General features: G+C 35.4%; 6 protein-coding genes across 7 annotated transcripts in view; 3 read left to right on the top strand and 3 right to left on the bottom strand.

The window, feature by feature from the left end:
* Positions 1–972: 972 nt before the first annotated feature.
* Positions 973–21285, bottom strand: LOC127877975 (60S ribosomal protein L21-like). The gene is made up of 5 exons (XM_052424307.1): positions 21219–21285; positions 15623–15761; positions 4568–4680; positions 2303–2453; positions 973–1099 (listed from the first exon to the last, which is right to left on the bottom strand). Exons 2-5 carry the CDS (start codon positions 15749–15751, stop codon positions 1010–1012), a joined length of 483 nt encoding a protein of 160 aa, XP_052280267.1. The 5' UTR covers positions 15752–15761; positions 21219–21285; the 3' UTR covers positions 973–1009.
* A 2299-nt stretch (positions 21286–23584) lies between these two features.
* LOC127878203 (ubiquitin carboxyl-terminal hydrolase 46-like) lies at positions 23585–41958 on the top strand. Its single transcript, XM_052424691.1, has 9 exons — positions 23585–23668; positions 26622–26702; positions 27939–28158; positions 28977–29057; positions 33000–33127; positions 34901–35061; positions 36339–36471; positions 37827–37970; positions 38514–41958. Exons 1-9 carry the CDS (start codon positions 23648–23650, stop codon positions 38613–38615), a joined length of 1071 nt encoding a protein of 356 aa, XP_052280651.1. The 5' UTR covers positions 23585–23647; the 3' UTR covers positions 38616–41958.
* Positions 41959–43863: 1905 nt separating this feature from the next.
* Positions 43864–50422, bottom strand: LOC127878391 (uncharacterized). The gene is made up of 2 exons (XM_052424916.1): positions 50217–50422; positions 43864–48660 (listed from the first exon to the last, which is right to left on the bottom strand). Exons 1-2 carry the CDS (start codon positions 50220–50222, stop codon positions 43864–43866), a joined length of 4803 nt encoding a protein of 1600 aa, XP_052280876.1. The 5' UTR covers positions 50223–50422.
* Positions 50423–55273: 4851 nt separating this feature from the next.
* LOC127877927 (GTP-binding protein 8-like) lies at positions 55274–68948 on the top strand. Its single transcript, XM_052424251.1, has 8 exons — positions 55274–55291; positions 56593–56802; positions 57155–57312; positions 61249–61347; positions 62200–62330; positions 64455–64554; positions 66818–66933; positions 67836–68948. Exons 2-8 carry the CDS (start codon positions 56598–56600, stop codon positions 67930–67932), a joined length of 906 nt encoding a protein of 301 aa, XP_052280211.1. The 5' UTR covers positions 55274–55291; positions 56593–56597; the 3' UTR covers positions 67933–68948.
* Positions 68817–118340, bottom strand: LOC127877925 (dachshund homolog dac-1-like). The gene is made up of 9 exons (XM_052424250.1): positions 117254–118340; positions 84681–84802; positions 79914–80103; positions 79444–79532; positions 76479–76625; positions 72789–72983; positions 72102–72185; positions 71088–71246; positions 68817–69988 (listed from the first exon to the last, which is right to left on the bottom strand). The coding sequence occupies exons 1-9, from the start codon at positions 117946–117948 to the stop codon at positions 69900–69902; spliced, it is 1770 nt and encodes a 589-aa protein (XP_052280210.1). The 5' UTR covers positions 117949–118340; the 3' UTR covers positions 68817–69899.
* Positions 118341–138359: 20019 nt separating this feature from the next.
* LOC127876435 (protein KIBRA-like) overlaps positions 138360–144179 on the top strand; it is a 44948-nt gene continuing 39128 nt past the window's right edge. For both annotated transcript variants that reach the window (XM_052421715.1, XM_052421716.1), the window contains exons 1-6: positions 138360–138554; positions 139901–140010; positions 140419–140513; positions 141126–141234; positions 142736–142895; positions 143696–143825. In XM_052421715.1, the coding sequence (XP_052277675.1) occupies positions 138427–138554; positions 139901–140010; positions 140419–140513; positions 141126–141234; positions 142736–142895; positions 143696–143825 (732 nt within the window). In that variant the 5' untranslated portion in view covers positions 138360–138426. The remainder of the gene's footprint in view (positions 138555–139900; positions 140011–140418; positions 140514–141125; positions 141235–142735; positions 142896–143695; positions 143826–144179) is intronic.

Genomic DNA, 144179 nt, shown 5'->3' on the forward strand with positions numbered 1-144179 from the left:
TAAGGAAAAATGCCCCGCCCCTGGTGGCCATGTTTTTAAAGCAACCAAAACCATTTTCAACCTCATCAAAGATATCATTGGGATAAACCTTCTGACCAAGTTTCATCATGATTGGAAAATAAATGTGGCCTCTAGAGTGTTAACAAAGTTTTACTTTAGCCATATAAGGAAAAATGCCCCGACCCCTGGCGGCCATGTTTTTCAACCAACCGGCATCATTTTCGAGCTCGTCCAAGATATTATTGGGATGAATCTTCTGACCAAGTTTCATGAAGATCAGACAACAAATGTGGCCTCTAGAGTGTTAACAAGATTTTACTAAAGCCATATAAGGAAAAATGCCCCACCCCTTGGCAGCCATGTTTTTCAAGCAAACGTAACCATTTTCGAACCCGTCCAAGATATCATTGAGACCAATCTTCTGACCAAATTTCATGAAGATTGGACAATAAATGTGGCCTCTAGAGAGTTAACAAGGCAAATGTTGACGGCGATAGAACAAGCGCACCACATAATGGGTGCCACGCAGGCTGCGGGTGCAGTTTTGAATACATAAAAGCTTATCAGATTTTTTTAAAGAGGTCACAGTGACCTTGACCTTTGACCAAAAAATGGGTGTGGCGTGTAGAACTCACCAAGGTGCATCTACATATGACGTTTCAAAGTTGTAGGTGGAAGCACTTTGATTTTAGAGCAAAATGTAAAGGTTTTAGCACACTGAACGATGAGCTGGCTATGACAATACTGCGGCTTTTCTCTGAAAACAGCCGAGCTAAAAATCATTCACTACAACGAAATGGCTGTATATTGCAGCTTTAATTCAAAATAGGTCTCAACTTTGGTGAGTGTAGCAAGTTAATTATGTAGGAGTGCTGGGTCACACTCCGGTCTCACACATAATTCAATGGCTTGAATTTGGACAACATTATAATGAGTCTATTAGAGTGTAAAATGTGAAATAAAACAAGGAAATATTTGTTTTCTTTTATTTCCTGTATGTACACATAACTTAGGCAATGAACTCGTACGGAATGGGCCGCAGTATCTGTGGTGGATTGCTCTTTGCCTTCACAATGTGGGCAGGGCGACGGCCTTCAGGCTGCAAACACAACATCCAAATGTGAACACAAAATGCAGAGGGATTAATACTTTAAGCAATGTTTAAAATTAGGCAAAATTAAAATAGGTCATAGTATTTGTTATCCTATCGGAAAAGTACAATAAATTATAGATGGCTTGATTTTCTTGTTGTTAAGTGTTATTTCCATTCATTTATAACTTGACAAATTCAATCTTTAACAGAAGCAAGCGAAGTGAAAATTTCAACAATGATAATCCATGTACAACAACGAAATAAAACTAACATCAACATCCGTGCAATTTCAACAAGGATTATCCATGTACAATAACGAAATAAAACTAACATCAACATCCATGCAATTTCAACAAGGAATATCCATTTACAATAATGAAATAAAACTAACATCAACATTTGTGCATCATTGGACTTTGAATGATATTTGTTAATGACAGTAAGCTATGACAGCATAGCTTTACTCCTTTACCTGAAATGTCATTTTAATGAATTAATAATACAATTTTGTTTTCATCATTTTCCTTTGAGAGCAGGACCATGTTTGATTTTTGCCATTCCCAAACCAGCAAGTATATAATGTTACTATTACCCCAAGTTCTTCACCAAATCCTATACTAAATTCTGAGACTAAATAAACAAAATATTGTTATTTCCTTAAATTAAATATAACGACCGCCTAGTGCGGATAGATCATATATGCTTTCCATTGAAGAGTCTATAGGGCTAGCCAGAGACACAAGCAATATGGTCCCCTACCGGTGAAACTCCACAATTGTGAGTAAAAAAATAATAATTTATAAATATATTTGTTGCCATAGCAACCAGAATTTTTTATGTAGGCACAAAATGAAATGACGTGCATAATCTCCATATTGCCATCTATCCATGTTTCAAGTTTCATGAAAAAATATTAAGAACTTTTTAAGTTATCGCAGGATCCAAAAAAGTGTGACGGACTGACTGACAGACAGACGGAGTGCAAACCATAAGTCCCCTCCGGTTTAGGGGACAATAATAATTTGAAAGGGTGAAAATATGTGTATATTTAGTACACCATCATCTAATTGATAAATATTCACCATTTTGTCTCACATCACATTGCCCAAATATTCAGCCAGAGTCTTTGATGAAAATAAATCCTTTTATCAAATTGATAACATTTAACCTAAACATTTGAGCTAATAGGTTATGATGTTGAAGGTCTACCTGTCTCTTTGTGTTGATGAACTTGCCGGTCTCCTTAGCGAGCTTCCTGTTGGCTGCGTTCTGCTTGACTCTCTTGAGGAAGTCAAGTCGGCAGTTGGAGTGCTTTACGTGCTCAATACGTACGTTAATCCTCTTGGGGATGATCCGGTTACTGAATACATTAACAAAGCATGTACACTTTTTGTGAAGATAAACACTTGTTTTAGTTAGGACAAGAACTCCAAAATTAAATACGGTTTACCCTTTGCATGCTGGGAAATTTGTCGTCTGCTAAAATGTTGTGTGCTGAATTTCTAAAATTAGCATTTTCTTTGATTTTTTCAAAAAATACTATCAGAATAGCAAACAGTTTGGATCCTGATGAGACTCTGTGGCATCTCATCTGGATCCAAACTGTTTGCAAAGGCTTTCAAAATTCGGTTCCAGCACTGAAAGAGTTTAAGAAAGTCACAATCAACAGGCCAGATTGTCATACGAAGAGGAAACATTTACCGACCATTTGAAAATTGTTATGGGTCCCAATTTATTTATATGCATTTATGCAATTCGATGGTTAAATATACAAAGAGATAGAGGAACTAGCTAAATGGTTGAATGGTTAAGTTAAATTGCGAAATGGCTCTACCAATAAACCCATTTTTAAGTAAATGAATGTTGCCAACAATGATTGGATTATGTCTGGAAATAACAGTAACCAATAACTGTGAAATAATTTTGCTTGGCAAATAAGAAGAGGATGTAATACTCGGAACAATAATAACAGGACAGCAAGTCCTTATAGGTGATCTTGCATTTCATAGCAGGCTTCTAATTCAGAGTTTGCCAAAACCATCGGTCCGCAAATTTTACTCAGGACTGACAAGTGATTCAAGAAAATCGGCCTTACTGACCAACAAAAATATATTATTACAATATTTTTATTCGTAGAAAAAGCCTTCGGAAGTGACGTACAGTTAAAAGATTTCAGCTTATTTCCATTACGGTCAAATTACCATACCGGTTTTTGAAGCATAAATAATACTGCATTCAAATAAGATATCAATTTGGAACACATTAAAATACAATAAATCATGTCCAAAGTTGAATTAATACAATTATATTTTTAATTATAATAAACCACAATTAATCCAAGCTCAGCTGAACAAGAGGTTTTTCAGATTTTCTTTGAATGATTAGTATACCGATATGGAATGGACCGTTTTAGTTTGGGACGTGGTACCTGCATTCAAATTTAATTCATCTTTAACCAATGGTATAATAGGATTTTCCCAAAAAGTTTTTTTGCGAGATGCCTCAACTTCGAAGACAATACTGTGACTGAATTCTGGTGATACCAGTTGCTTTCGTTTTTGAGTTTGTATTGTTAAATATTGTTTATACATGTATCTCTAATGTTCATTGTTGAAAATGTGGAATGGTTTGCCGTTAAAATATTATGAAGGTGCCAAGCCTGGCAATAAACAAAAATAACCTCCAATGCTACTTGAAAGAGTCTAACTAACATTTGTGAAATGTCATGAAATGAAGTAAAAACAAAAGTTGTCAGGGAACGATCTAGAGCGAAATAGAAGGAAGCTGCACCCTGCTCCTTTTGGGTTCCCCCATCTGTCAAAAACAAAAATTAATTTCCAGTCATATTTTATAACAATTGAAACTCCTGTGTAAAAACCCTTAATTGCATGCATTTGACTCATGGATACCCTGGTTTGGATAAGGCAAATTATGAAAAATATATAATTGTCTTGTCTGAATTTTAAGGCTGCTCCTAGCTTAACCCTGTACTTTTTGGGATCCTAGATCTTTCCCTTAGTCGTTGAATGTGTATGTAATGAAGTCATAATTCTTAAATGCAATGATGATTTTAGTGTCATAATAAGAAGGCAACATATATATTTACACTTAACAATAAATTAATTTAAAGCATTTAAAAGGTACCCTCTTTTGTTTTGTTTTTCTGTTATTGTTTAGTCAGACCGACAGAAACTGATTTGGACTGACAAATATTTCAAGTTAGTCAGTTTGAATAATTGACAGATTTTAAAAGATTTCTCAAACACTGCTTTTGAAATTTCCTTTGGTAATATCCAATGTGCCAACAATTTTTCACCATGTTTGTAATTCTGTCACTCTTTTCTTCATTTCTAAGCAATAGTGTTACTTATTTTTACACATAATTTTGGTACATAAACTTGTCCTTAGAAAAAACATTCAAAAACCCTTTTCTTCAAATATTTTAATCTGGTAACAAGCATTTGGAATGCTTACCCAACTCTCTTGTTAACAATAACTCCCAGAGCATGCTGTGTCACGTTGAACACCTTGCCAGTCTTTCCATGGTAGTCTTTGAATGGCATACCCTTCTGGATTGCACCATTTCCCTTTAACACACAAGTACTTATATTAACAAGAGATGTGTTTGTCAGAAACACAATGCCCCCTATTGCGCCGCTTTGAAGCCATAAATTTGACCTTTGACCTTGACCTTTCACCACTCAAAATGTGCAGCTCCATGAGATACACATGCATGCCAAATATCAAGTTGCTATCTTTAATATTGCAAAAGTTATTGCAAAACTTTAACCAGGGTTAAAGTTTTGGGACACACACATACAATGACTGACACAATGACAGACAGACAGGCCAAAAACAATATACCCCCGATCTTTCAATCCGGGGGCATAAAAATATTAGTTTTAAAATAGAACAACATTAATGATTATTAAACTAGAAATGGCGCGGCAGAGGCCGACGCGTATCCCCACGCCGCATGTTTGACCCAAGGGCGCCCCAGGGTTGATCATGGGGCCATGCATAGTTGAGATTGACTGTATTGTCATAAGAGAAGTTCAGTATCAATTAGAAGTGAATGGGTGTAAAAATAAAGAAGTTATAGTAAAAGGCAATTTTGGGAGGGTGTGGCCTATGTGGGCGGGGTGCCCCAGGGTTGGTAATGGGGCCATGCATAGTTGAGATTGACCGTATTGTCATAAGAGAGGTTCAGTATCAATTTGAAGTGAATCAGTGTATTAATGAAGAAATTATAGTAAAAGGCAATTTTGGGCGGGTGTGGTCTATGTGGGCGTGGCGCCCCAGGGTTGGCAACGGGGCCATGCATAGTTGAGTTTGACCGTTTTGTCATAAGAGAGGTTCAGTATCAATTTGAAGTGAATCAGTGTAGAAATGAAGAAGTTAATGTAAAATAACCTAAATTTTTTTTATAGTAAATGGATTTTTTTGGTGGGTGTGGCCTATGTGGGCGGGCGCCCCAGGGTTGGGATTGGGGCCATGCATAGTTGAGATTGACCCTAATGTCATAACAAAAGTTCAGTATCAATTTGAAGTGAATCCGTGTAGAAATGAAAAAATTATAGTAAATGGAAATTTTTGGTGGGTGTGGCCTATGTGGGCGGGGCGCCCCAGGGTTGGGAATGGGGCCATGCATGGTTGAGATTGACCGTATTGTCATAGGTGAGGACCAGTATCAATTTGAAGTGAATCGGTGTAGAAATAAAGAAGTAAATGTAAAATAACCTAAAAAAATGAGTGATAATTTCTGACGCGGCCCCACCCCAACCCCTATAACTTTTGACCCAGGGGTCAGATCAAAATTCCAAATAGTGCACCGTCGCACATATGCTCATAGCTACCATGTGTGTAAATTTCAAGGTTCTAGTGCTTTTAGTGTAGGAGGAGATAGTGGCCAGGACGGACGGACAGACGGACAGACGGACGGACGGACGGACGGCGGAGATCACCACAATATCCCCACCTTTTTTTCAAAAAGCGTGGGGATAACAAATAGAAATTGCCTTTTGAGAAATGAGCAAAACATTTTTTAAATCTAATAGGTCTGGACAGTGCAATCTAACTGACCAGACAGCATTACAGACATTCCAAATAAATGATATCATTGAACTGTCTCCTTACAGGAATTTTGAATTCTAATCCAGTTTTTTTAATGTTCAACAATTGACAGCAGATAGTTAAGTTTTACAGGTACCATTTAGGTTTGTCTAATAAGGCTTGGCGAAAGGGGTTCAAGTCTTGAAATGAGGGAAAACAACGTGTTAAAAGTTTTAAATGGTGTCGAATTTCATGAAAATTAAAATGTTACTGATGGGGACATTACATTTTACAACGGTGTGATTGAGGTGAAGTCCAAGGCGTGAAAAAATATGTCGACTTATTTTGTCGATGCGAATCGCGTGCAAAATGCAATTATAAACCTTAAAACAGACATTTGAATAAGCACTTTTTTAAACTTCATTACATGATTTATTTATGGAATTTCTTTGAACTTCACATTTAACATATTAGATAAGCGTAGGGACCATTATTTTGATTAAGAACAAAATGTGCTCCGATCCCTGTCAACAATGACAGCAAGCTTTCAGTTAAGCTCAATGTTTTACCTTGGAAATATGGTCAACACTGTTACAGTTTTTAACTAACTACACTGTACCACGGGCTGCGTAGTTCAAGATTATTTTTACATTGAATACACTGCCTTACCAGAACAGTCGATCTACCGTACCAATTTGGAAATTGGTATAGCTTTCTGCTTTACATCTACGGTTGTTTCTATTCCCATTGAAAAAAGTTTTTCAATAATTTGTAAATCTACAAAATTTTGTAAGATTCTTTTGTTCAATAACCTTCATTTTTGCTTCACAATGTAGCCATTTGCACGCGACAGTTGCCAACACTCGGCTGCGGGTGCAGTTTTGAAACAAGAGCACCACCACCTTGCGGGTGCAGACCGCTCATCTATTTTTCTTTTTTAAGGTGTAGGCCTGTAGGGACCTATCTCAATTTCAATCACAAAGGAGGGAGGGGTGGAGTGGAGAGGGGTGTATAGTGTGGGGGTGTGGTCATTTATTACATTATCTTCCACAAATGCAAAAAAGGGAAAAAAAATTAAAAAAAATTGGGGGGGGGGGGGGGGATTCTTGGGTGGGATGGTTGGACAATATTTCAAAAATAAAATAATAAAAATAAATATTTGTGTTTTTTTCACTGTTTGAAAAAAACAAGAGATGTGTTTCAGAAACACAATGCGACCTATTGCGCCGCTTTGAAAAAAAAAAAAAGTTTTTTTTTTACCTTTGACCTTGAAGGATGACCTTGACCTTGAACTTCCACCACTCAAAATGTGCAGCTTTATGAGAATGCCACTTCGAAATAATTTTTTTGACCTTTAACCTTGAAGGATGACCTTGACCTTGAAGGATGACCTTGACCTTGAACTTCCACCACTCAAAATGTGCAGCTTCATGATAACGCCGCTTTGAAAATTTTATTTTTTGACCTTTGACCTTGAAGGATGACCTTGACCTTGAAGAATGACCTTGACCTTCCACCACTCAAAATGTGCAGCTTCATAAAAACGCCGCTTTGAATTTATTTTATTTTTTACCTTGAAGGATGACCTTGACCTATGAATTTCCACCACTCAAAATGTGCAGCTTCATGAGATACACATGCATGCCAAATATCAAGTTGCTATCTTCAATATTAAAAAAGTTATGCCAATGTTAAAGTTTTTCTGATGGACAGACGCCATATATTTGATATTTGACCTTGAAGGATGACCTTGACCTTCACCTTTCACCACTCAAAATGTTCAGCTCCATTTGAGATACACATGCATGCCAAATATCAAGTTGCTATCTTCAATATTGAAAAAGTTATGGCCGATGTTAAAGTTTTCGGACGGACAGACACCATAAATTTGACATTTGACCTTGAAGGATGACCTTGACCTTTCACCACTCAAAATGTGCAGCACCATGATATACACATGCATGCCAAATATCAAGTTGCTATCTTCAAAAGTGAAAAAGTTATGGCCAATGTTAAAGTTTTTTTCGGACGGACAGACAGACTGACCGACATACTGACGGACAGTTCAACTGCTATATGCCACCCTACCAATGACATAAACATTATTTTTTTGGGGTTGGGGGTGGGGGGCCCTGGGGGGGGGTATAGTGTGAGGGTGTGGTGGTCTGACATTTATTAGATGATCTTTAATTTAAACAAGAGATGTGTTTGTCAGAAACACAATGCCCCCTACTGCGCCGCATTGAAATTAAATTTCTATTTATCACCAGAGTTGATCATGTATCTATGGACATAAGTCCACAGGTATGTAATGAACATCAAAGAAATTATAATTACCGTATTTTACCATGTATAACGCGCTACCATGTATAACGCGCATGCGATTTTTTAAAGCCAAAATGGAGGAAAAAAAGAATTCAAGACCAAAAACCCGAAAATTTGGCCGAAAATGGCCGCCATTTTTATATTGCGCAATCATTTAATCTGAGTTTTTCGGGCGCTTAATTTTTTGTTTTAAAGTAGGGAGCGTTTTTACGATCAGGAGCATGGGTTGCATAGCACTATATTTTTTGATAATTTTTAAGATTATTCTCTCGTGAACACCGATATGTCCTTATTGCTGCGCACTGCGCGTGTTTTTTCAAGACCCCTGCGCGTTAAATTCGAACCACCATTACCTATTACTCACATTTGAACAGTGTAACATTTTCATTACCTGCCGCTCACAACATCGTATGACATCTTCTTCTGCAGACCCGCAACATCGCAATGTCCAATTTTACGCAAATCGTCCGTGGATCCCATTTTATTTTTCATCGACTTAAATATTTCCCCATTAAGAGATGCTCCCCATTAAATCCAGTTTGACCCGGTATTTCGCGCCTTCACTGCGTCTAGTTGATATTATAGTGAGACAAACAATACACCCGAACGCTCAATTCCATACAGTTGGCGTTATTGGCGTAAAGCCATTTGACAAATATAATTTGTTTGTCTCTATTGAAAGAAAATAAAACGAGTCTATATCTCTATTGTTGGTTTGTAACCTACGTAGTATACTCGCACAGTAGCATATTTATGCAGAGATCGGAAAATGATTGATAAACGTATTCGTCGTTTCAATGCTTAGGGCTGAGTAATTTCGGCAAATCGGAACTCAACCTACGTAATACACTTGCTCAATTAACCGTTGAACTCCACCTCCGTTCTCTTCAAAAGGTTCGAAGGCGGAGCTTTGCACGTGCTATTATTTAATTGGACGATTGCCATTGAGGAACAAACACACAATTGGTTCGGCATGTTGATTGCTAGACAAAGGAAGCCAATTTTGTCGGCGAGAAACTTGTCGCTTTATTGCTTCAGACAGGAAGCGGCTTTCCTTTGATGACGTCAAACTGTCAATTCACATAGAGTGCAAATTTTCGGAATTGCTAACATTAAACTTTGGATTAAATTATCAAAATAAAGCAAAAGCGAAGTTGAAAAATATGATTGAAATAATTAGCCTCAGTTCAAATAAGACGTTTTGCGTTGTAAATCAACGAGTTTTCATGACAACAAAAGCTTTAACAAACAATACCGCGACGCACGGGGATCGATATAGCTCGATTTTTTTAATGAACAATCAATGAAGAAGTGTGAAAACACCAACAAAGACATTTTTTTCATCTTTTAATTTTTGTCAAAACTGTTACTACCCCGTTCATTCCTAACCTTTCCCGCTATATGTTGTTTCGACAACGGCCCCTTCAGTCTATAACATTATAGGGTGTAGTTTTCTGCAATAACAAAAATGGCGGCAATTGTGAAGATTTACGATTACGAAATGGATTTTTTGCAATTTAGCAACCAGGAAAGCGTTGTGTCAATGTATTACGCGCACTGAATTTTTATTTTGAAATTTGAAGGTAAAAAACCGCGCGCTATGCATGGTAAAATACGGTATATCATTAAAAAAAAACCTTTGAAAAATCAATCAATTGGGTTATAAATAATCAAAATAATAAATCTGTACAGTAACTGTGATTAGAACTTTAATTCTTGGTAAGGAAATATATAATATGAGATTTATAATTATATAAATTACTTCCCTTGAAAATAATTGTCTGTAACAAATCTCTATTTTTAGTAGCAAATAATTAAAAGCCACTACCGTGACTGTAGATTCACCACTCAAAATGTGCAGCTCCATGAGAAACACATGCATGCCAAATATATAAAGAGGCTATGTTCAATATTGAATAATTTTCTACCTTTTTAAAGCTTATTACTTCCCTTAAATCTGTATTTTTTACCGTAGACCTTAAAGGATGACCTTGACCTTTTACCACAATGTGTTTGTCAGAAACACAATGCCGCCTACTGCGCCGCTTTGATTTATTTAACAACAAGAGGTGTTTGTGAAACACAATGTCCCCCTATATGATGTTTGACCTTGAAGGATGACCTTGACCTTGTGAAGGATGACCTTGACCTTCACCTTTCACCACTCAAAATGTGCAGCTCCATGAGATACACATGCATGCCAAATATCAAGTTGCTATCTTCAATATTGCAAAAGTATTCATAAAATAAGCGATTTGGGCCACATATATTTGACCTCTGACCTTGAAGGATGACCTTGACCTTTCACCACTTAAAATGTGCAGCTCCATGAGATGCACATGCATGCCAAATATCAAGTTGCTATCTTCAATATTGCAAAAGTATTTATAAAATAAGCGATTTGGGCCACATATATTTGACCTCTGACCTTGAAGGATGACCTTGACCTTGACCTTTCACCACTCAAAATGTGCAGCTCCATGAGATACACATGCATGCCAAATATCAAGTTGCTATCTTCAATATTGCAAAAGTATTCATAAAATGAGCGATTTTGACCATATATATTTGACCTTTGACCTTGAAGGATGACCTTGACCTTGACATTTCACCACTCAAAATGTGCAGCTTCATGAGATACACATGCATGCCAAATATGAAGTTGCTATCTTCAATATAGCAAAAGTTATTGCAAAATGTTAAAGTTGGCGCAAACAGACCAACGTACAGACCAACAGACAGGGCAAAAACAATATGTCCCCCACTACTATAGTGGGGGACATAAAAATATATACGTGGGCAGGTCAGATATCTATGTCCATTTAAAGCTTATTACTTCCCTTGTCTTTGTTTTTTCGACCCTAGACCTTGAAGGATGATGTTCACCTTGAACTTTCACCACTCAAAATGTGCAGCTCCATGAGATGCATATGCATGCCAAATATCAAGTTGCCATCTTGAATAATGCAAAAGTTATGGCCAACGTTAAAGTTTTTTTTCGGACAGACGGGTGGAGTCTATTGTGGTATGTCAGGTAAAAGTTGTTGTGTCAAAGCATCAATCGAATCTAATTATAAATAAAGAAGTTATGGCAATTTTAGCAAAATTTAATAATTTGACCTTGAGAGTCAGCGATTTTCCTTGTCAAATTGGGAAAAGTACCCGTACCGGTCCAATAGGGAAAAATTGAGTCGTGAAAACCTCAAAATTGGGAAAAATAGAGTCGTGAAATCCTTAAATTGGGAAAATCGCGTCGTGAAGTTTGAGTCCTATTATATATTATAAATAACAAAATATTATAAAGAACTAACAAAATCAATTACTAGTTGTTTTAATCTCTTATAAAGCAATGTCTCTCTGTTTCATTTTTTTGAAAATTTTAACAATCTTTGATGTTTGATCATCACTCAGTTGCTGGCATCCCTCTCTGCACAGCATCATTAGTGCTGTCAATGTGTCCTGTGATAGACGGTTCCGATTGGTCGTGCAAAGATCGTTTGAAATCTTGAAACCAAACTGCGTCAGTAAACGGGATCCACTTGCCTGATGACTCTTTTTTAGGTTTTTTTGCATAATATTTGCTATTATGACTCATTTCAAACTACGATAAGGTTACAAACCGACGTAAAACAGTACGCTGGCTGCCTGACAAAAGAACCGGAAACAGTAACAACTCTATTGATTGAACGCGCTGAATAATAAAACCCGAAATTAATAGAGTGCGTGGTTACACACAACTATACGATTTTCTTTGTTCGCTCGCCGAAAGTTGGGTTTTGTTACGAAACTTTCGATCGTTTTGAGAAAAAATTCGGACGCCGATTGGGATTTTTTCAGATGCCGATTGGGAATTTGAGTATTTTCGCTCGATTGGGAAAGTACCGTTTACCGGTACTTTATAAAGAAGGAGAAAAATCGCTGAGAGTCAAGGTCATTCAAAGGTCAAGGTAAAATTCAACTTGCCAGGTACAGTACCCTCATGATAGCATGAAAGTATTTGAAGTTTAAAAGCAATATCCTTGATACTTTAGAAGTAAAGTGGATCTAAACACAAAATGAAACCATATATTAAAAGTTACCAAGTCAAAAAAGGGCCATAATTCCGTAAAAATGACAACCAGAGTTATGCAACTTGTCCTTTACTGTCCCCTTATGATAGTTTGCGGGTGCCAAGTATGAAAGCAATATCTATGATACTTTAGGGGTAAAGTGGACCAAAACACAAAACTTAACCAAATTTTCAAGTATAAAGGGCCCATAATTCCGTCAAAATGCCAGTAAGAGTTACATAACTTTGCCTGCACAGTCCCATTACGATAGTTAGTAAGTGTTGCAAGTATGAAAGTAATAGCTTTGATACTTTAGGAGAAAAGTGGACCTAAACACAAAACTTATCCAAATTTTCAATTTTCCAAGTATAAAAAGGGCACATAATTCTGTAAAAATGCCAGTCAGAGTTACATAACTTTGCCTGCACAGTCCCCTTATGATAGTTAGTAAGTGTTGCAAGTATGAAAGCAATAGCTTTGAAACTTAAGGAATAAAATGGACAAAAACACAAAACTTAACCAAAATTGTCAATTTTCTAAGTATAAAAAGGGCACATTATTTTGTCAAAATGCAAGCCAGAGTTATCTAACTTTGCCTTCCCAGTCCCCTCATGATAGTTAGTAAGTGTACCAAGTTTGAATGCAATAGCATTGATACTTTATGAGAAAAATGGACCTAAACGCAAAACTTAACCGGACGCCGGCGCCAAGATGATGACAATAGCTCTTTTTTTTACAAAAAATAGATGAGCTAAAAATGAAAGCTTGTCGGATAAAAAAAATTAAGAGGTCACAGTGACCTTGACCTTTGACCTAGTGACCCAAAAATGGGTGTGGCATGTAGAAGCTGAACTCATCAAAGTGCAGTGTTTTTTTTGGATGAAATATTCGGAGTTATTCGGTCCCATTCCCCCATCTCTAGAGTATATATTTTTCCCCCAATTATTTGAAAAATTCCCCTTTCGGAAGTGTTATTCAATTTTAATCAATACCTCATTTAAATACGTCTTTTGTTAGGAATATATTTACTATAATTTTCCTGAACTGCGGCATCCGCTTGTTTTCTTTCTTTTAGCATTTACTCTTTTACCGCAAACCATACTTAGTTCACTATCACAACTTTCGCTTTACGAAATCTACCTCAAACCGTACGCATTCCACCATGTCGCACAACAGCAAAAGCTATCGGAAAAAAATTGACAAAAAATCTGTTTAAACTTAAAAAAAATTGATATTCTGTTTCAACAAGCACAACTTAGTCAGTCTTTTTTAAATGCAGGCAGTATTGAAAGACTGTTTAGTTTGCTCAACCTGCTTTGCACACCACACAGAAACAGGTTTGGGGAAGCTACACTTGAGTCCCTGGTAAGACTATGTCTGCACACGGGGAGACTTGGTGAAGAGGAGGTCACCAGAATAATTGACAAATTTGCAGAAAAGGCAAGAAATGTTGAACTTTGAACATGAACATAATATGTTGATGAAAAAAAGAGTTGGAATAATGTTTCTCTATCTATATATATGTTGAATTATAGTGTAAAAACTTGATTTTGTACCGTTACTTGCTAAGCATTGAAAGATCCCCCTTTTCCCCTTTTAGTGCTGCAACAATAACCAAAAACCGTATTGCAATATATTGTCAGTTCAAAAACCCGTATTGCAATATATCGCAATATATTGCTAACTTGTACCAAAATTATAACTTGCCAATTACCTGATTATCCCGTATATTCCAGTTTTAAAGCAAATTCTGGTATATATTTACTATAAATGTGCTCAAGAATAACAAGAAACACAAACATTTGCAACTTTTCTTAAGTATCAAATACATTTTGGCATTCGTTACTATTTAAAGATGTGATGAAATAACGTCCAACCGGGGCGTTTTTCCACTGCACACGCGTAATTCACCTGACGTGATGTTCCCGTTTTTATACAACACAAAATACACCCATACTTTCCATGCCACGTTCTACATGTCTGTATAATTTTCGCGCGCTTTTTATTGAGACAAAGGATAAAGCACTTTTTATTTGACGCTAGAATTTTTTATTGTCGCATTAGCATTAAAATTTGGAAGCGTAATTCCGAAGTTCGGAATACAAATTTAATAATGCTCAATTCAGAATCGAACAAAACATTTACAGCTGTGCGCAATTAATTCAACGATAATCTGTTCAAAAGCATTGAACAAATGCTCCGATGTAACAACGCTACTCCGTATAATACACTTTCAGAATGCTATTTTTACGGAATTTTTTTTACACTGCTTTGTTTTGTTTACCTTGTTATCATTATTTCGAATGGCTTTTCTGGACAAATGTGAATGAATTTTTGTAAAATGTTCGTACCGGTATGATGAAAATCGTATCGCAATACAATATGCAAATTGCGTATTGCGATATATACCGATAAACCGGTATATTGTTGCAGCACTATCCCCTTTTAAGCGTGAATTTTACCCCCCTCAGTGGACCGGACCCCTTTCCCCCAAAACTGAAAAAAAACACTTTAGTGCATCTACATATGAAGTTTCAAAGTTGTAGGTGGAAGCAATTTGATTTTAGAGCAAAATGTAAAGGATTTAGCATGGCAGACGCCAAAGGTGGACAGCAGACGAGGAACTTGCTATGGCAATGCCTAGGGTTTTCTCCGAAAACAGCTGAGCTAAAAAATTACCAAATTTTAAAAGACGACTTTTATTGGGGATTGGGAAACGACATCCAATGATATCATTTGTTCAAAACAATGCTAAGCTAGACTCTACTAGTGTTATATATGGAGAGGATTCACCAGCAGCGGATATTTCAGGCCATTTATGTAATACGCTCGCGGAATTGGTCTTACCCCCTCCCCCCATTTTTTTGTACGAATTTCTACGAATCTCAGAAACGACTCTGGACAACGCGATATACACGGAAAATTCACACCCCTGATTTTAAGGGGTAATGTTATATAGTATTGAGGGAAACCTTAATAAGTCTCAAAAATAAGCAAGAATGTAGCATATATTGGGGTACAGCTATAGCAAAAAACATAAAATCTGCCATTCTGGTTAAAGAGAACCAAATTCCTTCACATAAATCACAAATGTGACACCTACTTTGACATCCACAATATCTCCACGTTTGTACACTTTCATGTAGGTAGAGAGAGGAATGACACCATGTTTCCTGAAGGCCCTCGCAAACATGTACCGTGTACCACGTCGGTAACCCTTGGTGTTTGTCATCTTGCCTTATCTGCAAACAACATTCTGGATGATCATTAATCTAATAAATAATAGACTGCTTATAAATAAGAGACTGCTATCATGTTGTCGTAGGATAATAATGAACGCGAGCTATTCAGCTAGCCAAGGGATACTCCTATAAATATGAGGTCGATTTACATCGACCTCATATCGTTTAACGTTATTTTGCAATAGCATCGTTCCGACATGAATTCATGTCGGAAGCTTTAACGGCATCAAATTCATATAACAGCACAGAATAATCATGCAATAAATTATTAAACATAAAATATAAACATTATTTTACTAATTGCATTAGAAAAATGTTTATACAAACTTACAAGTAATGATAGTCCAGACCTTAAAACACTACCACTATTCAAATTCCATATTGTTGCCATATAGCACTGTGTAAATTGAAAGTTGCATATTGTTACCTCATTGGTCGGTTATAAATACATTGTTTCTCTATATATAGTATTCGATTTAGACGAAAATAATAATTTACGTGGAATGTCATATTAGTTTTCCATTAAAACTTTGATCTTGCTGTGTGTGTTTATGGACGTTATTAATTATGTTATACTTATTTTTGTATTTCATTAAGAATTAGAACGTGTAGCCCTTTTTGTTAACTGTTTTTAGCAAACGATTCGCGGCTTAATAAGACACGGAAAATAGTTAAAGCGACACTTTTATTTAAAGGTTTAATGTGAACAATATTAAATGAAACCTTTTTGGTATTAATATATTTTATTGACATGTTAAATTCGATACTTGAAAAGGTGTTTAGTCTTTAAAAAGATGTCGCTGATATTGTTAATTTAAATAACTGTTAATATGCTTAATGTTGTGTAAGAAATTGAATAGTTTCACTGAGTTTTATTCCCGCCTAAAATCCGATATCGTAAAACGCGCAACGGTTAAGAATAAGGTCTAAATAAGTTTAAGTATTCAGATCTGAATATCAGCAGCTGTGCCAGCTGGGAGCCCCGTTTTGGCTTTAACAACCGCAAGCGAAACAACATACTTTTTTAAGTCTTGCACTTAGACTCCATGATCACAAGTATAGGTCCCTGCTGTGGCATATGGCACCATAGTGTTATTTAGTATTGGTCGGCACAGTATCTGATCATAACGAGACAATTGGTTTGTGCTGAACACAGGGGCAATAAAACCACAGATCTATCAATAAACAAGATTATTGAGATATCTTTTATTGAACACCGCGATAAAAATGCTCAAACCACGGACTCTAGATTACACGGATAAGAAACATGGCAACATTCTCAGAATCATCACTGCTATATGTGTAATCACCTAACAATTCGTCTAAAAATAATTTATATATTTGAGTTAAAGACGATGCACTGTTGTATAAGTCTGAATAAACTATCTGTCTGCCTGTCTAAATCTAAGCCGTCATCGTCCCAGTGAAAAAAAAATCTGATTTTGATTAGTTGAACATGATGCCCTAATGTCAAAATACGAAATGACCCGCGTTACACCGACCGTGATTTTCAAGAATCTTTAATAAATTGATAATTTAAGGTAAATAACATTTCATATAATTATACATAATTCCCTCGTTGATAATTAACAGCAAACGATGAATGTTTTTAACACCCATTTTATTTCAAGTATGCATGCAAAGCCGAATAAAATCGAGAGGGTCCGCTATATACGCTGTTTCATCATAAATTTAACACCCTTTCTGTGTTATAAACAAGAGCTGAAATAGTTAATTTATTAAGATTTATTTATAATAAGCTTTATTGATATGTTTCGTGAACAAAATACTACAATATATCATAAAAAATATAATAATCATGGCAAAGGAAATTCAATGGCCGGTTTCTAAACAAAAGCATAATCGCCAAGACCGTAGCATCAGTTCAGTGCGTTAGGAACGCGCGCTACTTTCTTCCGCCTTCATTCCTAAATAACTTTCGTTTTTAAACAATTTTTTTTCTATCGTATACAGAATTCTATTCTCCTAAGAAAGATGTATTTTTTCGGCGTAAGCTGTATTAAGCCAGCTTTTCACCCTGACTTGACCTTTGTAAGTGTCCAATAATATTCAAATAAAATTTTCCGCGGCTAGGTACGAATGAATACACTTCATTTATTCCATTGGCTGATTTGAGTATAACACCAGAACATTGGAAACATATCCGCGTCTTTGTAACACTGTTTTACTGCATGAAACAATTTTATCTCCAATGAAAAGGCTCAATAGATAGAACAGTTTTACAATCAATTTTCGACATAAATACAGTTTGTGCGTTCACCTTTTATTTTCAGAGAATTACCAGCGCAAAAGCGTTTATACTAAAGGCTGTATTTTCATATTTAGTACTTACTTGCATTGCATTTCAACCCGCGAGTTTTAGGGTCAATTCGCGGCCAGTGTGTGAAAGTCAGAGTGTATATACAGTTCATCACCGGAGTTCGCAGAAGGGGTTGCGATCTTTTCATTGAAGGAAAAAATTGGAATCTATGCTATTTTTGTCTGATGGAGTAAATAGTTCGTTTAGTCGCTTTGTCGATATATAAATATTTTAGGCACAGCTGTTGCCTTGGTCGTGTACAGTTGGCGTAAACAAGCCGTCGTTTCAGCAGCAGAATTGTTACCTAACTTTAATGCATTGCATTCCAATCCGCAAGGTATCAAGGTCAGTTTGCGGTCAGTTGCAGAAATCTTTATATAAACGCCGTCTCGTAAACTTTGTGCACTTGAAGTCTGTTTTGATCAGAAAGATACTAAATAAAGATATTCGGCGATATTATTGTGGTATGTCAATCATCGATTTTTAATATGTTTTCAACATTTGCATGATAAGGACCAATTTTGATAAAATTAATTAGAAATATTTATCCATTAAGACCAGTTTATTAAGCATGAGCACAATAATTCACTTTACTATAATTATGCAATTAAATCAGATTTGAGTATTGCCGGCTGACCTATATGCACTCGTTTATTTTCATGTTTCTTGTGTTTTTCTATTCTGTAAATATAGATATCAGAGTAATAATATCACATAAAGCAAAATAAGCCACAAAATCTGGCGCAACACCCCGTAATTGATTTGCTTGTGATGTAGCTAAGAACTGCGCAGAAAAAAGGCATCCGCTACTTTTTATCTCATTGCGATAACTTTTGATCGTTCATAAACATCGACCAAAATCAACGCCGTATATATTTTTTAAAGATATTTCTTGTTAAAACTGAACTCCAAATATAAACGCTACAAATTGGTATTAAGTACGAACATGTCAACCGTAAATCTAGATTCTAAAACTCCAAAACGGTATGATATTTGAAAAAGTTAAAGTTATAACTCGCCGGGCTGTCGAAATCAGAAGAAAAACTTAATATATATTTATATATCTGTTTACTACGTAACGTAAGCTTTCTAATGATATATAATTTGTCAAAATCTGCCGAGAAATGAAACAATAATTCAACAAAAGACGTGAGTGGGTACATCAAAATGTATAACCTCGGCGCTTCGCTGTACGCGAATTGTACAAAATCGATAGCCACAATATGGTAAAACGCGCGGTGGTAAAACATAAAATGTGTATTTCTTGTGTTTATCTCGCTATAAATCCATTAATAACTAGAAATGGCGCGGCAGAGGCCGACGCGTATCCCCACGCCGCATGTTTGACCCAAGGGCGCCCCAGGGTTGATCATGGGGCCATGCATAGTTGAGATTGACTGTATTGTCATAAGAGAAGTTCAGTATCAATTAGAAGTGAATGGGTGTAAAAATAAAGAAGTTATAGTAAAAGGCAATTTTGGGAGGGTGTGGCCTATGTGGGCGGGGTGCCCCAGGGTTGGTAATGGGGCCATGCATAGTTGAGATTGACCGTATTGTCATAAGAGAGGTTCAGTATCAATTTGAAGTGAATCAGTGTATTAATGAAGAAATTATAGTAAAAGGCAATTTTGGGCGGGTGTGGTCTATGTGGGCGTGGCGCCCCAGGGTTGGCAACGGGGCCATGCATAGTTGAGTTTGACCGTTTTGTCATAAGAGAGGTTCAGTATCAATTTGAAGTGAATCAGTGTAGAAATGAAGAAGTTAATGTAAAATAACCTAAATTTTTTTTATAGTAAATGGATTTTTTTGGTGGGTGTGGCCTATGTGGACGGGCGCCCCAGGGTTGGGATTGGGGCCATGCATAGTTGAGATTGACCCTAATGTCATAACAAAAGTTCAGTATCAATTTGAAGTGAATCCGTGTAGAAATGAAAAAATTATAGTAAATGGAAATTTTTGGTGGGTGTGGCCTATGTGGGCGGGGCGCCCCAGGGTTGGGAATGGGGCCATGCATGGTTGAGATTGACCGTATTGTCATAGGTGAGGTCCAGTATCAATTTGAAGTGAATCGGTGTAGAAATAAAGAAGTAAATGTAAAATAACCTAAAAAAATGAGTGATAATTTCTGACGCGGCCCCACCCCAACCCCTATAACTTTTGACCCAGGGGTCAGATCAAAATTCCAAATAGTGCACCGTCGCACATATGCTCATAGCTACCATGTGTGTAAATTTCAAGGTTCTAGTGCTTTTAGTGTAGGAGGAGATAGTGGCCAGGACGGACGGACAGACGGACAGACGGACGGACGGACGGACGGCGGAGATCACCACAATATCCCCACCTTTTTTTCAAAAAGCGTGGGGATAACAACGGGAATATACTAAAACGTATATTTTTGAAAGAGGAATTAATAAGCAACAAGATAACGTATAAACCAATAAAATCGGATGAATAGTTTTTGCATAAGATTGAGTTTACTACAGTAAGGGTCAAATACTCGATTCATCTCCTAACAATATACACTCCGTGATACAACTGGTAGTTTTTACACACACATATTGGTTCCATTTAATTAAAGAGTACAGAAAGTTAAAAAGTGATGTGGTTTGTTGTACAACAACAATTGGTTATGTGTAACCTATTCAAAAAATAATTTCGTTCAAGATAATTCAATGTAATTCTATAAACGACAAACACACGAAGACACACGAAGTGTGTTGTGTATGTTTATTTAAAAAAATGTACATAAGTGGTTTAAAAGCACAATTTTTACACATTTAAGAGGTAATCGCTCACATATATGTCTAATTAATGATAATTTTATGCATTAGCAAAGATTTAACGAGAAAAACTGAAGTTTTAGCTGAACTCAATTTGCTATAGGAAAACGACGGTAGCCGTTTAGACGTAAGCGGGGTAGCTTACGTCTAATTATTTGGACTAGCCAAGGGAGACAAGTAAACTCACATGGGGATAATGATTTATGAATTGGAGCTATTTACAAACATTAAAGAGATAAAATCAAATTTAAATTTGATAACATATTGGTAATTACAAAATTATGCATTGGCAAAATAGTTATGGCTCATTGGGAGTGACATTATAGTAGTTAACTGTTCTGATTTTGTACAACACACCGTGCTACTACCAACCGGAAATGGAAAAGAAAGTCTGCGCGTGCGCGTTTGTCATCATTAGACTGGTACTTTGGTTAACAACAAGTAAGCTATATTTAAGTCTTGAATGCAGTAGGGGGTTCGGTCATTAATCACACAGAAAAAAACATGTGAATACTTATATTTCACCTGACAATTCTTACGTATATTGAAAAATTATTTTATACAAATTTTAAGGAAAAGCAATTACTCATTTGTATACCGTTCTTTTATGAGAGTGCTTTTCACCTTGAGAAAGTGTTTTTATTTCCATAATTTAAGTAAAAAACAATCATGAATAGGTAGGATGATATAAATAACCACTATTTAACGAAATAACCAGCAATGAAATCCAATACCAACACCAACATACTCTAAATAAAGAGCACGAGCATACCGGATAAAGGTTAACTCGGAACAGCTCTACAACAACAGTGCTTACATGTGCATCACCGTGAATGGTAAGAAGCTGGAAAAAAAGACCACCTTCAAGTTATTGGGAGCAACCCTGTCCAATTCTGGTATCAGTACCGGAAAGGTTCAAACAAGAAATACTATGTCGACCGCAGCAATGGCCAGAGTAAGCAGGTAATGGACAAGCAGCTCTATGAGCTTTCGAACCAAGCACAGACTACCGGTATACAAGTTCCTCGTAGTCTATATTCTTGAGTACGGCTGCGAGATCTGGACACTTCAAGCGGACACAAGACGATGGATAAAAACCTTTTAATAAAAGTGTGTAAGAAGACTGCTCCGCATCTCCTACATAAAGCACATGGCCAACGAGTATGCCCGAAACATGAAGCAGGACTTGTTTGCTTACAAAACCCATCCTTAAAACGTCGAAAGCTGGATTGGTTTGGACGCGACAACTGGCACGACTCTCTGTGCAAGACTGTGCTCGAGGGCAAGCTAGATGGTGGGCGCAGTCGGAAGAAAAGCTGGATAGACAATGTGAAAGAGTGTACTTCCCTCCTCATGGGTGAGCTACTTCCAGCAGCACACAACAGACATGACTTGCAGATGGTCTCTGTGTCGTTGTCCCTAATTTCGGTCCGACCGGTCAAGGGAATGATGATAAAGATAATGATGAAGACACAGTATTTTGAATGCGTCATGAAAGTCGATGTAGAAAACATTTTTTAAACTTTCTCGTGAAAATCTTTTAAATTGTACATATTATAATAGTAAATTGACTACTTAAATGCTTCTTAATGAAGAGTACTTTTGTGACCTTTTCGTTGTACTGACCAACCGAAGGTATTACGTGAACTTAAGTTAACCATACTTATTGTTAATTGCTTACTGGTGGGATTGAATGATTTGCAATGTATATGTGAAGCTGTTTAATTTTCTCGTTCTGCGTATACTGAAGTTTTTTTATTTTGCAAGGTTAAACATTTGAAAAGTAGATGGTCTTGAAAGCTTTGTGCTGATGTCTGAGAATTAATTGTGATGAAAACTATAGAATCATCAGCAAACAGACTGTTGATGGGCGACCAGAAGTACAAGGGGTCTCGTTGACACACAAGCAACTTGTTGTGAGATTAAGTTTCTGTGCAAGTTTATATTATGATCGACATTATAAAACGCCTAGATGTTTATCGTTCTAGTATTTGTGAGTTTAATGGGACTGGTATTTTTGTGTGAAACTTATAAGTTGTTAAATTTACAAGTACCCAATACACAGAAAATTATACTACACATGTAAACGCCTTTCTTTTTTGTTTCGTAAAACTGTCAACAGTCAATCGAGTGGATTATATATGCACCGATATATTAATTGTTAACCACTACAACTATAAACAGGATTCACTTATCCAAAATTATCCACTGGTTTAATGCTTGTATTTGAGTTTGAATATTTCTTGAATATGCGGGTGTGACTGTGTTCGCGGTGGCGTAGTCGATATGGAGTCCGTATAGCGATCAGGAGGACGATCCCCACTGTGGGAGTGTTCTTCAGATCGCCATCAAAGACAAAAAGTATTGAAATCGTTAAGGATCCGTTATTCCTTGAAGAGTCAAGGTGCGTCGATGCTCCAGAAGAGCCATGCTCTTAATGGGAAGAAGATTAGGTTATCAACTCGTGCAGCAAATATTAATTGATTAAGGGGACTCATCAGTCGGTGATTAATAGAGCTGCCATTCCATTCCGATGTTTTTGGGACACCTCATCCAGAAATGTATGTAAACAACTATTTCATTGTAATTTTTCGTTTAAAACGATGCGTTTGATTATATTGCCAGAGACTACGTCTCTGATATTGCCAAAGCCTAATCAACGCCCGTGTGTTAGATGTTTAGAGCGTTATCTTAGTAAGTAGTGATTTGTAGCCTGGCTTGTTGACATTTTTAACTTTCCAACCAGTCCAACATGGCTGAAAAGATGAATATTTTGTCAACATAATATGATTTCTTGCTTCAAAATGGTAAATTACACGTCTTTGACATGATCTTGGTTCGAAGTCTTACTCTTATTCGTATAATCTATAGTGTTTATTATTGCATGACATATGCTTTTGAGACCCCTAAATTGTGTTTAAGATAAATCACTATCATTGACAATTTTCAACTTTAGTCTTTATCAAAATACATTTCGCCTTCTTTTTTCTTATCATCATTTATTACCGGTATTTATATCAATATTCAATGTGATTGCGGTTTTAACTGCAAGTTTTTATCCAACACAAAAATATTTATAAGGATTGTTTTATTTTTTTACAATTTTTTTTTTACATAAAACTATTGTGAAAATACGGAGCTCAAGCATGTATTGAACCCACAACCTCCAGAGTGGTAGTCAGACATTCTAACTGGATTTCTTAAAAGCTAGCATAACAGCAAAGCTGTTGGAAGTGACCATAAATCACTACACACCCCCCTCTCTTAATGTTTCAATGCATCTGACACTTGGCTACAAGCGTCAACAGCTACACAAGCGGCTCCCTGAAACCAATTCACAAAGCTCAGACCCTTATTCACAGTTCATGTTTGCCTTGTCACCATTATTATGGAAATACAGAGCTCAAGTTGGGCATTGAACCCATGACCTCAAGAGTGGTAGTCAGACATTCTAACCGCATCGCTAAATAGCTAGCTTTAAAAACAGAAGTGACCATAAATCACTACAAAATTGATTGAAATAAAAATAAAAAGTACATAAAACCATAATAAGTAGGAAAATCAAATGCAATCAATCCTTAGACTTTTAAATTGTACCATTTTGCTCCGTATCACATTTAAATTAATATATACAGGGCTTTCCACAGGTCATTTAACGGTACTTCGCCGGAGCGCTTGAATTTCGAAATCAGAGTCCCCGGGGCGCTTGAAATTTTCCAATCAGTGTGTATTTTCATTAACTGCAACTGCATTCTTAAGATGAAAGCGATATCGACTTATCCGAAATTTGAGAGCCGATTTATGATCCTCTGTCAATTACGTCATGTATCTCTTTACCCACCTAAAGCCCGCCTTAAAGGCGGATCGTCGTAATGGAAAATCGATATTGGCCAATGAGAGCGCACGCTTTGAATGAGCGAACAACGCTCGTAGGAAGTCATACCTGCAGTAAGATTATGCAGAGAACGAGTGGCGTAATTTTCATAAGTGTGTGATTTTATGGCAGTTTGTTGGCTTTGTTTTCTAACACACTCATCAGTCCCTAGTGACCCTACGGTGTTTAACAAATTATCGTTTAATTAATAACGCACAACTGTAAATGTTTGGTCCGATTCACAAATGAGCATTATTAAATTTGTAATCCGAAACACGCTTTCAAATTTTAATGCTTACGCGACATGAACAGATTCTAGCGTCAAATAAACAGTGCTTTATCCATTGTCTCAATAAAAAGCTTGCGAAAATTATGCAGACATGTATGGGGAAAGGAATAATAATAAGAAGAAATTGATCGAGACGGGATTATGCGAGCTATGCGGGAAAGGGTTAAAACAATTTTGTGAATGTCGTTAGCAATGACTTTTTTGCTGTTTTTTCTTGAAGAGTCATAACGAACCGTCATAACGTCATTTCACTATACAAATAAAAAAAATACATATTGAGGGTGTAGCCCATCCATACCCCCCCTCAATGGCCCCGGGGCGTCTGAAAAAAAATCCTGTGGAAGGCACTGATATATTAAATTACCTTTATTGCAGCCATAGTATTTGTAGTTAATTTATAATGACACAGTTTCAGTTCTGTCTCTATTTAAAAATTTGCTTCCGTCGCAAAAATGCTGGAAAATGTCTGCTGCTAAACGCAGACAGGCTAGGACTTCCATTATCTGCATGCACGCCTAATATTTTACAATTGGTTGCACAACCTGTATCATCCGGAATTGACCGGAAAAGACGTTGTGAAGAGTTAACTCGCAGTTTTAATTGTGCAGGTGGTGATAGATTCTTAAAAGCCCATTAACACTCAAAATCAACAAATATTTTGTACAATATTTCGAAACATAAAGTTACACATATAAAATCAATGTTCCTTATAGCAAAAGTCAAAATTTCAACGCTAGATGTGGTCTGGTAACAGATTTCATGAATACAAAATGCTCATTATAATTGTTTTGTCACAATAAAATGTTGTTGAAAGAAAACAGCTCAAACAAATAAAATATTATTTTCATGCATTATTTAATAAAATTTTAATATGATGTAAGTGTTTAACATGCTTTTACAATTAATAACAAAATAAATTACACAATTTTTACTAGATTGCAATTCATTATTTCACAGTTTGTGACATATTGCCTTGCTAAGTAAGGGGCCTAAGGCTGCTTCCCAAAGCAGGAAAGAAATACAGCCTTTACTCATTTTTGTTTACATGATTGTGTAATTTTTCTTTCTTTGCATACTGCCAACCGCTCTTTCGAGCATTATAGGCAGAGGGACATTATCGAGTCCGTTTCCTGGGAAGAACCAGTACTAGGTGTCTATGGAGGAGTTAATGAGAACGCACCCCGAGTGGGGTTCGAACCCACGAACTCCCGATCGCTAGGCGGACACCTCATCCACTACACACCGCGATCTCGTAATGTCCAACTTGGCTCGGGAATATTTTATGCGATTGATTACATGACTTGTGCAATGTAAGATTTGGCAAGGGATTCCTATTTACAAGTGCAGATGTTCTGCAATTGAACATGTAGAAGGTCTGTTTTGGGTTCAGCATTTTGTCTGTAACAAAATTGTTAAGTCTCAAATTAATGTGAAGGCTCATAAACTATATAAGATATTAACATGAAACTTCATTGATGATAAGATATAAATGAGTCAAAGTGCTTGATTTATTATTAGTCTGCATTTTTTCCGATAAAGACAAGTGAAACTGAAAGAAACAGTATACTGATTGTGAATATGCGTTTTCTCATTTTAGGGCAACAATCAAACGCAGTTGGAGAAGGAGATCGGCTTAGTGCAGTTGCCTGCCAATGAACACTACTTTGGACTTGTTAATGTAAGTTGCAGCGACCCAGTTGTTATGTAGACTGTAAAAATGCCAGGGTCTATTTTTGGCCCTATCATTAGGGACAAAAAAAAGACGTGCATACATAACATATTTTCAAACACACCAAATATTTAAAGAATTGGTGCTATTCAATAAATATAGTTCCATAAGATAAATTGTTGGATCGTAAATGGCCCTTAAAAGCGCCTTATGGACCTTAGCTCTTTTAAGGGTCATTGACTCTTTGAACAAAATAGTAATTTGCTATGACATACAATTTAGAATAGGCTCTAAGAGTGTATTTCATGAATTTCATGTTGCTTGGGTATGACAGCACTTTGTTTAACCATAATTACACCCTAAAAAGTGTGGCAAAAAATCAATTTAATGGTAAAATCAGACTACTAGGAAACCGAATGTATGTAACAATTGGCATGTCTTTTTTCAATAGCTGCAAAGTTTAATGAACTGTTCATGCAAATCTTGCAGTCAGTTCAGGTTTTATGCTGTTTGCTGCGCATCAGTGTCAAAGGGTTTGAAATGAAGCCTTTAAAATTTAAGTTTCTAAGGGACTACAAACATGTCAAAATACATATCTAAGTGGTAAAGGGTTAAAGGGATCTATCTTTTCACGGTTTGGTAAATTGACAAGACTGAGAAAAGTTGTTTCAGATTCGCAAATTTTCGGTTTAGTTATGATATTTGTGAGGGAACAGTATTACTGAACATTTGCCATGGTCTAATATAGCCATTATATGCATCTTTTGACGATGTAAAAACCTAAAAATTATCAAGCGTTGCAACGCAAAACGATTGAATAATTTGGAGAGCTCTGTTGTTTTCGTTTAAATTTGTGAAACTATGAAGATTGCTTATATAACGTATAAAATACGCCTCTTCTGTATGCTTGGCAGGATAGCTCAGTTGGCTTGTGCGTTTTTACTTCAGGATTCCGGGGGTCACTGGTTCGAGCCCTGCTGCGGGCTACTTTTTTTTTCCTTTTCTAAATTTTATTTTTGATTTTTTACTGGAGCTTTTAAAATTTAATGTTTACATTTATCAATGTAAAGCATTTAATGACAAACTTCAAAACATGCCAAAATCTGTGAAAAGGCCCCTTTAAAAAAGTTCTTACATTTAATTTGATTTTAAAGCGGCTACATGCAGATCAACATGCGTATCTGAGTGGAAAAGGGTTAAACTCTTCATTAAAATGTCGACACAAATTGTCAATGAATGTTTCAGTTTGGGAACACCTGCTATTGCAACTCGGTGTTGCAGGCTTTGTACTTCTGTCGACCCTTCAGAGAGAAAGTGCTGCAGTATAAACACCAGCAGAAAAATCAAAAGAAAGAGACTTTGCTAATGTGTTTGGCAGATCTGTTTTATAATATTGCAACCCAGAAGAAGAAGGTCGGAACACTTGCGCCAAAAAGGTTTATCACACGGCTACGAAAAGAATGCGGTAAGTTTGTCATTATCTGTCTTTTGTTACTCAAACAGATTCCATTACAAATAAGTGTGATTAATTTTTTAATAGTATCCCATTAAGTTATTATTTTCTGTCTTTTGTAACTGAAACCGATCTTACAAATAAGTGTTTTTTAGTTTTGAATGGTATCCCATTAAAGTTTTGAGTACCTAAAAACAAAACAAAATCATTTTAAGTGAAATCGAAGAACAATAACAAAAACATCACTATCAGTAGGAATATTTTATGTAGTTTGCTTTATGATTGTTTTAACCCATTTATGCCTAGCGTCTAGAATTAAGGCCTTGGCAAACAGGGTAGACCCAGATGAAACGCCACATGAGGCGGCGTCTCATCAGGGTCTGCGCTGTTTGCTTAAAGGAATTTCTGAAAGAAATATTATAAATATAGTAATAAATATACTAGACATCTTTTTAAAGAGGTTTTGAAAGTTTGTTTGCATTATACTTTATTTGATGGGTTTTGTGTATTTACATTTGTTCCTTTCAGAACTTTGGAGCGTATCGTTACAAACTGCTAAAAAAAATGCAGATTGATTGTCTTCTTAGATTTTCACATGCAAACATGAGAACTAAGAACAATAACATATAACTGATAAGCATTGATATATAGTCAAAGGAGATTAATAATTGCAAAAAAGCCGCTGGACAAATGCCATGATCATTGAATTTCCTGATCGGCTACCTACTTTGGGAAATCAAATGGCCCACCAGAATTTGAGCTTTGCATGAGCAAGGGGGGCTTCTGCTTCAGTAAACCAGGGCTCAAACCACAAATGCTTTCTATTTCAGAGCTGTTTGACAACTATATGCAGCAAGATGCACATGAATTCCTCAACTATTTATTGAACAGAGTTGCTGAACTCCTGCAAGGTAGGACCCTGTCTGTATTGTTTGAACAGTTTTCCATGCTTTCAATTGTCCAACAACGGTTTTGTTAAAATACATTGAAAATTGTATTTGTTCTTGTTTGTGTGCAAATTATAGTTAATTTAAAATCTACTATAATGGGTGGCAATGTGCGAGAGCAAAATGTTTCTTTACCCCCCCCCCCCCCCCCACACACACACACACTTCCCGGATTCCAAAGTAATGGAGGGAATACAGGAATCACCACGGACGTCTGTTAGCGTGTCCATCTGTCCATGGACAACACCTTGTTGTTACATGCGATATATATAGTGTGTTAAATATAACATAAACTTTTACCTTTTTTAACATCAGTATAAGGCTAAAGCCGATTTTTTTTATGAAACCACATGGATCGCAGTTGTAATATTTGGTGTATAATATTAAATAGTAATCCTCTACAAAGTTTCTCAAACTATGCCCTTTAGGGTCAGAAGGTTAATTTACACTTCTCACCCCATCTGTGTGAGTGTTTGAAGTCCATTATCAGTTAACGTGACGCAAATAACATGCCTCTACTTACCTCAAAAGTCACAGTCACACATTGAGGACAATGTTTTTTTTCCACATTTAACAGCTTACAAATTTCTATATCACCAGTCTATTCATTCACTGTAAATTGATGGGTTTTTTAATAACTTTGCACAAATGTTTAACACACCGGTCTCTCTACCCTAAAGTTTACGGTGGCATTTAGAGGTAAACGGTAGAATGTTGCCTAAAACAACTTGTCGAAATTGTAACTTTGTCATTCATCATGTAATTTTTAGCTCATCTATTTTTTGAAAAAAAAAATGAACTATTGTCATCACCTTGGCGTCGGCGTTGGCGTCGGCGTCCGCTTAAGTTTTGCGTTTAGGTCCACTTTTCTAAGAAAGTATCAATGCTATTGCATTTAAACTTGGTACACTTACTTACTATCATGAGGGGACTGGGCAGGCAAAGTTAGATACAGTAACTCTGGCGTGCATTTTGACTGAATTATGTGCCCTTTTTATACTTAGAAAATTGAAATTTTTGGTTAAGTTTTGCGTTTAGGTCCACTTTTTTCAGAAAGTATCAATGCTATTGCATTCAAACTTGGTACACTTACTTACTATCATGAGGGGACTGGGCAGGCAAAGTTAGATAACTCTGGCGTGCATTTTGACAGAATTATGTGCCCTTTTTATACTTAGAAAATTGAAAATTTGGTTAAGTTTTGTGTTTAGGTCCACTTTATTCCTACAGTATCAAAGCTATTGCTTTCATACTTGCAACACTTATTAACTATCATAAGGGGACTGTGCAGGCAAAGTTATGTAACTCTGACTGGCATTTGGACGGAATTATGGGCTCTTTATACTTAGAAAATTGAAAATTTGGTTAAGTTTTGTGTTTTGGTCCACTTTACCCCTAAAGTATCATAGATATTGCTTTCATACTTGGAACACTCGCAAACTATCATAAGGGTACAGTAAAAGGACAAGTTGCATAACTCTGGATGTCATTTTTACGGAATCATGGCCCTTTTTCGACTTAGTAACTTTGAATATATGGTAAAATTTTGTGTTTTGATCCACTTTACTTCTTAAGTATCAAGGCTATTGCTTATACCACAATAGACTCAACCCAAACCATCCCCCGTGCTCCCCCCCCTCCCCCCCCCCCCCCGAATCCACCCCCCCTATTTTTTTTATTTTTTTTTAATTTTGAAGATCATCTCACAAATGACCACCACACCCTCACACTATACCCCCCTACACCCAAATTATTTTTTTTAAACGGTTAAAAAACACAACTATTTATTTTTATTATTTTATGTTTGAAATACCGTCCAACCATCGCACCCAATATTCCCCCCCCCCCCCCACCCGAACCCCCCCCCCCCCCCCCCCTAATTTTTTTTTTATTTTATTTTTTTTAAGATCATCTCACAAATTACCACCACACCCTCACACTATACCCCCCCCCCCCCCACCTCATCCCCCCCCAATTTTTTTTTGAAACGGTTAAAAAACAAATATATATTTTTATTATTTTATGTTTGAAATACCGTCCAACCATCGCACCCAAGAATCCCCCCCTTCCACCCACCCCCCACTCCCCCCCCCGATTTTTTTTGTGTGCATTTGTTTCGCATTTTAGGAAGATAATGTAATAAATTTCCACACCCCCACACTATACACCCCTCTTCACTCCACCCCTCCCTCCTTTGTGATTGAAATTGAGAGTCCCTTCACCTTTAACAAGAAAATAGATGAGCGGTCTGCACCCGCAAGGCGGTGCTCTTGTTGTATACCTTACCACAAATAACCACCATACGGAGGTGTATCACAACTATCCCTTCCTCAAAAGTCAAGGTCACACTTTTATCCAATCAGGATGAATCTTTGTTAGATTATATTATATCTTGACAATTTCGAGGCCATGTTGGAATCTTTGTTACGGGCATGCGGAAACTATGTCATTAGGTAAAGTCTTAGAAAAACCTTATTTCCTTCTCAAGCCACATGTATTACTGAATCTCGATGAAACTTTGTCACAATATTTATCTTTACAATATCCAGGGGTGGTAGTCCAGAAACATATTAAGTCATTTCTTAAATAATTTCACTTAAGTTCAAAATTACAATGTTTTGTATTTCTTTACTTAATAAGGAAACACATGTTTTTTTGGTATTCCTAAAATAACATTGGCATAATGATGCTATTTAAATGTATATCTTGATGTCAATCTATTGCAATATAAAATGAAACACTTAAGAAAATATCCCAATTTAAGGATAAGAATAAAATTTAACTTAAGATGATTCTGGAATACGACCCAAGGCCATGTTTGAATCTTGGTCGGTTGGTGTAAACAGCTAGATCACCAGGTGAAGCTTTAGTTGGTGTAAACAGCTAGATCACCAGGTGAAGCTTTAGTTGGTGTAAACAGCTAGATCACCAGGTGAAGCTTTAGTTGGTGTAAACAGCTAGATCACCAGGTGAAGCTTTAGTTGGTGTAAACAGCTAGATCACCAGGTGAAGCTTTAGTAAGTGTAAACAGCTAGATCACCAGGTGAAGCTTTAGTTGGTGTAAACAGCTAGATCACCAGGTGAAGCTTTAGTTGGTGTAAACAGCTAGATCACTAGGTGAAGCTTTAGTTGGCATAAACAGCTAGATCACCAGGTGAAGCTTTAGTTGGTGTAAACAGCTAGATCACCAGGTGAAGCTTTTGACAAGTGGTATGCCTTGAACTGAGGTGAGAGCTTCAGTTTCATCATAGTCTCCTTGTTCATGCAACATAGTACAACATGGGAAATCAGGTGGTGTGTAGTCTTCATCACGATTATGACAAAATCGAGTTAAGATTGCTTATCTTTACTCAGGAAGGTTGCTCTGTTGATCCATCATTTTGTCATTTGGTTTGTCTGAAATAGATGTCTTCAGCTTGCAAATCATGCTACTTCCACATTTCTCAAATTGATAAAATTGAACCTTAGAATATGTGATCAGCATAGAGAGTAAATGTATGTGTGCAAGACAATAAATAGCTGACAGCGCGTGTTGGGGCATGAGACACCTTTTTGACAAATTCTAGTAATTGGAGGAGGAATTAACATTGCATATGAGCTGCGCTCTGTGAAAATTCGGCTAAATGCATGTGCATAACATATCGTTCCAGACTAGCCTGCGCAGCCTGCACAGTCTAATCAAAGACAACATTTTTTCCTAAACTGGATTTTCATTTAGAAGAGACTTAATGTAAACAACAATTGCCATAAAAGCATAAAGTGTTGTCACTGATTAGCCTGTGTGGACTGCACAGGCTAATCTGGGGGGAAAAACACACCTACATTAAGTGCTGTTATCTCAAGCACTGCTCATTTGGAAGCCATAGTAAGCAGAATATTTGTGAGTACCCTGTGTATTGTCCACAGCGGAGACGCAGGGAGCCAAGGGTAAGGGTGGGGAGAACAACTCCCAGAGCAAGTCGGAGCCCACTTGGGTGGAGGAGCTCTTCCAGGGGACATTCACTAACGAGACCAGATGCCTTAACTGTGAAACAGTAAGTGCTGCGCTTCTCAGTGTATTTTATACATCTTTGCAGTTTTGGTGGAATAAACATGAGCCTCGTTCTGGGTAAACGGGGCTTAATGCATGTTTGTAAAGTGTCGTCCCAGATTAGCCTGTGCAGTCAGCACTTAAATTACTGGAACCACACTTTACGCACTTACATTAGGTCCTGTTTTCCAAGAAATAGGCTCATATAAACCATGTTAGGAAAAATATATAATAACTGTGGAACCTCGTGTGCAGGACTTTCAATTTATTGTCATAAAGAAAGGTAATTCAAAATAATGCATGGACCATGAAGGAAGATATTAGATGCCTTAGCTTAGAAATGGTACGTCAGGAATTGACAAATAATATTCAAAGATTGGTTATGAAAAAATAATTCATAGTAATATATTAATCATGATTAATCACGATGGTTAAAAAAATGATAAAATGACTTTGTCAATTTAACATAATTATTCTTTCAATAATTTATTGATATGCTAAGCCAAAATGAACAAAAAATCATTAGAAAGGGAAGTGTATCCTTTGTGTGTACTGACTGTAATTTGCGGAGCATCAGATTGCTATGCTAACAAAATAAACAATTTTATAAGAGTCAAAGGTAAGGTTTAAGTTTATGTCTGATGCATTTAGAAAAAAACATACACGAGTACTGTATCAAAATACATGGGTGTTGATTTAGTTTATTTAGCTCATTCAATGCTAAGACAGTTTTAACCCTTTGAGCGCTGGAACCGGATTTTGAAGGCCTTTGCAAACAGTTTGGATCCAGATGAGACGCCACAGAATGTGGTGTCTCATCAGGATCCAAACTGTTTGCTATTCTGATAGTATTTTTTGAAAAAAAGTGAAGAAAATGATAATTTTAGAAATTCAGCAGACGACATTTTAGCAGACAACAAATTTCTCAGCATGCAAAGGTTTAAGAAAAGTACTAACTCTGCTGGATCTATTTCAAAGTGATGATATTTGGTAAACCCTGTTTGGGGGTGGACAGTGATGATATTTGGTACACCCTGTTTGGGGGTTGACAGTGATGATATTTGGTAAATCCTGTTTGGGGGTGGACAGTATTTTCCTCCCTCGAGGTCTTTTTAAAATCACATTCCTGAATACATCGTCATCACCCTGGGAAAACAGGACTTAATGCATTTTTGATAACAAGAGACTTCCTTCATACAAAAAATACTATAAAAGTGAAAAGTGTCATACCTGAGTAGCCTGCTAGGGCTCATCTGTAACAACATTTTATCCCACTTTTACAGCGAATTCGGTTGATTAAAGCCCTGTTGATTAAATATCATCTATAATCAACAGCAGGAAATGACGTCAATATTTCGACGAAATGACGTCATAAATCCAGCAAAATTATCTAGTCAAACAAATTTTGTTTAAACAAAAAGGTTTACAAAATAAAAAGTGGGATAAATAGAATAATAGATTAGTGTTGATTATAGATCAGGTTTATCATGCTCATGCATATTAGAGTTGTGTTCTGAGAAAACTGGGCATAATGCATGTGAGTAAAGTGTCATCCCAGATTAGCTTGTGCAATCAGCACAGGCTAATCAGGGACGACACTTAACGCTTTTATTACATTTTTTGTTTAAAATGAAGACTCTTCTTAGCAAAAATCCAATTTAGGCGGAAAGTTTCGTCTCTGATTAGCCTGTGCTAATCTGGGTTGACACTTTATGCACACGCATTATGTCAAGTTTTCCCAGAGCGAGGCTCGATGCTTTTGCTAATACACCATCAGGTGAGCAGTAAAGATGAGGACTTCCTGGACCTGTCCGTTGATGTGGAGCAAAACACGTCCATCACCCACTGCCTACGGGGCTTCAGCTGCACCGAGACGCTCTGTGCCGAGCACAAGTACTACTGCGAGGTCTGCTGTAGCAAGCAGGAGGCGCAGAAAAGGTCAGAACTCAGTTTTTGTTTTGTGTTGTGTATTGTATCTGTGATAAATTTTTATTTCCTATAACTATTTTAATTACTTAAGTCTTTATTAACTTCATGTTGTATGTGCTCATTTTTAACTGTGATATTCCTACAGTAATTTCCACCAATTCAAGTATTATTAATGCTCAGTTTAGAACTGTGATATAGTATTAAGCAACAATTCATGTCTCTCTATGTCATGCCACCATCAACAAGGACCACAATGGAAATAAGAGATCACTCTCTTTTGTGTGCTATCCTTGGTACTGTGTTGTGTGACATGATTAATACTCATGTTTGTATTTTTAAGTATTATTTTATGAATGCAACATGTTTGTTAGTTGTGTTTGCACCATGATACAGAAATAAATCTATCTAATCTATCTTCTTTTCCCTTTCCCACTCGAAAGACAACTGAAAAAGGCTATATGGAACCAGCATAAAACCAGAACAGCCTGCAAGTAACTGGCAGCCTGTTCAGGTTATACGCTGTTTGCTCCTCAGCAGCATCATAGGGTTGGAAATGAAGCCTTTAACACTTAAATCTATTTATAAATGTCTTAAATTTGAGTTGTGTTGGCAGGACAAAATATAACCAGTTTTTTTTGTGTCACAAATTAAAAAATAAGTTACGTTTGATGTTTATAAATGGCACATCAGATTTGTTAAGATATGTAGCTAGTCTGTGTTCTTTTGGACACAAATTGAGATCATATTTTCTCTGCCAACACAGAACAATGTTAAAACTAATTCCCTGTGTTAAGTTCATTTTACATATTGTCAACAGTTTCAGCAAAATATATATTTGGTGATAGCCCAGTAAATTATGCCATTTTTTGTACTCCCCCTTGACACTGTGACATGATTTGACCATTGTTCTGGGTAAACAGGACTTGGTGCCTAAATTTTGTCCTTGACTAGCCTTTGCAGTCCACACAGGCTCACCAGGGACTATACTTTCCTGGCACACCAGGGACTATACTTTCCGGGCACACCAGGGACTATACTTTCCGGGCACACCAGGGACTATACTTTCCGGGCACACCAGGGACTATACTTTCTGGGCACACCAGGACTATACTTTCCGCTTTGTAATTTCTTTTTTGCAGGAAGTCTCTTCTTAGCGAAAAACTAGTTTAAACAGAAAATGTCATCCCTGATTAGCCTTTTAGGACAGCATTGGCTAATCTGGGATGACACTTTGCGTACATGCATTAAGCCCCATTGTCCCATAACAAGGCTCATTGTGTTTCAAGGATGAGAGTAAAGAAGCTACCTCAGATACTGGCGCTCCATCTGAAGAGGTTCAAGTACACGGAGCAGCTGAAGCGGTTCACCAAGTTGTCATACAGAGTTGTCTTTCCCTTGGAACTTCGCCTTTTTAACACAGTGAGTTGAACTACTTATTCAAACTGCACAAGGAAAGGTCTTAACAAAAAAGTGTATTTGACATTTAACGATATCCATTTTTTGTAATGTGAAACTTGGTATTAATAATCTATTCATTCAGAATATAATTTGGAAGAACACTTGTAGTGCACTAGGTATAAATATAGTGCCAATCAATATCAAACATCGTTATTCCAATTCATTTTTTGTGTGTGCTTGTTTGTATATCTTCAGACAACGTGAAAGAATAATCCTTTTTATTAAATATTTCGTAAAGGTAGCAGGCCAATGCTTATGCTATTGTAAAATGCGTGAGCTATTATTGGTATGTACTTTAAAGTACAGCTAACTAGAAGATAGATAAATATACAAAAGCAATAATATTACAATTTATATCATGTATTGTTCTAAAACTCTCAAACATGTACATACTGTATGTATACAACCTAGCTGCAATTCTAGTCAAACTTTATTATGTATTTTATAAACAAAACAGTTTTATAAGCAAGATAACAGTTTAACAATTATCTTCTCAAATTAAACACCTTCCTTGATATATTCAAGGACAAACAAAAAGACCATGTTTTAAAAACCTCATTGAGCAGCGTTTGATTGATGAAGAACTGTGTATACCAATTTGTTATGAAAAGTGAAGCAATGAGATGGCTTTTACTAAGCTTTTACCAAGCTAAGTTTGATTATTATGCTTTATATTTTGTACGTGGTCCATGATCGATCCCAATAGTTGCAACACCACCAGACATGAAGACTTTTATATTTAAGTCTCTCTCTGGGAAAATGGGGCTTAATGCATAAGCGTAATGTGTCGTCTCATATCAGCCTGCGCAGTCCGCATAGGCTAATCAGGAACAACACTTCCTGCTTGAATGGAAATTTTCATTTAAAGAAAATCTCTTTTTAATGAAAATTCAGTTAAGGTTGAGGAAAGTGTCGTCCCTGATAAGCCTTTGGACTTCACAGGCTAATCTAGGACGACACTTTAACACACATGCATTAAGACCTTTTTTGCCAGAGCAAGGCTCATATGTTGGTTGTAACAAGTGTTTGGCATGTGTTCTTGTGCATTCTGATGACTCACACAATCCTAAACATATGTACTGCCTGGTGGCCATGGTGGTCCACATTGGCAGCTGTCTAAACCATGTGCATAAAGCAGCGTCCCAGATTAGTCTGTGCGCATTAATTTAAGTGTTTGTTTAAAAAAGTATGTAATAAACAAAAATGTATTCAAGGTGGAAAGTTTCGTCCATGATAAGCCTGTGAAAACTGCACTGGCTAATTTGGGACGACACTTTACGCACATGCATTTAGCCCCCATTTCTTTGTATGTGTAGTCTGATGACGCCCACAATCCAGACCGTATGTACGACCTTGTGGCCGTGGTGGTCCACATTGGCAGCAGTCTCAACCGTGGACACTACATCAGCATTGTGAAGAGTGACGACATCTGGATACTCTTTGATGATGATATCGTCGATGTAAGAATTACTGGTTTTTAAGTAGGACCGTAAAGACTTTTTACCAACATTTTATCCTACAAACCATGCATTATCATTATTTATATTAAAATCCTTTGTACCAATACCATTGATTCAAAGGATGTTAATATATATTACAACTGTGAGCAATTGTAGATCATGATTTCATATCAGTTTATCATTTTACTATTTAAGTGTAATTTTATGAAAATTATTGGCTTTAACGAATACTCTGCAGTAACTACAGTCTTTACTGAAGTCATAATGAGGACGCTTATAAGGTCAAAGGTGATGTGAAATGTTCTTTGGAATTGGTAATATTCTGGAAAAAAATGTATTGTTGTTTTAAAACCTATATCAATGGCAGCGGAATGTCAAAACAACAATGGTCTATTAAGATAAAATTATTTAGTAAATAGTCAATATTGTAGATAAAAGCTTAAAAATGCTTAATCCTTAAATGCTTAACTTAAAGTTTACATTACGTTTGTTAGATAAACATACCAAATGCTGTCTGTTATTAACCTGATTTATTCTTGTCAGAAAATTGAAGCAAGTTCCATGGAAGATTTCTTTGGTTTGTCTTCGGATGTCCAGAAGAACTCAGAGACAGGGTACATCTTGTTCTACCAGTCCAGGGAATGAGGAGGCCTCTCAACATTGCTTGGCCCACCTGCCCTGAACATTCAACATGTTCATGACATTTAATAGAATCAGGGGCCTGCCTCATTAATTATCTTATTATAACTTACCTCCTACAAAAATCCGATTGGCTTAGAGCGGTCACGTGCTCATGGTGTATTTTCCATACACCCCAAGTAATTTACATACACCCCGAGTAATTGAGTAGTCGGTTGAGATGTTATCGTTTTACAGTTTGTAACTGATGGTGTATGGTATATACACCCTCGGTACTTTCATACCATACTCAAGCTTTGTTCTCGTATGGTATGACATTTCTGAGGGTGTATACCCCATACACCATCGGTTACTAACAGTGAAACTAATAATATATCTCTGACAAATTTATGTAACAATACAATTTTAGAGGAAGCATATTTTATAAGTACCAACATTTATGATAAGGCTTTTTGGTGTTGTCAAGTTCCATAATGTCTTTCACATGACTTTTAGTTTAGAAACATATTAATCATAAAATTGATTATATGGATGAAAAATTTCAGTCTTTACTTTAATTGTGTAGTCAGATTTTCAGCTTACCTGAGCTGTGCTTATGGTGAGCTTTTGTGATCGCCTTTTGTCCGTCATGCGGCGTGCGGCATCAACATTTGCCTTGTGAACACTCCAGAGGCCACATTTATTGTCCGATCTTCATGAAACTAGGTCGAACATTTGTCCCATTGATACCTTGACTGAGTTCGAAACTGGGTCATGCTGGGTCAAAAACTAGGTCACTAGGTCAAAAAAAGAAAAACCTTGTGGACACTGTAGAAGTCACATTCGATGCCCAATCTTCATGTAACTGTGTCAAAATGTTTGTCGTAGTGACATGTTGGTTGAGTTGAAAAATGGTTCCGGTCCATTGAAAAATATGGCTGCCAGAAGGCGGGGCAGTATTCCTTATATGGCTATATAGAAACCTTGTGAACACTAGAAGTCACAATTTTAGCCCAATCATCATGAAACTTGGTCAAAACATTGGTTTCATTGATATCTCGAACGAGTTTGAAAATGGTCCAGATTGGTGAAAAAACATAGCCGCCAGGGGGCGGGGCAGTTTTCCTTATATGGCAATAGTAAAACCTTGTTAACACTCTAGAGGCCACATTTATTGTCCAATCTTCATGAAATTTGGTCAGAAGATTGGTCTGTATGATATCTTGGATGAGTTCGAAAATGGTTACGATTGCTTGAAAAACATGGCTGCCAAGGGGCAGGGCATTTTTCCTTATATGGCTATATATGGCTATAGTAAAATCTTGTTAACACTCTAGACGCCACACATATTGTCCAATCTTCATGAAATTTGGTCAGAAGATAAGTCTGTATGATATCTTAGATGAGTTCGAAAATGGTTACTTTTGCTTGAAAAACATGGCTGCCAAGGGCGGAGCATTTTTCCTTATATGGCTATATATGGCTATAGTAAAACCTTGTGAACACTCTTGAGGCTGCATTTATTGTCCAATCTTCATGAAATTTGGTCAGAAGATTGGTCTCAATGATATCTTGGATGAGTTCGAAAATGGTTACGTTTGCTTGAAAAACATGGCTTCCAATGGGCAGGGCATTTTTCCATATATGGCTATATATCGCTATAGTAGAATCTTTTTAATACTCTAGAGGCCACATTTATTGTCTGATTTTTATGAAACTTGGTCAGGAGATTCATCCCAATAATATCTTGGACAAGTTAAAAAATGATGCCGGTTGGTTGAAAAACATGGCCGCCAGGCGGGGCATTTTTTCCTTGTATGGCTATAGTAAAACCTTGTTAACACTCTAGAGGCCACATTTATTTTCCGATCTTCATGAAACTTGGTCAGAAGATTTGTCCATATGATATCTTGGATGAGTTTGAAAATGGTTTCGGTTGCTTAAAAAACATGGCCACCAGGGGGCTGGGCATTTTTCCTAATATGGCTATATATCATGCTTTTGTAAAACCTTGTTAACACTCTAGAGGCCACATTTATTGTTCGATCATCATGAAACTTGGTCAGATTTGTCCCAATAATATCTTGCATGAGTTCGAAAATTGTTCCGGTTGGTGGAAAAACATGGCCGCCAAGGGGTAGTGGCATTTTTCCTTATATAGCTTTAGTTAAACCTTGTTAACACTCTAGAAGCTGTATTTAATGTATGATCATCATGAAACTTTGTCAGTATATTTGTTTAAACGATATCTTGGATGTGTATGAAAATGATTCTGGTTTGTTGAAAAACGTGGCTGCCAGGGTGTTAACTAGTCATGAAAGTTGGTAAGAACATTTTGTTCTAAAGACATCTTGGGCTGCACAGAACAGGTCAGTTCCTTTTAATCTCAGGTGAGCGACTTTGGGCCTTTGAGGCCCTCTTGTTCATAAGATAAAGGCCCTGAAATATAATATAATGGGTAGATAGGATTCAAAATATGCTACTTTCTTAACAGTAATTTTTTGAAACATCTTGCTTAATCAAGCAATTTATTAGTTCAACAGCTAATAAATCAGGACTGAAACATGGCATGTTTACTTGACATTAATTGTTTTTGCAAATTGTATAGTATTTTTGAAGAAATTCCACATTTTTTTCTTGACTATTCTAAATGTACGAGTGTGGGTGTCAATTAACCCATTTATGCCTAGCATCTAGAAAAAAGGCCTTGGCAAACAGCGTAGACCCAGATGAGACGCCGCATGATGTGGTGTCTCATCAGGGTCTGCGCTGTTTGCTTAAAGGAATTTCTGTAAGAAATATTCTAAATATAGAAATAAGTATACTAGATATCCCTAATTTTGGAAATAAATTGATCCAATTTAGAAGGATGGGAGAGTCCACTAGGCATAAATGGGTTAGAGGCTGGTCCAGCACCCTGCTGTTTTGCTCTAGATCTGTCCTTGGGATGACTACATCTAACATAGAGCTGGAATCAGTGAGAACTTCTGGCAGTTGTTAATGTGATATGTGATAGTTTTGTACAGGTAACTGTAAAAAAGTATTAGAAGTGTTATTAATGTATTGATGTGCTTTCGTTTGTTGATGCCGTTTTTCCATATTGTTGTATTTGTGTTATTATATCTCACGTATATTATAATGATAATTACCCTTTATTAATTGGACTATTATATTTAACATTTATGTATAACATGGTGTGTACATTTTCATCAGACAAACTATAAATATTATTACAATGTAACTAACCAAGTTTGTTTGAAAAGTGTGAGTATAACATGGACATGACAAACATAAATAATTGTATAATTCCTTGTATTTGAATGTCATATACCATACATGAAGAGAGAGAAAAAAAGACTTATGAGGCAATATTTTTTTTTGAAGAAAAAGGGACATTCGCAAGGTCGAAATATTAAACTGATAAAGATTTACTCTTTTTGTCGTCAGATATTAAGGAGGCATTTGCATATTTGGAATATGGACTAATACAAGCTTAATTCACTCTCAATCACTAAAAGGTCAAATGTCAAAGGTCACTTGTTGCAATGTGTTGTCTTTGCAGTAACAAATACTAAATTCTTGAGAAAGTGTTTTTTCGGCCAATATTTACATTTGGCTTTGTTGTCACATAAAAGATGATAACATGGAAAAACTATATGACACAAAGAGGTTTAAGATTTTTTCTCAACACACATGCACAAACAGAGCCAATCACTATTGCTAAAACACGGTTTTGCAGGAATAATTATTTTCGATGCTTCCATTTACTAAGTGATATAAATTCGATGTTTCACGTGTGGTAAAGTGTGTAAATAACTAATGTACAATAGGCATGATGTTTCAAAATCATATTTGTCTTATTTAAAAAAAAACAACTGATAATTGTGCCTGTCATGCACAATCTGGATTTGTTATTGCAAAGACCATTCACCGTTACTGAAAGGACAAAACATAAATAAATCGTAACTGCTTCATCAGTTTAATCAAAATTGAAACTATGAACTAGATACAAACATAGTATCGATAAATGTCTTAACTAAAACATTGAACAAATGTAACTAGAATGCTTTCGTTAAACACTACACAATTCTAAAAAATATTTGCTGTTACTGTACGGAACAGTTTTGTTACTGTAAAGAGACTTGCTTATCATAAAAGTTATATTTGTCACTAGATTAACTGTTTATTTGTATTTTTTTTATGTAATGCTGTTTATAATTATAAATTCAGTGTACAAGACTTTTTGTTTAGCAGATAATCTCAAAGGATTGAGTGTTATTATTAACCTTACTTCAAATTTTTTGTTGTTGTTATTGCAAAGACCATTCACCGTTACTGAAAGGACAAAACATTAATAAATTGTAAATGTTTCATCAATTTAATCAAAATTTAAACTATTAACTAGATACAAACAAAGTATCGATAAATGTCTAACTAAAACATTGAACATTTGTTACTAGAATGCTTTCGTATAACAATTCAAAATTCTAACAATATTTTCCGTTACTGTAAGGAACAATGTTGTTACTGCAAAGAGAAATGCTGATCATTATAGTTAGAATTGTCACTAGATTAACTATTTCAAAGTTAAATTTTTGCAATCTTACTTATAATTATATATTCAGTATACTAGACTTTTTGCTGAGTAAATAATCCCAAAGGGTTATGTGCTATTATCAACGTTACTGCAAAACAAAATTCTGTTACTGCAAAGACTAAAAGTAAATACATACCAAGAAGTTTTATGACTGCATCTACTTTTTAAGGTGCAAATTTTCAGCCGAGATATATAGCATTCTAGAGCAAAACATTTATAATCAAACCACTTATATTCTTTTAACACAAAACTAATTTGTTTAACGAATTCTGTTAATTTAGAAAAAAAATGATAAAAAGCATAGTCATGATTGTTACTCATGAAAAACATAACTATGGCAATATCTTAATTACAACAATGCAATCTACATTTATATTGTAACAATTTTAATCTTGATCAAATCTTTAAACAAGTGGTTTTACTCGTAAAATTCAAAATGATAATAAGTTTTTAATTAAAAAAATGTATAACATATTTGTAAGATGATTTGAGAAGAAACACATCAAACTATTTATTTCACAATGTTACCCAAAATGATACAACCACACTTACAACAGTTAGTATCTTAATTATAACAAGTGTTTTACTCATCATAAGCAAAGTGATAGTAACTAAAGTACAACAGTTAATTACAACACTTTTCATTCACACCAACGTTCCATTTTCAAACTCACAAGTTCACAGTGTTTTATTCTGAGATTCATTCCATATGAATTCATCAACTTTGTATTGGTTTGTATTTCCTATCGGCTTTGGCTCAGGTATTACAGTAAGTATTTGATCATAATCATACCAAGAAATGTCCTTAACTAATTTCGGCCAATAGAAACAGTTTGAATTCTTCTTTCCAACTTGGTGCATACAAGTGACTTCCACCACTTCTTCATCTACGTCGATTACTTTTCCAGGATATGGTCTTCCGTTAAAGTTAACGATCACATATTTATTCAAGATGTCTTTCATATCTGGAAATTCAGACTTTACTTCATTGGCATTTTCATCAATCATTCTGCCACTAGTTTCATCAAATTCATCGACAGAATATTCATTTTCCATGTGTGTACCTGATTCTTTCTTATCAATATATATGTTATCTGTCTCTGATTTTTTACTGTCAACATATTCATTTTTCTCTTCCAATGAATGTCTATCTGCCAATGTTTCTTCTGGTTTACCTAAATCAATGGGGTTGAGTTTATTTGATTCAGAACTTGCTTCTTCAAGTGAACCTTTATCCCTCTTCATTTTGTTCCATGTGTTCTCTTCAATTTCAAAACGGTTTGTTTTTCTAACTTGTCTTGGTTTAGGAATAGTTGTTACTACTTCGTCGTAATCATACCAAGAAATGTCTTTAATTGCTTTTGGCCAGTAAAAAGAGTTTTCGTTCTTTTTACCCGTTTGTTTCATACAAACAACTTCCACATCTGTATCAAGTATGTTAATAACTTTTCCAGGATATGGTTTGCCTTTAAAGTTGACAATTACATATTTGCTTAATAAGTGTTTCATGTCTGGTTTTTCAAACTGAATTTCTTTTTCAGTTTTATCTACATTGTCATCAGGAAGCGATTCTGTATTCGAAACATTATCTTTTGTATCCAGTTTTCCTTCCTTTATCAATTGGTTTGTCAGTTTATTAATATTGTTTGTTTCATTGATACTACAACGTTCAGTTTCAGCTTTCGTGTTAACAGTACTGTTACATTCATTATTTGTATTTTGCAATGTTTCATTCAATGCATCTGTGTCACATGTTTCAGCCTTTTCACTCTCTCCTGTTTTATTTACTTTAGCTATGGTTTTCTTTGGTTTGTTACAATCATTCTTTGCATTTTGCAACGTTTCCTTCAATGTATCTGTGTCACATGTTTCAAGATTCTCACTCTCTACTGTTCTATTTACATCAGCTGTGGTTTTCTCGGTTTCGTTACATTCATCTTTTGTGTTTGGCAATGTTGCCTTCAATAAATCTGTGTCACATATTTCAGGCCTTTCACTCTCTTCTTTTCTATTTACTTCAGCGGTGGTTTTATCGGTTTTGATACAATCATTCTTTGCATTTTGCAATGTTTCCTTCACAATATCTGTGTCACATGGTTTAGGCTTTTCACTCTCTACTTTTGTTTTTACTTCACCTGCGGTTTTCTCGGTTTTGTTACAATCATTCATTGCCTTTGGCAATGTTTCCTTCAATATATCTGTGTCACATGTTTCAGGCTTTTCACTCTTTTCTTTTCTATTTACATCAGCACTGGTTTTCTCGGTTTCGTTACATTCATTCTTTGAATTTGGCAATGTTTCATTCACTGTATTTGTATCTGTGTCACATGTATCGGGCTGTTCGCTCTCTACTGTTCTATTTACTTCAGCAGTGGTCTCGCAGTCTTTATCGGGAGTTGTAAATGGCACTAAAGGTACAAAATGATTAGGTATCCAGTGCTCAAGCAAAAGATCTTGTCTAGTGCTTGTCCACATTATATGAACTGGCTCTGAACTTGTTTGCGTACGTGGCAATATTAATCTATTAAGATCATGTCTAACATTGACGTTTCCTTTCTGAGGATAAACTGATCTTATTGGAGTCTGAATTACACTTGCTAAAGCAAATATTTGCCAAATACCCATATATGCTTGGTCCTTAGTTACAGATAAAGTTTCTTTTCTGTAAATGTCACGAATAATTGTTGCATTCAGATTCATCCCCGGAATAAAATATTCCGAGTATTGAGCAAACTGGGAGCTCAAGGATCTAACTCTGTGATTACTTCCTAATCCCTGTTGCAAGTTTGTATCATTTAAGTAAAAGTTCTCGTTCTGAGTTAGTTCTTTTACAATTTGAGATCTAAGTTCATTACATCTTTCAGGTGTTCCATATGCAAATACACTCCCACAGGAGGGTAGGCAGTTTCCGTCCATTCTAACTTTGACAGGATATAGATCTTTAACTCCATGAGGTAGATTTATATCATTTGGTATATCTACGACTGATTCGAAGTCAACTTCAAGTTTGTTGTCATATAAACATACATCTTGTGGAATACATGACTTCACTATTTCTTGAACATCTGAAACTTTTCTTTTTAAAGCTTGAAATGTTTTACATTTATCAATACCTGTTAATATACTCTCATCTGTTTTTGATTTTTTGCTATGTATGTCAGTTGAACCATTTTTTATCCATGATTGAAAAGATTTCACAACCAACCGTTTTTTTTCAGGCACGATCTCTTTAGTGGAGTCACACATTTTTCGTTTTCTTGTATGACATGTTTCTTCTTTGTCTTTATCAAATACATGTTTACTTTCAGTTTTTTTTGTCTGATCAGTATTATTGTCTTTCTTAACTCTGTTAACGCTGTTCGTGTGTTTCTTGTCTTTTAGTTCTATAAGTACTGCTTTGTCAAATTTATGACCTTCATGTTCATGGTTCCGTTCACAAAAGCAACTCAATTTCCTGAAATAGATCTCTCCAGCATCATTTGGTTCACAAATAACCTGATGTATATTTAAAGTTCCTGGTATAGTCTTCAGGTTTACATCTTTCAAACACTTTGCCATGTCTTCAATACTTTGTTCAGTTATCAGAAACATTTTGACCTTAGATTCTTCGCACAGCTTGTCGATAAAGACCTTTGCAGATGTGATATCGTGTCCGTATTTAAGCGCATTATTTGCACGCCGTTTAATAGCACCTCCAATCGCATCTGGAGCCCCCTTTCCGTGACTTGCTTCAAAAAAAGACCAATTCAGGCTTCGAAAACCAAGCTCCTTTCCTCTTATACTAGTAAGATAGAAGTTTCCCTTCTGTCGATACTGTGTTACCGGGCCGTCACTGAAAATTTCAAGTTTTGTTACTTTTGGATTGGTCTTTTTAATTTCTGTTAATATCGGATTAATGTGAGCCCATACTGCTTCAGGGCCATGACATAGAGAATCACTAACAGTACAGAAACTCTTTGGTATGTTGTTATTCAGAAATATCATTCCAGTGTGTAGAGTTATTTGTTTTTTTGAAGCCCCGAAATGTACGGATTGTATCTCTTTACCATACCCACATTCAAAATTCTCAGAAAAATCAATATGAAGAATAGCTTCATTGTCACTAAGTGAGTTCTTCTTCATGCTGTAATAGTTGTATTGAGTATACATTCGGTATATGTGTGAAGCATATCTCCTAATTTGAGTATTTATCTTATCCATTAAGTCGTCAACGGTTCCTGTGTGCTTTTGCTTGGACGTAACATGAACCTCTTTTTCTTCTATTTCCGTTCCTTTCTTAATCTGTCTACGTTCACTAGTTGTCCTCCATTCATACCAGTTGACATCTTTGTCACGTAAGTTTCTGTCAATATCAATTGTATAATCTTTGCATTTGGAGCATTTACTCTCCATACAATTCTGGTTTTTCTCACTACATACTAGTTGCTGTACATAAGACGACGGAGTCTCTCGATCCCTTTTCTTAACTCTGTTCAAGGCATCTACCAAGAGTTCTGTGTTATTACATATTTTACACATGCATGTATCTCTGTCACTTTTTCTTGGGAAAACTACATAAAAAGGTCTCATTTTGCAAAAAGCAGAATAGGAGAGTTTTGTTTTTCCTTCTGTATGGAACTTCTTGTGAAGGGTTTTTAAGTCATACAACAGTACTCTTCTCTGTTTCTTTGCCTTTTTATACGTCTTTGTTTGCTTTATCCCTGTTACAAGCCGAGAATTATCATCCCGCGTGTAGAACGTGTGTACCTTTTCTGCGATTCTTTTTGTTCTTGTATTATAACAAGTTTTTGATTTTCTGAATCGTGTTTTGCATCCGACTGACTCGTACATTTCAATTTTCATTTTGTACTTCTTTAATGTTTGTTCGCACAGGATTTTTGAGATGTCTCTTTTGTCTCTTGCTCGCTTCTGTGCATACTTCTTTCTTAAAGCTTCTACAAGTACCCTATACTCTAACAAAGATTTCTTTAACTGCTTTTTGTTCGAGGTTCTAAACAATCTTTTGACGGCTTTTCTTGGTGTTTCAGGCGTATCATGTTTTTGGCGTTCATATCGTTTTTTGTACATTGATACTTTTTTTTTCAGTGACTCTATTTCTGTCTTTAGTGCTTTATTCTCTCTATACACCTTTGCTTTTTCTCTCATACTTTTCTTTTGAGATTGCTTATATTGTCTACTTTTTTCACGATTCTCAGGTTGTTGTTCAGGTGATGATGGTGGCGTGTGTATGTTCTGTAAGGCACGCTTTGCCTCTCGCTCTCGCTCACGATCCTTTCTCTTCTTTTCCCGCCATTGTTTTCGTGCGGATCTCTTTTCTCTTTCCGTCATTAGCGTAACTGGTTTTCGTTTACCAGATTGCTTCTCACGCTGGTATCTCTCTTTACATTTTTGAAGGAATCTCTGTCTTTTATCGGGATCCTCATCTCTCCTCTCCCGCCATCTCTTCTGCCTTTCAGCATTTGACATCCCCATATCCTGAAAGAAAATGTAACAGTTTATACTCAAATTCATGTAGATTATCTAATGAGTTTCATATGCTACTTATACACAGTACACAATACTTATCTGGGGTGGACAAGAATCTTGAAGAAATTGTTTAGTAATGGTAAAATCCATGGTTTGCATGAGTTTTTGTCTGGATTCTTTTCATGGCTCATTAGTAGTGTTTAAACTGTGGTCAATTTTAAAAGAAAAATAATTTATATACATGTATGAGCTACCTGTGTAAATGTGACCCAGTGAATTGAATTTTCGTTCCAGCTGAACCCTGAACCTTATCAGAGTCTTACTGTTGTTAGACTGTTAGAATACATTCTTATAACTTGTATGACTATATACAGGTCTGCAGTAGTTTTGTTGTAGTGTTGACTTGTAAGGTATCCCATCGAATTATATTTTAACATCTGAATGTTAAGACATACGATTACCATTTTTAATATGTTCAGAGCTCTATATAATTTTCAAATCGCTAAATTGTATGAAAAAGCTTGTATATTTCTCTGTCATAACTGTTAATGTATTTGCAGTAATACTTTTTAACAGCTGATATATTTACTTATGTGTATTTGATATTTATAATAAACATAGCCATTAAATAACTGAAATGAAAATATCTTCTAAATAAGTCAAAAAAGTATTACTGATCATTGAGTGTGTACCAGATTTATACGAAATGTTCCTTAAAATGTCTTTACGGTAACAATGAAGTTCTTTGTAGTAACGACATAACGAAAAAGTTGCTGCTTTGATACATTTTAGTACATTTTAGTTTAGAAACATTGAAATTTAACAAAACGTAGCGAGAATAATTTTGATTGCAATGTTTAAAAAAATATTATATTGAAGTAAATGTTTATTCAATATGATAACTGAACATTTATTTCGTTGAATGTATTTGCTGTAACAGATACCAGTATTTGCAGTAACTTTTATTGTTGACATTTTAATATTTTGCAATGTTTAATACCAATTTAATGATTACAAACAGGAAATATTATCAACAAAAATTACTCAAAATGTCAACAAAATTATTTTATCTGCATCATTACTGATTACATCAATTACTTAATAAAATAACTTAAATGTCTTTTCAGTAACATCTTATTGTATCTGCAGTAACAAAAAAGCTGTTATCACTTACACAAATATATTGTGTGTATGAGATTAACATGTAATGATTTATTTTTATACATAATAACATTACAATTATAATGACAACTATGAGGTTGGTTAAAATAGTCTGAAAACACCAAACACTTAGTAAATATCTCTGCAGTAATAAAATGTGTATTTGCAGTAACAATTTATCGTTGTTATTGCATAGACAGTTACTGCACAGACATACGCAAGGTATTATGGGATTTTTATTGAAATGGGTGGGGTAATAACATATACCATGTCAACAATGAACTTCCTTTCAGAATTAAAATACACTGTAGGATGAGAACTTATCTTCATATCATATAGTAGGGACATAATGACAGCAACTGCAAAGACAGGATGAAAAAATACGCTGTACTTGGTTTACTTACTATCATATATTTGTTGTTATTCTTTCTTCACATTGACTAAGCTTTCTTGCCACCATCTTGACTATGAATTGTACCTCCAAATTGAAGAGTCAGGTTATATGACACTTTCAGTCTTAAGGTTATACTACACCAACTGTTACTGCAAATACATTTGATTCAAATTTCGAGTGACAACTTTTAAGACCTGAAATATAAAATTAACAAACCAAATGGAATAATTGTATTATCTTTTTTTAAATCAGTAGATACCATTTTAACTGTTCGCAATGAAACATTTTACTAAAACGGACAGACAAATTATTCACATGGGTTAAAAGTACAAAGTGTTATCACAGGGACAAAAGAAAGGCACATTTTTTGGGTATAAAAAATCGTGAACTTTTGTTTCGGTTAAAATTGCTGACACATTAGCATGTGGATTTCGTGAATATCAATGCGACAAGCGTAACGGAGGCTTTTTGGCACGACACAACCCTTTTTGATCATTCGAAATAGTTGCAGGACAAGGATTTCTTAAAAAAAAAATATTGCCTCTTATATTACATAATTTTTCATGACGTTTTAGGAGTGTAAAATTGTATTAATAATGTATTTTTCAAGAAGAATTCAATAATTTGTAAAGATACGTGTATGTGTATTTTCTATCAAAAAATGGTTACATATTTTGTGTGAAAGTTAAATTCAAAGATGAACAAGATCCAACACAGATTGATTCTGAGAGGTTCTGTTATAAAAAAGTACAAAAAAGAATAATATCTGTATATAAGTTAGCCTTACAATGTTATGCTGTAAAATTTGGTCTCAATTTCCAAGTGCTTAACAACATTTTTGACCTCATAGCTGGTTGTGAACAAGCAATGCTTTGGTGTTGTAATGCTTTGAATAAAGATCACTCCAGTTGTATAGTTGATACAAACAGAAAATAAGTATAGTAGGCCAAACCAGGTGGTACCATAGTCAGATAATAACAAATAATTTTGCAATTATGTCCTAGTATTTAATCAATGGATTTTGTAAGTGGATAAGTGAAATTTTATATCTTGAATTCAGTAAATGGAGGTTTAAATAGTTTCATATAGCTATTAATATTGTTTGCCTTTATAAATAGTATGTATATAGACGATGGTGTTTTCAAATGGAAAGGTAACTTCTTTTATCTTGAATTGAGTAAATCCAGGTGTAAAAAGGTATAATATAGCATATTTGTCATGATTAATATTGTTTGTCTTTATAAAAAGTGCTGTAAATATGTTATCAGTATAATGCATTTGGGGCTTATACCTGGTTATATTTACTTGGATTTTTAGTTGTGAAAAATTTAATATGTTTATACTTTTATAGGATGTCCAGTTATTAAAGGCCATGTTTTGTTGTTTGAAGTTGTTAATTGTTACGCAGTGCTGAATAGTGGTTTCAGATGACAAACTGTTAAGTTAATAAGCCTATATAGTACATGTATATACATTTAAACGGGAATGAGCAGGTTTTTATGTGAACTTTGCATTTGTAGACTTTTAAGTCCCCTACCGGTTTCACCGGCGGGGACTTATGGTTTTGTCTCCGTCCGTCCGTCACACTTTTCTTGATCCTGGGATAACTTAAAAAGGTTTTAATATTTTTTCATGAAACTTGGAACATGGATAGATGGCAATATGGACATTATGCACGTCATTTCATTTCGTTCCTACGTCAAAAATTCTGGTTGCTATGGCAACAAATAGACTAGAAATACTGCTGAAAATGGTGGTTTTTCTGGATCCTGCGATAACTTTTGAAGTTCTTAATATTTTTTCATGAAACTTGAATCATGGATAGATGGCAATATGGACATTATGCACGCCATTTCATTTTGACGTAAAAAATTCTGGTTGCTATGGCAACAAATAGACTAGACATACTGCTGAAAATTATGGTTTTCTGGATCCTGCGATAACTTTTAAAGTTCTTAATATTTTTTCATGAAACTTGAAACATGGATAGATGGCAATATGGACATATGCACGTCATTTCATTTTGTTCCTTAATAAAAAAATTTGGTTGCTATGGCAACAAATATATATATAAAAAATCTGGAATTTCTGACAATGGTGGAGCCGGTAGGGGACTTATATTGCTTGACAATAGTCTTGTTTTAACCATTTTACTGTGTCAAGATTTCTCTCAGTTGAAGTGTGTTTGAGCAGAAATTAAAAATTACCAGATTATATTAAAATGTATGTCTGTGTTTTGATGCAGTTGTTCAGAAGTAGGAATATTTGTGCAACAATGTGTATAGAAGTACCAGTTTTACTAGTCTTTTGCAATGTTTGCTCATAAGCTTGGGGTAGACTTACTCACATGTCAGTTTCAAGGGTAGACCACAGCATAAGCACACTATTTCACAATTGATTTAAATATTAATATGAGCTGTGCTATTGGAAAACAGGCTTATTTGATATGCATAACGTATCGTCCCAGATTTTGCCTGTGCCGTCCACCCAAGCTTATCAGGAACGACACTTTCTATTTTAGTGGAATTTTTCATATAAATGAAGTCTCTTCTAAACAAAAATCCAGTCTGATGAGTTGTAAAAATACCATAAAAGCGGAAAGTGTAGTCCCTGATTAGCTTGTGCGGACTGCACATATCTGGGACGACACTTTACGCACATGCATTAAGCCCAGTTTTCTCAGAACGCGACTCATATAAATGTTTTGTCATATGAACCAATCTGTATTTGCTTGTTAGACTATACTGAAGATTGTGTTATTGGCCTGTCTCAGTTTTTACGATTTTGGCATGTGCTGCTACAAACATAGTGCCATATTACTTTGTTACTTTTCCGTATTTTCTAATTTATTTCCAGTAATCCTATGCTCATTCAGTGTTTTAAGAAAGTCAAAAAGTGTCACTTTTTTATGTTTAAGGTTTTCATTAAAAAGCAATTAATAAAATTATTGTTACCCACTGTAAAACCATGTATGCAATTTCATAAATGGTGTAGTGCTTGGTATAGAACATAAATAATTTAAATTGTATATTTGAGTAAAAGAATACAGTCCTAAAACTAAATTTTAGTTGCTAAAATGCATTCCTACATGCTCTTACATCATGCTCTCTAAGATAATATTTCTATAATGTATTTAAATTGAGAAATTTTGATGTCCCTCCACTTATCTTACATTGGCGCCTTGTTAAGCCATTTTTGTTGTCAAGGTCCAAACAAATCTCTGATCTTGATATTTGTAAAAGATTGTTTTCGGCCAAGAGGTGCTTTATTTGTTAATGTTATCTTAAATGGTACATATCTTAGGGGCCATGTGTACTAGTGCTGAACAAAGTAGGTGCAAAATGGGCTTTTAGCATGGGAGATTGAAATGTACCTGTCACAATTCTTCAAAATAGCATGACGTTTATAAATACTTTTTATTAAAACTGACATTATATTGTATTGATTTAAGATATGCATCATCAAGCACTATGACAAACAATAAATAGCCAAAATGCCCTATGTTTGATGTTAAATATTGTGTCAATTTGTACAGAATTATGATAAATCCTTAATTTTTTGATGCACCAAAGTGAAGAACTGACTTGTTTTGTTAACACATGTGCAATAAAATGTGCATATTGCCACACAGTTTTGTTTTGTATGATGAATTTGTGTGTTATATTATTAAACAAGAGTACCATTGTCACAAAGACACAAGAGGTGAACACTGATGACATGTTGCGTATAACACCAATACCACTTGCTTCAAAGTTTTGAAACTTGCATTGATATTATATTTGAGATTTTAACACACCAAAATCGCCTAACTTCATTTTGACCTTGACATAAACGAAATGTTGAACTAATTCAGAAGGTTCAAATTCTCGGTTAACCTAAAATGACACATTTTTACAAACATCAAAACATCTTGCCTCAGAGATTTGATACTTGCATGGACACATTCAACTCACCCAAATCACCTAACCCTTTTACTTCTTGACGTTGACCTACATTGGACTTATTCAGAAGGTTATTTTGTTAGCCCAACATCAATGACAATTTCTACAAAGCTTTGATACTTGGATGGATGTTATAAATACTCACACACATTTACCATAGTTTGACCTTGACATTTACCATAGTTTCTGACTGACTAATTCAGAGTCCTGGTAAACCTAAAATGATGTGTTTCGTTTTTCAACAATAATGCTTCATACAAGTCTTAATCACATGGAATCATTTATTCTTCAGGATAATAAATTCGTATGTTACTTGAATATCAAATAAAACCATAATGATGCTGTGGAAAATTTTGCAGATAATACTTGACCTTTGAACTTGAATTGTCTCACTGACCTTGGTCTATGCATTCTTGTGTGCATCACTGCCTCGCATCATTCTATTGTATCTGCCAATTACCTTGACAGTTTTGGAGACAAAGTTATGCCTCGGCCAAAGTATTGAGGTATTATTTGACCCATGGGATTGGTTCTTGTGTTGTTGCAATAATTCAACTCCCAGCTATTGACCCTTCTCTGAGCTGTACGTATGTACTCATAAAAGCTCAGAGCATTCAAGAAGAACTAGGTTCTTGTGCAAGGCTTTAGACAAGATATTAAAAAATCCTTTCATTCTGGATAAAATAAAGCTCTGTGCAAGGAGTTTACATCTGATTAATTTTTTAACTATGGCATAGAACTTTTCGTTTAACAATTAGGAACACAAGTTGAAAGACTATTTAAATTGGTATACTCTTTCACTATAAGATGCTCAATTTCAGACCGAAATAACCTGACACCAAAACGACTTTGACCGAAACGACCCTAACAACAACAACAAAAGTCAAAACAACAACAACAATAAATTACGGTGGCTAGTGCATTTAAGTTGGCACTCTGTTTTAAAGCGCTTTGTGAGTTTAATTCATGATGTTCTTGTAGAAACACAATTATGAATATGTTATTATCTGTAAACATATAACTTAGATTGACTGTAGTTAGTGTTTGCTTCAACGATAAACATCAACATCGCAATCGTACTTGTGTGGTTCTGACTATGTTTCGTCCCACTGCTGTTTTGTGTCACTGATATTTGTGTTGAAAGGTGTAGCTGTTTCGTCCCAGTAGTAATATATAGCCGAATATATCATATGAGTGAATAATATCGTATAGCTGCGAATCATATTGGCTAACTTTGCTATACATAATCTTTGTTGGAGTTGGATTGGAATAGTAAAACTATTTTTCACAATTACTATTTCATATTTAGTATAATTAATTGTCCATTTTGTTGTATTTAACAATTAATGTAACACTTCCCTTAATTTTTAGCTCGGTTGTTTTAGGAGAAAACCTGAGATATTGTCATAGCCGGCTGATCGTCGGCCATCCTTGTCGTCTAAAACCTTAACATTGGCGATAAAATCAAAGTGAATCCACCTACAACTTTGAAACTTCATATGTAGCTGCACCTTGATGAGTTCTACACGCCACGCCCATTTTTGGTTCACTCGGTCAAAGGTCAAGGTCACTGTAACCTCTAAAATAAAACTAACATTGGCTCTAAAATCAAAGTGCTTCCACCTACAACTTTGAAACTTCATATGTAGATGCACTTTGATCAGTTCTACATGCCACACCCATTTTCGTGTCACTAGTTCAAAGGTCAAGGTCACTGTGACCTCTAATATGAAACTTTAACATAGGCTCTAGTAAAGTGCTTCCACCTTCAACTTCCTATGTAGATCAGTTCTTCATGCCACTTACCGATCCTTTTCTTCTGACAAGCTTTGATTTATTTAAAACTGCACCCACAGTCAAGCATTTGCACCCGCTATGCGACGCTCTTGTTTTTTTGTATTATATCAAGGGATTTGTGTTCATCTATAAAGTACATTGATTTTGCAGAGGTTATCAGTTAAACAACTTTGCTTGTTTCAACTATATTGACCATAGAAACACAATTGTGTAATAAATCCCTTTTAACATATTTTAATAAATTTATTAACAGTACATGCACACAAATCAGATCCATAATATCATTTGTTCAAAAGATGATATTCAATGTTTATATAATGTATAGTGCTATACTAAATAAATCAGTGGGACAAAACATCATATATTTCCTTACACAATCATCCATTGCACGAAATGGAAATGGCATTTAACATCCATCACCCGTTCTCACCACCATAACTTAACAAGATTTTTTTTTTCTTCACATGAATGATCTTTTCAAATGTATATGTTCCAGAGAATGTATTAATATGATCATCACAATAATCACTTTAATGAATGAAGGTATGTTTTGATATTTTAACTGCATTTTTATCTGCAAAAAATTGTCAGTCCTATATGTTTGTACATTCTGTTGGTTTAATATACAGTGTTTTTGTGTTTTTTCAGCAATCATGAAGGTTTGTTCGAGATGCTATGGTTTATTACAAAACAGACGCAGACCTCTTCTGGCGCGAATGTTTCACAGTTTAAGTCAAGGCTCTTCATTCAATAAACATTCAACACATGGAAATATAAACAGTGGAATTACGCCACCAAAATTCATTTCTCAGCACACAATTTCCTTGAACCCACTGCAGAATCTTCAAAAACATGTTTGTAAGTGCTTCTTACGTTAACCTTGTTGGTTACAAGTGTATTTTGCTGTACAACTTTTGACAAGTTTTGTTTTCTCAAAGCTATCATTTAATGTTATTGACTAAGCTTACCTTGTTTATTAATAAAAAATATACCCAATGCCAACTGCTAAATTTATAAAAATATTTGAAATCTGTTTTAGGTTCAAATATGAACTTCTATTTAGTAAAAGTAAGTTTGGTCAATTTATCTTTGGTATACATTACCTTTATATCTTCTTTGTAATACAATTCCTCTTGTACCAAATAGAGGGAACAAAAGGCAATGAATTTCAAGTACCTATAAATAAATAAACAATGCATTTGTGTTTTAGCTGTGCCAATTCTTCCAGCAGATAAGATATCATTCTCTCCAACTGAAGATCAGATTTACCAAGGCCATAAACTCTTCATTCCATCAGTCACCCACAAGATTGAGCATCTCAAGTCTGCAGTGTATGAGGATCAACTGCCAGAGCATGACCTGCCTGAGGTGCTGAAATCACACCAGCCTCCATGTGGGAAAATGGGGCTTGATGTGCAATCTCACGAGCCTCGATGTGGGAAAATGGGGCTTGATGCATGTGAATAAAATGTCATCCCAGATTACCCTGTGTAGTCTGCAAAGGCTAATCAGGGATGACATTTTCTGCCTATCCTGCATTTGTGTTAAGATGATACTTCCATTAAACGAAAAATAACATAAATGCTGACAGTGTTGTCCCTGATTAGCCTTGGTGGACTGCTATGCACTTGCCTTGAGCCTGTTTTCCCAGACTGTGGCTTGTATTTTTCAAATGACTAGGATATAAAGAAGAGTCAAAACTGTTGTGGCCACCACCTGTATTAAGCATCTCCCTCAAGTTCTCAAGTTCAGTTCATGACTATGAACGCTAACATGCCAAGCAAACACGCCAGAGGCTTCTGAAAACTCAACTGTTTGTAATAGCTATTAATAATGATAGTGATTAAAATATCAGGCAAAACAAAAATGTCCAACTAATAATTGTTCACGATTTCTTGATGTTTATAAATAAAACAATTTTAAGTCGCATACTGGTGTAACCCGAGGAGACTATAGGATTACCCCTTGTTCAATCATGTGTCAAATGATCTGTCTGTCCATCTGTCCATCGAAATCTGGGTTCTGCAAATATTCTAAAAGTTCTTGAGTTAGGTTTATGAAACTTTGTAAACGGATAAATGCCCATATGTCATTCCAAACATTCTGGATCCTGCAATAATTAAAAAATTACTTATGCTATGTTGATAAGACTTCGTTTATGGATAAACAGCCATATGGGGAATATGCACATTACCAGTTATTTCAATTGTTTGGTCCAACAAAAATAATGTTGTTTTGGTTACAGAAATAAGTGTAAACTTTAATCTAGATTCTGCTATAGCTCAAAAAGGACTTAATCTAGGTTGATGATAGATGATAAAGGGCCACATGGTGAATTTACTGGTTATTACAGTTTTTTGTCAGACCAGAATTGTGGTGACTATGGTCACAGAAATAATTATCCCCACGCTTTTCGGATAAAAAGTGGGGATTATGTGGTTATCTCCGCCGTCTGTCCGTCCGTCCATCCTGGCCACTATCTCATCCTACATTATTAGCACTAGAATCTTGAAACTATTTAGAATTTTGATTTGATCCCTGGGTCAAAAGTTATGGGGGTTGGGGTGGGGCCGGGTCAGAGATTTTCCTGCGACCGCGATTTGAAAAAGGCTCATAACTACTGTGTCACTTCAGATATTGCTTTTATATTTGGTATACATGTGTATGTAACCAACACCTTTCCATGCGCATACAATTTTTTACCCCTGTGACATTGACATTGAACTTGAGGTCAGCGTTCAGGTTTCGAAATCTGCGACAGCCATTCAAAGAAGACTCATAACTACTGTTTCCCTTCAGATATTGTATTCATATTTGGTAGGCATGTGTATCTGGACAACACCTTTCCATGCGCATACAATTTTTGACCCCATGTGACCTTGACCTTGAAGTTTAGGTCAGCGTTCAGGTTTCAAAATCTGCGACCGCGATTCGAAAAAGGCTCATACCTACTGTGTCACTTCAGATATTGCTTTCATATTTGGTATGCATGTGTATCTGGACAACACCTTTCCATGCGCATAAAATTTTTGAACTTGGGGTTTGCGTTCAGGTTTCAAAATCTGCATCCGCGATTCAAAAAAAGCTCATAACATCTGTGTCCCTTCAGATATTGCTTTCATATTTGGTACGCATGTGTATCTGGACAAGACCTTTCCATACACAACATTTTTGACCCCTGTGACCTTGAACTTAGGGTCAGCGTTTAGATTTTGAAATCTATTATTTGGTTATCTTTGCCGTCTGTCCGTCCGTCCTGTCCACTATCTCCTACACATTTGCACTAGAACCTTGAAACTTACACACCCCTGGGTTAAAAGTTATAGGGGGTGGGGTGGGGTCAGAGATTTTCACTCATTTTTATGTCCCCATGTATATTCTGGGGGACATATTGTTTTTGCCCTGTCTGTTGGTTTGTTTGTTGGTTTACGTCAAACTTTAACATTTGCCATAACTTTTGCAATATTGAAGATAGCAACTTGATATTTGGCATGCATGTGTATCTCGTGGAGCTGCACATTTTGAGTTGTGAAAGGTCAAGGTCATCCTTCAAGGTCAAAGGTCAAGTATATGGGTCAAAATCACTAAACTTTAACATTTTGCATGCATGTGTATCTCATAGAACTGCACATTTTGAGTGGTGAAAGGTCAAGGTCATCCGTCAAGGTCAAAGGTCAAATATTTGGGTCAAAATCGCTCATTTACTATGCACTTTAACTTCGTTACGACTTCTCAAATGCATATGGAACAGCACATTTTAATTTGTACAATGTTAAGGTCAAGGTCATCATGAAAGGTCAAGGTCATTATGAAAGGTCCAAGGTCATTTACTAAGGTCAATTTTCATTTTAAATATGCCAAAACGTCAGTACCACTTTATGCAGATATTTTATATTTGTCAAGCATACTCATACAGGTGAACATATTAAATGGTGACATGTCAAGGTCATCCTTCAAGGTCATATACTTAAAAATGTCTATATTTTTTTACTATTGTACATAGCATGTCAAACATTTGCCATAACTTTTGCAATATTGAACATAGCAACTTCATATTTGGCATGCATTTGTATCTCATGGAGCTGCACATTTTGAGTGGTGAAAGGTCAAGGTCATTCTTCAAGGTCAAGGTCATCCTTCAAGATCAAAGGTCAAATATATGGGTCAAAATCGCTCATTTAATATACATTACATAGCAACTTCATATTTGGCATGCTGGGGGGCATAGTGTTTCTCAAACACATCTTGTTTTAGGTTATTTTACATTAACTTCTTCATTTCTACACTGATTTACATGTACTTCAAATTGATACTGAACATCCCTTATGACAATACGGTCAATCTCAACTATGCATGGCCCCATTACAAACCCTGGGGTGCCCCTGGGTCAAACATGCGGCGTGGCCTCTGCCACGCCATTTCTATTTAAACACTAAAATCTACATCTGTCATAACTAAAGAGTACTTAAGCCAGGTAAATAAAACATATGAAGGTCCTGTTCTTGCTGTTACAACAACATTATTAATCAGGTTGGAGATGGGTGTTTCATCTGTGAGAAAACTCTTTTTAATTTTGTACTTCAACTGTGTAACTATGGGATGAAAATTTGCATTTATTGAACTGGACTTATAAATGATTGGAACTAGGTGTGCAGTTGCATGTCATTTGCAAATGGAGAACTGTAAAATACAACTGCAATTAGCTGTTGTTGGTTTCAATAGTTGTTTTATATAAGATTTTAGAAGATACAATATGCATATGTGTTAACAACAAATCTTTGACATATCAGTCCCAGCATTTAGTCAAATAATGGGGGCAATTGCACTTTACCGGTACATACGTATGCGCAACACCTTATACCTAACACCTAACACAACACCTAATAATCCTTTTTAGTGTATATATTTCCTTAGTATTCCTCTCATAAACAAACTACATGCACATGTTTTTTTAGGGCACTGACCCTATGGGAGGAAATACAAAAAAATCTTCAAAACTAAACTTTAATGTTTGGAAATCTTCATATAAGCATTGTTTTGTAAAAACTGGGCTTCATGCTTTGAGGTCAAGTGTCACCCCAGATTAGCCTGTGCAGTCTGCACAGTCTTATCAAGCACAACACTTTCCAACTAGACTAGAATTTTTTTTTATTAGAGACTTCTTTTAGATGATAAAATCCATAAAAAGGAAATTGTTATATCATAGACATGATTGACCTGTTTGAACTGAATAGGCTAGTCTTGGAAGACACTTTGCGCACATGCATTAAACCCAGTTTTCCTAGAACGATATGATGTTTGCAGGTGGCCTTTATTGGACGCAGCAATGTTGGCAAGTCCTCGCTGATCAAGGCTATCTTGGGAGAAGCTCCGGAGGCACGAGTCAGGGTCTCTAAGACTCCAGTAAGTGGCATTATTTTTGGAAAAAGAAATGTTGCGTCTTGATCATTGAAAACGGTGCTTAATGCACTTTGTTGTATTTTCCGCAATTTAAATTGTTTTTGACAATATATTCATTAAAAACTATTACTTTACAGTACATCTTTTACAATTTTTTTAATAAAGTTGGGGGCATTGTTGGCTAGCGAGTATGTGGTAGGGCAGCTTTAAACATGTGGTTTCCTGTATTAAACTTTTATTTTGCAAGGACGAATTTTGATGAAACTTGTGATAAAGCAAGATTGCATGGAGACCTAGCTTGGTATTGTATTTGGGGCATGTTGGATAAATGTCAAGGTCTATGTTGCTAAAAATAGATATGTTACTTATAAGCAGGCCTAGTTTGGGAGATTATCAAGGTCACTGTTACAAATAAGAAAAACGGTTTCTGCTTAATAAATTTAGTTTGGATGAAGGTATTGTGCTTAAATTATGTGTAGAGTACCTGGTTACCTTGATTGGGGTTCAATCTGGGACCAATTAGGTCAAGATCAAGGTCACCATTTCTTAAATTCATAAACTCGTTCTGCTTAACAAATTTATCCTATGAGATTTTATTTGGGTATTTTTGGATTGCATTTGGAACTATTTTGATCAAGGATAAAGTCACTGTATATTTAAACATAAAAATTGTTTTAACTAAGTTTGGATGGAGTATTGAGCTGAAATGTTGTGTGAACCAGAAGGTATTTGAAAGACATACTGCGCTTGGGATTCCTCAATTACATTGTATTTAAAAATTAAATGAATAAATAACATGTTGAAATTTTTGTTTTGTGGGAGTGCTATGTTTTTTGTTGTTGATTTATTTCACAGGGTCATACAAAGGTGTTGAACTTCTTTACAGTGGGTAAGCAGCTCTGTCTAGTGGACATGCCTGGGTATGGCTTCCATATGCCAGAACACTACGAGAAAAGTGTGGAAGGATTCCTGTCTTCAAGAAAGAAGTATTTGATTTTAGTCACTGTAGTAAATATGCAGAAACATATGTTATGTTTTAACTCATGTTAATGTTTAAGTTATAAGATTGTATCTTTTTTTATTGATTAGAGTTTTATTTATTTATCATGAAAAAATCAAGGTTGTATAAAATATGATTTAGTAGTGAAATATTATTGTGACATTAATTATACCCCCATTACTATTGGTGATTGGGGCTATATAGGAGTCACTTTTGTCTGTCGGTCTGTCCCAAAATTTTATCCGATCTTCACCAAACTTGGTCACAAGTTGTATCTAGATGATGTCTAGGTCAAGTTTGAATATGGGACCGTGTGTCATGCGAAAGAATTCAAGAGTTCAAAGGTCAAAATTGCAATAAATGAAAATGGCATTATAATTCTTAAAAATTGCCATAAATAAGATTCTCTTGTTTTGTGAAGACAGCATGCAAAATAGTCTGTGTCAATGCGACATGTGGGGGTATGCGTCACATCTGTGACAAAGCTCTAGTTCTCAATGCCATTCCATGTTTCCTCTGATAGTTTTACCTTACATAATTGGATTTCTATTTCAATGGGAACTTTAATCTAATTAATTTGAAATTATTTCAATAATACTGTTTATTAGATAGGTAGATCGGTTGCTTGCGATATGAATCAATATAAATCAATATAAATAGGCATAATTTTGATATGAATCGAAACTGGGCTAAAAGCTCATTAAATCAAGATATTTTAATGAAACATTATATACATATACATTATGCAGAGATTAATAGATCTTTGCCTAATTTCAATAACTCTGTTGGAATTGCATAATCATATGGTGGGTAGGGTCAAGGTCATAATTACTAAAAATAGAACAAATGTTGTTCTGCGAACAATGGTAATGTCGGACCTAGATACTTTATATATAGATCTTGCTTTGGCCTGCTTAAAGGGTGTGTTCTGTTAAGGTCGCAGAATAAAAAAAAGAAAAAAGTTTTAGAAACAAATACTGAAAAATAAATTCAGTGATAGAAAACTATTGGTTTTCATGGAAGTTTCTTATTTTCAAACAATACATACACCAAAGCCCTGCTTTATCACCACCTCAAATGTATGACCACACAACTAATGGAAACACTTTTTTTAACACCCAATTTTGTTCCTAAATATTTAAATGGTTGCATACAACGATAATAACAGACCAGCTATTCTGTATTACGGCCACATTTCTCAGACAAAATTATTTAATAAACGATAAAATTGACACCTTAATCCGACAGCTGTTCCATGATAGCATCAATTAACAACAGACGACTTTGGGATAGCAGAGTGCTTTACTTTATAAGCTTAAGTAAAATTTAGCACAATTATTATGGTGAGAGATGAGTACATTATCTGTGTAACATACTTCTCTTATTGTAGCTAACTGACTTTTATTGACAGGATCTCGGAAAGAACTCTATTTAACTATCGATGCAATTGACCTTGATCAAGGGTTTATGTATTCTTTTACTTCAAACATTATTATTTTTACTATAATGATTATTATCCCTCGCCATAGGCGGAGGGATATTGTTTTGGCGTTGTCCGTCCATCCGTCCGGCACTTTTTTGTCCGGAGCCATGTCTTGGAAGTGCTTTGGCGGATTTCATTGAAACTTAGTATGAGTATATATATGGATAAGAGGATGATGCACGCCAAATGGCATTGAACACCATCTGTTAATAGCGGAGTTATGGCCCTTTGTATCTTGAAAAAAATCTTTTTAAATTGTCAAATATAACACTTTTGTGTCCAGAAGTATATTGGCGCGGGATATCAATTCAACGAATTTGCTTGTTATAATAGTAATACACGTACCACTATTTAGACGGCTTGTATTAAGTCCATTGGGTGGTCTTTTAAGTGTAGTTTTACTATGTTTGAATGCCTCTTTTTAAAAGGACTAAAGGCTTGTGACTGCAAGTATTGCATTATTTCAGCATTTTAACTGTTCTTTAAAGGAGAACCACGTCTCAAACCTTTTCTCAATCCAGCTCCTTCCGTTGTTGGTGTAGAAACTGCTGCCAAAGGAATAGAGACTCAGCTTTCATTTGTCCAATATTTTCACATAGGAATCTACGTGTCATGTGTTTGCTTCAGACTGTCCCGTGTGATTTTCCTTGTGGATGGCACTGTAGGCGTTACACCCACAGACGTCACGGGTCTGAATATGATGGAGGAAATGAGTTTGCCCTACATTGTGAGCAAATGTTAACGCTGAGATAGAAGCAACACATTTAGTGTATCGACACCTTTTGGTACTTTAACACATCAACCATCAAAACATGGTCTTAAGGACTGATCCAAACCTCTGAAAAAACTTTCCACAAACAACTAACTTGGAACTAGATTTAGAAGTAGTACTAGTAAACGATTCTAAAAATTGAATATTGTTTAGCAGTAAGTTTAAAAAACTTGCTCATCATCAAATCTAAGGCTGTTGTTACTTTCAGAAGAGTATTCAAAAGTCAAGTGCCAAGTCTGTGTCGAATTCTAAATGTGTTGTTTCCATACTTCAGTGTTAGGTTTTATAGTGCAGTGATCAAGCACTTGTATGTTATTCCGTTCTCTTTCTCAGCCTCAAGATGACATTCTTGCTTGTTGACGGGAAAGTGGGACCCAGTGCTAGGGATGAGGACACCATTTATAAAATACTGCACATGCAGATAAACAGCTGTGTACGTCCATATTTACTTATGGTTTGCCCTCTGTCTCTCAGTCTGTCAGTCCGTCACACTTTTCTGGATCCTGCGATAACTTTAAAAGGTCTTCATATTTTTTCATGAAACTTGAAACATGGACAGATGGCAATATAGAGATTATGCACGTCATTTCATTTTGTTCCTACGTCAAAAATTCTGGTTGCTATGGCAAAAAAGGGGACATTTATTGCTTGGCAATAGTCTTCTTGGTTTAAACATATAAACAACATTTATTGCAGTCGGTTTAAATAAGCCAAACATAGTTTCAAGTAAAACAAATATATTCACTGGGTTTAATAAGGCCAACATGGTTATTTGTTTCAAAAAGGTAAACACAGCTATTGGGTTCATAAAAACAAGTCTTTGTGTTCAATAAAGCTAAAATTGATGTTTGGTTCAATAAGGAAAACATAGTCAATGGGATCTTAAAGGCAAACATAGTAATATGGTTCAATAAGCCGAACATAGTCATATGGTTCAATACGTCAAACATAGTCATATGGTTCAATAAGTCAAACATTGTCATTTGATTCAATAAAATCAACCATTGTCACTGGGTCAATAATGCAGCAAACATTTTCATCGGGTTGAATAGGCAAAATTTGTCCTTGGGTTCAATGCAGCAAACATAGCATTTGGTTCAATATGGCAAACCTAGTCATTGGTTAAATAAGGAAAACATAGTCATGGGGTTTGATAAGGCAAACATAGTCATTTGGTTCAATAAGGCAAACCTAGTCATTGGTTCAATAAGGAAAACATAGTCATGGGGTTTGATAAGGCAAACATAGTCATTGGTTTCAATAAGGCATACCTAGTCATTTGTTCAATAAGGAAAACATAGTCATCAGGTTTGGTAAGGCAAACATAGTCATTTGGTTCATAAAGGAAAACCTTGTCATTGGGTTCAATAAGGCAAACTTAGTCATTGGTTCAATAAGGAAAAGCTAGTACTTGGTTCAATAAGGCAAAAACAAGTCATCGGGTTCAATAAGGCAAACCTAGTAATTGGTTCAATAAGGCAAACCTAGTCATTGGGTTCAATAAGGCAAACCTAGTCATCGGTTCAGTAAGGCAAACCTAGTCATTGATGAAATAGGCAAGCCTAATCATTGGGTTCAATAAAGAAAACCTAGTCATTGGTTCAATGAGGAAATCGTAGTCATGGGTTCAAAAAAATACCTACATGTAGTCATAGCTTCACTAAGGAAAATATAGTTATTGATTCAATAAGGCAAACCTAGTAAATTAGTAATTGGTTTAATATTGAAAACGTAGTCATCGGGTTTGATTAGGCAAACATAGTCATTGGTTCAATATGACAAACCAACTACTTTTACTAAATTTCAAATACAATGTAAGATGAATGCAATTTTTAAACAGTTAACAAATATCTATAATGAGATTTAAGAATAGATATTTGTTAACTGTTTAAAAATCACACTTTTGTATTATGTTATATATGCATGTGGTTATGTGCGTATATTCAGGACTGTAGTCTGCATTGTTAACTAGCAAGTATTTCAAGCTAATTTTGTTTGTCATATAAATGTTTATCAACGCGCAAATTGTGCTGGTTTTTTGTAATGAATGACTGAATTGAAACCTGGATATTATTATTCTTGCATATCGTGATAATTGCATTCATCATATTTGAAATTTAGTAAAAGTAGTTTTTGAACTATACAGCAGAAAGAAGGTTGTATTTGGCATGATTTGTTTGCATCTCTGTGTTAGCTACTTTCCCGTTTCTGTCTGCAGATTGTTCTAACGAAGATCGATAAGTCGAAGCCAGCAGTATTGCTTAAGAATTTCATGTCGGTCAGGAAGTACATCGACCAGCTTCCGGCGTGTCTGCAGCAGCCTTTCTTAGTCAGGTGGGTGAAATTTTGTAAATTGGTGCATAAAAGGGTCACATATGGGTATTAGCCTCACTCTTGAAAAACGGGGTTTAATGCACGTGCGTATAGTGCTGTCCCTTATTAGCCTGTGCAGTCTGCACAGACTAATCATGGACAACACTTTCTGCCTTAACTTGATTTTTGCTAAGAAGAGACTTCCTATCCTATAAACGAAAAATACCATAACAAGCGAAAAGTGTTGACCATGATAGGCAGGTGCCGATATGCAATAAGCCCTGGTTTCCCAGATCGCGGCTCATATGTTTAGGCATTTTCTGTTGTCATCTCTTATGCTATTTAAGCTATGTTTTGACACAAACATGTACTATACACACAAGTGACATAACACAATTATTTAAAAGACTCAAAATTCCCTGTTTGTATTGAAATACTTTTTAGAAGAGGATATGTAATTATGAAAAAGCTTATTAAATAAGAATATAGCAAGTGTTATTTGTAAATGGATATACATGTACATGTAATTAAAATGAATGTCAAATACTTCCACCCTCTGTTACCCAGCAAGTGTTTTGTTACTTGTTTGTTAAAGATGCTTAGTAGTATTTAGGGTTCTAAATGGGTAGGGTGGCATATAGCAGTTGAACTGTCCGTCTGTCTGTCAGTCTGTGCGTCCGTCTGAAAACTTTAACATTGGCCATAACTTTTGCAATATTGAAGATAGCAACTTGATATTTGGCATGCATGTGTATCTCACGGAGCTGCACATTTTTAGTGGTGAAAGGTCAAGGTCATCCTTCAAGGTCAAACAAATAATAAATCAAAGCGTCGCAGTAGGGGGCATTGTGTTTCTGACACATCTCTTGTTCTTATTTATAATCGATTAGAAAATAGTGGCCAGCATTGCACACTTGTTTCAGTTCGTTGACGGGTGAAGGTGTGGAGCTCTTACAGGCTTTTATTGCTCATGTCACGGGTCACCTTGATGTGCGGACGTCAGAAGAACACAACCATTAATGGACGTTTGCGACGTCATTGTTTACAGGTGATTGCCTAAGATATGGATGATCAAATAAGACATTGTGTACTGAGGAGTACAGCGAGTGAGATTTTATGATATTTTTTGTGGTGGAGTAAAGATAAAGTTGTAAATATAACACATTTAATGCAAAACACACCACTTTCGTTTTTATAGATGTCTGTAATCCATGCAAGCCTCTGAGCCAGAACTCTTTGGCATAGCTGAAATCTCTTAAGTAAGTACAAATGAGTCGTACATATCTTGGAGTTTGCTATTTCATTTTGTGGATAAAAGAACATAAAAATATGCATGTGTACACGCAATTTGATGTCATAAAAACACAAATAAACTCAACGATTCTAAACATGCATTCTCAGAGTGCAGGATCATGTGACTTTGTGGGGTTCCCCCTTTTAACTTTAATGGATGTATACACGACGGCAAGTGGTGATTTATTTCAAATAACTGTTTAAAATTGTTTTTCTTACGAATTTCAACTAGTACATACACGACATATTTTTATGCTGCTCATGGCAATGTGCAATACATCGGAATTACTTTATTAAATAAGCCTGTGTTCTTCTTACAAAATTCGGCATCTACTGATTCATTGAACACGGCTATGCTTCACATAACGTGAAGTTTTGTCAACGATTTCAGAGGTATTCAAGGATTTATTCTTATACCTTAAGATATCGGCACAAACTGCAAGAAAAACTCTTGTATGCACTAAAGACTTTTGCAAATGTATTTCAAAAACTTGAGATATTTGCAAAAATAAAGTTCTTATCAGTGTGTATACATTCTGTCCATCCCGTGTTTAAAATCGAGAAACCTGTTTGATTTTGCACTCTTAATCTGTTAAATACAAACGTTCGAAGAAAGTACATCCATTTAATAATAAGTAATTATATATATTACAACACAATACATATCGGAAAATATTAATACCGTAAAATGGTGGGCAAATCAAGATACATTGTGAACAAATAAATAAATGAATCTTATACGAGACCAGTGTCTATTATATTCTATTTTGGGGATACAAGAGTGAATATCTGTTCTCCAAACTATCCCAGTTTATTTAGACAATCTTGTAAATGCATCCCTACAAAATGTGGCACTGTCGTATGTGATCATGTTTTACCTCATTGTTCAATCTAGGCTTTGCCAGAAAAGTATTCATACATATCCTTTTCATACAGTTTAGCTTGTCAACTCAACATGATTATTAAGCATAATGCTGTGACTACCGGTAATTAATTCGATCTCAATGTTGTTGATTGATAGGCAAATTCCAACTGTATCTTCTCATGTTAACACTATTCATGTGTGCTCAGTTATAAATACTTATTTTGTACATGTATGCAAAAGTTCATATCGACATCAACGTCGTGATTGTCTCTTCAAATATAAGTAACGCTTTTTACTATGTTCATTAAAATAAAATGTATTGTTATTTACCATTTTCAGAGTAATTAAATTATATTGATTGAAGACACAACATGAACAAAATTGTGACGAGCGTCGCAAGGCGTCGCATTCGTACAATTTACAGTTGTTCACATGTACAGTAATATATTTTATTTATAAACAACCTCGTATCGTATATTCAACCTTTTCACCATTGTCAACCTGACTTAGTTTGATAAATAATCAAAGTTCTACTTATCAATCGCGTGCCGAGCATGCAGCGATATATTGAATGACCGGCGTATCAAAAATATAGAACTTCAAAACGCCATATGTTTTATGTCCATGTATCAACTCAATACGCATCTACCGAATGTCCATCATTCCAACAGCTCCCTGTGCATTCTGAAATGCTAATAATCAAAACGAGGCTATATCTGTGTCCAATCACTAGATACGTTGTCGGAGGGAAATATTCTTGGTGTTTGAAGCTAGTCTACGAGCACATTTGATGTTTTCTAGTAAACCACTAGGTCGAATCGGCCTATGTTCAAACGGCCTGAAAGTCCGATCTTGGAGTTATTCGTTCTGACTCGTGGGGGCTATTACGCGACTGTTTTCTGTCTTGATCTTCGACCTCTGCAACCAACATTAATGAAGGATGGAAATAATACAAACCAATTTTATTAACTTTTTGGAGCATAACCAATGATGTTTAAGAGAGCGCAATGCACATATTCTCATTCACGTGACAAAAACATCATAGTTAATTTTCTTTCAAGAATGTATCATATTTGTATCACTGTATGTTTTATTCATCGTACTACTTATATACCGCGACAAGGAGAACACGAACCCTTGGGCGCTCACCAGACACCCCAAGGAACTTATTAGCATGTAGTGTTATCTACGTTACTCAATAAAACTCAACGGAGGTATCATTTGAACAAACGTTCTGCTCAAGTTTCATGAAAATTGGAGACTTAATGTGACCTCTTGAGCGTTCACAAACTTTTTCTTTAATATAACACTATGACCTTGATTTGTATTTAATGTAACTCATGTTTGAACTCGGTAGAGAAATCAGTGGGACAAATGTTGTCATGAGAATTCTATAGTGTTTAAACTGATGTTAAGGTTTTACTAAAGCTATAACGAAACTACATTCGACAGGAATAACTCCGAAGTCTGCCGATATATCGTTTAAACAAATGTTCGTTTTTTTGATGAAAGGGCTAACAATGCCTCTTCTATGGTGTTCTCAAGGTTTCATTAAAGCAATATTCCCGCCCATGTTCACAAGATAAATGTTGACGACTTACAACGGACAAAAGGTGCTCACAAAAGATCACCATGAGCACGCATTTGCCCAGTTGAGCTAAAAAAAGACACCGTTAACTAAAAAACTAGTATTCTATTATGAACATTTGCGTCTGGGGGACTTCGAATCAAAATTATGCCAGACGTGTATATATCAACTTATTGGCAGTTACGTAACACTGTATTAAAGTTCTCTTTATTTTTGTTTTATTTTTTTCCCACTGCTCGCATAACTGTTTATTTATCCCAAACATCTGACGCAAAGCAATCACACATAGTTACATATACATTACAAGACATGTAACGTTACTTACGTATATGAATTGCTTTATGACCGGTATGGTCAAAGACGGTATATCTTTGAATACTTGCATAACATTGAATTAAGATATGTAGGTGATGGCACCGGGATACATACCAATGCTATTGGGTATCAACTTCGGCGGTTTGTCGATATTAATCAGACTGCTAACGTGTTCCGGTGAAAGACGGTGGTTCCCAACAGCCACTTCCGGCGCTCTGTTGTCATGCACGCGTCGCACCCGACGCTCCTTCTTTAATTTGCGGAGCAACAAGTCTGTTTAAACAATACATGTTTGTTTGTAATTGAAAGAAGGATGTCTTTAGCTTCCGAAACATAATTGTATCGTATACTGATAGGGTGATCGAGAAAATTTTGTTATGGTGGTTCATGGTGGTAAAATAATCATCAATGAACGTTTTCAATTAAACACATACTAGTACTTGGATAACAAAAATGAAAACAACACGACCGAAATATAACTACGGTAGACACGCGTAGCTGCATATTTACCTAAGGCCCATCTTAAGACAAAGTAATATATATCTTAATTTAAAAGACATCGTAAGGTACATCTTATATCCACCTACGACCCTCTTTCATAATTTAAGTCTTAATGCAAATTAAGATTCATTGCAAGATAGCGTGCGGCCGATCGAGGCAACGCAATACTACCTCAAAACAGCATACCCCTTAACAGCATTATTGTTACCAATCTTTGCACAACCGTGATTACATATAATCTTTATCTTAGGGCTTTATGTGACACTGACCCTAACACACCGTTACATAAATCTTAAGACCCACATAAATCAACTCAAGACTAATATGAAATTAACTGAAACCCCATCTAATATAAAAATATTGAAGTCGATTGCCATATAAGAAACTTCTTAAACAATGTAAGAATCATCATTGGACGACACAGAACCAACTAAAGAATGCGTAAGACCCATCGTCGGAAAAATAAAAAACATATTGAAGACAACATAAGACTCGTATATATACATACTTGAGTTTCATGTTAAAACAACATTCAAAATATCAATTTTCAAAATCACATATGAGCAATATTACGACTCTGTAAGACCCATCTTCGTACTCCGTAAGTCACGTCTTAAGACTACATACGTTTCTGCCTTTTTTCCTCCCCAACTTGTTTCTCGAGATCATCTCTGTTGTTCTTCTCCCGCGCGAGTTCAGACTTCAGATCCGCTTGAAATGACAAACCAAATGCACGTTTATAGTGGATTTTGATAATTAAATAGTATTGCTTTATCTGTTTATTTGATAGAAGCACAACATGAATGTCTTGCTTAATTCTGATGTATAATCACATCGTCCACGATGGGCGTCTTGTTTGTCGTTTCCCAATACCCTACATGCGATATACTATCGAACAGAGTATATATATATCATACATGTAAACAAACATACTTGTTTGTTGCAAAAATAATATGGACTTATTGAAATAGTGTATCTTATTTACGTGACACACGTATGAAAACCAGTTTATCTTTTATATCTGTAGGGTATCTCCGATCTATGAAAATTAGGCCGATGTCGTTATAATAGGTCGCCAATTTGACCGATGTTCCTTATTCATACCTAATTGTAAAATCTAATGGTAACACTTGCTAGAGTTTCAACAACCATTTAGATTGTTAAAAAAAATAAAGCGTATATGTAACATATATTCGGAAAAAACGCCATTCATTAAATTTGATATTGTAAGATTCCGCTGATACATTACCAGGTCATTAAATTTAATCCTCTATCAAAGTTCGAAAACCTCAACCCTCAATGTATGTCCCTTACCTATTTGCCTCTCTTGGTGCCTGGCGTTTTCAACCGCAACCTTTAGTAGCCCCTGAATGTTCATCAGCAGGGTCTCAATGGAGGAGTAGGCTGGCAGGGCGCCGTTATTCATGTTGGCACCAATCTGTTGACTATTCTCGGTTACCTCCCCTAGCTCGTCGTGAGACAGTGTTTCCATAAGGTCCGCGCTGTCGGCTGTAGTAAGACAAGTCAAGTATTCCATACAGGAAATATAACTTTAAGGAGTACCGGAAAATGACTTGTTTTTTCTTCAGAATACTTGAGCGTTCATTACGTGGACTCTGACCACAACTTTTGTGCGTGAAGACAACAGCTATAGCCCAGAAATCTTGCTAATATCACTATCAATGCCTCAATGATGTGTAAAAAGGGTTATACATATCTCATAACAGCATAAGGGTTTACGACATCGGTAGAATTCATGTTAAAACTGTGTTTGAAGATGTGGCCATAAGTTGTGGGTATTGTAATGACTACACGACAAGATATTATGCAAAATAATTGTATATCTTCTTCGCCGCTTCTTTTCCTACGAATAATTGAATTCTATTAGAAAAGTATAATGTAATATCAATTAAAATCAAACGTCACTACAAATTGTATTCAACGACTTATGATACCAGAAATACAACAAAAACACGCAAGTTTTGAAACGGTTCAATTGTCACCAACTTACGAACGCGCGCACGTGAAAAAAAGCACAGATGATTCAGCGCTTTGCAACAATGTGCAGTGTTCGGAGACCATCACTCGTGCGTGTGCTTTGCTGAATAAGCGCATTGATTTACACTGGCGACATTGGGTAGTTCGACTGGAATTGGCAGAAACAGGATGATTGGAAATTATTATAAACTTAACAATATCAGATTAAAACAATTTACCCACGGAAATTAAGCCGTTTCATCTCGCGCAAACCAATTGAAATCCGCGATCGTTGTTAACCGGAATCGGCTACACAAGACGAAATGAAGAAATTACCACGGACTCAATTATTGCTATGAGAGAATTGCGGCGAAATCGGAATTAATAAATTTATCACTGGTTTTCATTTCTATCGCTCGCACAATTGAGAACGGGTATTTTAATGCAGCAATAATGGGCAAGCGAATGGAGTAAGCAGCGTTTCTTGTCAGATTTTATTTCTTTCAATCGATAATAGTCGCTGAACGCGATATTATTGTAATTTGCGAGTAACGATTCGGAAATACATTTCATAAAAATAACCCTTCGTTCGTCATGAAATTATCAGATGAATTTATCGAATGGACTGTTATAGGTTTCTGTAGTGTACGTATTGCGACTGTCTTATAATACACATGTATAACAGAGTGACAAATATGTAGAATGGTTAGCTACCCGGAAAGTTTTTTTGGAATAGGCGCTAAATACTACAAATGATTTAAGTAATTGAGCGTAGCTCTGGGGAAATGGGCGCAAAGTGTCGTCCCAGATTAGCCTGTTCAGTTCACACCGGCTTATCATGGACGACACTTTCCGTTTTAATGGTATTTTTTGTGCATAGGATGTCTCTTCTAAGTCAAAATCAAGTTTATGCGGGAAGTGTCATTCACGTTTTTATAGAGCTCAAATGTAGTTATTTATATATTTCAAGTGACATCTTAACATTTCATATTGACAAGTAAACAAGAAAATGTGACAATTTTTTCAGTTCACAGGAATTGATCTGTTCGAAGAACCTCTTTCTAAACAAACAAATAAGGAACGAAAACGGAGGGCAGTATCATAAAACAGTTTACACAAACAACAAAATCAAATAACCTCGTTAAATCAGAGTGACAAATATCTGCGTATCTTCGTAAGTACGTATATCGGTAATCCGGACAGAACAATACGGATAGAAACTTATGAAATAAGTAATCATTAAAAAATAAATTAAATTAGAACACAGCGTCATGAAACATGTTGATCATTATCATTATGAACTTCTTTTTTTAATTCAAGCATTTTTTTTTGCATTTTCCCATACACATTGGTTGCAGAAAGAAAGCAAGTAGTAATTCAAAGACCAGATTTTCATAAAACATTGAGATGAAGGCTATACACCTGTGGGCCATTCTTTCGGGAAAATGCATTTTAAAGCAATATAATGTAGAAATGTGCAATTTATACGGAATTCAATTCAATCTCTTCAAGAGTTAGACCTATAATAAAACAAGTACAAAATCGTCAGATGTTTTTAGATATTCGCAATTCATTCCCAATTCATTAGCGAGTTAAGGGGTCCTTTTTGAATATTAATGCGGCGGGATTATGTATGCGGATTAACAGATCCAGAACAAACGCAGACCACAAACAATTTATAAGGAAATCGAGATTAACACATTTCTTTCAGGATACATGATTTACAAAACCGTATAAAAGCAATAACCCTTTATATGTCAATTTGTACCAAGGTTTAATTACTTTTTGAGTAATCATCTGAACTAATTCGAAACATCTAACTTATCACTACAAAACAACACAATATTAGTCTATATCTTTTAATGAGGTTGGCAATACTTTCTGTTTGGCGCATTAAGCAAAGGTGTTCTAAGATAAAACAGTCCGGAAATCAAACAAATAACTTCCCAGTGCGCGCTTTTTCAATTCAATTTTCGGCGCGTAGCCGCGATATACGTCATTAAACGGAATGTTCATCATCAGAAATAATTGACTCGCAGCTCGCAGAGTTCGCCTCCGTCATTCAAAAGCGATTATAAAGTAAATTTAATGTCCAACCGGCTGCATAGGAATTAAAACACCACGGTGGCACCCGGAATTCAAAGCGAGAAACTCTAGCACGGGTTCCGTTTCCCAATATAATAACACGTATGAAAATGGCATCATATCCAGACTCGAATATTTTTTGTTCCATGAAACGTTTTATTTGTGTTTTAAGACTTCAATAAAATGAGACCAGATGCGCTAACGGTGAGCCCTCTGCAGTTTTCCGGCCGACTTCAAAGCCAGTGCGTGCTGGGCGCTCGATCTGCGAGTGAAGGATGGCTCGATTGAAATCGTCGTGCAATTGTTAAATAATTTAATCATTTTGGATATTTGTAATTATTTCGTCATTGCTAGATGTATCTGATGCGTTCGAGTGCAATTTTTGCAGATGCCTGAACCTTCGGGCGGATATACGCTTACAAAAGAATTCTCGCACATAAAAGAAATGCCTCGAATGTCGTTTGACTAAGGAATATTAGATATATATTTTTGTTCGTGAGAAACTTAATCTTTTCAGGATATCTCAATATAAAGAAATGAATAACGAAAATGAGATTTGCACTTAAATATGTATTTCCAGCATTTCGTTTTTAATTCCTTACAATAGCATGTAATTTTTCGAAACCGTCCTCTACAAATCTGTGTTGTCCAGCGAACGTAAAGGTGGCAATCACAAAATGACTTATTTATTGGGTATTGAATGTTTAATTAAAACTAATACGGTCTGTTTAACACTTTTAAAAATCATCATGGCATAACGATTATCCAACCCATTATGAAAATCAATTGTTCGGACTCTTTTCGATATACGGTAAAAATAAATTGATTCATGTCCGAAAACCCAAGGTGATATAGAGAAACTAAATCCGATTCCAAAAGATGAAGGGATATGATAAAACAAGTGTTGACTTTAAATAGTGCATGTTTTAGTATGACACCTACCGACGCTCTTGTCGTCGGCATCCGACGGATTGTCCTCGTCTATGTCGTTGTTATCGTCCGACAACGCTTCGTTTGATCGAGAGTTCGGGGATTTCCGTAAGTCCTCGGCGTTTCCGTTGACATGAAGATTTAACGGACCGTTTTCATCTGTAAAATACAATATGAAATATAATGAAAGCATCTATGGGTCGAATAGGCTTAGGGTTTTGTTAATTTAACAATGTATGTGTTGAACCAAAGAGCCATGCAAGAAAAGTATACAGAATAGCACTCCAGAAATGAAATATTCTTCAATATGTTTAAGGATATTAATAGCGGTCAAACCTGAGAAGAGTGCAAAAAAACGTTAATGCGAAAATATGTTTCAATCGATCGTTATAAAATGTGTGTATGAGATTTCAGACACAACCTCTACTAATCTGTCATGGCATCTGTTTGCTATAAATGACTAAGTATGCACCGAACAAAAATAAGGCGTCGATGTGTATTAAATTCTTCAACTACTTCGATACTGGTAATTACATAAACTACACGTAAAAACAAACACTTTTAAAACATATAGTTTCCAAAATATTAAACAAATAAATAATAGATGCCCTAGACTATATTCTATATCCAAGCTGTTTTACAATCTTGCCAATATTCGCATAAGGGGGGCCTTTTCACGTTTGGGTAAATTGACAAAATTGAAAAACGTTGTTTCAGATTCGCAAATTTTCGTTGTAGTTATGATATTTGTGAGGAAACAGTAATATTGAACATTTACCATGCTCTAAAATAGCCAGTATATGCATCTTTTTACGACTTAAAAACCTGAAAATTATAAAGCGTTGCATCGCGAAACGAATGAATAATTTGGAGAGCTCTGTTGTTGTCGTCATATTTTGTGAAACTACGAGGATGTCGTTATATTTTGTGAAACTACGAGGATTGCTTATATAAAGTATAAAACACATCTGTCCTTGAAGAATGGCCGAGTGGTCTAAGTGGTAGACTTTTTACTCCAGGGGTCTGTGGTTCGAGCCCTGCAGAGGGTTACCTTTTTTCTATTTTTAATTTTATTTTTGATTTTTTATATAAGCTTTTTAGATCCAATGTTTAAATTTATCAATATAAAGCATTTAATGAAAAACTTCAAAACATGCCAAAATCTGTGATAAGGCCCCTTTAAGTTCAACAACTTGTGCTAGAACATATATTCAAGTTAATTGAGCTACGCCAAAACTATTTTAATTATTTTTCGAAACATGATCTTGTCACAAAGGTGTGACAGTATTTCTGCATGTCATATTAGATCCCATTTACTTTTGACATCTTCCGTTTAGTTGTCATACATGTTTCATTAAATGATAAAATTATATTCGTTTAACATAAACAGACGTTTATTACACATTCAAATTTAAAAAGCTCAATAAAAGGCGGCGAAAAGTGTCAATTATAATAGACAAATTAAATATGTGAACTTTCATAAATATAACCTTGTATCATTTGTTCGACCTATATGTTTTCCATTTCCTATCTTAAACATCATAATATTTTCTCTCTTTAACAAACATCTCCAACAAAGCAAGTGACTAGTATAAAGATGCTTAACATGAACACAAAAGCCTTTTCAAAACATTTCCATCGTATATTTAAGTATATTTTGTAATAAAATATGCCAGTGGTATAAGATTTTTATCGATACAATCTTAAAAATAACCATTTGTACATTCCTAGTGTACTATGAACGAGTACTTGTGCGTTGTTTCACATTAATGATACGATATAAAATGCAAGTGGACCCCTTACATATTACCTGATACTAATTTTGAGGCGATATGCAAGTGGACCCCTTACATATTACCTGATACTAATTTTGAGGCGATATGCAAGTGGACCCCTTACATATTACATGATACTAATTTTGAGGCGATATGCAAGTGGACCCCTTACATATTACCTGATACTAATTTTGAGGCGATATGCAAGTGGACCCCTTACATATTACCTGATACTAATTTTGAGGCGATATGCAAGTGGACCCCTTACATATTACCTGATACTAATTTTGAGGCGATATGCAAGTGGACCCCTTACATATTACCTGATACTAATTTTGAGGCGATATGCAAGTGGACCCCTTACATATTACCTGATACTAATTTTGAGGCGATATGCAAGTGGACCCCTTACATATTACCTGATACTAATTTTGAGGCGATATGCAAGTGGACCCCTTACATATTACCTGATACTAATTTTGAGGCGATATGCAAGTGGACCCCTTACATATTACCTGATACTAATTTTGAGGCGATATGCAAGTGGACCCCTTACATATTACCTGATACTAATTTTGAGGCGATGAGATTATCAGGGTGCAGAATCAACGGGAGTTTCAGGTGTTTACACACGGGCTGAATGAGTGTAATCACACCGTTAATAACTTTATTTTTGCAAATTTCTCAAGTTGTTGAAATATATTTGCAAAAATCTTTAGTGCATACAAGAGTTTTTCTTGCAGTTTGTGCAGATGTCGTAAGTTATAAGAATATCCTTGAATCGGTGACAGCATAACGTGAAGCATAACCGTGTATAGTACAAATCGAATTTTGAACAAGAACACAGGCTTATTAAATAAAATAATTTTGATGTATTGTACATACTTGCCATAACTGGCATAAGCAGCATAAAAATCGGTCTGTTATGCACTAGTTGAAATTCTTAAGAAAAATTGTTTTATAAAGTTATTTGAAATAAAGCACCACTTACTGCTGTGTTTACATCAATCAAAGTTTTAAGGGGGAACTCCACAAAGTCACGTGATCCTGCATCCTGATCATGCCATCGGTGAATATACGTTGATACATGGGCATAGTTTACTTTATAACAATGTTTGAATGCCTGTTGCTGACTGACACAGCTTATAATCCTACTGCGGTCGCATCAGCTACGACATTTGGTATATTAGGGGTAGACTTACTGTCATGGTCCCTTGGGGGTTTGTGGTGATAGGCAGGGTGGTAAGACATCTCTGCGGGCTTCGGAGAGTGGCGATTCTTCATATCATCGCTGAAAAGGCACTATATTTTAATACATCCTTGTATCAAATATTATAAATAACCAACATCTAATTGAATTATTAAAACAATTACTAGAATTTTGCTCACAAATTCATGGACGTATATATATATCTGCGTTATCTTAAAGATTTCTGCGTAAATATGCCAAGCGTATATTTAAACCTCATCTCAAACATGCGAGTACGTTGAAAACGTTTCTTCATATATCAATTGAAAATTCATATAGAAATATCAATTAATTGTAAAAATGGTAATTATTACAAATCTCTATGTCTATATAAATACAACGTCTACATAAATATATTATTTTCAACTTAGGTTATTATTTTCAATAAACAATTCCCCCCCCTTTTCGGACGCTCTCGCTTACCTATCGTTGACCCTGTCGTGGTCCACGTGGCTGTCACGTGCATGGAGCCCCTCGTGCCTGAGCCCGAGCTGCTGGGCCATCGCAAGGGTGACTGGCGGCGCAAGGAGTGGGTGGTTCAGCTGCATGAAAGGGAGGTGACCCATCGTGTATGGATGAGGGGGAAAACCGTTCAGGAAACTCTTCGTGGAATCTGCGCAGTAAGTGACATATTGCATACATGATTCGTACTCGTACATTATGAACGTCTTGTGCTGCTGAATGCATCAGTCACTACTTGTTCATTTAAGGATTTGGTCTACCAATAGTGCTTCCATATTTTAGTACTATTTACGCCGCGCCTTGCGAAAATGGATCTTTCAACATATGCGACCAGCGTGACTCCAGACCAGCCTGCGCATTCGCAACCTCGTGACTGCACGGCGCGAATGTACAGGCTTGTCAGGAGCTATTAGGGCAGTAAATGGGATAAGCCCTGTTTTCGCTCTTTTTATAGCGATCTGATGAGTAACACACAGTTCGCGTCATATTAATTGGTTATCAATCATCAGAGCAAGTAAAATATATTGGTTTGCTACTGGTCAGTTCGTCTTGAAATGTTAAGACGAACATACTCGTATATAGTGATATGTGTAATGTGGTAGCAGTACATTTTACTAATAATAAAAAAAGATGATAATTATCCTCAACTGCAGCGGGATTATACTTTTAATTCCGCAGATTACACGACTTTTTTTCCAGATTCCATATCCATCACAACAATTTTCATCATCGTTTGTTATGCATCATCTGCGACATTACTTGAGCCACCGCCTAACCATGCATACGGCTGTGCTCATCACAATTTATATCTAACCCCTTTAACATATCCAAAAAAGATCATCAATAATTTAACTCATTTCCTGACCGAACGTGCATTTGTCAAAATGACATGTTTCATAAGCCAGGTCCAAATTATACATTTGTTAGCGCTCTTAAAATAAAAGTATATTGAGCACGTGATATTTGTTAATTATTATATAGCCTTTCCTAAATGTGCTTAATCATTTTGTTAACGAATGTTTCTCATTTGGAGATGATGTATTAAAATAATCAAGTTCAATTTCAGAGAATTTATTTTTCCACAAATTATTTGGGCATCATTAAATTGGACTCTGTAAGATCAGTCCTCTATAAACGATATTTAAATTTAATATTTTATACCATAGCGTCTCTGTTTTTAAATCAAACATAAAGCAATTATTTCTCAGACTCTATTTCTTCTATTTCTCATTTATTATGAATTGCAGAGAATGATGAATGTTCCATGCAATTGCTTTCGATAATTATAATAGACTGATTTTATGACAATGTTTAATGTTGAACAAATTACTACAAGATTTCTTTATCAATTTCAATACCACATGCGAAGATTTGAACTTGTTTTAAGAAGAAAAAACTGACGTCCGAATGTCTTCATATTGATATTTCTACTCCGTCATTTCGGATTTAAACCCAGAATTAAGTCAAAATCAAATAAACCGATTTATATCTGCAATGATTTCAGGATTACAATATTAGAAACAAAATAATGTCATTGATTTTGGTCCCGGGATAGAAAACGAAACTTGGCTTTTAATCCCGGCTTTTTATCATTTGTATGTCATTTTGAAATCGGAACTGTCAAATAGTTAAATAATTTTATACCATGGTTTACGTGGTCTTCGAGTGGAAGATTTGAAATATTAGAAAATAACTCTGTTTGAGTGACATTTTCTTATTTATACGGTCCTAGAGATCAATTATTGTATTCATTTGTAGAGGTAGGGGACAAAGTTGAGTAGCGTTTCCCGCAATAGGTAATCCCTACTCCAACTTGATAACTTTTTCTAGGCTGATACTTAAATCTTATGGATATCCGAGGCTTTCTATCCGATAACTTATAAACTTGTTCACATCTTTGATTTGTTTTTGTTGCGCTGCGTTGACGTATTGCACATAATTAATGCGCCCTCATCGATGTTCACAAACTGAGCGTTAGCGTCCGAAACTTTGTCAGATGATTTATTTATAAATAAAATACATGTAGGTATTATCGAGTTCTCATGAGAACTGTTTATGTTGTTGTTGTTTTTAAACCTAACGCGCATTTTGAATTACTGAATGTGTTTTGTAATGCGGGAGGACAAGAACCTAAAAAAAATACAAATATTAAATATTCTTGAGCACTATTGGTCCTTTGGTACATGGTTACGACGGTCGCCAAATATTTACATCAAAGCGCGTTTTTTTAAATATCAAAATATGTTTGTTTTGTTTCGTATCATATTCAATACAAGTAAACGCCTTTGGCTTAGGCATATAATATAAATTGTTATGCATAGAAAACGTCTATTTCGTGTGCGTTTAAATGTATTAACGTTTATATTTAACTGAACATTTATTTTGCAGAACTAATAACCAACATTTATTTAACACCTTAACTTGGGCGGAGTATATTTAATATTGAACTAAATTACACAGAATGTTAGTCTTAATTCTTCTAGCAACAATATTAACAAACTTGCACAAAGAAGACTCCCAACTCAAATTTATACTTTAGCGCTCGTATTACGGGAAGTACGGTAGGGAATACAAAGTGTTGCAATTTTCATAAAAGATTATATTATTGACACCCCAAAAGTTCAATACGGGGCAATTTACATTTGATTATAGTGTCAGCTTAAGGAAATTTCAGCCATGATAACTTTGTTGATAAGATGACACGAGCTTTTTTGAAAGGAAAGTGTTTAGATGTTATGTTTGAAGAGTCATTCTTGAAAATACATGTACGTCAAATGACATGCCTTTTGGCCAGGGGAAAACGACTTCACAATATATAGTAATTTTGTTTATCAATAAACTTTTTTGAAACGACAACAATGTCATCAGTAACTAGATACAACTTGTGACCAAGTTTGGTGAAGATAGGATGAAATTTTTGGACAGACCGACCGATAAACCGACCGACAAAGTGACTCCAAAATAGCCCTCATTACCATTGGTAATGGGGGTATAACAAGAACGGTGCCATCACGAAGTAAACTGAAACGAATCGCCTTCGCCAAAGCCTAATTCTAATTCACCGAAACAATAAGTATAAATAGCATATAATAAAAACCTTGGCTCCACACTGTAGAGGACGAAATATATATGTGTACTTGTTCGGTTGTGTCGCGTAGCTAAAAAGTATTGATGCAGTTTGCAAACATATCTATCAATGTTTGAACGTTTGCACGACTGTATCTTTGGGCAGTTTTTTTCCGACATCAGCAGAGTATGCCCCTCTTTTAGCAACAAATTGAGTCGCGTTACGAGAAAACTGGGCATAATGCTTGTGCGTAAAGTGTCATCCCCGATTAGCCTGTGCAGTCCGCACAGGCTAATCAGGGGCGACACTTTCCGCTTTTATGGTATTTTTTATTTAAAGGAAGTCTCTTCTACACGAAAAACCAGTTTAGGCGGAAAATGTCGTCCCTGATTAGCCTGTGCAGGCTAATCTGGGATGTCACTTTACGCACATGCATTATGCCCAGTTTTCTCAGAACACGACTCAATTTATACAGTTTTAAGCGTTTGTGCCTGTTTATTTCTGCGCAGATTTCAAGAACCTAGGCGTGTTTGCGACAACCACCGGAATATTTGAGAATCAGTATCGTTTGGACACATGTCTAGTTTTCATACAAAAACACAAAATGTGTTTAAAGTTGGACATTTTGAAAGGGAACAAAACTATATGCGGATCGTGAAATTGCATTAATTTACATAAATATCCGAGAAGAAAATGGAAAAATAAATCTTAAATGAATAAGACAAATAAGCAAAAATATATAAATGCGAACACTTGCAATTCTTAAACAAATAACTGATATCTGTAACGGAAATAAATGTTTCTTTATGTTATCTGCCACAATAACCATGCTCTCGAATATCACATAAAATATGGAATTTATTTGTACAAACCAACACTCGAGTCGCTTTGAAAGTCGACATCTGACCCAGATACGGGCTTGTAATTCCGACCCAACGAGTGGAAAGTAAATCCTAGCCACTTCTGACAAGTTTAGGGTCCACTTGATTCATTGTGTTTCGTTCAATAAATACACAGAATGAATAATTTAGATAATGCATAAATTTGTTCAGATATGTTTTGTAGAGTGATTTAGATGGGGGTATAATTTGCTGGCCCTTTGTCAACCCGTTCTCGTATATCGTCTTGTTCGACTACAGTGCAGTGAACAACTTGACAAATTTGAAACCTGAATTCGAGAAGTCATTCGACTTTGAGTACAACATTTTTTTTACTTGAGCGCATTGAGTGAAACATTTAGTAGGAAATAAGACACTGGTAATAAAAGACTATTAGTGTGACAGATTAGGCGGAGACATCGACCTAAACTAGTCTTCATATTCACTTATTTTGTTATGAGAATGTAGATATACCGAGCCGTTTAATGCATTCAAGTTGAGGATGAAAATGATGAGGCTGCTAATGACATTGGTGCTCCTGAGCATGGTGGTAGAGATGATAACTAGTATGTAAAGATGTTGATGATGTACCTGCAGATACTGACGCTGTTGCTATTATTGATGCTGCTACCTCTGTTGCCGCAGCTGATGATGCTGATTATAATTATCATGAGCCCTGTTTATTGCTGTTGGTATCATACTTCAGCCGTAAATTATGATGTTGTTACAATGAACATGGCGACCATTACACATCGGTGATGCTTCTTTATATTACCAACTTACCAAAGAATCTGGATGCACTGTAATAATCGCTTCCATCGAAGCGGGATTTCTTCAGCTTGTCCAGCGTCTCGGGGCTGGCGTGCAGGGAGGGACTTCTTTTAGGGGGCCGACCGGGCCGGGCACTGCAACGCGTTACAAAACATTATGCAGCGTTCTGTGGAAACTGTGCTTAATGCATGTGCGTAAGTGTCGACTCAGGGACGAAACTCTGCGATTGTATGGTATTTTACGCGAAAAGGAAGTCTCTTCTTAGCGAAAATCCAGTTAAAGCGGAAATTCTTATCACAGATTAGCCTGAGCGGATTGCACAAGCTATACTGGAACGACACTTTACGCACACGCATTAAGCCCAGTTTTCATCGAACGAGGCCACATTAACCCATTTATGCCTAGTGGACTCTCCCATCCTTCTAAATTGGTTCAATTTATTTCCAAAATTAGGGATGTCTAATATATTTATTTCTATATTAAGAATATTTCTTACAGAAATTCCTTTAAGCAAACAGCGCAGACCCAGATGAGACGCCGCATTATGCGGCGTCTCATCTGGGTCTACGCTGTTTGCAATGTCCTTTTTTCAGGACGCTAGGCATAAATGGGTTAATAAAGATGTCGCAGTGGCGTTGTGAGCATGATTCCCAACTCGCGACAATAAGGTCACCAGATTTGCTCTCTTACTCTGATGTCGTTCTTAATACCATGTCTGACATCAAGTATGCTGGTTCTACCAAAGAAACGGAGGGACTTTTAATATAACTCTTGTTCTGCCAATAACATCGAAAGAAAAGATGATGAAGCTGGCATATTTGCTGTTATCTTTTTTAAGAATGCCCACTTAAATGAGAATATAAGATGCCCTGTAGAAATCTGTCCAAGCTATATTTTACCTATTTGTACATAGTATAAACAACCTCTGTTTCTTAAAATATTATGGAGTTTTCATTTACTTATCTGTTAGCAAAGTCAATTATTCCCCGAGTGAACCTTGGCTAAAATAAAAGTTTACATGAAAATATTATTAGGATTAAACTAGGCGCTGTATAAATCTCGTTTATTTACCACATGTTTGATTTATACAAACTATTACTAAAATCCTACAGAACATTGCAACGCAAATTAATTTTTTTAAATATTCGTGACTATTCAAACGACTTCAGTTCAGAAATCAACATATTTCCGGTTCCAAATGACATTAACTTAAAATAAATCAAACTCACTATTTCAAAATGAAAAGTGTGAAACGCGAGTCGAACGTTACCCCGGGAGCCTCTGCGCCAAAGATTGTGTCATTCATAGGGGAGGGAACCGTCTTGATCCGCAATTTCTAAGATTTCAAAGATGACAGTTTGAGGTTACAATTTCAAGCTAACTGAAGGGTGATTTATTGGAAACATTTTTCCGTAACCACAGCTGTGTAATATTATTCCATTAAAGAACCCCTTACATCCATAAACAAGACAGGTCGGTGACAATGCATTCATTATGCAAAGCATGGTATCCCATCATATTCAATAAACACTTCTAATACATCATTCATCTGTTACAGCTAAAATGGCCATGGAAATGTAACGTTTTGTTGTTCCCGCATCGACGCATTAATTTCAGACTATGCTAACGGTGTAGATTTCATTGGCCCTTTTTAAGGTTTAATAGTAGAAAGTGTAACAACGCCGTTAAATGCGTCGTTAAGTTGACAAAAAGGAACGACACCCTACAGTCCCCTCGTCCGCAGACATCGACAAATAATTGATCCTATTGGTCAAAATTCACACCTGTCCATTTGTAAAAGGCATCTCTTTAAGTTTTTACGTAATTTACGCGGCATCGAAGTCTTCTTGGGGCAATATGTCATGACGTGTCAAATTAAAATGACCAATGAAATGACAGCTTTAATTCTCGTCTGAATTGTATCCCACAATATTAGATTGCACTATACAATAAATATTCCTGCGAGTCACAAAGCGTTTGTCAATAAAGTGTTTTTTGTTTTGTTTTTCAATTTAATTATTTAATATATCCCGACACAAGTTAAAACAAACCCTAGGGACATTAACTTTATGATTGCACCTTAGGGCACGGTGTAGTTTCTGATTTCGTAGCCCAAGCAGCGTTTATTACATTAAAATACAATGTAATGATATTGATTTGTAAAAAAATATCATCGACTTTTCGAAGAACACTTTTAATATTTAACTATTTAGCATGTCATCAATTACAATAACAAAACCAAACAAAAAGCAATAAACAATGTGGCATTCTAGAAAATGAAGAATTTTAGAAAATGATTAATTGACATCTTTAGTAAATATGAAGCAGATTGTGTCATATAACTGCATACGAATTAAATATACGTTAGCATGTTTGCTAGTTGTTTAAGTTTAAACTCCGTTGACTCTTAATATTGAGGTAATAATAAATTGAACATTAATGCGAATGTAAAACATCTGTTTTAATGTGTGAAATATGTCACCAACACACATATTTCCAGAATGTGGACGATCTCATTTGGATGTTTTTATTTTACTATGTGAAAGCCATGTATCGGGGGCTCAAACCTGCGACCCAGCGATAAAATATGATTGGACCGCTTTCTTGCTCGAACATGCTTACGAATCTTTATCTTTTGCTGGAGACAATATTGCCAAATACTAATCTGAAACTTTCTTTAATCGTAAGATAAAATAATTTCGAGGCGGTGTTACATACGATCGGCTCATTTATGTGTATGTATATTTGAAGTTTACATATTGTAAATGTATGACCGATTGTATTTGGGATTTCAATATTTGACTATTTGAAAAAAACATTTTACGAAATTAAATAAAAAAAATAAACAAAAATCACATTGTAAACGTGATTTTAAATATTCTCGTAAATGCAACGTAACTTAAGATTCATCCGAGGAGCTTTGTGAATAACAGCCCAGGAAGCTCTCCTGCCTCCTTCTCGTTGCGCAGCTCTGCGTTAGTTTCACCAGAGTTTCTCGTTTTTTCACAAATCAGAGTGCACAATAACCATGAATATTTGAAACTTTTTTCGCATTTGACTTAAACAATAAAACTCTTATGAAAAGAATAATTCATCGCGCCTCTCGATTAAATGTTAGTGTTTGGTCTATAAAACGTTTTAATAGCAAAAACATGTTTTATTATATGCGAATCGGTAATGAAAATTACCATTTTTATTGTAAGACGAGAACACTTCCTATCTCTATGTTACATCTTTAATGAAATTCAGATATAAAATCTCTGGCGAATATTGTAATATTCAATATAATATTTAAATGTTCCACACAATCTGATAGCATGCAATTGTACAAAAGAACCAGGAATCCGTTGAAAAATATCTAATGTTGTTATTATATTCACGATTGTCACGTGATCACTGCTTTTTCAAAAAGCTCGAGTATAAAACGAATTTATTTGGGACACGAGAGATAAAACGACAGTTAACGGACAAACTTTTATATTTCAATGATGTAATTGTATTGTTATGTAGGGTTTTTATGTTTGATATACTATTTCTATGCTACTGTATTATTCATATTATTGCTAGACATCGTGAAAATGGTCGCCCATAAAATGTGCTTAAATGACAGTTTTTTGTTTATTTATACAAGTTTATATATTACATGTACTTTAAACATGGTTGAAATACAATATATACGGCAGCTCTTTGAGAAGAACTTTCTATAAAGCATTCAATGCCATAAAACATTTTGAAAATTATATGATTTGAGGTTAAAGTTAACACATTGATTGCAGTTAAGCATTAACATTACTCTCTATCACCTTTTTTGTAAATATGATAACTAAAAGCTTTTAAACCATATATTAAACGGGACATGTATACATTGTATATTTATTCAGAAGTTTTGGGCATCGATCCGCTCAGAAACAAATTAGAGCCTGAAAACCTAATTGTTCTGTCAATAAACATCCTTTTTTTAGTTGGTGTAGTTGAATTTTCATAACTATCGCACAATGCTATAAAAGGCATTCGTCAAGAAAGATGTCAATTTTAACATCGATTATGTAAGGACCCCTATGTAAGATGCGCGTTGCATAAATCACCAGAGAAAGTGTCTACGAACAACCGGGTGCAATTAACAATTAACCCATAACCGTTTAGTATCGTCGCGGAACAAGCAAGAATTCCACAAAACATGCTGGGAGTCTTGACCTCCGTGTCTCAAACAGCAAGACAAGTTTCCTTTGTAACCGATCACCCTCGCCCCAAGAGTCGTCGGGTTTGTAACCAGAGAGCCGCGTTATCGGGTGATCAAACTGGGTTCCTTAAATACGCCTTTATCCAATTCAAATCCCATTTAAATGGAACATCATTTATTCAAATTATGAGAAGTTGCGATCGTTCTGCTGAAAAGGTAACATTATGAAAATGCTAATAACACAAAACGCGATCTGTATCAGGAAAAACTAACTTTTTTTATCTAGTTCACACAAATGTGCTGTATTCAGTGTAAATTGAATCCGAGAGATATCGTGCACGGAGAACTCATATTTAAAACCATCTGTTTATTCATAATGATTCGATTTTGAAGATGCATATCATATAAACGATACATTCACTGATCGGACAATAGACTCATTCCGTGCATAAACAAAATTTAAACAGTTTCATTTCCCATATAAAAACGAAGGGCGACGGGCATTTGAATTGACTCAAGTGTCACCGGGAGTTTTGTGTGAATTTAGATAGATATTAAATGCCCGTTTGGTTGCTTTTGTTACAATTTTTATTATCCCCCTCTGCACCGGTTGCCTGAAACTTGATAGTTTGTGATGATTTCAAAAATTCGCTGTCAGATAAGTTTGTCGGTGGCAGACGGACAATTTATTACAGCTGATATTTCATTCCACATATGCATCGAACAGATCCTTCTACGCCTCCCAATGAGTATATCTGAGTATTTAACAACATTTATTGTATTATATAAGTCGATATTATTTAGTGTTTAATGAATTCGGAAGTATTCGGCATAGCTTGACATTTGTTTTTGCTTAACTGTTTGTAGTATGACTAAAATTGAAAAATATCCTAAATATCTTACTGTATACAGTATTGGGTGTTAAAAATGTTTTGACAAGCTATATTTCAGTTATATTTTCCGTACCGTTTGTTAGCAAAATATCGAACTTACAATCGAAAACTCGAATTTTATTAAGTAAAGCTTAGTATATGGACTTTAAACGTTTTAGGGTGGTGTTCTGATTTAAACGTGTACCGGGACCAAACACGTATCCTGTATTTAACATGACAACAATATATTGTAAACATATTATATAGTATTGACGTTGTAAAGTCACTAGAAACCGTTTCGTACAAAAAAATCTTCATTAAGTAATTTCCAAGGTGTTGGTTTTACATGATCAAATCATAACTATTACCAATCTTTAAAACACCATGATCAACTTGCATTTGGTATCAAAATCTATCATCAGTTTTATGAGAACAATAGCACAAACCGTATACATATCAAAGAAAAACGCACAATTTGATAAGGGCATAAACCATACGAAATCACTTAGACAAATGTCGTTTATATGGGAAATTAATTATCTTTATTGCTCCTTTCTCGCCCATACACAGTCGTTTTAGATGGAGATGGAATAGATGAAACAAATCATGCCATCGAATCAGATTTGTGTAATGTCCAATACATCTTTGTTACAAAAAGTTCACCCCCTTGAGTCGTGTTTTTAAGACGCCGCCATTTTGAATCGAGTGTGCGGATAAAACAAAATGGCCACAAATGAAACTCAACTGCCGCAGGAATCCCTCGGGATTTCGAGATGTACGAGATATGTGAGCATCGTGTATTCGTACGCATGAAATCATAATACACAATAAAACTGATCATTCCATACAAAGGAAAAGTTAATTGAAAAGCATTATCACATTTGTAACATTACATTTAATCACCTGACGGCATAGTTTCATTTCGAAAATGCATTGTTTTTGCTTCATAATTTCACCTACAGCAAAATGACACCAGCGAGATGATTGCTATGTAACTGGATTTCTAATTTGTTTAATGTCTCCACAGACTAAATAGTAATAGTAAATGATCAAATGTTTTATCATTGAAACGAAAAGACAACTAGGCACTTTGTATTTGGGCAAATTCATTAGGAATTGGTTGTTTGATACAATGATTACTTTTTGTCTTCTGCCTTATGGCATTTTCAAGCCTTATTACATCTGATAATTTGTACTCTTGTTCACGTTCTCAAAAATAGTCCCCAGGGAGACACGAACAGAAATCAACGAATCAGTTTATGAAGCAGACTTAAGTCACTGAAATAGTAGATTCGTCAAATAACAAACATAAAGAACAATAAACGGAACCAGTCTCCTTCTAGCGAAATAGTTCCAGGATTCTGTAAGCAATTATTGCGCGCATGATGGAAACCCTTTGAAGTAGAAAACTTCTATCTGTGAATAAAAGTGTGTCATTAATGTTTCTGCAAATGATGTTATGCGCATGTAATTAGATAAAATATATCATTACCAGTGCCGATTTGAATGTCTTCTTCTGACAGGATGAGTAGCATTTCAGCCACGCCCATATTATTCTAATGACCAAGGAAGTATGTACTTCTCGCACATTTTCTTGCAATAAATTTCGTACTTTGTTTCTATGGATGAAAGCAATTAGCGTTATTTTATGCAATGTAAAACCAAAGCGTGCGAAGCGAAAATACGGGAGCTAATTCAATTTAATTTCGACTCTATTCGTTGATTCTAAACTTCAAAAAAAGGCCATGCGTGTTTATGTTTGCTTGAATAAATGTTGAAAACCATTGTGACTATTCCTTGAAGAAGTGCACCTCTACGCACTGTCAATTTATTCGTATTTTTCAAATAGCATATGTAAAGTAATGTGACTTCAATATTGTATGTATATACTAGACCATGTAAAAGCAACATTATTTAATAATGTAACAAACTGCGTCGTTTATTTCTCACCCATACGCATGATACCAATGAAAAGCTGGGACAGACAACTTTTATTTCTAAATCGTAGTCACATCAGGGTTTATATGACCTCTGTAACACTTTCTTTGTTGTTTTCGTTTTTAATGTAAACAATACAGTATTTATGCATCATTTAAATAAAACAGAAAATGTACGATCGTATCTCTATACTACCAAAAGCCTTTGAATCATCCAACTACGGGTCTAACTCATACTGAACGTTTACATTATGCCCTTTAAAATGTTTAAGCCTCTATAACGCTCACAATCAACGAAAATTTCGTACAATATTTCGTAAAATATAGTTAAACAATTTTAAATCAGTGTTCCTTATGGCAATTGCCAAAATTTCAACGCCAGATGTGGTCTGGTAAAATAGATGTTTATAGATACAACACGCTCGTTTGTATTATTGTTTTGCATATTTAATTCCATTTTAATTTCCCGCAACGATACCTATTCACACGACACATGAACACTTTCATGGTACTATTTTAGTGTTCGTGTGTCATATGGATGGATACATTCGCGGGAAATTAAAATGAAATTAATTGTGTCACAAATAAATAAAAACGAGCATTTTGTATCTACAAAAATCTATGTTATCATACAACATCTAGCGTTTAAATTGTGGCTATTTCTATAAGGAACACTGATTGTTTAGGTGTTAACTTTATTTTACAAAATACTTAACGAGATTTCAGTTGATTTTGAGCGTTATAGAGACTTTAAAATAAAACACACGTTACAATGATATCAGTAAAGCTAAAGGATTTGTAAACAATGGCTTTGTAAAGTAATATCGATAAATTGAAAACTTAGGAATTATGAAGTAATTAAAATTTAAAGAACCTTCAGGTGCACAACTATGAAACAAGAGGGCCCATGATGGTCCCAAAGCGCTCAACTTAGTTTAAAGGGATCTTTTCACGCTTTGGTAAATTGACAAAATTGAAAAAAGTTGTTTCAGATTCGCAAATTTTCGTTTTAGTTATGATATTTGTGAGGAAACAGTAATACTGAACATTTACCATGGTCTAATATAGCCATTATATGCACCTTTTGACGATTTTAAAACCTAAAAATTATAAAGCGTTGCAACGCGAAACGATTGAATAATTTGGAGAGTTCTGTTTTTGTCGTTAAATTTTGTGAAACTACGAAGATTGCTTATATAAGGTATAAAATACTTCAAGTATATGTACTCGGCGGAATAGCTCAGTAGGCTAAAGCGTTTTTACTTCAGGACTCTGGCAGGACTCCAGGGGTCACTGGTTCGAAACCTGGTCCGGGCAATGTTCTTTTCCTTTTTTTAATTTTATTCTTGATTTTTTACTGGAGCTTTTACGATCCAATGTTTATATTTATCGATATAAAGCATTTAATGAATAAGTTAAAAAATGCCAAAATCTGTGAAAAGGCCCCTTTAAGATGCACCATCTGTCGAAGACTTTTTATCACACTTGATGCATATTCAAATGTAGCATTGTTATTGTCAAGATAACGTTGTCATAATGATTTATCACGTTTGAGTAATGAGTGAAGCTTTTAGAGTTGTAAAATGTTACTGTAGTTTTCGAAACAAAATATTGATCATATTTTTCGCAGTATCGTTATCTGGCAAAACCCACGTTTGCATAGGTTTATATCGAGTTGATTTACTGTAACAATATCCCTGAATAACTTTTGCAAATATTATACGACCTTTCAGATAAGTTTTCATATTGAATCGGATAAACAAATTAATATATTTTAGAGAGCAAACATACCATCTATCAAAAAGTCAACTCGAATCGAACAAGTTATACTTGAAACAGAAATGGATGTGCTTTCAGATAAGCCAACAGAAATACTGCCCTGTGTTTATTGTCGTCGCCTTGAAGTTATTTATTTAAGGTCTTTTATTGTCTTCAGTCAACACAAAATCTTAACGGGCAAATATAAAAACAAATACAAGACGAGACCTCTAGCTTTAAATATTATCAGATCGGCTGAGAACTCTTAAAAACGATGAAATCTAAACATTTGTTTATTGGTTTAACATTTGCGCAAACGAGCTTTGCAGGTCAGGTAAATTCGATTCCGAGGCATTCCTGTTTGCATAGTGTGGACACTAAACCATTATTCCAACTTCTTTTATTTAATTTTATTGACAAAGGATCCTCAAGAAAATGTAAACCTATGGCAACTTGCGCTGACCGCTAAAGGCCGGAGACATTTGATAACGAGCAAATATTAAAAATCGAAAATGGCTCCATCGATTGAGCAAAGGAAATACACAAGATAAACAGAAACAGAGTTTAATCCATTTTACGAGTGTTAGTCTATGAGGGATGAAAAAATGACAGATCGGAGTTGAATAATTAAAACAAACTTCGCCTTTATTTGTTTTAGATTCGACTATTTGTAAATACTGAATCTGACGAGTTTAATTCCATTGTAAATATGAAATGGCCGTGACATATAGATGACCTACGGTATATTAGTAACTCTTATAAACTTAAAACGAAAGGTCGTTGTACTCGTAAATTAAACGGTTGGTGAGGGCGGGACTGAAGATAATCAATTTGTACTCTGCTAACGTGTCTTCAGCTGTGAAGATCAAATATTTTATAAAACAGCATGTAACGTACTAAATCATATATGCGAAACATATGCATCGAAGTTTAATCTGAAAAACGGACATTGGGGCGTAGTTCAAAACTTAACACATACATTTTGCTTTTTTTTTTGTCTAAAGCACGTATGTAAACATAAATCAATGATCTTTATTTTGATTGTTCTGGCTATAATACGTTATCGTAATCTGTTATGCGAAGTCCGGACCTATGTATTCCAATATATGTCTTTTTTTCTAAACACATTCCTTTTTTCAAAATTCAATTCCCGTTTCCAAAATCCTCGGAAATCTACCTGTATTTTCAATACACAAACTTCCAAAAATGTTCTGGCTTTTCCCAATATCTTCAGGTCTTTTCCGGCCTTCTCATGTCAGTGCTACTCTTTGATCCGTAAGATACGGACACGTTCAATGAAACACCTTCACTTAATTCTGCATTTCAATTATAATACTATTCGTTTTTAACCGACAGGACATTGAGAGGGCATTAAGCCAAATAACAAATATTAACTAACCGGTGCCATATTCATTCCAATTTATTTAATTTAGTTGTTGGTCAAAGGATACATGTTTACTTAGAAACGTCGGTCGATTCGCAGCATGTTTAAACGAGCTAACACTGATTTCAGTGTATTCTGCGATTTGTCCGTCACCTTACAATATCAAAGCGCTGAAGGCACTGAAGTTGTTCGCTGTTGTCGTCCTTGATTAGCTTGTGCGCATTGCACAGGCTAATCAGTGCGCACAGGCTAATCTTATTTGACGTGCATTAATTAAGCCCCGTTTTACCTGAAAGTAGTGTACAGATTTCAATGATAAACACTAGACTGGCCAATGTCGTCTTACAAGCTGGTATATACACTCACTGCTAGAGCAGAATCATTTGTCGTCTGCTGCAGACAGGCAGCGGTAATCGTTCCTAGCAGAGTGAGTTGCGGTTCTTACCGTACTTAAGGCTTCTAAGCACATACTGATTTGCAAAATGAGCTCTGTAAATTTAGTCGGCCGCTAACCCGACCAACTAACAAGTTCTGAAACTGATTAGACTAACAATATCTTCGTTTTCAAAGAAATAACGTATTGTGGGTTTTTTTAGTCACCTTTTTTCGAAAAATTAAAAACCACTAGTGCTTCCACAAAGATACAACATTGAGCCTCTTTCGGAGAAAACGGGGTTTAGTACCGACCCAGATTAACTTGTGCGGTCCGCAAAAGCTAATCATTAGTGGCACTCTCCGCCCAAACTGGATTTTCGCGTAAACGATACTTCCTTTATTCGAACAACTACAATGAAAGAGGAAAGGGCGAAACTTTATGCTCATGCATTAAGCCCGGTTTTCCCAGTGCGAGGTTTCATTAAAAATAGTTTTAATGTAAGATCATAAAAACCGACACGTGAGAAAGTTTACGAGTTCTCCCTGTTTCCAGGATTCTTTTTTAGTAACCCGATGATATTTTGTATCATTTCTCCGCCACCAAACGTCGTTTCTTTAGCGAATGTGTGTTAATTATGTGTTCACTCAATTATAGATATTGCGAGGAATTTCGTTCATAGCCATAAAGACTTATGAAAAGACATTTTCATTTTGAAAAACATTTCAATAAGCACTTGAAAAGAAATAACACAAATCTAAGTTTCTATTATTTATCTATATCACTGCGAGATGCAACACTCTTCACAGCGTGCGGAATGATTAATTTCGACGTTTCTATGGTGGAGGACTAAATGTCGAACTCAAAATCATCTTTCACAAAGGAAAGACGTTATTATCAAGACGATACCAGTAAGTTAATTTCAATTTTTAACAATCCTCTCAATTGACTATCTTATCTGTGTCGATTCAGCCAACAATAAAAAGCATATGAAAAAGCGCGTGAGAGAAAAAATTTCACCAATAGAGTGTTTTTGAACGACTGCATTGTTAACGATACACTCGCCGTAAAGAAATAACTGATACAAACATTTCAGTTATCATATTTAAGAGATATAAACCACATATTCTTAAAGTCCCTGCTTGTAATAAATTCGTGTTCCTATTACTGCGTAGATTATTTAAAACTTACTGATACCATTCAATACTGCACAGTAAGCAAATTTGAATAGAATAACAAATTAGAAATGTGATATGTCCCGCGGACCACATAGGAATATTTTAATGTATAGGGACATATTCCGTAAACAATATATTCAACCCACATAGACAAGAACACAGATTACTAAATTCATAACCTTTTTAAGGAAGAAGCAACCAAAAAACATGTACCATTGGCAGATATCTTGCTATCAACATCTCGTTGCTATTCTCGTGTTTTTTCGTTGCATAAGCGACCGATCTCGTGATTTTAAACTCTTGGTTGTGTCATCTTTAACACAATCTCTATTTATCAAAGGCTGAGGATTTAAATACCTCAAATAATTACTCATTACCACAATTAAACAGCGTCTTCTCAATGGCCATGCTCCCAAACAATCGTATCAGTGGATTTCTTCAAATCCATAAACACTACAATTAGAGACCTTAATGCATCAGTATATACGCTGGTGACATACAGAGGAAACAATTTGCAAAACAACTGTTCATTCCATTTGATTTATCTAACAATAACATTACAATTATTTAGGAAAAACCTCGTTTGAACTCCAGGCAATGTTTGGTAATTTGTAAGATTCGCAACGTGATAATTTGACATTCTAGAATTACCCGAGTAACTATTTATATGGCTACTTAACAATTTTGCAAATACGTTAATTTGTACGGATAAATTAAACTGATTAAATTTTCGCCAACGTGAACGTATTATGCAGCTTATTTATTGACGAATCACGTCAAAAGAGGAGTAAATGTTATCTAAATACTCCCGTACGTTGCTGTAATACGTTGGTAATTTTCGAGTCAATTTAAACATCGCGTTGCTAGCCTAATTTAGTTTCAATTACAAAATTAAAACTCCTCAATCCGGACAACAATCGAGCGCTTATCATACAGGGAATTAGAATTATGCGCTATCTCAATCCATACAGCTTTAATACAGTCGTTATCCTGCCTCAACAGATTTAGGCCTTGGTGCATTGTAGTATTGTAACAATTTAATTTACACGCATTGTATCAGACGAAAATGGCTATTCTTTGAGAAAATGAACTGTTCAACAAATATAAGTTATTGATAATGGCTTTGTGCACAGATTTATAGGATTTCAACAAACCTCGAAACTTTGCTGTGATTGTAATTTCGTCATCAAAAATAGAGAAAACGGTGTTAAGAGTGATTATATCGGTATTAGAGGTCTGTGAAATTGAATAATGAGCATGTGGCGGAAAACGTAAATTAATGTTTGATAACTCACGTGATCAAACGTCTGTTAAAGCAATATTACGATCATCGTCATGCGAAAAAGGTCATAGGATACGCCGTGACAACGAAATTGTGCAGTACTTATAGCGGTCAGAGCTGACCAGAATACGCGACTGAGCAAGCTTGCATTGAGCTACGCTGGCTGGTATAAGACTCATTTTCGCATAACGCGTCTAATTTTTAATAAATTTAATTATTGGTACACATTATGACTCAATGTGCACCAGGACAAAACAAATGTATTGTCGAAAAACATTTTCCTTTTTCATAGATATATATAACCAATTTGCATTTTTTTGTAAATGTACAATCCGATCGATGCTTCAGTTCCATCGTAAATCAATTCAACAAAAACATTTAACCAATGGTTTAAACTTGTTCAGCAATTATAAATCACCACACAACTGTCGAGTGATTCTAAGTGGAGATAAAAACAGTATTTCTATGCTAAGTTTTTAAGATTCCATATTGTGAAAGAGTTTCGGGCATTTAATTTAATAAAGATGCTTCGACCAAAAATAATTGTAACTTTATTTCAGATTAACTTTTGGTGGTTTCACTTATGTAAAGCTTTACAAAATGAGATTCACCAACACTCCATATATCAGTACCAACCAAACCCACCGACAACCATAATGATAACCGTTTCAACATTATCCCCAACCCACCCTTTCGGTGAATGTAATCTAAAAGATACAAAAATCCATTTATCACATATTTTGACATCACGAATGATTTCTAATATTCTAAACAAACAAATGGCTATAAATCCAATAAAATTAAAGGCATAGTAAAGGTATTAGATAACGACTTTTATTGGTAATTTTGATTTAAGGCATCAGCACTAATATAACTTGTTACCTTGGTTAACCATAGGAATTTTACAGCATCAAACCAGTAAAGTAAAAAGGAAAGTTTGATAAAACACTTCAATTGAAAATACTGTTACGTTTCTGTGTCAATAAATAAATTCTATCTTTTTATTCTAATTCTTTGATGTGTCAATTTTATCTGTTACTGATAGCACCTTGTTTCTCGTGCGAAGCCAAATTAAATGCTCAAAGTAATAGTAATCTCATAATGTTACGATCATTATTAAGAATCTGTATGACTCGCTGGATGTTAAACACTCTTAAATGAACCATTTTTACGTTTCTTAATTGTTTCCACGGTTTTAAACTGTTATGTATTGATGAACCTTAAACTAACCAAGCAAGAACGCTTCGCTTGAGACTCCTTAAAACACCAAACAAGCAGGTGTACCAATGAAGCAATGAGAATTGCATAGTGTATGTGGTCATTCTTGGCCAAACTCTCCATCTGAGCAGATAAAAAAGGCATGACAAAAGTGTCCGAGACTTAATGCATGTAAATATGTTATGGCAAATGCATCCTCTGTGTGAAAACTGTTTATCGCTTTTGTAGTTAGAAGCATGTGGCGGATACATACTTTGCAGAGACCAAATTATTACTTAGTACATGTACATGTATGACATTGTGTCTAACAAACGGCACAGTTCTTCTCATTTTAACAGCTCCGTATACATTTCGTCCCAGAGGTTTCTTTGCATTATTCGTTTCTTACACATTCATTTATAAAATAATTCTTCTTCTATGCTTAACTGTTGACATTCAATTTATGTATAACAAATGGTTTCAAGTTTGAATGATGCGAATACGGTACTTGTTCATATAAAGCAAGTTATACATATTTTGATATTTATCCAATCGTATTTTTATGGACAGCATTAACAGATTAAACTTCTCAAACGGCATTAAACAGTTTCAGTATGTTTTTTTCTGACCACGTTTTAATCAACAAGCTTTGTCGTAAATCTGTTTGAGGAACACCTCATTTAGCTGATACCACGTCCAGTTTCGCTGCTATGTTCCACTTTTTATCCACATCAGGATGTGCCTGTTTGGCGGCTAATTGCTAATTGTTGTTTGCAGTCTTACGTCCGGCCGCCACACAAAACCTCGTCAACAAATGGATGGTTGTAACTACTTTCCCCTGCTAACACTCACCCTAGTTGACCAATGTGGAATACATAGATTTGGGGATAAGGTCTGTGGCAAGTCAAACATTGTTTTAGACAACATGGAATTTCCGATAAAATAATTTCAACTCCTTCACAAACTGTTGCAGAGTTGGTTTGCCAAATAGTAATTAGGACGTCACGCATACATACTCGGGCTTTCAACATTCTGCGGACGACGCATATGTGAAGCATGTTCAGTCGAGATATAGTAAGCAATACAAGTGAATCTGAGTAGAGTTACTTAAGGTGGCCCTCCCCTTATGTTGATTTACGTAATCCCTGCACGCAGCTTGTTTCATTCATGTTTCTCCTTTACAACACTTAATGTTTTCGGCTCTGTATCATTTCGTTTTTACAAGGGATAAAAAAGCGAAACTGATAATGTTTCAACGAATAACAAAGAGTATTAAAACGAAAGTCTAATCGAGGCACCTATGTTCATCACATTGCAATAAACCGTATCTGTTTTGTATTGTAGAAGATTGTTTGATTGTGTAAGGTTACCTCGTGCTCGACTGTCAACTGAGACTGACACAGCCTGTTTGTATTTCCCCAATCTGTTTGAAGGCAAATGCGATACGCCAGTGTCCCGATGCGGATGGATGCATCCAAAGAGGCCAATGCAATCTTTAGGTTTATGACTTACGCGATGGTATTTGTTATGCGGTGTGTGGTGTGGTTAATGGATCATCCAACATTCAAGAATAACAAATACAATCCGAGCATACTCGTTGCCTTGGTTAGATATGGTTAATTGTAATGTTATGTATGCACGGAACGGTCGTCATATCAAAACAGAAGCGCAAGTGTTAACAGATTATCTAATGATCTTTCTGATAATACAGTTGTATTATACTCTGGCTTATTTCTTTGATAAAATTGGTTATGTCTGTAAAAGGTATATATTTTGGTATGTGGTGTTTCTTTTATATGACCAAACTCCATGGCAATCAAAAGTGTCAAGAGTTATGAGACCAACAACAGCTGGGAATTAATAAAGGTGCATGCTGTTAAAAATAGATACACTTTTTTTACTAATATAAGCTTATACATCCCAATACAATATTGAAATTTTTTAATGATATTTGTAAACTATCGCTAATAATAAAAATGAAATTGTATAATGGTGACAATTTGAGTATTACCATAACATACAGTCTCAATTATTGGTTCACCGACCCGTGTTTTAATATTCTTACTTCCTATTATGGTATCCACTGAACGTTATCTATTATTATTATATGTATAATACAATCATAGAATATATATATGTACGTACGGTAAAATCGTTTAAAATCTAACTAGATATTTTTGTATATATTTGCATTTCATTTTGCAGTTACCATCAAGACATACACACTTGCTTGAGAACTATGCATGACATTCCAGTTATATTTTTCTTTGCCTTACATATACGTGTTAAATGGTGCAAGTAACTATACATACATTTAATAAATTCACAACAAACAAAATTAATGTCATGTGTATTCGGCGAACATAATTTAATTTAATTCATATTTAACTCATTTGTTATTAGTGTTTTTTTATCCAATTCCACACGTGTTTGGTTCTAAATGGTACGCCATGATACATAACACGCAATCAAAACATCGCCTTGTGAATTTTATTGTCTTCGTGTACCAAAGTTTTATCAAATACAATAATTCTTATGTTGACTTCTACAACTGCACCTGGCTGCGACTGCGAAACCTTGCTTACACGCGCTCGTTTGCAGCCAAGAATGTAATTGTTTCCATGAACGCTACAAGTTTGCAATAATATTAAGAATAAAGGGTTAATTTGTTTTGATGAACGAGCTTTCGTCTACAGAAATATCTTGGTGTTGCAAGTAAACACCGAAGGCAAATGCCCTGGAAAACGGTACAGGTGGCCAGACAATCTGGCCAACATATTACATTATTACTGTGCACTTATTTAAGCAGAGGTGTCAATTTTCAGGATTATTCCTGAATTCAGGATTTAAGCCCTCAAGGAAAATTTTTGATATTGATATAAAACAGAGGATTGTTTTGGTTATTTTAAGCATTCTTGTCACAAAATGTCATCTTCAACACAAATTATTGACCTTTGGCATATTGTTTACAAAGGAAACATAATTTAATGAATAATTAAAACTCTTTTGACTCCGTCCCCCAAATTCTAGGATGATTTTCAGGATTTAAGATTTAGGCCAATTGACACCCCTGTTAAGTGTTGTATGGCTGGTTAAATGGTTCGAATCATCATTAATAATTGTTACATTCCGATTCATTTTTATGGTAATAAGAGTAAACTGGCACATTGCTTTACAATTGGAAGTATTAAACATATTTAAGCAATGTGCGTAACGAATTATAAAGATGTTATCACACCTGCATAACCAAAGATCTAAATATTTAAGAATAAATAATGTTTTAGAATGGATTTTGTTATATGAATGTATCAATTGAATGCTTTTAAACATCACGTGTTTTCAGTTCAAAACAGTCTTTGTTAGTAAATGATGTATTCTAGTACAACACGCATTTTAGGAATTCACATTCTCAACAACAATCAATAATTAAATTCTGAATACAATAAAATAATCATATAATACATTTCTGTTTAACTCATGTATAGCCAACCAAACACTTAAATATATCGTTGCCGTAACTAAATGGTCATTACTATTAATAAATAAAAGTTTTTATAACAAGAAAGAGCATTATTAAATATAATTTTTAAAGAAATTGTCGTCATCGCCAAGTGAACTAAAAAATTCTAGGAATAAGCCATACACACGATACCGAAAAAGTCAGTTTTTTGCTACAATATTGTGAAAATACGAGAAAGAATAAAATGCAATACAATTGTGTAATTAATATAATTGTATGTATCACAGAAAGACCATGTTGTATTTATGTATATCATAAAAATGATGCCATGAGTCATAACAAAATCACCATGTAATGATATCAATAAAATCATTATTTCAATTAAAACATAATATTGCAACATGTTGTTTTTCTAAACACCAGTAACATACAGAAGCTTTTACAATACTGTGTTTACTGACAAATAGTAGTATAAATTTCTTTTTTAATGCATAACCGTTATGTACGGCAGGTGAAATATTGCATTGGCATGCATTTTTATCTGCTAAACATTGTATTATATAATAGTATTGCTGTTATTATTATTAATGGCTATGCGGGATTTAAATGTTAAGGAGTCTCAAAACGACAAGCCTGCACTGGCGCACTACAGTACAATCAACACTTCATTTGGTTTGTGTATGGCGTAAGTGCGGGACCAAAATCCATAGCCTGACTACGTGTATGGCATATGAAAACACGTGGTACAGCTATCTTTACACCTTTATGTCTGGAACATAATATGTACAAAGTTGTTTAATTGTAAGTTTATGCTGATTTTAAGAAATACACCGTGCACGTCGTGAAACATGGAGCTGCCATCGTTCACTCTCTTGAAAAAAACACGAGATTTAATTAATGCATGTGCGTTAAGTATAGTCCAAGATTGGCCTGTGCAGTCCGCTAAGGCTATCACACAACACTTTCCACCTAAACTGGATTTTCGATAAGAAGAAAGCTCATTTCAACGAACAAAAATACAATAATAGCGGAAAGTTTCGTCCCAAATCAGCCTGTGCGGTCGTCACAAGCTAATCAGGGACGACACTTAACACACATGCATTAAGCCTCAGAACGAGGCTCATGTTTGACCCTTTCCCACTCAGAGCCAAAAAGGAAATGGCTATGTGCAAACAGCATAAAACAAGAACAGCCTTCGAGTAACTCGCAGTCTGTTCAGGTGTTATGCTGTTTGCTGCTCATCTGTATCTAAGGTTTGGAGATGAAGCCTTAAAAACCTCAATCTAGTACGAAAGGTCTTAAATTAAATATAACTTTCTAAGGCACTACAAATTCGTGAAAATACCTATCTACTAGTAAGTGGTAAAAGGTTAAAGAAATTGAAAAGAGATGGTTCCACTATACACTGGCACACTTAAAGGTCGACGCAATCTGCCACCTGACACGTAAGGAGCAACAGCCAGAGTTGTTTTATGAGTTGTAATTCCTGTTGACTCTGGACCTTCCCAGATGTGAGCTGGTACGTTGTAGATGCCAGAGCAAGAGTGTACCCAGAACTCCCTGAACCGATCAACGTTCAAGGCATTCGGGGGCAATAAAACATACCTGCGACCGGCTAGTTATCCATACTTCGCATAGTTGGGAGTATTTTAAAGGGAGATATGAAGCAATTTTTAGGGTTCTGATACGACAGATGTATAGCAATCCAGTAGCCTCGACGCGTGAAGAATTTCATAAGCTTTATGACTAATTTTCCTTTCTTTTTGTTTTTATCGAGTAACGGAAACTCGTTTTAAAGTTACACGTTTAATCGCATGTGAGCAAGTTAAGACCACACAATAGGCGGGTCGAAAGAGGCAGAAAGTGACTGTACTCGATATAGTTAACCCATTTATGCCTAGTGGACTCTCTCATCCTTCTAAATTGGATCAATTTATCTTCAAAATTATGGATGTCTAGTATACTTATTTCTATATGTAGAATATTTCTTACTAAAATTCCTTTAAGCAAACAGCGCAGACCCTGATGAGACGCCGCATCGTGCGGCATCTCATCTGGGTCTACGCTGTTTGTCAAGGCATTTTTTCTAGACGCTAGGCATAAATGGGTTAAACCTGGACACGATAATGATGTAAGTGAAAGTGTACCTTGATTCAGACGAGGAAAGAATTGTGCACATACACATTATTTCATAAGTACGTTGCAAAACATGTGTTTGCTCCTTTTACTATCAAACGTCCTTTCAACCAGCCTCTTTCAAAAACATATCAGTTTATTATCGGAAGATAAAATCATTTTGTCTTTTAGCAATCTATTTACATTCGCATACAACTGTGAGAATTTGATAATAGGGAAACCGATTGCATCTCTGTTCTTTAATTGTGTACCCCCTTAGTATCTACCCTTCTAAGAGTCATGTGCCATTGCAATACTTGTTACTGTTAGTTCTATGAGTTACATAACAGAAAAAAAATACAAAGAATGCACCAAAATGCATTTCAGACTTATTTTGATGTCCGAATAAGAACCACTTCGTGGTGTTCCTTTTGAAGATAAATCAGGGGTCAGAACTACCTGTAGCAAGGTCACGTGGCGGACATATTGCAATACGCCACACCATACAACCTTATCGCGTCTGCGTCGCGTTAAACTATGGCGTTGTACTTTAAGAGACTTGCAATGGTCAATCAACGGATGCAAACTCATGGAAACATGCGACATTTATTAGAACGCATAACATCAAAGAAACAGAGCGAACCTTTGCCAGTAAGTGTTTTAATCAAACTACATGTAATTGATACATACGACATAGAAGAGCATTTGCAACATTCAAAAAACAGTACAAACCTGGGACCAGTCTATGGTATAATTAAACTCAGGAAAACATGTGTTTTCATTACAGCGATATCAGTTTCATTTTATTAACATCATGATCCACCATTATTACCACAAGAATTTAAACGCACTTGGTTCTCGTTATTGAAAATGTGCTCGAATCGGATGCCATTGTCATTACAAGCATTCGTAGTCATGCAAAAAAGACTGTTTAAACATCTGGATTTATGTAACACCTTTACTGGGACAAATCTCAGCAATATGAAATATTTTCAACTAAATTTTGTTTGACATTTGCCGTCAAATGCGCAATCGGAAACACTATTTATGAGAAATACTGATAAACAAGAATTATGGTATGCGTAAAAAAGACAAATCGAATGAGCAACTGAGCAGTTTATTGTTAACAATGTGCATACAAGGGCACGTGTAAATTTAATGAAGACTCTATAGGCATTATTATTTCGATTTATTTTATGAACAATAAACACTTGTGAGTTTTATTTCAACATGATTATTGTTTCTTAATGTATAACGCAATACACATGTGCATTGGTTTGTAGAGGTTTTATCCCTGGTTTTATTCAGAAATATTAAATGTGTACTGTATGGTCTTGCTAATGTGACTGGATTTGCATTATTCCTAAACTTTATTACCAAATCTATATGAATAATCTTGCTTCGTCGGCTATTTAAAAATCAATAAAACAATAATTAAAAACTATTATTACAGAGCTATCATAAAATGACAAGCATGTAGGTTTTAAGAGTTCCATCTGCTTCCCGAACAAATGGTGATACATACAAAGATAACAAAGCGATGGAATGATTGATAAACATCTCACTTGAAAAAAGAGTTTTATCAAATCAGATCTATTTAATGTGCATCTTATAAAACATTTATTTTATTTCCCTTGTATCTATTTAGTGCTATCCCGCGTTCTCATTACGTCACGATTCGTTGCATGCGGCTATTTATAGTAACAACAAATATTGGGATGCTGATAAGAATTGCACGAAAGACAATAACAAAACAATTAACGTTATTAAATAAACCTCCGGGCAGCTGGAACAAACGTTCTGTATCAAAGATCCATTGAATTTAATAATTGTTTTATGGAAATTTATATGGGAAGAATGTTTTGTTCAATGAAACTTGCAAAAACGATAACAGAGGAACACCACCGATGCCCATAACAGAGATTGGTATCGAGACAGACGATGCTAAAGAGGAATATCGATGCGATGTGATATATTTGTGTGTTACATAATTATGTGTTCAGTTGAATGAATGACTGAACGAAGCTTAATGTTTCTGTATTTAATCCATTTATGCCTTGCGTCTAGAAAAAAGGCCTGGGCAAACAGCGTAGACCCAGATAAGACGCCGCATGATGAGGCGTCTCATCTGGGTCTGCGCTGTTTACTTAAAGGAATTTTAGTAAGAAATATTCTAAATATAGACATAAATATACTAGACACCCCTAATTTTGGAAATAAATTGATCCAATTTAAAGGGATGGGAGAGTCCACTAGGCATAAATGAGTTAAATGTCACAGTGATAACAAGAAAGAGGGTATCTCATCCATTCGAATTTATTTCACGAAATGCATCATTGACATCTGAAAATTTGTGAATACATTTGAGAAGGTAGGTGGAGCAATTTCGGAATATAACAACTATGTTAGGTGTCGATATATGTCCATACAGCGATGGAATCATAAAACCGCAAACTAAGGTGTATTACCTAAAAATAAATTTATAATTAAATGATTTGCAAATGTACTCGCGTTTTAAAATACAGTCATAGCGACGTCACAAAACCAGGCTGTAATATCTTGAAACAATTCTTACCAAATGAAGTGAGAAAGTTAATTTAGAATACAATAATGTGCATAATGATCCTTGCTCTGAGAAAACGGGTTAATCGCGCATGCGTAAAGTGTCGTCTCAGACTATCCTGTGTGTCTGCACAGGCAAATCAGGGACGACACTTTCCGCTTTTATGGAATTTTTGTTTAAAGGAAGTTTCTTCTTAACAAAAATCCAGTTAGGCGGAAAGTGTTGTCCCTCATTAGCCTGAGCAGACTGCACAGGCTAATATGGGACGATATTTAACGCCCATACATTAAGCCTCGTTTTCCAAGAACGAAACTTATATATACGTCTGCTGTCAGCATTAATATTTTGTCGCTATTCGTACGCCCAAGGCCCATACCAATACCCGGCAACCAGCGGGCAGAAGTATGACACCCAGTTAAGAACACCGCGGCCATTAATCGATTCCTTTTCACGGCAAATTAACATTTAAATCAGTGTGAAAGTATTAAAGTTTGTTTTGTATTATTCGCGCATCCTACTTCTAGTCCGCGCGACGGGGATGTATTGTCAGAAACAAATGTATCAATCGTTGATGCGGAAACCGAGAAAAACCGTTCTCCACGCTGACAAATAGTATTTGTCAAAATTGTGTAAAAATTTCATTTTTTGAGATGCTAATTTAAATATTCACATTACGAATCCATTACTACCATAACTATTACCAATGTGAACGTCGCACTTTGGTTGTGTCACATTATCGCCGTGGAGTACGGAGATCTATTGCACAAAGCCGGGTAGATGAACGCAAATGTCATGCTGATTTCAACGGATGACAGTCGCAATGAAGTAATTTGTTCCTATTTCTGTCATTGTAGATATGGCTACATGTGCTGGTATCACACTATGGAATTATTGGGGTCCATACCCATTAACATTTTGCAACTTTCGTGAGCACAAGACTCTGTATGTCATGTAGCTCATTGTGTCAACACCTGTGTTGGCCATCCTTTATTTACGTGGTATGTGCATTGTGATGCACACAACTTAACCCATTTTTGCCTAGTGGACTCTCCCATCCTTCTAAATTGGATCAATTTATTTCCAAAATTAGGAATGTCTAGTATATTTATTTCTATACTTAGAATATTTCTTACAGAAATTCCTTTAAGCAAACAGCGCAAATCCTGGGTCTACGCTGTTTGCCAAGGACTTTTTTCTAGACGCTAGGCGTAGATGGGTTAAGGTGTGTTTTCTGGTCCACACATATTGTCACCATTCGTCATTATTCCTTTTTTATTCAAGCTACACATATTGGTATTCGATTATTTTAAGGTCAGCTTTCAGCAAAGTCAAACGGGCTTGTAGTCAATGCGGAGTTCTGGATTTCAATTTGGTTTTAAGTAACGATTGACAGACTCATTTTGATAAATGATGAACCCAATGCTATCAATATAAACTCTATTGTCCACACACAGTGTGCGCAGCGTTAAAACTCGACTTGGGATTTGTAGATAGATATCTGAAGCATCAAACTATTAACATCAACAATTGCTTAGTTAATAGTGAATCATGTTTCAATCGTACGACATTTGCTAGCTAGATAAGCAATACGACACCATTTTCAATTACACTGATAGCTTCAGTCGACCTGACTGCTTTGAGTGTCAACATTGCGATGGGTGAAGGTTACACCTGGTTGAGAATGCATGGCTGCTGCGTTTATGGCCAATCGGATGTACATTTTTGTTGCAATTTAACAACATATGTTAAATTACAAAGTGCGAATATTTGCATCTTAGTAAACATATGTTCTGACTAGGGTTATATGAAACCATCTGCAATGCATTTTTTTCATGTGCTTAATGATTGTACCTATGTTGTAGTTTTTTAGTTAGGTATGCTTACTATGTTATTAGATTTAAGTTAGTTTTCCCTATTTGCACTCCGCTTTTCACGGTCATTTAAAAGTGCAACGTAAATTTAATAGCAATGCCTTTTAAGACAGGTGTGCCAACTGGCGAGATAGTTTTAATGCCCCATCTTTCTGATGAAAAGAATATGCAGATTAAACATTTGTTTAATTAGTACAAATTTGGACGTAGTCGTCAAAACTGACAGGTAAGGCTATACATTTTACAAAGCAAACAAGGTGATTCCGGCTCTTAATTAATTCAACAAATAAGTCGTTTGTTTTTACTGGATGGCGGTTAAATAATACCTATGCATGTCTGCTTTGACGGTTTTATTTTTTATCAAATATTTTATTGCCGAGTGTAATTGTCAGTTGGATGTCACCTCTGGTTTTGTTTAAGAACAATAATTTATTGCGAGATCTCACTTCGAAGTCGTAAATGTCGATTGGTGACGGGGCAGCCACGTTTCGTTAGCTAACCAGCGGCGGGCGACAAGTATTGAGTTAATTAATATACTTGAGGACCTTAGTTTCTCGCCTGCTGGTGTAGCCGAAGTTTCACGTTGTTTATATGTATAAACTTAACTGCCACGATACTCGATTATCAAATAACAAAATAATCGTTGTTAAACTCACAGTATACAACGAAACAAGTAGTCCCCATTTTGAGCTACGGTACTCGCCGTTTTTATCCGAGTCCGTATTACAAACCAGTCGGACTATTTTATCTGGCATTTTATGTCCCCGTCATACAGCACAGAGGGCATTAAATATCTTGTAATATTTTATATAAGCATCAACAGGAACGTTTTTATAGAAAATAAAAGTATGGGAGTGTGTATAATAATGGGATTTTACGCTGTTCGATTGTTCCAAGGGTACCTGGTATAATCAGTCATGTGACTTACGCTATTTCCCATTATACTCGTGGCTCCACCTCTCGTGTGATATGTCATAACATAAGCCATCCGACTGAAACATACTCCTCAAATATTCGACTGACATAATATGCGCTACGTCATTTCAGCAGCAATTCTATTTTTCAGATTATAAAGTATAAACTTGTATTTCAATGTTCATATCTGACAGCTTGGGTGCTTTTATTACAGTAGAATACGCTTCTTGTGTAGATTCCGTGTTTGCATGTTTGCTTTTAATTTGAATAGAAACACGTGGGAATACCCTTTGAAGGTTCGTTCATTATACACTTGATGACGAACTTAAACGCGAAAACTATTTTATAAAAGACTGTTGACGTATTACTGAGGTTTAATTAAACATACGAATTAATGATTTATTTAATGATTTATTAAGATACCATTACTTATGGTATAAAGACATTAAATCCGTGAAAATCTAATGTATCGGTTTTCTTTTTCATGATCAGTTAATTGATATTTTCAATGTCTGAATACATATTAATTTTAATCAGTTTTTTTTTCTTGCAAATGCAAAATGTACGTATCGTTTGGCTATTATCATGAATGTAGATATTTAAAGTACGGAACACCCCGCAACTTCAATTATAGGGTTGCATAACCAAAGCACACAAAAAATCTTCGGTTTGCGACCGGATTGAATGTCAAAAAAGTATTTTCGTCCAAGTGTATTGCCTAAAAGGCGTGGAACAATAGATTCTTAGTTAAAGGAAAACCCGACGATTATTCACAGTAAATTAGATGTCATTTACCATAAAAGTCAAAATAAAACTCATGTGAACTTTATAATTAAAAGTCAATGTAATTAAATATGTTGAGTTCTGTATAAAGAATTGGTTATTGTCCGGTTTGGGCAATTAACATAAATGTAATAAACCGTCAAGTGTAAACTGTAATAAAAATATATACAACTTGGGCTAAGGAATATACATTTCTTTGTGGTTGAGTTGAAATTTAATAAATCTGTTTAACGCATTTGAAATAGTTGGATTGTAGCGTATAAAAATGTAATGAATATTAATGAGTTATAAACCAACATTTGTCAAAATGCTTTACGATTGTTCGTTTTAATCAAACGGAGTATTTATTCGCCGGATAATAAATGTTAAAGTTCTGGACGCGCTGGGTGCACCAAATCAAAAGTGCGTTTGTTTCAACCGAAATTAACCGCGATAATTTGGTCGTAAATTCGTCCCATTAATTGTAAACAATTGTATATTAAAATTCAATTTAATCGTTTAAGGGGATCGTTTAAATTGTAAACCCTTGTCTAGCAGACAGGTGACGGTGACATGTTTCGTTTCTTTAAGCATACAGTTTGGAATTTTAATAAGCAATTAAATGTTGAAGAAATATTTATTTCTGTTTCGACATGTCTCACCAAATGCGGAAATGCACCAAACATATTTGAAGCTTTTTGGCACTGGAATAAAGTTTCTTATTCAGCAATACCTGTAATATTTAAACAATCCTCCTCAGAAGCAGCAGCAACAACATCAATCGCATCAGCAATAACAGCAACATAGACATGTGCATCAGGGTCATCATCATCGACAACAACCTTATCCCAATCATACATGTATGCATCAACATTATCATTATCGTCAACGATACCACCACCATAATCATCATTGATCACGACCATTACCTACAAGAAAGCCCCATGGCCAGAATTGTAATCAGACACAATCTCAAAAATGCCAATCACAAGTACACCTCCTTAACGTGTTTTACCTGACATATCATTAAAATAAAGGTTACATCGTTGCCAATAAATGTTTCAAAAATTTCTAAAGCATGCTAGTATCCACAAATATAATATCCTTAAAAACTATTTTTGGGTTTTTTTTTGGGGGGGGGGGGCAAAAACAGTTTTTAAACGTTTTTGTGCATTTAACGTTTACAAAAACATAACATAATAAGCCTATAAATAGATATGAGCCTCGATCTGGGAAAACGGGCTTCATGCATGTCTGCATAGTGTCGTCCTAGATTAGCCTGTGCATTCCGCCTAGGGTAATCAGGGTCGACAATTTACGCTTTTATGGCATTGTCGTTCAAAGGAAGTCTATTCTTAGCGACAATACGGAGGAAAATGCGGACAGGCGCTGTCTTATCTGGAACGAGACTTAACACACGTGCATTAAAGCTCGTTTTCCCAGATCGAGGTTCATACGGCATGTATCTACAAGTGACATTGTGCAATTTGCAAAGCTAAATGGCTAGTTTTAAAGGGTATGTTCTCGTTTACAGCAAGGAGAAGATTGAAAATTCTAACTAAATAAGGATACGGACATAGCGATATATTGAAAATAAAAAATGTTTGACGAAATTCAAATATAAGGTTTCATTATCAGCAAACTATCATTTTTCGGGTGCATCTGACAGAAATATTCCACATCTTATATTGAATAATATCACATTACAAAACTAATGGTTATTAAAATGCACCATCATTCATTCATCACTGCTCGTTACACATATTTTCCAAAACGACCGACGTAATACGCAGTGTTTTGTGTATTTTTCAGTTCCACTTTGAAAAACGGGAACAAAGGGTCGAATAATTGCATCTTAATCCAAAAGGTCATATTATTAACCCTTTATTTATAAGTATGCTTAGTTTGGCATACATTATTATATTGCTGAGACTTTTTTACACATACATAACATACTAAAAAGATTTGTACCATTAACTGACTGAAAATGAAAACAAAAGTAAAACATCTTCAATTAAATTAATATCATCTTTAAAAAAAAAGGTTATATGTAAGTATCAACGGGTTATTGCTGACAACATATGAGTTGCTTCAATACATTTAAAATGCGGTTGCGTTGGGTTAAGGCGGTGGCTGTTTGATAGATATGTCCGTGGTTCTAAGTAAAGATCAGATTTTACATGCAATTCTTAAAAATGTAAAATTATGACATTGAAATGCATACTTTACATATTGAAATCAGTGACCAAGTACCATTAACTATCGACAACACACCATTACAATACTAATTAAAAAGATTTGAATAATCAAGGAAGGCCACTCATCCCTCGACGTAACAAACGAAACTATCGGTGAAAGAGGCGACCATTTTTTCAGACCCTGAAAATGGGCACAGTCACAGATTTACGAGCCATTTTGTGAAAGGTTTGTTACAAAAATAATTTATTTAACATCTGCCCTCAAGAACTCTAGTGACGCTAGACAAAGTATATTTGTTTGCGACAAAACTTAAAGAGCGATACAATTAAGATTGTTTTGCACTTTATTAAATATGTAATATAGATTGTTCATTACATCGCAGATGCTTATATGACTTTTTTCAGCATGTTTTCAGTTAAATGTTTGATTGTGTTGTAAAATATCCTTCACCAGTCATATTATTTACAAGTTCGTTGTTTTAAGTATTGTATTTACTCCGTTCGTTATTTCATTCGCAGCTTTCCAATTTAGAGAAATTACTCAACATCGACAACTGCTGTATCGTCAACAATATCATTTAAAATCATGTTCCAAAGTATCTAACAGTTATTATACGCATATGTCACACTTGCCTTTATAATATTCAATGCACATGAAATGACATTGTATAAAGTAATATGCAATTGGCATAATATATTAAATTAAGTCAAATTTAATCAATTTAATTCGTAATGTTGTTTTTTTTTATAGCAAACATATGTGTGAACATTATTGATGCGAATCATTGATATATTTATTATAATTTGTGCGAGCCTATATTGGCTACGTTTATCTCTTTACATCTTGTAATTATACATATTCAATAAAGTTATAACGGACTTCAACGTTGACATTATTGTATTGCTGTATATCAAATCACGTTGGGCCATTGGTTATATATGTACCAGAATGGTGAATTGTGTAAGCCTATAAATGCAGCTCAGGGATTTCAGTAGATTTTGAAAACCAGGAGTCAAAATGACCCAGGGTCTCACAATTATGAGGGGTCAAAATAAAAATGATTATGGTAAAAAAAACTGAAGTAACGTTAAATGTTTCTTAATGTATGTTTAAGGTTTTGTGATAGTTTATATATCATAATAATGAATAAAACATTTTCACAAAAGCTGTTTTATTTTCATAACATAACATGTCTTGTCCTAAGCTGGATTGTGGAAAACAAATGTGTCAAAATGAGGCAAGGCTAAATTTTTGCAGGAGTCAAAAATGAGAAAATTGCAACTTGCTTGCATCAACATGGAGGATTCTGCTTCACTTGATATCACTTGCAGCTAAGTATACCATTTTAATATATTTAACTTCAGCTAGACCTTGTCAGACTGTAATTTATATTAAAGGTGCCGTCAACTACGAATGACGAAAAACAGAAAAGTTCTAAAATACCGTATTTTTACAATTATTAGTTTATATTGTTTTAAATATCACGACTGGTATATTACTTTCTTGAAAACAGTTGTTAAGTTTTCATATTTTTAGTATATTCGGTAATATATTTTACTGGGTACCGGTAACAGATAACTACCAGTTAACGCAAGTAGATTGATCATCATCGTCACGTGGTAAACCCAGGAATGCACACTGTGAATGCGTAATGAGTTGCATATATTTTATATATAAAATGATCAATCTACTTGCGTTATTTATAGTGTGTATATCATTTTGTCACTTATTTTTGCGATGAACTTTCGATTTCACATCGCGAAATCTAATTACCGAGTATACTGAAAATATGAACTTTTTTCAAGTAATGTAATATACCAGTCGTGATATTTTAATCAATTTAAACTAATAATTGTAAAAAAATACGGTACTTTACAACTTTTTCTTTTCTTCGTCGTCGCGGTTGACGGTACCTTTAAACACAAACATATATGCGTTGTGCATTCGGTGCTACGTGAGTGCATTGCATTCGCACAGCAGAAATCGTACATAATATACTGGGTATGTTTTGATCGTCATTTAATGCGCCCCATTACTTTATTAAAATGCAAATGAAAACATGGAAACCTGGTAGAACGTCAAATTGATATAGAAATGCAAACGCACGGATATTGCTGTTAAAGGGACTGTCAACCACGACGACGAAGAAAAGAAAAGTTGTAAAATACCGTATTTGTTTACAATTATTAGTTTATATTGATTAAAATATCATGACTGGTATATTACATTACTTGAAAAAAGTTCATATTTTCAGTATATTCGGTAATAAACTTTTGCGATGTGAAATCGAAAGTACATCGCGAAAATAGGTGACATAACGGTAGACACACTATAAATAACGCGAGTAGTTCGATCATTTAATATATAAAATATATACAATTCACTACGCATGCACAATTTGCGTTCCTGGGTTTACCACGTGACGATGATGATCAATCTACTGGCGTTATTTATAGTTAACTAGAAGTTACCTGGTAGACATAACCAGTAAAATTTATTACCGAATATACTGAAAATATGAAAAATTGACAACTTTTTTCAAGTAATGTAATATTCCAGCCGTGATATTTTAATCAATATAAACTAATAATTGTAAAAAATACGGTATTTTACAAATTTTCTTTTCTTCGTCGTCGTGGTTGACAGTCCCTTTAATTATGCAAGTGGAAAATTTTACTTTGTGAACGTCTAATCATGACACCACGTGGGATAAAATGTGTTTCATATTGTTCATATTGTTTTCCACATCTGTGAAGAATATTATTTCACGATTCTAATCTTTTAGTATGTCCAATATGATTGAAAGCCGTTTTTAATAAGGGTGGGCAATTCATAATACACCAAATGATGCATTTGATCTCAATTTTGACACACAATGTAAATACTAAGACATAAGGATGAAGTTTTCTATCGTCCATATACGTAAACAATATTACAACGCCAAAAGCACGTCCAGCTTTGATTGTGAATTCATAAAAACTTAAAAAAAAATAAGTTTTATAGGATTCGATTTGGTACCATGCGGTCCAACAAACGCTAATATCTAACATTGATTTTTTGGGGTATGGTAAGCCTTAAACGAAATATAATTTTGGTAAATTAAAAAAAGTAAAATTAAACGAAAGGCAAATATGTCTATAAATTGTATTTTACCTTCTTGAAGTGTTTAAAGAAATTCATTTTTATCAGGATGGAATCAATCAATATTTGACAGAATTAAATTCGGACAAATAAATCAACGCTCAGAGAAATTGTTAAACAGTGAACGAAATATCAAATACGTTAATAATTTGTTTCTTAGATTAGCACACATTATTATGTATATTGCAATTAGATTTAACTGTAAGTGCCCTGACCTTTACCGTTAATTAATTGGTAAGGCGAAGAGCGAGACACTTTATAAATACAATGTTTACTTATGTTTAAATGTGCACGGGACTTTGATATTTGAAATAATTGTAATAACATTTTCGTTGTATTATTAAAAAAAATTCATACTCGAACATCTAATTGGAGCAAGGAGAAGAAGCAGTATGCATGCATACTTGAGCACAACAATTTCAGGAAATCCAAAGCAGCATAATGTGCACTGTATTTGTATCTTTGAATGTTTGCTGCGATATATATATCGTATTACATGTCACATCTCGGTAAATCGGTACAGCATACAGCTGATAATTTTATTGTATTATGTATATAGTATTTACTGTGTCGTAAACATTGTATTATGATACCACTTCCGGTGTCGATGTTGTTTTTCCCGTTAAGTATGTATAAATTAACAATCATACTTTTAACTTGAATAATATTTGTTAAATACGTTTTTGAAATCCGACATCCGAGGACGGAAATATAAGAAGCATTAATTTACACGTTTATCATTTTACCACTTCATTTCGCCGTGCTGACATCAAATATGACACTCATCCACGAAATTATTATACTACTAGATACATTCTTCTGTGACAAACAAACACTTATTTTTGAAATAAGTACATCTTAGGTACCCGATGCTATCGCATATACAGGGGTGCGGTACAAGCCAGTTATAAAGTTACACAAACAAAATAGATGGCGTATAATATACAAGTATATGGCACCCAACATCATTTGTCTAGTAGTTAATTAGATATGTTGCATTAATGAATATGTAGATGCACACACTGAATCATCCGCAAAACATGCAAACATAGTTTTCATTTCTTGTCGTCCCTGCATTAAAATACTGGACAGATGCGAACGCAAATAATCATTGTTTTAATATAATCAATAATTAGCAAGATTAAATATTATGCGTTTTGAAAATATATACTGAGTTAAAAATGTTTATCAGAAAAGTATACCTTACAAGAAATACTCGATATTAAAATGTTCATAATGTGCTTCAAAACGAATAATTAGCTATTAATATAAATACAAATTCATACTAAAAAATACACGAACTGTGAATTCTATATTTGCTTTGGAATGACAAAACTCATGCGGTAATAATAGTCCTACTTAACCAGACCATTAATAAGTATGTAGAAATGTACCTACCTGGAATTTGTGCAATCGTCGTATAGGATGTCAAACTCCTTGCAGGAGATCAGTTTGCACCTGTTGACCCCGGGCTGAATGGCTCCCAGCCCCCGTAGCACCCGGACCTGCTCCACGTTACACACGACGGGCGTGATGTCCAGACGCTTCAGCTTCGTGTAGACGGTGTGCAGGCCGCCGACCAGATGCTTGAGGAAAAGCTCGAACGCCTGGGGGAGACAGATTAGCTCCCGGCCGTCCACGTTGAACGCAGCGATCTTGGCACCGCGGTAATTTATCAACTTGCACACGTTGTTTTCGGGACTGCATGCAATGGGCGGCGGGGAGCTGTATGAGACCTTGTGAAGCTTGCTCAAAATGTCATGCCCGTGGCTCAGCATTGCCCCGTGCATCGAAGCGAGGCTGTGTGCGCGGGACACGATCGCTGGCGGCGTCATCGGCTCCGGGCTGCTGTGGCTGAGTGTCGGGGAGCCGCGTCCCTGAACGCTCATCATGGCGGCCTGTGCCGCCGCCGCTGCCTGGGAGTGCATGTGCTCCATTTTTGCCAGCGCTATGTCCATCCCGTGCATCGAAGATCTCGGGGGAAACGTTTTCGAACCGAAGTCCACGCGACGGGGATCACTAAGGGAATGCAGATTCAACATGCACTTCAGTTCGTTTACCTTGTTTATATTATTAATTATGCCAATCGACATAAATTACCATCTCAGTCCGACCACAAAATAAATATATTTTTGTTAAATCTAAATTAATTTCTTCCTCATCGCAAGTTAAATAATAAGTCAAAGTTACTAGCGTATAACAAAACAACAGCTCAGATTATTCCAAATAGCATCACCTTTCTCTTCAATGATGCTGACTGCCCTACCAACTGTCAGATGTCAAATCATCATTTTACGTTAATTCCACAATAACACAACGCAACGCTCGAGAACCAACCGCACCAAATGAAATTAAATCCCTCATATTTTACACATGCGCAAACCAGGGCTGTCTAGTCATCAAACAGATCCGAGATTATAATTTGAATACAGATTATAGAAAATTTCAACTTTTTTTCGAGTGTCAGTTACAATATTCCACCATATTCAGCGAGGCGGATTGATTTCCATAACATAAATAATTGTTATTTGTTGACTGCGCTACGGAAGGGGCGGACTGAATCGGTTACCCGCGCGCGTATTGGACAGATAGAAGAATGTAACATTTATTGACTGGGCGGGGATTGCGGCGAAATTGAAATTGCCGGTTCAGAGCTGGGTAAAGAGCGGTTCGTATTTGAACAGCGTGCATTATCTATATTCAGCGACTAATGATAGCGGGCAACGATGCGAGATCGGAAAACGAAAATAGATATGTGTCTTGTTCTGTTAAAATTTGTCAAAATGCATGTGCGGAAAGTGTCGTCCCAGATTAGCCTGTGCAGTCCGCACAGGCTAATCACGGACGACCTTTTCCGCTTTTATGGTATTTTTCGTTTAAAGGAAGTCCCTTTTTACCGAAAATCTAGTTTAAGCGGAAAGTGTCGTCTCTGATTAGCCTGTGCGGACTGCACAGGCTAATCTGGGACGACACTTTACGCACATGCATTATGCCCAGTTTTCTCAGAGCAAGACACATATTAGGAGATTTTCACAGACTTTGGATGTTGCAGATTGGTGTCAGATCTGTATGAAATACTAAGCATTTCAATTATATACGCAATACGCAAAACTGATCATAAAACAACTTATTTAAAGGTATGTTATGCGTACGCTATAAACTATGTCGATAGTAGTATTCAATTCATCCACGTAGCTGACTGGTGCCGCTTTATGCTGGCTTATGTGGCCTTGGACATGATTGACAGAAAAGAATAAAAATGATTACATCGTACCTATAAGCTAACGACAAATAAATGTAAAACAACGCATGAAATTTCCCCTTTCACATGCATTCAAACAATTTATAACAATCTGGGAAAACGGGGTTTGTGCGTATAGAATCGTCCCACATAACACATTTCTGGCTATGCAAGTAAGATGATTTCCGATTATATGGAATTTTTCGTTAAGAAGTCTGTTGACAACAAAAATCTATCTGTGCGGGCCGCACAGGTTCGCATGGGACGACACTTTCGCACATGCATTAAGACCGGTTTTCCCACAGTGCGGCACAAATGTATATTTTATTTGATATGTGCCGGTGTAGATATTTGCATTCGATTTAAATAACTTTGGTGTTTTTAGTATTCTTTTTACCTGTATACATAATAATGATCGCATTTTTTTCGCAGTGTCACTGATGCAAAAAAGCTGTTTTACATTACATGAATGAAAACGCAATAAACTGTATGTAGTATACCAAATTGATATCAGATGGTATTATATCTGATAACTCGTTTGAGACTTGCGGTTTAGGCTCATATGAATACAATGGCAATAAAATTATTATTTGTAAATAAACATACGCTATAAGCAAGCGACAATGTAAACCAGAAGAATAAAACTGAGTGGTAAAATGTAGCATAAAATATGCTAATATGATGAAATATGACTGTAATAGCTGAACGTATAATGGTTTTACTATTTAACGTAAAATGTTTTATCGAACATTAATGTTAGCGATAACTCATAAAGGTAGCGATGGTTTAGAAATGCTATCTTTCATACATATAAATGAATATAAATAAAACCACATCTTAAATGTTAATTTTTTTGGAAAAAATACACGAAGACAATATATAACAGTTGCGTGTTTATTATAAAGCTTCAAAAAAAGTAAAATGTGAACACACTGTGACAGTACTGAGAACGCTTTGTGACAGCAATGTGAACACTGCGTGACAGTAAGTGAACAAGGTGTGATAGCAATGTGTAAACGGTATGACAGCCATGGGTACGTGGTGTGACAGCAATGTGAAAACGGTATGATAGCAATGAAAACACGGTGTGATAGCAATGTGAACACGGACTGACATCAATTCGAACACGGTGTGACAGTAATGTGAACACGGTGTGACAGCAATGTGAATACGGTGTGACAGAAATGTGAACACGGTGTGACAAAATTGTGAACACGGTATGGCAGCAATGTGGGCACGGTATGATAGTATTGTGAACACGGAGTGACATCAATGTGAACACGGTGTGATAGCATTGTGTACACGGTCTGACAGCAATGTGAAAACGGTATGATAGCAATGAAAACACGGTGTGATAGCGATGTGACCACGGAGTAACATCAACGTGAACACGGTGTGACAGCAATGTGAACACGGTGTGACAGCAATGTGGGGACGGTGTGATAGTAATGTGAATACGGTGTGACAGCAATGTGAAAAAACGTGACAATAATGTGAATACGGAGTGACAGCAACGTGAACACGGGATGACAGCAATGCCAATACGGTGTGACAGCAATTTGATGACGTACTTAATAAAATGTTAACACGTGGTTACTGCAACGTGAATATGGAGTGACAGCATGGTGAACACGGGTGGCCGAAATGCGTCCACGAGATGACAACAAAGTCAACATGAGCGGACACCATTTTGAGCATCAGATCGCTGCAATATGAACACAGTTATGTATATGAGAACACGTGTTCAGTTGTTAAATGCAGTTACTGGGTTTCAGTTAAATGAGCACAAAGTACACGATCTGGGAGGCCATTTGAACACGAAGCGATAGCATTGTGAACACGAGGTGACAGCGTTGTTTACAGAGGAACAAGATTTGATAACAATTTGAACACGAAGTGACATCAATAATAACAAGATGTTACAGCAAAATATACATTTCCATATGCAGAAGAAATACATATTTCTAGCCAAAATTGATAAATAAATTGCTTCAAACAATGTGAAATATAGACTTTAAAATACTACACTATGACATTTTTATGAGCATTATAGCATTTCATAGAGGATAGTATGTCTATACTTTGTTATATCTTAATAGCATAGTGAATGACATGCTCCATAACTGCTGGTAATGCGTGTTTCTTTGAATCTTTCAAAACGATGAAATGCTATGACGGTGGTCGAGAAAACAAAAGCAACGTGACTTTAATTTCCACAATTCTTTGGATCAACTATCGATCTTTGACGTTCGGTGCGAAAATATCATCGCATTATAACCTCGCCTTTTATTAACTGCATTCATATTCACGCGTTGACAATAATTTCTCCTTCTGAAAGCAAGAGTATTGAAATCGGTACATTTATTTCTCGGCGCCCGAATAAAAGACTTTCCAGGAACCGCGAAACGCATTCTCTCCACCTGATAAATGTACCCGGACTCTGAATTGAGAAGCCATCCCCGGCAATCAATTTCTTACCGATGATTCCATTTCGAACTCACTGACTTCCTGATTTCTTATTTGATTCCATATTTCTTTCAATTTACCTTTCTTCACCTTTTATTCAACTTGTAAAAGGCGACACAGAAAAGAATAATTGCAGAGGCCTTTGATAACGTCGGTAAAACACACGCGGACTTTATGGGAATTCGAGTGGATGAATAATAAATCATATTTGATTTTCTGTTGACACCGGTAAATAATAATGTTTATTCAGTTAAAACAAGGGCACGATCAAAACGAATGTGTGTGCGTTTAGTATTTAATATATTACCCTTTGTTAACAAACAAATCTTAAACTTGAATTCCTGCGTGGGTTCTTTTTATCTTGTAGAAGGAATGGTTTGTTTGTTTCACTGATCAAACAATACTGCTCTTTCAAAGATTCTTTAATGCATGCACATTTTGTTAACATTGTCCTTATTATCGTTTATAAATGTATCACCTTCGCAAATGTATGCCCTTCTTGGCTAGTAAGCCATGCTTTACGTACTTATTTCATCTAGTTACAAAATATCATTGACTATTGATGGATAAGAAATACTTTAATACGTGACATTGAACATACATAACGATTATAAAACAATTAAGCCTTATAGTTTTAAGAAGAATAAATGTGTTTCAAATCTAGTAATTAATTGCATGTATACATACAGTTTATGAGATAATGTGGTATATATAAAAAATAGCCCATACTGAGTAGTTCCCCAACTGAAACGTACGACACCAAGTATACTTAATTTGTTCTATTACAAGATTTAATTCTACCTTCGAATACATATTTTTATCAAGTTTGATCTCCTCAGTGTATGTACCCAATTTTCTTCTAAAATCAATTAGGAATAGTACAAATCAGGACAAATATTGGACTAACAACGGTTATGCAAAGGAATACAGATAAAATAATTTCAATATTGGAATATTCTTGTTTGATGTTTATGTTTCTTTTCAATCGTCCAGATATTTTCGCACCTCTAGTGTCCGTATTTGCACAACCAGACGATATTACAAATAAATAAGCTCTATACAGCGCCAGAAATATCTTGAGCAAATAAAAATATCACACTTATTTAGTGCGGACTTTCATTAAATTAAACATATTAAAAGCATGGACTCCCAAGCCTCTTCAGTTCTCGCGATATTTGAAGCAAGCGGGAATTAACAGTTTCGCCTGTTCGGACACACTACTCGGGATTGGATTGAGAAATTGGAATTGAAAAGCCTTTAATGTTAAATCAATGATAATTTATATTTCCCCCGTGATAACCGAATTGTAGATATTAAGTTAAATGATTAGGTCGGTTTTATACCTAAAATTGGTTTGTCAGTTATAGATTTCACCAGCTTTTAAAGCTCTCGTTTTACTTTCTCTTCGCATTATAATGTGTGGATTATGCATATGCTAATATTTCGTGAATATATAAACATACGTATTTCGTTATTTAATAAACACAAATTAAGATGAATGCGCAGTTTCTGGCAATTATTTAATGTGTTCAAAAAGGAATTCATTAGTTATATAGTACTAATTGTTACCAGTTTATTATTACATTTATCACATTAACCAATGCAATATGAGGTATAATAATACAAAAACAGATACAAGATACAGGAGTATATAGTACTAATTGGAAAGCCTTCCGTTCGGAATACCTGACGAACTGCCTCGAATAACTGACGAACTGTCCCGAATAAAGGACGAGCTGTCCCGAATACCTGACGAACTGTCAATAATACTTGACGCCGGGTATTTCACTTACCGTGGCTCTGAAAATAGCCCCTTTGATCAGGTCTGCTGTCAAACATCGCATCAACCCGCGACTACCCCGGCTTATGCGGCCCAGTGACCCTCGTGTGTCCTTGGACAGACCTCCAACAGGTTGCACACCACTAATAGTAACATGACGTCACAATCGTCAATTCGAATAAATACACGAGTAGCAATAATTGAATTCCTTTCCCATTTGTATACAAACGCAAGCGCTATGAGACACGCCGTTTGGTGGAAAAATAACAATAATTGATAATTTCCCTCGAATCATTTATCTTCTGGAATATTCTGTGTAAACAGCGTAAGATAACAGTTTGGCTTCCGACTCGGGCGTGAATGGGAAAGGTGCAAATGTTTCTTCCGCATCCAATTTGTTCCCGATTATCGTGAGATATATTAGCCAGCATTAATGCCTTTGCCACGTTGTGAGTTATTGAAAGCGTGCCAGCAATGTTATTGTAATAATGCATCGGATATGAGACAGTATACGAAATACTTCGATGCATGTTAATAGTGCGCGGATAATAAGGTAATTAAAGCTACACATGCAGTGCCATTTTTAATGAGCATCGATTGAAACCGATGTTAGTATTCGAATTAACATTTTAGTTATGTCATTTTGGGTATATTGTATCATTAAGCGTTGTTCGTCGGTTAATTTTCAACAATTTGAGGCATTGCTACGAAGGTGTTAATTTACTTTATTATCATGGCAAGAGCATCTTCTTGAATGTCTTACGTAAGTTAAACATTTTCTTCAATAACATAATTTATTGTGACAACTGGAACTTGTCCTAAAATACCATATCACAGTAAAATATAAAATTAATAAATTAATTTTTATTTGCGTGTAAACTATTGAATGGTTCCGCTGGATTATCGTTCCGTGATATCTTGGCCATGTCCCAACCTAACTCGCCACCAGTATCCTATCAAGTAGAATTCATTACTATTCAAATACAGAAATTCGTGGAATCAGCAGCTTTATTCTGTTGGTTTTGATACATTTCTATTTGCACTGGAATTAAAGTCGACCATCGCTTGACTGTCAGAGGGGCTGTTATCGCGTGATACGGCGGAGTGGAATTCCGCCTGCCCGCCTCTGTTTCTACAACCACCGTATGTACTAGATACAAATTACTGCATTATCATTTGGACATTTGGCTTATCGACGTAATAAGCCGTCAATGGCAACAATAATTCGCCCGTGTTGAGGTCCCGTATCGCGGCTAATCACGTCTCGACTCATGACATCTCCACTGATAAACACGCAATTGAAATGGTAAATTTAATTTCTCTGCGCTGAAATGGAATATATTCGAACATACTTGTAAAATTTCAGCGGAAATGTGCGGTAACTCGGCGTATTGTAATCGACTTTATTCAAACTTGACACTTTTCTGTGCAACTTTATCCGAGTTTACATCTGTCAAAACATGCAATATGTTAATACTGGATGTTTAAAGTAAGTGTCCCGTTCGTTTTGATTATCTCAACATCTTCTCAGAAAGGAATTCCATAATTAAATATGGTACAAATACAATATGTGTTTTTCTTCAAAGCAACGTGTATTAATATAATATATCCCAATTCCCAAATCCCAGCCCCAAATCCCAACTAGTATGTGCAGATTCGTTCATATGACATAAAGCCACAATGCACATGTTCTGAAGCGGTGTAAACGTTTTCGCTATAAATGTCATTGAAGAAAACAGTTATTTATTTGTATATTTATCATATAAAGATTGTTAACTAATTGTATATAACAGTCCTTCTTTATTTTCATATCTTGGTAAGATTGCGATGAAGAAACTAAAACTGGGCGTATTATACTCGTACTTATTGCAGATTTTTTTTTAATGTGTACATTTTTTGCATTAATATTGAATAAATCTTTATTTTGTACAAACATACGTATTTTATTTCAATAGTCACGTAACCTATAGAAACCGAACTCCCATGATTCAATAGAGTCGACAGAGCGCTCAAGTTAAACTCTATATCCGATACTCGTATACAAAGTTGAAACTGGCAAAGCTAATGTTTGTATACGACACGTGTTTTCTATGATTTCTAATTGAATACATTTCAGCAGAAAAACAATTTTCATACAAATTATACTATTAACCTGAATGTGCGATTTGATAGGATTCGTAACAATAAACATATGGTAAAGGCGAGATAAGAAGAAGAAAATATTTTGGATGAAATATTTCTACCTTGCAATGTTTTAAATGATAATATAATGGATTCAATTTGGTCCTACAATGAACTATATATCATTAATCTCTAATCTGGTGTAGTTTTTGCAATGGAAATTAAACATGATATGCGGAAGAAAAAGTTTATATAAAAAAAGTTGGCATACTGTGCCGAAAAATAACAGTTGTTGCAATAACATGTTGCAACATCTTGTTATGGGAAATTTTATACCGACATGTTTTATTGTACATATTTTGGTTTGTCTGCAATTTGCCAAATTCTTTTACGTATGAAAGTACCTCGATGCACAGCAGCTTCTTTCTTTCTCATGCAATGTTGACAATTGTCATAAAAAAAATATCTGTTTTTTCGTGAAACGATGGCGAATTCCGTATACATAAAAGAAGAAAACGAGGAAAAAAGAGATGCGATGCTGAATATGATGACGACGGTATTTATAACGATTTCGACAATGAAAATCATAATTAACCTCATTACAATCATAGTAACTCATGGTACGACGACCGTGTTGGTCATGACTTAGATGACTTGTTTACAATAAATAAATAAAAACTTGCACTTTTTATAGCTTGATTCAAAAACGAACCGTAACGAATCAACATGCATCACGTGTGCGCTTTGCACTGACATAACCACAATGATCTGTATGTACAATATCCTCAAGTAACATATGTTTTCTTACCATCATCAAGAGTCGTTAAAACACACACACAATAAAACATCATTCGAAACCTCGCATACGTACAGGAACCGCTCGCGTTTCTTGCACGCTATCGCACCCGGGACCTGTATGAAATTACGCGTAAATAAAAACATGGGTACAAAATTATAAATCGCTCCGTTGCTGCCATGTATACCGCTTTGTACTTAAAATAATGTAACCGTAGAGGGGTCGAATATTTTCCAATGAAAAAGTAGAATTAGTAAGCCTTCGCGTGTTTTCGTCTTGACGGCAATGGGACATATACTTTACAATGTATAGTAATGACGACAACTCATTGTTATATTAATGCCTAGCGTCTAGAAAAAAGGCCTTGGTAAAAAAAAGCGTAGACCCAGATGAGACGCCGCATCGTGCGGCGTCTCATCAGGGTCTGCGCTGTTTGCTTACAGTAATTTTTGAAAGAAATATTCTAAATATAGAAATAAATACATTAGACATCCATAATTTTGGAAATAAATTGATCCAATTAAGAAGGATGGGAGAGTCCACTAGGCATATATGGGTTAATTAAATCTATAGATGTGGTCAGTCCTTTAATATGTTATAAAGAATTACCGACAGTTACCGCAGGAGTCGCCATTGGAATATGTAAATTCATATTGATACATGATTCAGAGCAATGAACGAACTAAAAGTGTGGAATAGTGCCAAACACGCGTAAAGAAATGGAATGACTTAGTTACAAAATAAATGTGAACATTTGTTTTCAAATTTGTCGGTAAACCAGTTAATGAAAGTAAATAAAACATACATTTGGTTAATAAAATTTATAACACTCAATGCAATTCATTTATTACATCAGTTATAATTGCAATATAGTATCTTGCAAAAAACTGGAGCGTCAGTAAAATTGAATCAGTCTAACAAAGACACAATGAAGTGGCTTCTGTCTTTGCCAAATGCGCTTTAATCCGTTATTTAGAACTAATAAGCATTGATATTGGTATGTTGAAAAAAAATCGTTCAGAGATGTCATACTTCTAAACGTCCAATCACAGTCCCCATTTAAATCAGCGACGTGTAAATTTCTTAAACACATTTACGTTTAGTATCGAAAGTAATTACCATAACGTGTTCTTGGCATGCCTCAAATTAAAACGAAACCATTTTTTGCAAACCAAAAGCAAACCAATATCTTCAGTGATATTGTTCAATTGCAGATTACACGCAACTGTCGGTAAAGTGTCAGATATGTTCATAAAATCTGTAACATTAAATTCAGCACATGCTAAAATAAATTGCAGCACTATGGTTCCCTAGTAATCGACTTGTAATTGATTCTTAATTGATTAAAAGTAATGCCGTTTCTGGATTTAGCACATACTTTGATTTAACATTAAAAGCTATGACTTACATAAACAATTATTTCCATTTTTGAGGTGTGAGCATTAGCGTTTGACAATATAAAAACTCCGCTCAGAGATATGACTGGTTGCCGGCCGCTCTTTCGTATCTCAGCTGTCAATACAGACCACGAGATAATGGTCGATTCAACTTTAATATTCTTATAATTTTGTTTGATTTAAAGTCTTTATATGTTATTGTCTTTGACGCGTTTGACAATACACTACTTTTATATTATAAAGAAGTTCAATAATGTAGAAAATAACACGGCGTTTCGTGAAATTATAAAAGTAATAAACTAGTCATTCTTCCAGATATGGAAGTATGTTAAAAGTGGCTGCGATGGGTACGTCAAAGGGAGTAAACGTTTCAAGGAGTTAGAAAAATACTTGGTATTCAATGAAGAACTTCTTTCTTTCGCTTTAGCAAAATATCGTTCATTTAGAAGCTTTAGACCTTTCGCTTTCGAATTCGTTCACTTTTTTAAAGTGCCGTCCCAGATTAGACTGTGCAGTCCGCACAGGCTTATCAGGGACGACACTTTCCGCTTTTATGGTATTTTTTGTTTCAAGAACGTCCCTCCTTACCGAAAATCAAGTTAAGGCGGAAAGTGTGGTCCCTGATTAGCCCGTGTGGACTGCACAGGCTAATCTGGGACGACACTTTACGCATATGCATTAAGCCCATTTTTCTAAGAACGCAATTCATATAAACATATGTGTGTCGCCCGTATATGTTTCATCTCCTTTACAGAGATAATATGCGATTTCGGAGTTTCAATGTGTTCGTTTCATGCTGTGAGCAGTCAAGATAACTGCTGTGTGTTTTGAACACAGCTAACACAAAAAAAAGATAACAGATACATTAAGGCAATACGAAAATAAGATAAATATCTGGTTTTAATTGGCGATGACACTAATATGTTTATTCGTTCGGGGTTAAACACCACATACAGAACAGGAGTGTGATTCATAATTAACAAGGCCTGTCTCGACGCCATTTATATGAAAATAATCAGCATTTAACATTAGTTTTGGAGAAAACAATATAAAACAGACATAGACTGAATTAAAAAGCATTAAAATGCCACCTAGGTTTTCGATATATTTCAGTGCATTTGAAGTCACAATTAGATAGCCAGAAAACTACGTCTAAATGTAAATGAGAACAGAATAAGAAGAAGGGACAGTTTATGCGCGTAATTTAATTTTCACATAATAGACCAGATTGTCTGGGCTTAGAGATTGTGTCTGGGTTGTTGTCAACAATTGCGCGAATCGCAGTCGTTATTGCCTTCAAAAGTGCAGATGCAAAGCAAAATAATATGTATAATTCCAGCAAATGCAAAGTGATTCAATCAATTCTACAGAACACGCAAACAGAACGATAATTTGTCACTATCACTTTTTGTTTCAAACAAATTACGAAGTCCAAAACGCGGACCAAATGTAGCAATCACACAGCTTACCTGTTTTACAAACATGCTTTAAATCATGTGTCTTATGTAATTATGATAAAGAATCGATTATGAAATGTGTGTGATATTTATCCTAAGAAGAAAGATGAGAGGACAATAATTCAACAATTTCGATTTTCTTAAATATTTACTGTTTCACGACAGTGGTCAACTTTCACCTATCGATGGAGGTTTTTTGTTTTTTATTTTTATTTTTACCGGTGTTAATTTTACCTCTGGGCGACAAAAATTAAACCAGAATCTAATAACCCATCCTATCGTTCCTATGCAAGAGATAGAATCAAAGATAGGACTAAAGGAATTGCAATGACATGGTTGCCCACCACTTCGGTGTTCCCAAGGACATTTAATTGTTTATGTACCAATGCATTCAACAAACGTACATAAATACCCCACCACAAGAAATATTGCATCCATTTCAAGCCCCGTCTATTCGTCGTAATCTGCTCGACCGTCTTTTATTTTGTTGCGGGCCTTTTGTGAAGGGGATGAAAACCATTATAAGCATATCATGTTAATAGCTCCATAAACATCTCTACTCCACAACAGAGTGCAAAATATATGGATCTCGTAGATACGACGGGCCGAAGGTTAATTCAATTTGTTAGTCGAGTGTTCTTCCTACACCCAACTTGTCCGGTTCACTGATATTTTGGTTTCAATTTCACGACAAATCACTTGAAGTGACAGACCAGTCTGGATTCAGCGCAATCTGGTCCCCGGCTTTTAATTGTAACAGATATCTGGCAATGGAGAAAATGGGGGTTTAAATATAAAATTATCGTTTTCAATTATTGCAGTTTAATTCGTTTATGGCAAATGTTTCCGCGGATGAAAAATGACGGAAAACAAATCTTGACAGGTTGTAGTGTACAAAATGATTAGACATGCTTTCAATAAATGTAAATTATTTTCCATTTAGATATTTGCAAACAGGTTGACCAGATTTCCTTTGTTCTGGTTGTCGGCTGCATTTTTTATTGGGCGGTTTATATTGTTCACCAGTCTAGTTAATAAATAGTGACAGCAGAAACAAATCTTCAGCTATTTCTATAACGCTGAAAATTACATTCCTAAAGCGTTCCAGTATGTTTGTCAGTCGATAAAGAAAATATAATGTACCAATCATGCAGCATACTACAAATATTTATTCTACTTTACTACTTCTTTTGGGTTGTGAAACATGAAGCAAAAACAGCATCGCACATTCAAAGACAAGAAGAAGCGAAGACGGAAGAAGAATAAGAAGAACATGGAGGAACAAAAGCAAACGAAAATGAAAAAAAAAGAAGACACATAAAAAACAAAGAAAATATTCAGATCTCGTGTTAAAGAACTATTGCCATGGCTACGATTTCAAAGGGGGTCACGTGATCTCGACCCCGGCTGACCGGCGGTAGAGAGATGGTTCATAACTTTCATACTAATTGCCTCACTTCCGTTGCAAATAATTTTCCAGTCCGTAAGCGCAAATTCAAGTCGAGCGTCGTTAAATTTGAAAGCCAGCTTTTAATAAAATATTTCATCGCATTTTATTCCTCTTTAAATGAAGACACTTAAACAACAAATCAGTTAAAATTACGTGACAGGCGAAGCTAATGTAATAACGTTCTGAAATTATATCTGTAGGGATAAAAGTGAATATAAAACTAAATGTTATTTCTCAGTTTACGTTACCAAGCTTAATTACAGAATTATGTTGTAGTCTCTAATTTATTAAACGAAAATTAGCGATAAGGATATGGTACAATCACGGAATGTTTTATTCGTTTCCAAGGCATTGTCTCAGACGCTCTCCTTTCATACGTGAAATTCGGACATTTTATTTCGGAAAGAATTCGACGATCGCGTTTGATATTACTGCTTATTTATGATTGCTATAATGGTTTCGTTTAATGTTGCATCGTGGAAAGGCACGAATCGTTTTATAGAAAATGATATAAATAATTGTAAATTACCGAGCGAAGAAATATCGTCTTTCGCCGACAATACTAATCAATTGTTTGAGAAGATTCCGATCTTTAACTAAGAAAGCGGATAATTTGATATCTTTGAACCTATTTCCATTAACAGAATTTAATGGGGATTTATTAGTTACCATGATCTGTGCGCAAATACAGACGGAATCGTAGATTTTCGCAGCATAACTGCTGTTTGAAACGCAAAATGGCAGTTTTTACTAAAAGCTTAAAATTCGTTCCTGAGTCGGTTCATTTATCAAAAAAATATTCGCTCGGTTTGAAGAGACTTATTAACGGGTTTTTGTAAAAGAAAAAAGGATTTTTAAAACCTACATACAATCTTAATCATCTGGACTTTCACTCAAAATATTATGAACACAAATAAAACCAATACATTTGACAGGTTTTAGTTAAAACCTATGTATTTTAGCTCGATTGCATCGAAAGCCTAAGGCTTATTTGAAACACTATCGATTCCGTTTCCTGGGACTAGAACCAGTACTTGGTGTCTTTAGAGAGACCTAAAGATCGTTTCCTCTGTGGTGATCGAACACGTGACCTCCAGATCGCTCGGCGGACACCAAAATCATTACCTCACGGTGACCTATTTGACAGGTTTTGAAATGCCATTTGGCCATTTTGCCTATGGGTCTGTAAAAATAGTTTATGGTTTTCATTATTCTTACCTAACCCATTTATGCCTAGCGTCTAGAAAAAATGCCTTGGCAAACAGCGTAGTCCGAGATGAGACGCCGCATGATGCAGCGTCTCATCTGGGTCTACGCTGTTTGCTTGAAGGAATTTCTGAAAGAAATATTCTAAATATATAAATAAATATAGTAGAAATCCTTATTTTGGAAATAAATTGATCAAATTTAGAAGGATGGGAGAGTCCACTAGACATATATAAGTTAATTTTATTACTTACATCAGAACGCCTCTCCGTCCGTCTGCTTTTATGGCAGAGCAAGTGTTCTCGCGCGCCGGTCACTTCACCGTCTCTTAAATTGTCTTTCATTTGCAGCTACGTTTTGGTAAATTGACAAAATAAAAAAAAATGTTTCAGAATCGCAAATTTTCGTTTTAGTTATGATATTTATGAGGAAATAGTAATACTGACCATTTACCATGCTCTTAAATATATATTATATGCATCTTTTAATGATTTGAAAACCTGAAAATTATAAAGCGTCGTGCGACGACGCGAAACGATTGAATAATTTGGAAAGTTCTGTTGTTGTCGTTTTATTTTGGGATACTACGAGGATTGCTTATATAGGTAAAAAATACATCCGTTCAAAGCATGAGCATGGATTGCCAAGTGGTCTAGGCGGGAGACTTTTTACTCCAGGACTCCAGGGGTCAGTGGTTCGAGCCCTGTTGAGGGTTACTTTTTTTTCCTTTTTTAAAAATTGTATTCTTGTTGTTGTTTTTTATACTGGGGATGTTTAGTTCAAATCTTTAAATTTATTTATATAAAGCATTTAATGACAAGCTTCAATACATGCCAAAATCTGTTGGACGGCCCTTTAATGTGTCTATTTAGAGATTATTCAGACCGACGGGCGGACGGACACACGGGCCTTAATAAAGACGTGCTATTTCCCATCGTTTAGGTCAATTTATAGTGTATATAGTGACAAAAAAAATCGTTCCATCGTGTTATATTGAGATGACGCATGCGGCGAAAGACCGCCCTTTTTCAGCATAAACTGTACACGTGTGCGCGTTTGCTAGCATCTATGAGGCGACGTGAATATTTTGATTGTATCTCTTGCTGTTTGTTAATAGAAACACATTTGTGTATGTTTGTGTTGTTTAATACCTACTGTACATAACTAATATTCTGCTATAATTCGAAAAGTATAAGCACTATTTCGGAGCTCTTCTTAGATTATTTCTTATGAAATTTATTTCGAGTTCGTTATTCATCATTATTATATGGTTTTGTTATTTACGTGCATAAATTGTCAATGAAAATTTGATGAGATCGTTAATGTTCAATTATATCAGTCGCACATTTTACTGAATTCAGTGCGCGCTGACCTAAATCGAAAAACATTATACATGTACTTTTCCTAATAATAACCAATTAAATGCAAGTTTGACCGACCAATTATTAAAGTAAACAATAAAATTATTATAATGTGTTTTTTATATCTCATAACAACAATTTTAAACACAAACAACGGTTGACACCTTGTAGAGGTTATTTTATTCAGGAGTACGACAAATTCACCCCTGCCCATATTCCTCCATCTGATACTTCAAGGGTTCACAACACGATAGAAACAGATTTGAGACCAACTAGCGCTACACAAAAAACAGCAACATCATTTCTTTATTAACTTGATTATAATCATCATATAAAATGACACAATTTAGTATAAAAAAAAACAAAAAAACGAACAACAACATACTTCGTTCCAAATGTGTAAAATATCGAAATTAATTCCACCCAGGATTGCATAATGTGTACCTGATATCCTTGAATAAGGTCGTTTATAGTTTCTTTACACAAATTTGTTTATTATTTTAATACACTTTGTCCGTGACCTGTGGTTATGGCGCTCTCCTAGGGAGTCACAGGACGGATGTACGAACAGGTGCTGAAATGACCAATGGCCGCCCAGAAGCTAACAACCCATTCCGGCTTTCCTTCCTGGATTAAGGATAGGACTCCGGTTAAACAGTTTATTTGACTTACAGTATGACAATTTCGTTATTATAACAATTGAAAAACTGTACGGTTCAGAACGGAAGGTGCAGAACAAACTCACGCCAAAATTACAAGTTGTCGTCATAACAATTGTGTGTGCTAGTTAGACGGTGATTTACAATGGGATATGCGATATGAACTTATTAGATTTAAATGTTCAACTTATTTAACACAGCTCACTTTTGTGAAGCTGTTCTCACATCGATAATGTAAGCCTTTGTCCTTCTAATTATGTAAAATAAGTTAAATAACATCAAATTTCGAGCCTATTTTAGCACATATTGTGCTATGCCTGTCATACATTAAAAATCACTTAATTCAATAAATCAAATGGAATCGTAAAATGGCAACCGCGTTTCATTACCTCCCGTAATTAGAAGTTAGGGCGAACGTTCGGGTTGTTTATATAATCGCGTCACGCACGGAACAAACGCGGTGAAAAACCTCGTCCGGAAACTACCCTACATGGAACTGTACTAAACATGTCAAGCATTCATTAATGGACTTTAATTACAAGTTATATTTTGGGGGGTAGTATTAAACAATGACAAATGACTATGTACAAGTAACAACGTTCGGATATGTCGAAGTGGAGTACATATCGCTTCAACGTTCTCTTCACCCATTCCTAGTGGCAATATTCAAGGGAAGTAACTAAAGCAGACTTCATAATTTAATTTGAAGAGTTCATATCCGTTGACTTGTTGAGAATAAAATATAAATTGTCGTTTGGGATTTAAGTGTAAGCATGTCCCGTAGATTTAGATTTATTTATAAATGTATAGAGAAATGTGAACATGCAGTGAAAATACTAGATGATATCGTTGCATGACAAAGTAATTCGAGAATATTAATTTAGTCGAACAGCTATAGGATAAAAAAAATCCCCAAATAAATCGCAATTAACGATCATTAGTTTGTATTATATTAACTAGTGATAAAATTGATTGAACAAAAAAATCAAAATATGCCACATTGAAAAACGCTCATAATGAGTATATCACACGTATATGGTACCAGCCTAGTAGTGAACATAATCTGGGGCGTAACATAGCCAAATTCAGCGTTACACAAACATATAAACTCGAGATGCTATAAATACACAAAGTTAATAATAAGAGCTGTTAAGATTCAGTGTCTTTTCAGTACAAAGACACAGGAAGTGGTCCAAGAAGTCGGAGGAAACTGGTATCTCCCGAAATGTAACATTTTATAAGCGTGTATTTTTTGACAATAAATCGTTGCATTCTCCAACAAGTTGGGCGGAACACGTTTTGTTATGCCACAACTTTTAACGTATGCTTACTTTTTCCTAGTTATTAGACATTACTAAGAGCAATTTTAATTGTTTCATGTCTTATCTTTTTAAAAATGGTTTTAAAAAAGTCATCATTTTTTTAAAATATTACAAAAACAATCAATTTGCATTGTTAAGAAGACCAAGGCCGGCGTGTATGGACGTTCAATATTGTTTTGAAATCAAGTTAAAAATTGATGAAATATACGATGTTGTGCGACATGCAGAAAACATCTCTGTGCACCGACTAATGCTGTGTGTTTAAGGCGGTAAGTAAACTGGGCGCATTAGCGAATGCAACAATATCGTGTTCCCAATCATAATGCATCATAATGAAACTTGCTCTCGGAAAACGGGACTTAATCCATGAGCGTAAATTGTCGTAGCAGATTAGCCTGTTTCTAGAGTGGATTTTTATTTAGAAAAGGCAGCCCTTGAACTAAAACTCCAAAACAAGCGGACTTTATCCGGTGCCAGTTTTTTTGTGGTTTCGTGTGTTATCCGGTGCCCGTGAAATCAAAATGCGATCCATTTAAAACGCAAATACTCACGTTTTTGAAGTTGCCAGTAATTTCCTACAATTTCATTATAATTCTGAATGATTATAACAACAATGTAAAGTAGTAGTATTATATGTTTTTTTCTCTCCAGTTACAAAAAAGCAAGTATTTTAAACTATTTCATGACTTTAAGGTAGGTATGTTTCATTTGTTTTCGTTCTTTTTGATAAAATGCTTTATTTACACAACGAGTTTTGAAGTAAACCATTAGCTGAAATGCCATAATATTCCGTGAGCAATAGTATTTGGCATTTTAACGTGTGTTTTTTTTCGGCAAATTTCACCTCCAATACTAGGCACATCCTGCATTTTACGTTGTTTATTTTCCGATATGATCCGTTACCGTTTCGCGTATTATCCAGAAAAGTACAAATGTTTCCAGTATTATCCGTATTGGTTAGGCACCGTGGACAGTGTCTTCCCCGAATAGCATGCGCATTCATTATGGTTTTAATATTGAGGGAAAACATGTGCATCCCCTGAGCCCGTTTTACCAACGAATTAGGACACTTAAGAATAAGTAACAAACTTGGGCCCAAGTAAAATACTTCAGTTTAAACAAAAATTGGTTAAGAAAGTTCAATTAAAAATTAATTTATTGTAGATTGTTAATCTTTGGGGAAAGCATTAAGTCGCCGCTTCGTCTGTCCGTGCGTTAGTCCGTCCGTGCACAATTTTTGTCCGGGCTATTTTTCAGCAATTAATGACCGGAATTCAATTAAACTTTATGGGAATCTTCACTACCAAGAGGAGATGTGCATATTATCAGCCGGTTCTGGTCGGATGATTTTTCACAGAGTTATGGCCCTTTGAAATTTTCCATTAACTGTACATATAGTGGAATTATTGTCCGGGCTATTTCTCAGCAACTAATGACCGAAATTCAATGAAACTTTATGGGAAGCTTCACTACCAAGAGGATATGTGCATATTATCAGCGGGTTCTAGTCAGATGATTTTTCACAGAGTTATGAACCTTTGAAATTGTCCATTAACTGTACATATAGTGCAATTCTTGTCCGGGCTATTTCTCAGCAACTAATGACCGGAATTCAATGAAGCTTTATGGGAAGCTTAACTACCTTGAGGAGATGCGCATGTTATTTGTGGGTTCTGGTTAGATGATTTATTTAGTTATGGCCCTTTGAAATTTTTAAGTTGCTAAACCATCCTTCGTTTTACTTTGTCCAAAGTTATGCCCCTCAAAACGTTTCCTTTTATCTGAATATATAGTGCAATATTGTGACAAAAAAACAACCTTTGGGGAGCATCACCCGTCTCCGACGGTTTCTTGTTTTAAGAATGGTGTAATAAGAGGTGCTAGATGTTAGAGTGTAGGGAAATATGTGTTTAAACATTAAAATCTGAAAAAAACTTCCAAACTTCTTATATATTTGTAATCATTCTTAAATCGTGTGACTACATAGCAAAAACGCCCGGGTCCGAAGGATCTGCGGATGAGAACAAAGAGTATACGTGCGCTATGGCGTTTACCAATACAATGAAAATAAGCATTTTGTGAAGCTTTACGAACGCGGACGGTCGAAAATTAAAATAAAAGGACGGATTGTGAAATTATTATTGTAAAAGAATGGATAGCCTACTTTTGGCATTCTATTTTATTCCATTTTAAGAACTTAAGTCATTTGATAATTTAAATTTAAACGAGTGCGGGGCGCCACGTGTCTTATAATTTAAGTAATAATTATAACAAAACACAACTTATTTTAAAACAGCCTCTAGTCATTGCGGCCAATTGCAACAAAAGTCGTATTCTACAACATCATCGAATACCTTATAAATATTGCATTATTTAAAATGTCACATAACTGTCAGATCCCTTTGCTGTCAGTTCAGATCACATCGCTGAGTGCCTGCTATTTTCGCGTATGTGCGCGTTGACAGTATTTGTGGCGGGCTGAGTGGGAATCGGTCGGGTTTTATGGTAAATGAGTTGCGAAGCGATGATAGTTTGGAGGAGAGCAATAATATTGTGGGTATTTTTCTTTACACAATTATTAAATAAGGTTTATTTGCAATTTTACCATCAATATAAGATTGAGATTCGCTTATTGACATGCTGATAGATAATTGTATCCCATAATAAGTATATAGCACATTCATAGAAATAAAAGCTACTTTTGCTTCGTGTATTTATATGCCTACTAAAAAGTGCTTATCTGTGAGCGTTTTTCCATTGTTGTTAGGTCGACCTTGATTTATATTTCACATATTTACGATCTTTATTTACCTTACATGTTTATAAAAAACACAGTTTAAGCAAGTTCAAAAGTTGGTGTTAATTGGATAGATGTGTTTGTCTCTTTGTGTACAGTTGTATATCCAGTAAATCCAATATAAATGCTTAAGCTGTTATTCTGCATTCCTGTCAATTGCACAAATATTAAAAATATGCTAAAAATCTCACCACGATGTGTTGTGCAAGACCGATTCAGGAGTAAAACAATCTATTTAAATAGAGAACAATTCGTGATACATAATACAGCCATTATGCGGGGAAATATTACAAGCGATACTGACACTAATGTGTAAGTTTCATCTGTCGTCTGTCATTTAAAAATCATTTTCAGAACAGTGAAAATTTCCCCCTTTTGTGCCTCCATTCAATAACATTGATCGCATTCCTTAGGTTTTAAAGACACAATTTGATTGGCTACCACACTGTACTTCCCATGACGTCAGCCACATAGAACACAACAAAATGGCGTCGTACAACAACTTTGTCTCATGAAATATGTCAAGAAGGAAAAATGGGGAGATACCCCTACCGGAGGGTTGGGAAGAGGGCCAGGATGTTGATGGAAAATATTTCTACATTAATCACAATACACAACAAACAACCTGGATCGATCCACGAGACAGGTTTGCGCAATATTGTCCAATATGTATGTGTATAAATCGGTCATCTTCGTAACTCCGTTATGCACATTTAAAACGTTTGCCTTCGTAAGGTTGAGATTTAATTAAAGGCCGACAAATCGATGATGTAAACGGCATGGTCTGCATATAAGTGATGTATTGCTTTGTAAGGTGGCGATGCCACTGTCCAAAAACCACCTGCAGGATGAAGTATCCCAGTGTGACCCAAATTCGACGATGTAACGGTTACTTGAAGCAATATTTAGCAAATAATGAAAGAAATACTGAAATGTTTAATAGCACAAATTAATAATTTTAATATCGGCTGTATTACTTTGAAATGATTCCAAGACAATAATCATCCATTTAATCAATACAAATAGAACATCGTCGAATTTAGGTGTCGTTGAGTTGCGGTAGGATATTGCAACAAAGTTTACAAACACCGGCTTGTTCATGACGTTGGTGATTCAATTTTCTGTTCTAACTTTCTTCATTGTTGCACATTTTATCTGCATGACGTAAGTATCGATACTGCAGAAGCATGTCATTGCAGAAAAAATATATTGTTTTTGAATAAATGAATCCATAACTTGTATACCAGATGCTAGTCCATATACACGGACTCCCCTAGCCTTTGATAATTTTTGCTATGGCGGCTCTGGCAGTCCATATGCACCCCTTCATAAACATTGGTGCAGTTCAGCGCAGCGAAGCCATGCGCTTCACTAAACAGACGTTGTTTGAGACAAATTGTGGAAAATAATGAATAAACTTCATAAACATGTTAAATTTACCTGAATGGCAACCTACGGATGTTATCCTTTGCATGCACCCTATAAAAACACGACGATGTTTCAACACACTTTTCTGGCTGACATGTTTATGTTTAAATTTGAAACAGTGTATTCTGTATAGAATACCACATCGTCTTTATAGGCTGGAGCACATAACCCGACGTGCAAAATATTGGTGTACTGCGACCTAACCAATATTGGGTCAATTTTCCAATATGGCTGATACAGCGTACAAAACAAAACCTAAGTCAATGAAATCAATTATTTCTTGCTTTAATGGTACCATTTGGATGAGTTTGTGGTTTAGATATGTAAACTTTAATAAATGTTTGCAGTTTCAGTGTTCCTTAACCCTTGCATTTTTGATAAAGTGTTATTAAACTTACTCATGTTGTCTGCAGTTAGCATCACTTCTTATTTTGTTGCATCAAATTAATCAATTGAAGCAATAATGAAGCATCTTTGTTAACTGATTAATACTAAAAGTTCATACCAACACATTTCCATTCAAAGAACAAAGAATTTTCAGACTTGAATGCTTTCATTTTACAGGTTCACGAAACCCCAGTCATTTTCTGACTGTGTTGGAGATGAGCTGCCATATGGATGGGAAGAGATTTATGATCATCAAGTTGGAGTCTACTATGTGGACCACATTCATCGTAAGTCACTTACATAATAATTATTCATATGTTGAGAACTGGGTCCAAGTAATGGCTGAATTTTTTTTTTGCGCAACACTGGTTAAGATATAAGTAACTGTCCTTATAAATGATAACTTGGTTAGAGATTTTGGTACATAACTACCAGTAGTACTTACTTAAAATGCTTATATTTTGGGTTGTTTGGAGTGATAAGCGTGTTGACACAATTTTTAAGCTCTGGTCTTTGTACTAAATAAATGTGAATCACAGATCCATGTAATGCTTGATGGTATCTTTCATGAACATGTATCTTTAAGTGTTCATACAGTTTACATCTAGATCTCAAGTCTACTATTCTGTTTCACAACCATGATCTTTAATTGATGTTCACTTTAAGTCAGTGATGGAACACTTTATAATTTGTAGAGAGAAACCAGTTAGAGGACCCTCGCCAGCAATGGCGCTCAGAACAAGAAGCCATGCTCAAGGACTATCTAGTCACGGCAAAGGATGACCTGGAGGTACTTTCCCTTTTCAATCCTATATCAAGTAAAATTATAGAAGCTCTTGCACTTGTTCCGGTTCACTCTATTAATTGACACTGTTAAGTCAGCAAATATTACAGTGTATGTTTTTTAATAACATTCTTGTATTATGGGGTTGACTTTAACCTAAATTGTGTGTTAATGTGATCTCTTTTAAATATAATCTAACTTGTTGTTCACATTGGGACCGAATACATACTTTCCCCCAATTGTCTTCCTTAGATCCTGCTCTATGAATCCCAGCAAAATCTGGCTTAAAATTGCTTCATTAACACATACAGATTTCAGGGTCTTAGTACTGTTCTGCTAACAAATTGTTGCAAAAAAACAGGAACTATTAAATGTCCTAATTTTAGTCAAAATTACATGATTTCTCCAATCCAAAGGACCCTAGCCCTATTCGCATATGTTGAAAAACACCACTGACTCTAAAATGGAAATTCAGTATGAAAATATTGCACATTGAATTGGGATGTCAGGCATGTGGAGGAAGCCTTTCTTTTGCACTGTTTGATATCACAGGTCATAGTGTTTGTGAATGTCCAATTGTTTGTGTGTCACTCTCAGTTCTTTCTGTGCACATTCCAGGCTAAGAAAGAGATCTGTACAGTGAAGGAACAGCGGCTGCAGCTTGCCCAGGAGGAGTTTCAATATCTCCATGATACACTCACAGGCTGGAAGTCCTCCAGAACGAGCTGTATGTATACAGAGACATTAACTGAATGAAATTGGGTGAAGTGTTGTCCCAGATTAGCCTGTACAGTCCATACAGGCTTATAACAAGGGATAGTCTCCGGTTTATGGAATGGAATTTTTTAGTTTTACAGCAGTTCTCTTCTAAGCAAACTTCCGGTGAATGCGGAATGTGTTGTCCTTAATAAGCCTGTGCAGACTACACAGGCTTATCTAGGACATCACATTACGCAGATGCTTTAAGACCAGTTTGCTTAGAACACAGCTGATTTAAAAGCTATAGTTGAACAAAATACCATGCACATTTTAATGATGTGTTTTTATAGCCTAGGTAAAAACTAACTCTTTGTCTAATACTGTTAAAAATCAAACAAATAAAAAGCGTTGTACAGTTTACTGGTATTTTGTCAGCACTCTGTTACTACATTCAATAAAGCCAACATATCATCTTTGGCTTCCATGTCTTGTAAAATATCGCTATGCAGTGTAAGCAGGCAATTTATTTGTCTAGCCTTGACGTGCCAAATATCTGTGTTTTACCAGGTTTTCAACAAAGTTGAACATGATTGTTATTAGTATGTGGGTCATTTTTAGCTCACCTGAGCACAATAAGCTCATGGTGAGCTTTTGTGATCGCCTTTTGTCCGTCGTGTGTCATCCGTTGTGCGGCGTCAACATTTACCCTGTTATCACTCTATAGGCCACATTGATTGTCCAATCTTCATAAAATTTGGTCAGAAGATTGGTCTCATTGATATCTTGGATGAGTTTGAAAATGGTTACGTTTGCTTGAAAAACATGGCTGCCAAGGGGCGGGGCATTGTTCCTTATATGCCTATAGTAAAATCTTGATGACACTCTAGAGGCCACATTTATTGTCCAATCTTCATGAAACTTGGTCAGAAGATTCATCCCAATAATATCTTAGACGAGTTCGAAAAAGATGCCGGTTGGTTGAAAAAAATGGCCGCCAGGGGGCGGGGCATTTTTCCTTATATGGCTATGGTAAAACCTTGTTAACACTCTAGGGGTCACATTTATTTTCTGATCTTCATGAAACTTGGTCAGAAGACTTGTTCTTATAATATCTTGTTATCTCAGGTGAGCAACTTTGGGCCTTTCAGGCCCTCTTGTTTGTCAAATGGTGGTCATCGGTAAATAATAAGCATAGACATATCTTGATGAAACTTTTAAATAGCATGCTTTCATAACATTGAGATCAAGCTTTGCATTGTATTTTGGGCATGTCATGGTATGGTAACTGACTTGAGTCAGTATGGAGATATTATGATGAAATAGCTTGAGGGTATTGTTCTGATTTATTTAGTAAGATAGCTTGGATTCAGACCTAGCTTGGGATTGCACGATTATTTACATTATATTAGAACCTTTAGAGTTGAAAACATGTTTTTTGCTTTAAGAATTTTCTTGCATAAAAACTTGTTTACAGCTTTGCACCAACTAATTATGCTATTTCATTAATTATTTTCTCTTTTCTTTGCCAGTAAATTCCAATTCCAGCGTAGGAAGTACCAAGTACGACCCAGACCTGTTGAAGGCCGATGTCAATCACGCTCGCAAACGTGTGGAGCGTCTCAAGCATGAGCTGGCCCAGATACGAACAGAGATGCAGTACAAGCAAAGGGGACTCGATACTCTTACTATGTGAGTTACAGCCACTGAGAAATAGTGAGGCATGGGTACATCGAGCAAGTTGTCAAGCATTTCTTGCTATTCAGATTTATGGAGATGCAGTGATTGAAATCAATGCAAGCCTGCACTTCCTGCTGTGGTTTATTTGCAATCATGATTTCTCAGACTTGCTGTTTGATAAAGATTACATAAAAAATGGGCAAGAATTTTAATGTAAACTTTTGGCTGCTAATGCACAATTTCTTTTTCGGCTATTTACCGTAATGGATTTATAAAAATAAAATCTTGTTGCCATTTTTTAAAGCCAAATGGACCAGTTTTTGACTATTTGCTCATTTGACGAATGGCAGACTTACACCTGGCTGTATTATTATTTATGTCACTGACAGCAATCTCTAAACAATGATTTCACATTAGGTTGTAAATAACAGTAATCTCAAAATAATAACTTTTTACATGAGGTTGTAAATACCAGTATTTTCAGAATAGTAACTATTCACATGTGTTCTGAGAATAAAAACTCTGCCCACTATGATATAAATACCAGTAATTTCAGAATAATAACTCTTAACATGAGGTTGTTAATTTCAGTAATTTCAGAATTAGTATTTATTATAAACAAGGATATAAATACCATTTATCTCAGAATATTACTTCTTCACATGAGGATTTAAATACAAGTAATCATTATCTCAAAATAACAACTCTTTACACGAGGTTGCTAATACCAGTAATTCTCAGAATATGACGAAGTAGACTCATGTTTGTTTGCCAGCCAGTAACTAACCCTAAATGCTTTACCCCTTTTCCAGGGTTGACCGAAAGCTGTCCCAGCCTGGAACAGGTTACAGTGTGGAGGAGGCAAGGCAGATGATGGGGGAGATGAAGGCTATACAGAAGTCCCTGGTCTCTGGAGAAAGGGAGCGCCTCGAACTTATGCAGGTAAGGGTTACACTAGTGAGCAATCTAGAGCAATATTGCACAAGTTTCTGTGCCCTGATCTGCCCTGCCCCCTTTTTGCTGCCTTTTGGACATTGTTTACAAAAAATATTGACATTCATTGGAGGTGTTATGTTATTTTGCAAATGTTCAAATAATGAAAATAATATGCTGGAAAGGTTAAACAAGTGGTCTAGTTAGAAATTCGATACTTTTCAATATAATTCAGAGTAATATGAAAGAATCCAAACTATGTATTGGAATAAAGCAAGTTTTAAGTTATTTGTTATTCAAAAAATTTAAAATGAATATACTGGTAGAACAAAAGATCATATAGAATTTCTTCAAATCAACATG

Source organism: Dreissena polymorpha, chromosome 4, assembly GCF_020536995.1.
Source record: "Dreissena polymorpha isolate Duluth1 chromosome 4, UMN_Dpol_1.0, whole genome shotgun sequence".
NCBI classification, from domain to species: Eukaryota; Metazoa; Mollusca; class Bivalvia; order Myida; family Dreissenidae; genus Dreissena; species Dreissena polymorpha.

What these genes read in the sequence shown, in the direction of transcription:
- LOC127877975 (XM_052424307.1), bottom strand. Translation starts at nt 15,751, where the DNA reads ATGACAAACACCAAGGGTTACCGACGTGGTACACGGTACATGTTTGCG. An exon ending in ATTGTTAACAAGAGAGTTGG is followed by an intron (nt 2,454 to 4,567) that starts GTAAGCATTCCA and finishes TAATGTATTCAG; the next exon opens with TAACCGGATCATCCCCAAGA. An exon ending in TCATCAACACAAAGAGACAG is followed by an intron (nt 1,100 to 2,302) that starts GTAGACCTTCAA and finishes TTGTGTTTGCAG; the next exon opens with CCTGAAGGCCGTCGCCCTGC.
- LOC127878203 (XM_052424691.1), top strand. Translation starts at nt 23,648, where the DNA reads ATGATTTCTTGCTTCAAAATG. An exon ending in TGATTTCTTGCTTCAAAATG is followed by an intron (nt 23,669 to 26,621) that starts GTAAATTACACG and finishes TTCTCATTTTAG; the next exon opens with GGCAACAATCAAACGCAGTT. An exon ending in AACTTCGCCTTTTTAACACA is followed by an intron (nt 36,472 to 37,826) that starts GTGAGTTGAACT and finishes TTGTATGTGTAG; the next exon opens with TCTGATGACGCCCACAATCC.
- LOC127877927 (XM_052424251.1), top strand. Translation starts at nt 56,598, where the DNA reads ATGAAGGTTTGTTCGAGATGCTATGGTTTATTACAAAACAGACGCAGA. An exon ending in GAATCTTCAAAAACATGTTT is followed by an intron (nt 56,803 to 57,154) that starts GTAAGTGCTTCT and finishes TTTGTGTTTTAG; the next exon opens with CTGTGCCAATTCTTCCAGCA. An exon ending in TTCCTGTCTTCAAGAAAGAA is followed by an intron (nt 62,331 to 64,454) that starts GTATTTGATTTT and finishes TGTTTGCTTCAG; the next exon opens with ACTGTCCCGTGTGATTTTCC.
- LOC127877925 (XM_052424250.1), bottom strand. Translation starts at nt 117,948, where the DNA reads ATGTCGATTGGCATAATTAATAATATAAACAAGGTAAACGAACTGAAG. An exon ending in TGCCGACGACAAGAGCGTCG is followed by an intron (nt 72,984 to 76,478) that starts GTAGGTGTCATA and finishes GTCTTACTACAG; the next exon opens with CCGACAGCGCGGACCTTATG. An exon ending in GTTGATACCCAATAGCATTG is followed by an intron (nt 69,989 to 71,087) that starts GTATGTATCCCG and finishes TGTTGGTTGCAG; the next exon opens with AGGTCGAAGATCAAGACAGA.